The 144,179-nt window shown below is 36.9% G+C and overlaps 9 protein-coding genes and 2 pseudogenes across 11 annotated transcripts; 6 read left to right on the plus strand and 5 right to left on the minus strand.

Moving 5' to 3' along the window:
* Positions 1-32,682: 32,682 nt before the first annotated feature.
* Positions 32,683-40,039, minus strand: LOC113067546 (butyrophilin-like protein 2). Its single transcript, XM_026239922.1, has 8 exons — positions 40,027-40,039; positions 39,615-39,956; positions 39,173-39,523; positions 38,682-38,789; positions 38,491-38,586; positions 38,189-38,281; positions 37,549-37,623; positions 32,683-33,306 (listed from the first exon to the last, which is right to left on the minus strand). The coding sequence occupies exons 1-8, from the start codon at positions 40,037-40,039 to the stop codon at positions 33,170-33,172; spliced, it is 1,215 nt and encodes a 404-aa protein (XP_026095707.1). The 3' UTR covers positions 32,683-33,169.
* A 671-nt stretch (positions 40,040-40,710) lies between these two features.
* Positions 40,711-42,946, plus strand: LOC113067806 (28S ribosomal protein S7, mitochondrial). Its single transcript, XM_026240275.1, has 5 exons — positions 40,711-40,822; positions 41,083-41,271; positions 41,519-41,582; positions 42,108-42,275; positions 42,579-42,946. The coding sequence occupies exons 1-5, from the start codon at positions 40,779-40,781 to the stop codon at positions 42,798-42,800; spliced, it is 687 nt and encodes a 228-aa protein (XP_026096060.1). The 5' UTR covers positions 40,711-40,778; the 3' UTR covers positions 42,801-42,946.
* A 1,180-nt stretch (positions 42,947-44,126) lies between these two features.
* LOC113067802 (MIF4G domain-containing protein B-like) lies at positions 44,127-45,946 on the minus strand (annotated as a pseudogene).
* An 8,682-nt stretch (positions 45,947-54,628) lies between these two features.
* Positions 54,629-57,673, plus strand: LOC113067784 (somatostatin receptor type 5-like). Its single transcript, XM_026240248.1, has 2 exons — positions 54,629-55,780; positions 57,383-57,673. The coding sequence occupies exons 1-2, from the start codon at positions 54,689-54,691 to the stop codon at positions 57,461-57,463; spliced, it is 1,173 nt and encodes a 390-aa protein (XP_026096033.1). The 5' UTR covers positions 54,629-54,688; the 3' UTR covers positions 57,464-57,673.
* Positions 57,674-64,014: 6,341 nt separating this feature from the next.
* On the minus strand, positions 64,015-66,189 carry LOC113067817 (tripartite motif-containing protein 35-like). Its single transcript, XM_026240294.1, has 6 exons — positions 65,745-66,189; positions 65,524-65,619; positions 64,957-65,187; positions 64,860-64,882; positions 64,661-64,782; positions 64,015-64,499 (listed from the first exon to the last, which is right to left on the minus strand). Exons 1-6 carry the CDS (start codon positions 66,138-66,140, stop codon positions 64,015-64,017), a joined length of 1,353 nt encoding a protein of 450 aa, XP_026096079.1. The 5' UTR covers positions 66,141-66,189.
* Positions 66,190-68,190: 2,001 nt separating this feature from the next.
* Positions 68,191-72,826, plus strand: LOC113067811 (lipopolysaccharide-induced tumor necrosis factor-alpha factor homolog). Of its 2 annotated transcripts, XM_026240282.1 has the most exons (7): positions 68,191-68,275; positions 69,316-69,576; positions 70,156-70,188; positions 70,273-70,305; positions 70,390-70,422; positions 71,232-71,379; positions 72,568-72,823. In XM_026240282.1, exons 2-7 carry the CDS (start codon positions 69,327-69,329, stop codon positions 72,671-72,673), a joined length of 603 nt encoding a protein of 200 aa, XP_026096067.1. In that variant the 5' UTR covers positions 68,191-68,275; positions 69,316-69,326; the 3' UTR covers positions 72,674-72,823. The 2 variants fall into 2 exon arrangements, with proteins under 2 accessions (XP_026096067.1, XP_026096069.1); XM_026240284.1 differs by lacking the exon at positions 70,156-70,188 and having other exon boundaries at positions 72,568-72,826.
* An 11,956-nt stretch (positions 72,827-84,782) lies between these two features.
* On the plus strand, positions 84,783-93,283 carry LOC113067812 (probable G-protein coupled receptor 139). Its single transcript, XM_026240285.1, has 2 exons — positions 84,783-85,012; positions 92,316-93,283. Exons 1-2 carry the CDS (start codon positions 84,889-84,891, stop codon positions 93,281-93,283), a joined length of 1,092 nt encoding a protein of 363 aa, XP_026096070.1. The 5' UTR covers positions 84,783-84,888.
* A 6,744-nt stretch (positions 93,284-100,027) lies between these two features.
* Positions 100,028-103,718, minus strand: LOC113067792 (RNA-binding protein with serine-rich domain 1-like). The gene is made up of 7 exons (XM_026240257.1): positions 103,589-103,718; positions 102,519-102,671; positions 102,251-102,436; positions 102,063-102,168; positions 101,308-101,461; positions 100,449-100,593; positions 100,028-100,186 (listed from the first exon to the last, which is right to left on the minus strand). Coding segments are annotated over exons 1-7 (852 nt in total). The 5' UTR covers positions 103,591-103,718; the 3' UTR covers positions 100,028-100,080.
* A 33-nt stretch (positions 103,719-103,751) lies between these two features.
* LOC113067772 (uncharacterized) lies at positions 103,752-107,986 on the plus strand. 2 transcript variants are annotated; one of them, XM_026240231.1, is made up of 4 exons: positions 103,752-103,889; positions 105,022-105,668; positions 106,357-106,503; positions 106,687-107,985. In XM_026240231.1, exons 2-4 carry the CDS (start codon positions 105,072-105,074, stop codon positions 107,548-107,550), a joined length of 1,608 nt encoding a protein of 535 aa, XP_026096016.1. In that variant the 5' UTR covers positions 103,752-103,889; positions 105,022-105,071; the 3' UTR covers positions 107,551-107,985. The 2 variants fall into 2 exon arrangements, with proteins under 2 accessions (XP_026096016.1, XP_026096017.1); XM_026240232.1 differs by lacking the exon at positions 103,752-103,889 and having other exon boundaries at positions 105,033-105,668; positions 106,687-107,986.
* Positions 107,987-124,597: 16,611 nt separating this feature from the next.
* LOC113067548 (ecto-ADP-ribosyltransferase 4-like) lies at positions 124,598-125,488 on the plus strand. Its single transcript, XM_026239923.1, has 2 exons — positions 124,598-124,648; positions 124,724-125,488. Exons 1-2 carry the CDS (start codon positions 124,598-124,600, stop codon positions 125,486-125,488), a joined length of 816 nt encoding a protein of 271 aa, XP_026095708.1.
* A 4,365-nt stretch (positions 125,489-129,853) lies between these two features.
* Positions 129,854-130,721, minus strand: LOC113067801 (T-cell ecto-ADP-ribosyltransferase 2-like; annotated as a pseudogene).
* Positions 130,722-144,179: the final 13,458 nt, after the last annotated feature.

Consider the following 144,179-nt stretch of genomic DNA (forward strand, 5'->3'; position numbering starts at 1 on the left):
TGGTTAAACAAATGGTAATCAATAATCAAAAAATAAAACCTTGTTTAAATTTTATTTTTGTTGGGGTAATTTTGTTTGTTTTGAGTATTTGCAGAGCGTTTTTGTATTTCTTTGTGTTGTGAGCATTTGGAGCTTGTTTTTGTATTTCATTGTGTTGCGAGTATTTGCAGCACGTGTGCTGTCAAACTGATGAAGATGTTTTCTTAATTTGCAAAAATTAGCCAAATCAATCTGTGCCTGGATACCCTGTTTCTGCCTTTTGGATTGCCAGCTGTCTTTTTATTTGGATTGGACTGCCTATATGTGTAAGTACCCATTTTGGATTTGTCTGCTGTGGATTTAATTAAAGCACTGCACATCGATTCTAACGCCGCCTCCACGTATCGAACATCCTATCTATATTTCGTAAAAGTGTGAGGATCATTCCTTTTCTGATTATGTCACATTGGCCATCAGGATCGATAATCTCATCCGTACTCCCCACCCTCAAAGCAAGTCCCTGAGCGTCATGCATATCCCTCAATCTACAAAGATGTCGGAATCAAGCCATGTCAATGATCATGCCAGTTCCGAGCCCATGCTACTAGGAGTTACACGGCTGTCTGAAGTTATGCTTCTACTGCGGTAGTGCAGGCCACTGCAACGCAATGTGTCTAATCAAGGCCCGGACGGACTTCGCTGACAACAGCCGGGTGAGTGTTGATCACATCTCCATTTCCAATGCTAAATATCTCACTACCAATGTCAAGATGACTACTGAAAAAGACTCATTCGAATTCACAGCACTGATTGACTCTGGCTCAGCATTAAACATCATTCATCAAGGCCTCGTTACAACATTCAACATCCCTATACTACCATGTGACCCCCATATCAAGGTGAACGCTGTGAACAACAAACCCATTGGAAGTGGCATAACTCAACAAACCCAACCCATGAAGATGCAAGTAGGCCTATTTCACCAAGAAACCACCATGTTCTATGTCATTGACTCTCCATGCCATGAAATCATCCTTGGATATACCTGGTTATCTGTTCACGACCCAGCCATCTCCTGACAGAGTGGTGAGATCAAACATTGGTCACAATTTTGTTTTTCCAAGTGTCTGAATAACATCCTTTCTAAGCCTCGTCTAACTACCAGCATCGAAAGTCCAGAGTGCAAGCCCGTCACCATACCATCCCATTATCAAGACCTTCAAGAGGTCTTCAGCAAAACCAAAGCCACTCAACTTCCACCTCATCATCCTTGGGATTGCGCCATTGATCTGTTACCAAACGCCATGCCACCCAAAAGTAAAATCTATCCACTGTCACATCCTGAAAGTCAAGCTATGGAAGCATGCATCAAGGAAGCTCTCAGCTCTGGGATCCTCCGTCCATCCACTTCCCCACTTCTTCGTGGAAAAGAAGGATGAAGAATTACGCCCATGCATCGACTATCGAGGTTTGAACAATGTCACTGTCAAGTTTCGTTATCCACTATCACTAAGTCCCTGCAGCACTTGAACAACTCAGAGAAGCCAAGATTTACACTAAATTAGACTTGAGAAGTGCCTATAACCTCATTAAGGAGGGTGATGAATGGAAGACTGCATTTCTGCCCTGCTGACATCACTGTTAAAAGGTAAACCATCAAAGTTGAAATGGACTGATCAAGCTCTACAAGCATTCTCTAACCTCATAAACAGCTGTACCACTGCACCCATTCTTAAACACCCTGACCGCAACTTGCCATTCATACTGGAAGTTGATGCCTCCGACTGCGGAATAGGTGCAGTGCTCTCCCAACGCCACGGACAATCAGTCAAGCTTTCCCCCTGTGCTTACTTTTCAAGAAAACTCACGGACGCTGAGCATAACTATGATGTCGGGAACAAGGAGCTACTGGCTATGAAGGTGGCCATTGAAGAATGTAGGGCACTGGTTGGAGGGATCCAATCACCCCTTCCAGGTAATCACTGATCATAAGAACCTTGAATATATTAAGAGTGCCAAGAGACTTAATCCTTGCTTGCTTGCTGGTCCTTGTTTTTTCCCAGGTTCCAATTCACCGTAATGAACCGCCCTGGCAGTAAAAATAGCAAGATGCTCTTTCCAGGAGACATGACCACCCACTGACAGATCACCTACCTGAATCTATCCTACCATCATCCATAATCATAGGACCAGTCACTTGGGACTTGATGGATGAGATCCAAAGGGAACAATGTAACAAGCCTGCACCTCAGGGTTGTCCCGCTACCAAACAATATGTTCCAACCAGGCTTCGACTACGTGTCTTGCAGTGGGTCCATACGTCACTGTGTTCCGGGCATCCAGATATCTATCGCACAATACACCTCAGTCAGGCGATCTGTGGATGCACAGCGCACCTGTGTTTAATGTACCTCTAGTGTGAAGGCGCACAGATCGCTGTCGCTTTCTCTCACACACACGCCGAGACCGAGAGAGAGAATTGACGCACTACATTTAAACTATTCTTGGTTGTATTTTCCTGTGAAAATAGTGGCATATCTGTGGAAGTCTTCAGCTTTTAAGAATAGCTGGGTCTTCCGATAACGTTAGTGTGTGGAGTTAATGCGCAAATGGCAATCTCATTGGCTGGCGCTCACCTATTATCATTTGTTTTGATTTCAGCAAATCTGTTCGAGCGAATGCACAAAACCTGATTAATATCAATGAATCCAGCAGCTAATTAATCCTTAGTAATCTTTATTGTGTTTTTTATAGTTCTTATTATTTGAATTTGTATCAATATAATCTTATCAGTATTCTTGTTAGTTTTTCTCACCTCTTTTTTTTTAACAGAATCACTGAATGACAAAAAAAGCTCCACCACCATTCCAGTTAAAATGTTCAGTTAAATTGACTAATATTCATTTAAACATGGTTATCAAGTTTACTTCTAATTACTAAAGTTCTAATTATATATCAGTCTGGCGAGAAAACTAAAATATTTAATGGCCAATGGTGATTCAATTGCAGAGGTGTCCGTAGAGGGTTGCATATACTGAAGCGCGTGACATTTGCAGTAATTTCAGCATCTACCATCTCAATGAGGACATAAATACATAAACAACATCACCAGAACTGTTCTGAGTCACTTCACAAGCATTTTACCATTTCATATATGTGTAAGTACCTCTGCCTACCTAACGTTTATGATTCTCTGCCTACGGTTTTGGATTTGTCTGCTGTGGATTTAATTAAAGCACTGCAAATTGATTCTAACGCCGCATCCGTACATTACCTCAAAGTTCTTAAAAAAGTATTATGTTGCAATTTATTTATTTTTTTACCCATATTAGGGTTTTGTGAGCAATATTGAGTACTCAATTAATGTAATCTCTTTATCATTCATACTCTCGTGCAGAAACTCCCTTACATGGACTGTAGTGGCCGTTTGTCAACAAACAAAAATAAATGAAACTTAAATCAAACCTTCAAACGACAACTTCTAGCACCCTGGGCAGGTGATGTACGCAGGCAAGAAATAAATCTAATTCAAGCTGGATTCAGGGTTGTGGTTGGTTTATTTGTTCCAACTGAGCAAACAATAGAGCATCTCTCGCGCTGGTAAAAACCATATGCCCATCACCCGGGTACTACAGGACACCTCCTACTTCATACCTATATTTACCTTTACCTGTGCCCACTACTGCCCTCAGGTGTCTAACTCAAACATTGTAGTTATCAAACTAACCAAAAATAAAAAACTAAACATATAAATAAAACCAATTAACTAAACAAACAAACAAAAGAATATTACCATAATATATATTACTAATATGAGCAAAATCATAATAGTAAACGAATTAATTAACATAATTACCACTACTGAAAGCAAACTAATGTAGTTCCAACATGGACAAAGATTTTGGTTCGTTTGAGCACTTCATCTTGACTGAAATGTAGGTGAGAGCAGTCGGCTATGGAAAGTCGTCTAAACATTTAATATATAAGCCATACTAGTATCTTTTTGCATGGTACTAGTACTTATTTTTTAGATATTAGTATCTTTTCCATAAGTACTAGTAGCTTACTTATTCATTAGGTGCTTATTCTTTAGCTACTAGTGCTTATTCTTAAGGTACTAGTGTTTATTCTTTAGGTACTAGTGTCTGTTGAAAAGATACTAGTACTTATTCATTAGATACTAGTACTTATTCATTAGATACTAGTACTTATTCATTAGATACTAGTACTTATTCCAATAGTGACTAGCATTTAAAGATACTAGTCACCAGAGATATCCCGAACTTAATAGATACTAGTACTTTTTAAATTAGCATTTCTGACCAGTATGGTAATCGTATGTTGAATATTAATGAGCCAGCATATAGGACAGAGATTAGACAGAAAAATGAAGGAGATGGATGTACTTTTTTGAGAAAACAAAATAGAAAAGAAAAAAAAATTGTATACAAGGACATAGAAAACGTATTTTTGTCAGTTTTGTAACACTGTAATTTCGTAAATATAGTAGCCCAATGTGTTTGTTGGTCATTGAGTGACCTCTGGTGGCAGGATGAAGATAAGACACCAATTTTATTAGCTGTTGTTTTCCTATTTTTTCTCCAGTGAAAACAATAAATACCATACCAGGAATTTTCTCTTTTTTCATACATCACTGGTGCTCCAGAATGTTACATTAATGTTCTGTACAGGGCACACTGCGTAACCGAATTTGGCTGTATGTCTCGTTACTTTCACTTTTGAAACTGTTGTCAAATATTTATTGAGTTATTTAATAGTGTATGATGATGGTGTTTAAGCGTTTGTGTGAATGTCACTTTGCACCTGGTTCATCATGAGATGTTCTCATCACTGCCCCCTTTTGGTGGCTGTCAATGTTTTTTAATGGTAAAAAAAATGATTTCCGTACTTCTATATGTTGGTATTATCATTATATCAGTTAATTAAATATGGTTTTAAAATGTAAATTCAAGTTTAATCCATAAAAGATAAAATGTTGCTATCATTTTTTTTTTTTTTTTTAAATCAGCACAGATACAGCAAATAAACATTCAGGAAACAACCAATCTCCCACTGCACCAACACAATTCTTTGAAAAAGAAGAGTGGATGCATGTATTTGTGTTAAATATGATTAGCATTATTTGGACAAATGAATGCAGTCATGACTATTTTAGTAAGGATTAATTCAGCTCGTAATATTTTGATTAAAATTAGCCTGAGAGGGTGATTTCTGCTTCATTGTGACATGCAAAGTATTTCTATATAAAGTCTCTCAGTGTTATTAATACATGTTTAAAGTATATATGTACATTGAACTTTGAATATGGAATAAAATACATTTTCCATATGTTATTATTTAAAAAAGAAAACTGTTTTGTTCACTCACCTGTTTTCGGTATCATTCAGTCATCAGTGTAACAGAGTTCAATAAAACAGCACCAACTGATCCAAACACATACACAGGGACAATACACTAAAAATCTGCATTGCAAGTTTAATCATTGGATATGAAGTTCAAACAAAACTATAAATGATTGCATCAGGTGGCATGACCATTTTTAATACATAGAGACAATGAAGGTCAAAACAGACAAAGAAAAGATCTTAGTGGATCTGTTGAATGACATCATTCAAATCAGTTCGATCTTAATGAGTTTGGTCTTGGCTGAATATATCTGCTACATTGCTGCTTCTGCAGCAGAGAAGAGACTGAGAATTGCTACTGCCAATACATCCATCACCGACATGCAGCTGTCAGCATATGACAAATATTGCTGCTGTACATATATATATATATAAAAATACCCCCCCCCCAAAAAAAAAAACAGGAAACACAAGAAATGAGCATTACATTTATGCACAAAACAAACCACATACGTAGTTGTATGCCAAATACAAAATCCTATAAGTATCCTGTAAGTAACTGGTGACAGAAAACCAAACCCCCTTGCTTGTTGAGACTTTGCTCAGCCTAAATGATCGGTCAGAGTGCAGGATGTGGCTTATTTTGCACAGTCTCATTTCTGTCTCTTTGATTCACCATTATCAGATGAAGACAAATTTTCCATTTCATGAGTCTCATGCTCTCTGTTCAAAACAAGAAATTAGCACCTACTAGGGCTGTAGTACTCGAGTCCGGACTCGAGACATTTTTCTGTCGTCTCGGACTTGTCTCGGACTCGTTGAATTTGCACTCGGACTTGTCTCGGACTTGGCCATTGGACTCGCCAAGTCTTCTAGTTGGTCTCGACCGAGTCCAGCAAAAAAATAAAATAAAAAATGTCTCCTTCAAAACAAAACCACATTTGCATGATGTCGCGACTGAAACTGTGTGGAAAACGCTAGGCGCGCCGCTCTCCTTATTTCAGAAGCACTCTGTAATCTGCGCTTGCGCTCCAGTGGCGTCTGCTGTTGCTGGGCAACCATGACCCGCTCTCCATGATGACGCAGAAGTTTCAGCAAAGAATAAATGGATTTCCAGCACTAAACATCCCTTGCAGTAGCTCTGCTAATAGATTCATTTAAAAAATGGCTATCCTTGAACAACTATGATCATCTGTTTCTCCATCTTAGCTTTCAGTATTGTTCCGGGAAAGGATGTGCATGACCAGCGGTGCACTTACTGCGACCTGAAAAGTTTAGATGTTTCTAATTTAATTTTCTACCTGTTAGATTGTGTTTTACCTACACCTAGATAGCCTTTTTTTTTTATCAATAAACGCGTATTAATGTATAGCCTTATGCAACAATTAGTACATATGTAAATTTTAAAAACTTTATATATGACATTACATATTTACATTTTCATGTAACAGCCAGTATTTGTGTCTGTAACAATCACAATTTTTTTCCTATCTGCATTCGGATACAACATCGTACAGTTACTTGATAAGACTGTTATGACTTTTTATATATTTTTTCGTAGTTATCACTGAACAAGTATGTCGTGTTAAACTGAAATAATTATTAATTTCATGACATGTCATGACAAACGTTTAGTGATCATTTGAACACGACTGAATCCATTCAATGCACACACTTTCAGTACGCAGAACACTTTGAGCGAGTCTTAATGTTAATGAACTTCACTAAACAGATGTGTGTGTTCCGCGCAAACCAGCAAAAGGTAAAGATGCAAACATGTAGGACAAGTAGACAATGTATCCGTATCGAAGCTGATTATTAGCTTACTCTTGAGAGAGAACTGGTTTGGTTTTTGAGAGACTGAGACGCGCAACTCTGCTGTTTGATTGGTGAGCGCGCTATGCTTATTCCATTCATTCGTATCATGGTAGCCTAAGCTTTCAATATTTGCCTTTTAAATATATACAAATAATATAAAGTGTAGCTATGATGTATTATTATAGGTAAAATTACTCTTGCAACGCTCTGATTTCTGAGAGATAAACAGAGAGGCGACAACAATGCGGTGTTTGATTTGCGCGCTTTTCACTCATAAAGTTTACATTCATTCACTTCTGGCGCTGATGCCCTGGCTCACCTGTTATCTAGCAAACACCAGACTCTGTCAGCTTTAGCCGAGTATTCAGGCAGAATTATTCCTTGAGCGTTATTCGTTTTTTAAGCCATTATCCGTGCCATATTCGGCTTCAGGCACAACCCTAATTATTACATTACATATTTTATTTTTACATGCAACATAGATAAGGTCATATAGTAACAGCTCCACGCAATATTGTAATTCTAAAATTCACGTGGTACTTGCAAACACTTTGTATTCATTATGGTTAATGCATGCTGGAGTAGTCGATTGTTTCCGACAGTGCTCGACTAGTTTATGCAAGCACTAGTATAGTATGACAAAAATTTCGCTGCATTTATGTGCGATGTCAACAAAAAATAAAGTACATAAAAATTATTTGACCTTACAGTTCCAAACTTTGTTCTTTTATCCAAGTTTAGCTCCCAGGGTCGGACTGGGGGTAAAACCAGTACTCATTAGCAAGGCCCCAAAGGAAGAGAGGGCCCTTGAAAAGTATGAATCTGAAATATATATTTTTTACCTGGATATTTTCATGGGTGGGGGCCATGGGAGCCCATCAGGACTGCCTATGTATAGGGCCCAGGATCTTGTTTAACGCCCCTGTTAGCTTTAACCATAATTATACACACTTGAACCTAATCAAGCTCTTACTAGACACACTAATCTTCCAGGTGTTTTAAGGCCAGTTGGAGCTAAACTTTTCAGGACATTGGCCATCCAGGATGTAGTTTGGAGACCCCTGTCCTACAGAGTTGTTACTTTGCACATGCTTTTTGATCATTACAAATAATAATGTAAAATGATTTTCTTAGAATAGGAGATATGCTTTCTCTCGCATCACAAACATTATCAGTAGTTAAGTATGTGGTCTTGAAGAGGACCCTTTTTTCTTTCATTTGGACTCGGTCTTGGACTTGGACTCGAACCTCTTTGGACTTGGTCTTGACTCGGTCTCGACTAGTCCTGGACTTGGACTTGACTTGGACTCGACAAAGCCGGACTTGACTACAGCTCTAGCACCTACATATCTGTACTCTATGCTAAGATGACAAACCTTATCCAGCAGATCAGCTGATATATTTTTGCAGGCCAAATATCCAACCTGATCTCATGCCGAAAATGTACTTGTGGGAACTTTTTAGCAAGATGCGAAATACATAGCGCCATGTGTGTTTCGTGACATATTCAATGTAAAATGTCCACTGAGTGAACAGATGAACATATACAGTATATGGTGCATTTTATGTGATGTTGATTTTGTACGTCGCCGCAGTTCTGCCTTGAAATGTCTGTTAAGTGGCACTATAACTTTAATAGCAGATGTTTTAAAATAGCGTATCTGCCCTACACCTGTCCTAAATCTACCCGATAGTATAAACAAAAGCAAATGCGATGTAAAAACGCAATCACTAGCATGGCGTTTTAGCTTTTTTTTTTGATCTCTCATCTTTCAGCTCTTTCATCGTGAGTCATGTTTTTGACAGGGTTTGGAACCAAGGATTCTGCATTCTAAGTCCAATTCTCTGCTGACTTCAGAAAGCCAAACATATGGAGCTGTAATCATAAACGATTACAGATGCTTGCTGTTTTACCACCTCTAGTGCTCATTTCTGTTGGAAACTGCAGTGATTTATACTTACTGAAAAAGTTCTCGCAGGTACATTTTCATCAACTATCGATCTAAACAGTTTTTTTTTTCTAGAGGATAACAGTTATAAAGAATAAAAAATGGAAATTACTCAGGCCTAATCTTCACTATATGACAGGATGCATTAGAAAGAGAGAGAAAAAATAAATAAATGCCATGTTACCATATTGTAAAATATAGAATGTCAAAATATTTAGCAAAAAAAAAAAAAAAAGCTGAGTCTCCATTAAAAAAATATTAGAAAGAACGGAAGTTAATTATCCAATATAAAGCCAAAACACATTCACAGGGGAAGACAATGATTCTTAGATCCTTGATGATACGCTCCCCGTTCCCTAAGCATTCAAATAAAAAAAATTACATGAGGATAAAAGGAAGATTTGGGCATTTGCAAATAAAATGGTAAGGTTTTTTGTGATAATGTAATATTGTAAATTTAGTCCAGACCCTCCAGACAATGTGACAAACTTACATGTTTCCAGGATCAGTTCTGATGACAGTAGTCCAGAGTTCAACAAAACAAGACCAACTGTTCCAGATGCATACATGGTCATATGAGAGGGATGCACTAGAACACAGACGTCAAATGGTTGCACTAATTCATTAAACTATTATGACAAAAAAATATATATTATTACTACTACAACTACTATAGAATATTGTAAAACTATTAGTCCTGTTGCATCAATACAACTATTTATATACTTTTTTAAATTGTTAAATCAAGAACATTTTACATTTCTTAAAGTGATTATTTTTAGCAATGAGTGATTACATGATTTCGATCTTCCCACACTATTAAATGTTCTGCCTTTGTGTGAGAACAAATCTGAAGTGATTCAAAAGTCAAAATAATGAGCAGAACATATGCATTTATCCTTGGATTAGAGCACACAACAAAATATGATAAAAACAACTCTGGCTGTCATGAAGTTACTAAGACTGTCGTCATTATGGTCTATTAGTTGTTTCATATGTTGAGGTTTTTTGCACACCCATGTGATATATGAAATGAATTGCCCCTGTTTGGGCATTTCCTGTGGGGAGCCATTTTAAACAGGAAGTGATGTGGAAAATGTGTAGTGGAAAAACTAAAATTTTCTTTAAAACCTAAAACTAGTTTGGAGTATAGAGCTGAACAGACTTCCCAAAAGAAAGCCATTACAACATGTTCATATAAAATAAATGTCGGAAATAGATCTGTACCTGGTATGTAAAAAAAATAAATAAAAAAAAAATTAAAAAAATTAAAAAAAATAATAATAATATTTTTTCAGAAAAATAAATGTGGGGGACTTATTCAGACAGGTTTTTGTTATTATGGCTCATGACAGTTTTCAGTTTAACACACTACACATTTAATGTCACTTACCTGCTCTGAGAAGGCCACATGAGGAAATTTGTTCAACAAATTGTGCCAAAGATAGAAAAAATTAAGAGATCCAATTAAACTGCATCCGACTAAATCCTAAAAAAAAAAAGCCTTATCACATCTTTTCTAATATTTAAACAACTATTTTGTGAGAACCTTCCATAACCACGTGGATATTTATCTAGAGGCCACACTTCAGGTGTATTTGTAATACTACTAATACTTCTAGTACTACAGTATGTAATTAATAATAATAATTGTTAGGTAAAATATACGTATTGTGTGCACACTGAATGGCATTTTTTCAGCTACTGAGTTGGGATACAGGTTAGGGACAGGTTTGGCGGTATTAGGCGTCACACTAACATGAGTTAATCTCTTTTCTAAGCCACTATAATTAATGGAAACAAACCATTCAGAAACTCTTACCTCTACACAGTTTTAGACAGAAGACCACAACACATCCAAAGCATATTCCAAGAAATAGATGTGTCATGTTCCTAAAACGTGCAATCTTTTCATGGACATAAAAAACTGTCAGAGGAATAAACAAAGAAAAAGAAATATTATTCCACATAAAATAAATATTGTTACTGTGCAAAATAAATAAATAAATATTCAAACTGGAAATACTATGCAATATTTGTCAATAAGTTAATTGTTTCAATCAAATGAGGCCAGTTTACATCATGAGAATTAAAGGGATACTCCACCCCAAAATGAAAAATTTTAATAGTCCATTCGCCATTAGTGTTTTAAACATAACATTATGAAGCGACGAGAATACTGTTTGTAAGTGAAGAAAACAGAAATAATGACTTTATTCAACAATTCCTCTCCTCTGTGTCTCTCCAAATCACTCAGACGGTCTACACTCTTCTGTGTCAGCCGCACCACAAGGATGCACTGTTTTCTTTCAAATCAAAGCACAAATACAGGTAGAAACAGTGCATCCTTTGGCGTGGCTGATACAGAAGAGCGTACGCAGCATACAGTGATGTGGAGAGACACAGTGGAGACTACTGACAAAGGAATTGTTGAATAAAGTTGTTATTTTTGTTTTCTTCACTTACAAACAATATTCTCTTCGCTTCATAATGTTATGTTTAAAACACTGATGGCAGATGGACTATTCTGACAATGCTTTTCATACTTTTCCAACTTTGACAGTGCTACTTACTTGGAAGTCTATGGGACAGTCACAAGCCTCCCGATTTTCATCCAAAATATCTTAAATTGTGTTCCGAAGATGATAAGAGCTTTTGCGGGTTTGGAACGACATGGAGGTAAATGATTAATGACAAAATTTTCATTTTGGGGTGCCGCCAAACTCCCTCACAAAAGAAGAAATCCGCTGTGTTTACAACTGTGAGGACGACCGATTATCAGGATCAACTAAACACTGTATTTTAAAAAGAATGTGAAATATTTAAAGATCACGGCATAGAATCTTTAAAATATGTCCGAGAGTTTAACACTCTGTTATTGTGGCAACATTTCCACGCCTCGAAACGTGACACAGAACGAAACAAACTGTGATTAGTTGTTATACATGTCAGTCAAATGGCCTTATGGCTGGGCCTTGACCAATGAAAGCTGCCATGAATTCCAGACCTTCAATCTGATGGTCTGGCTACGCGAGACTAAGTTGTCATTAATGTCAGACTGTGCAACAGTCAAGGGGAAGTCATGGATAAGTAATGGTTAGAGAGTCAGACTCATAACCCTAAGGTTGCAGGTTCGAATTTCATACCAGCAGAATTAGTCGGTGGGGGGAGTGATTGTACAGTGCTCTTTCTCCCACCTTCAATACCACGACTGAGATGCCCTTGAGCAAAGCACTGAACCCCCAACTGCTCTCCGGGCACCGCAGCATAAATGGCTTCCCACTGCTCTGAGTGTGTGCTCATGGTGTGTGTGTGTGTGTGTGTGTGTGTGTGTGCACTTTGGATGGGATAAATGCAAATCATTAATTCTGAATAAGATTCACCATACTTGGCCACATGTCACATCCCTTTCACTTTCAAGACAAGCAAGCAAGAAAAAGCAATGTATCATATGAATTCAGTGAGCAGAGGATGTTTATGCAGTTAGGAGAAATCTAGCATTAATTCTGATCATGGCTTGTCAGTTTTATGTTAGTCGTAGGAGAACTCACACTGGAGGACTGTGCACCAAATCTTCTTCCACTGCCAGAAAACGGCAGTGGGCTACATATTCATACTAAAAGACAAAAAACTTTCATTTTGGTTTCATGGGGACTTTAATGGCTTGAGTAAATTAATTATTTTTAGGTGAATTATCCATTTATTACCCCCCCCACACACACACACAAAAATAAGAATAAAAACTTTTCATTCTAATACATACCTGTAAGATACATAACAGGTCTCAGAATATAAAGAGCACAGCAAGTGATTATCTCACTATCAAATCCTGGAACATAGCATTCAAATTTGGATATACAGTAAGGTGACATGACAAAGAATTGTGTGGTGATGGTGATGAAGAATCACACCAAGAGAGAATAAACAAACACAACATATCAACACAGTAATCTTAAGTCAGTGATGAAAAGATCTTATTATTGAGCTTTAGCAATTTCATTTTTGTAAATGTATAAACTACGAAACTCACCTTTAGAAAGACCCCAGAAGATGAAGGCAAAAAACATGCAGATGTTTGGACAAAAGACAAGTGAAACCTGAATTGTCCAGAAGTTTGTTCTGCTTGAGAAAGCTGTGCAAGCAATGAGCAAAACACTTACAGTAACACATGCTGAATTTATTACAGGAAATATGAAGTATGGAAATTTGGCTCTTCTTATAAACACACCTGTGCTATTTGATGGGCAGTAGATCAGACAGCAGAACAGAAGTACAGCTCCAAATGCAGAAACAATGCAGAGAACCAACACAATTATGTGCAAGATAGAAAAATCTGTCAAAAACAGTTAATCAGTTACATCTGGTATTAAGTCAGATTGTTATGTTTGTTTTTTCTAAAATAATTAGAAAAAAACAATTTTTAATTGACGCGATTGATTCTTTAATGGATTTTCTACATTCTTCTTTTTTTTTTTTTTTTACTCTGTAATATATTTTATGAAACCAGTTCATCCAGATGTTACCACTTGAAACACATTATATCTTACTTGATGAAACAGTGCACCAGCTGAATGTCCAGCCTGTAGAGGAGCCTTTAACCTCACAGATCAGAGTCACTGGATCTCCTTCAGTCAACCACTTCTGTGGAGAACCACTTAAAACTGCTCTGGGTCTATCTGAAATAGACACATCACTCATTAACATGTTAAACTTGTGTGTGTTTATGAAGAGATGATCAAACTCACCTGATACTGTCAGTGTAACTGCATCACTCTGTTGTGATCTCTGTGATCTTTCTCTCTCTGCTCCATAACAGGAGTATTTACCTGCGTCAGACTCAGTAACAAAACTGAATGTGTGTTCCTGTAGTTCACTGAAAACACTGTCTGAACCGTCTTTATACCAGCTGTACTTCCAGCTAGTGACTCCTTCACCATCAATGTCACACCTGAGAGTGACTGTCTCTCCTCTGAATACATGACGATCAGGTTTAATGGTCACTTTGGCTTTTGGTCTTTCTGTACAATGACAACAATTCACAATGAAAATAATGTGCTGCTGCTTTTACTTTCTAGATGAACACAGTCACTTGATTGTAAAACATAAATCAGATGAGGCTGAAGTGTTGTTCTCTATAACTGTTATAGTCATTTATAAAAGACTTGTCAATATACAATCAATGGGAATTTGAAAACATGAGTTGTTTTCCAACAGAAGATGATGTTTCTTTCTGTAAAATCTAAATTATTAGAGAGTGAATGTATTACTTATATATGTTGTTTTTGATAGACTTATGTTTTTTTGGTGTTTTTGTCACACCTTATATTCATAATTAAGTTGGTTTACAACAGTTACTGTAGAATCACTCGTATGTGATGAAATACATGAATTCACTCACGTTCAGTTTTTTCTGAGTGGATGTTTGAAATCAGCACTAAAACACAAAGAGAAAACTCATTACAGTGTGAACATGGTCAACTGTGTATTTTACAGCATCTTATAACAGCTCTAGAGCTAATGGCATCTGTACGCATGTAATCCAATTAAAATATTTAAGATTCAAAACAAAAAAGTCTGTTCTTTCTGAGTTTTGAGTTAATTTCAGTTTTAAGAAATAAATAAATGTTTATAAAGATATATAAAAATATCAAGATATTGTGCGGGGGGGTTGCATATGAGTCCAGATAAACATTAAAACATCTAACTGGTATTTTATAGACTTGGTCGCAGCAGACAACCGTTTAGGGACTGAGAACAACAACAAAAAAACTCTTACTAACTGTGTACTAGTGAATAATACAACAACAGTGACAATAAGTGTAAAACAAACCAACAGAACTGATTCAACAAAGCACAAAACTGAATGACTGAACAAACTCACTGATCTACAACACAACAGAGTGTATTTCTCTTCACAAACAGCACTAACTGCACACTTCCTGTCTCAAAATCATCTCTCACTCTCACAGTATATCTTAGACTAGATCTGGGTTTGAAACTCATAGAGAAGCGGGGGGGAAAAAATCCAGAAACACTAAATAACTTGATCCTTTTTATAATATAATAGTAATCACCATATTAAAATACATGAAATAGATAGATAGAATAATACTCACAGAGCACAAGAGAAAGTTGCCTGAGCTCCATACTCACTGAATGATGACAGACAGGTAAAGACACAGACTGTGTTCAAGCCTCAAGACTTCCTGAAACCTGCGGTCAGATCTTTAGAAACAACAGCACAGATTAAAGGCATACAAATGTGCATCATGTGTGACAGAAAATCTTTCGATGTTTTTGATCATTTTGTAGCATGTTTTCACAAAATGTCCAACTTTTTCTAATGATTTTCAACAGAAATGTTGTAAAGATTCAGTATCAAATTGAACAATATTAATTGCCATTATGAAAAATTAAATTCTGGTGTGTTAAATTGTAAATTTTGATTTTAAATAATAATGACTAATTTTGATTTATCATATTTTATATATAATATAGTGTATAATTAAGTGTATCACAATGATCTAATTTATGCTTTTTTTTCCAACAGCATTTTAATAAAAAAAATATATATATATATATATATATATTTCATTCAAACAAGACATATGCCATGAAAACATCTTCTAATTTTCCAGGAGTTCTTAAACATAGATGCTGAATTTGTTGGGGGAAAAAATAATATTTTTAAATATGGGACACTTACAGTATCCAGACAGGTTTTGTTATTATGGCTTATGACAGTTTTCAGTTTAGCACACATTTAATGTGACCTAAAGGCCAAATGGACACCCCACTCGATTGGGGTTTAAAGTGAGTTTTGAGTAAAAGTGTACTAATAATTTCATAAATAGTCTGATGTAGCTTGATGCTAACGTTGGCTCTAATGCTACTAATTGCAGGTGTATTTCTTCTTCATAATGCATTTCTGTCACAATAATTCACGTAAGGTCGTAAGAAAATATTCTGTAGAATTTTTATAGTAAGACTTTTAATAAGCCATTGATTAGCCTTCTCTAAAAACGAAGGCTTTGGTAGACTTGTGGCTTTAGCTACACTGTGTTTCTAAAATAATATCCTACATCAACAATTTTTTTACCACATTTAAAAAATATGTTTTTAATATTTGTATTTTTGTTTTTATGTTTGAGCTTATATTTCTCTATTATCATAACAGTCTGAGTAATTCTGATTCCTGAACAGTAAACTTTGAAGTGTCAGCTTTGTGAACAAATGTTGATTATGTATCTAGTCAGAAAGACAAATGAGCAGAAACCTTTTTATTTTGGGTATGTCATTTCTGTCTCCATGCCAAAATGGGGGGTGACTGGTAAGGGGTTAAAACCTCAACAGCAGACTTTTGGTCACATGGGCTAGTTCCAGTGCTGTAGTTGTGCATTTGTGGCCACACACTGTTGTTTTCTGTTTTGTAAGGCAAACTTGGGAATAAAAACACATACATTAAGTTATTAATGACATAATTTGGATTTTTGGGTGAACTATCCCTTTATTGAAAAAAAAAAAAACATTAAAAGCTTAGAAGCTTGTGTGTGTGTGTGTGTGTGTGTGTGTGTGTGTGTTTTTAAGTGTTTTTTTTTTGCTCATAACTATAAAACATAAAACAAAAATAGACGCCATTATTTAGATTTTCCAGATGAAAAAGAGCCCAAAATCACTATAATCCGTCATTATAAAGATATTCCTCATGAATTTATATCACGCATAAAACTACACAGTAAGTTTAGCAAAAATAAATAAATAATAAATAATAATAATAATAATTAAATAATAATAATCTAAGGTATCTGTAATGACGATTTCGTTCGTAACCTCATGAAACATCATATTTCAGAGGTCTTCAGAGGTTGCACACCTGCCGTTTTAGCTCGTAACTTCGCCAAACATGCATAGATCTTGAAAAATAATTTTTTTTTTTTTTTTTTTACATAATCTAATGCTAATCCTAGATAGAGGCAGCAGTGGAATTTGCCAGACCAACTGCATAACTGCTTTACTTTCGCTTTAATTTTTACTTTAACTTTTTAACTGTCGCGAGTGCTGGGAACAATGCGGTTAAGGAGATTAGATGGATGGATGGATGGATGGATGGATCATGGATGGATCATGGATGGATATTATAGTGCGGCATGATTACAATAATTTGGCCATTTTCCCTAAGAACAATACATTCGCAAGGGCTAAACAAAACTACAAAAGTTAGAGTAATCATTTCCCCCAATAGTTTTATACTGATATAGGCTATGATGCAACCTTATTAGTCTTTACTGGACGGATACCCAAAATGTATTTAATAAAATAAAATCAATAGCCTAATAAAAAGCTTAAAGAAATAGGAAAGTGTACTGCATGACAAATCTAAAAATCCATTTATGGCCACTCAAATCTTTTGATAGCTTATAATGCTGCATCCACACTGATAGATGTCAATATAATATACAAAACCTTTAATGTGAAGTTATAGGTCTCCTGATATAGCAGGTTAATTTATTAAATATGATTTTAATAAATATGATACTAACCTGTCCATTAACTTCTTTTGTAGCTCTTTAACAACACATTTTGGGGGATCCATGACATTCATTTTATGCAATAACGCAGAAGCAGCCAGAATATTTTTCCCCTTAACATATTGTGATGCCGCGTCCCGGTGCGACGAGACAAAAACAATAAAACCCATTACAAACAAGGCATTTGTATCATCCAGTGGGTACATAATAACTGATTATATCGACTTATACTCTCTTTTTGTCCGCTAAGGCCCTCTCGTATAAGTAAATATTCCAGGGCCCCCACACAAGATATTTTGACCTCAGAAAAGCATTAAAGTGATTCAAAGCTTATGCAGTTGTACTAAATTACATTCACAGCAAACATATGAGAGTGGAGCAACATCTAAAATCTAAGAAGGAGAATGGGGTTCTTCTTATGGTTCTACATATATTGCTGTATAGCACCATGAAAGATACGTGCTATATAGCACTTAAAGCGGTCCTCCTATGATTACAAACAAGTGAATCACCTTTAGTGCTATTTAGCATGATTTTTAAGCATAAAAGAAACTAATCAGTTAGATATAGTACTTCTAAGTGCCTATATGCAGATATGGACTGATCTGATCCTGAAACTGTCAAATGCTCTGTGCTCTGTGAAATAGCAGTGTGAAAAATTCAAAGTAATGTCAAAGTATTGTTCTGAAATGGTTTAAAGTGGTTCAGCGATCGATCAACATGAGTACTAAGTTCTTTGGCAACTTGTTTACAGTCTCTTGAATGTTTAAATTGTCAGGACTTTAAAACATGCATCATTATATTGCATGCATTGCTTCTTATAGTGACCGTTCGGTGTCCTTATAATGTTAATCCAAGAAAAAAGAAGATAAAAATCACTGACTGCTCTTTAGCTTGTAGTCTTTTTAATTTTTTTATTTCACAAACACTTCTTGTTTTCTATCCTTGTAGAGACTCTCCATAGGCATAATGGTTTTTCTTCTGTACTAGTCGTATTTTCTTTCGCCCTACATGTAAACCTATCCCTCACAGGAAACTTTTTTGGTTTAAGTCCCCACCAGGATAGAAAACCAGACACACACACTTTAAACATTGTTTAATATGTATCTTTGTCTTATTTATATATTTGTGCTGTTTACATGATCGGCCTGCAAACCCCAGCTATGGCCCTGCCGGGGCTCAGAAGATAACGTCATGCATCATATATTACTATGGACATCAAATCAATGTCATTTAACTAAAGAATTAAAGAATTGATAAAGCTTTTGTGGTCTCATGATTTTTATTGTGATATATGATGATTATATCTCATAATCTTGGAGACTTCAATAGAAAGCACTCTCAACATTTATTATTATTGAAATGCACATACAAATAACATAAGCTAAAGCAATTAAGATACCATACAAACTACTGGAGTGTCTTAAATGTTACATTAATACATTTACATAGATTTAAATGTTGTACAGATCTGTTTAACCTTAATATTAGCTGAAACAGAAAATATGTGGGCTTCAAACCACTAATGCAATGGATTTACTAAACATGTTCAGCTCTCTCTTATTTAACTGAATACTCAAAGATGAAGAAACATACATTTTTAATAACACGACACATTTACATAATCGCTGTACCTCAATCTGTTTATGAAGAAATGGTTGCAGTGTTGAGTACTCGAGACTCGGACTCGGTCTTGGACTCGGTCTCGAGACCGTATTTTAATGGTCTCGGTCTTGTCATGGACTCGTGTGCATTTTGACTCGGTATTGACTCGGACTCGAACATATTAGGAATCGGACTTATGCCCGAGTCCACTCGAGTCCCAATCTAAATATTTCATGATTATTACTGTATGTTAATGTTTCTTTAAATTGATGTATTTAAAGAAACATTAACATACAGTAAAACAATGACTGGTATTACTGTATGTTACATCCAATGACTGGTGATTTTCTTGTGACGTAAGACGTTAGCGTAATGTTAGTGCAGAGGCAGCTGGATTTTTTTTATTTTATGTCTGTTACATCAAGCATTATTCAGTTTGCATATAAGAACCACAAAGAGTTCGTATGCATTAAGACTCTAAAAAAGAAACATTCTGGGATATGCAAATTCTGTGGTACATCAATCACCGAAGCAAAGGGAACAACTTCCAATTTTCATCGACATGTGAAGCGAAAGCACAAAGAAAGCTAAGATTAAGAACTCATCATTTCTTGTATATGCATACATTTTACGCATCAGCTAATGCTTAGCTTGGCCGCAGCGCAAAAGTATACTTTTTAGTCTGGCTCCTGCCAGTTTCTCTCCTACACCTTGACCCGCCCGCTCGCTTCTATTTTACGCTAAGTGACCCTCCTGCCATCCGCCTGTAGTGATCCCGCTTTCCAGAAACACACATTGCTACATTATTTCTTTCAACTGTGTTACTTTTTACAAAGTAGGACAAAATGGTCACAGAAAAAAACAAATATCGTTTAATTAAATTATATAATGAATACAGACACAGACTGACTGTCTCAACACTAAACATCTCCCCCCAAAAAAATGTCTGACAGAAGGCATTGAAGTTATATGCATAACATCCACCATTTCATCCAGCTCTCTTCCCCTGGCACATACACACTTTTGCATGAAATTTTCCTGGACAGTCATTCGGCTCTTGTGTGTATGCCCTCCGTAACTAAAAAACTTTTGTCAGTCCCCGCTTCCTCTGCGCCAGTAGAGAGAGTTTTTAGTCGGGGTGGATTGATCATGAGACCACATCGTGCTCGGTTGGGTAGCAGGATGGTCTCCTCACTTATTTTTTTGAAAAGTACATTTTACAAGATGCAGCTGTAATTCGCAATGCATTATGGGTCAAATAAGGTTTTACAGTTGTTAACAGTATATTTCCACGTCAACTGTAATTCATTTACAAGAAGCAGGGGTTTCCTACACTAACTTACTGTAGTGTGGCATTATGGGATTGCGCGCGCATCATTCAAATCAGAAACCCAGCCGACTGGAGCAGCCCGAGAACGATTGAAGATAAGAGGCTTTATTCATAAGTCCTGGTAAGTTCACTTAATTATACTTAAGAAATATAACCTTTTATATTTAATATAAGTTAATTTATAAGTTAATCTATAAGCGATTTCATGTCACAATAGCCTCCTATCCTGACATTTATTGGCCTTGGTAACTTCTGTGCAGTAAACTGGGAATTGCTATCATATCATACGCCAAATGTTCGATTTTTGGAAGTTAAATGTTCTTATTGAGAGCATTTAAAGTAGTGTTTACCTAATGAAAACGATTGTCATAGTAACTAACGTTACTATCTATCTAAATAACTGACGAAGAGCAAAATTTTAAATTTCATTCGTTTATATGTGTTCAACTATCCCATACTGACTCGACGCCTTACTATAATAAGTGAAAGACATCTTTATATGCCCGACTGGACAAGTTCGCCTGATTAAAAAAAAAAAAAAAAAAAAAAAAAAGGAAGCATCGAAACGCGAGAATGATTCTGATTATATTAACGTTTCATTCAAGATCAAAAAAACTTAACAGCACACATAAACTCACATAAAATACACGAGGTAAGTTAAATGTTCAACTGTTGAGTTTATTTATAACATATAAGAAGCATCACAAGTGAGCTGTTTTGCTGAGTATCACGATTGCAAATACATAGTTCAATAAGCAATTAGTTAACAAGTTACTTACTTTTTTAGACACAATATTAACTGTTGTTGTATTTCACCAACGAATATAATTCCAAACAAAGACCAAAGCAAAACTATTTTGCTCATTCTCAAATCAAAACTCTCCAAACTTGAGCTAAATGATTCATCTTTTTGAACGGATCGGTTCAATTAATGACTCAGTTGATTCCCTCATTAAGTTATTTACTGCCACCTAATGGCGGATTAGTTTCAGGTTTAATAAGTAGCATTGCATTTTTCCAACATTTATTAATTGTATTTTCAAATTTCATATAATTTTGCACTGTTAATTATTTAATTTGTTTGGTGGTACAGTTCTACAATGTAATATTACAATTTATAATTATAAATTATATAATTTATAATAGTTTGTTTATTCTAATATATATGCCTTTTGGGGTGTTAATTTTGGTCTCATTTACAGTACATAATGCTTTAAAGAAATCACAAGATTATTTTCTTTATGTCTTGTAGGTGCAAAGAATAGCAGCTGATGTGGAGAAATGTTCGATGCTTCAAGACTCTGAAGCTGATTTTATTAGGTAATATATTAATTATTTAAATAATTTTATAAACTTGTAATTTAGATTACATTTTATATTGAAATACTGCATTGTAGGTTACATTATTGCTTATATTTATTCATTTCAGGTCCACCCAGTGGCTTTTGACTATTTGAGGGTCAGACGGTCGTGAATTCATACCTCAAGGTAACAAGTTTTACTTAAGTAATTTCATTCGCGAAAAAGGTTACTTATTCAAAATGAAATGTAGTCATTCATCACTGTTAACTGTTAATGTCGTTCCAAACCCGTAAAAGCTATGTTCATCTTTGGAACACAATTTTAGATATTTCAGATGAGAACCGGGAGGCTTGCGTCTGTCCCACTGACTGCCAAACAATTAACAATGTCTAAGCCCAGAAAAGTATGAAAAGCATTGTCAGAATAGTCCATCAGCCATCAGTGGTTCAACTGTAATTTTACGAAGCTACAAGAATAATTTTTTTATGCAAAGAAAACAAAAATAACAACTTTATTCAACAAAGTCGTTATCATAGCTGTTTTCGTTCAACTCAAAGCGTAAATAAACATAGAAAGCGTGTCCATGTGACCCAGCTGACACAGAACAGGCTATGAAGTGTGTGTCCAACAGATACTCTCCAAAAATGGCACTACACTGACGCAGAGGAGGCGAATTGTTGAATAAATCGTTATTTTTGTTTTCTTTGCATACAAGAAGTATTGTCATCGCTTCATAACGTTACGGTTGAACCACTGATGGACTATTCTGATGATGTCTTTCATAGTTTTCTGTGACAGTGGTATTTACTGGAGAGTCTATGGGACAGTCACAATCCTCCCGGCTGCATTCAGAATATCTTAAATTGTGTTCCGAAGACTAACAAAGCTTTTACGGGTTTGGAACGACATGGACGTAAGTGATTAAGATTTTCATTTTGGGGTGGAGTAACCTTTTAAGTACTGGTAAATGCTGATTGTATTGTATAAGTGGCATTTTGACATTTATTTTATTGAGCTAGTTTCATTTGATACATAACTTTATCCTGATGCTTTTGCTTGTTTTTATGTGCAGATGTTTTCTTGGAATCACAACACTCACTGGATACAAGACGGACACATAGAGGCAAAACAAGTCTCAGAAGAGGGACAACCCTCATGTGTGTGCTCATCTCAGAAAGTTGATGGACTTTCAGTATGTATTTATTAAATTGTCTTTTGCAGGAATATTCTTAATTTAATAGAACATAAGCTCAAACAACAGAATTTGTGATTTAATGTTGATTCCAGCATTTTATTTTAATCCTTTTCTTTAAAACATTTTTTTTTTTTTTTAAATGTTTAAAAAAAGTATACAAATTCTGTTGATTGACCTTCATTTATATAGAAAGTTAATGTTCTACTCTGAATATGGCTTTTTTTAAACAGTTATTTGTGATGCTATGCTATTTTTATGATTAGATTTAACTGTTAAAAAAGACTGAACATTTTATTTTACCAGTAAAAGCCTGGTCTTAAAATGTCTTTCTGACAGTTTTAATAAATACTTATTTGCATCATCATTGACTTGGTTTTAATTCATTTGTAAATGTATTAAGATAGAGCTCATGATAATGCATTTATATCAGTATTTTATAGTTTACTGTTAAAATTATTCTTTAAAGCAGTGTCATTGTTAAATTATTACAACATCATATTGTATTTAGGGGTATTTAGATGATTTTATTTACATGATTTTATTTATTTAACTTTTGTTGACAGTTAAATACTGTAATTTAATGAAATTACAAAAAAATGCTGTAAAATATGTTTACAGGACTTTATTGGCAACTTTTTTGCCAGGTAAATACTGTACTTTAGTGAATTTATACAAAATATTGCTGTAAAATAAACTTCTTTTTAAAATTCAATGTTACTGTAAAAAATACTACAAACTACTGTATTTCACATACAGCAATTAACTGTTATTTGCTTTGCAGTAATGTCCTGTAATCCATTTTACAGCAATTAACATCATTTTTACAGGATTTTATTGGCAACTTTTTTGCCAGTAAAATCCTGTATATTCTACAGTACATTTTTTACAGTGTAATTATACCCATCTGTAATCTTCACAACATCTAAAATGCACATATTCCAAGACATTGTAAACATATTAGTAGTCATTAGTTAAGCTTCAAGGTTAAAAGTTATGTAAATGTTGTTACAGTTGAACATTTACAGGTATAGTGGTACAGTAATGTTACTTGTACTAGAAGTGTTATGTGGACTTACAATATAGAGTGATACACTAATGTTATGTGTACTAGAAATGTTATGTGGACTTACAATATAGAGTGGTACAGTAATGTTATGTGTACTAGAAAGGTTATATGTATGTGTATAGTGGTACAACGATGTTATGTGAAAACGAGCACTTAATACTGACAAGTAACAATTCATAGTTCTAATAAAATTACCTTTACACCACGAGTCCGAGTCTCGAGTACTAAACACTGCAAGTAACAATTCATAGTTCTAATAAAATGATCTTTACACCACATACTATGTGTCCCTTTTACACTTTATTGTTTCCACCAAACATTTTACATACTCTTGAAGATTTCTTTAGGTCTTGTCTCAGACCCAATCTCTCTGAACTCGGTCTTGACTCGGACTCAACCCTCTCTGGACTCGATCTGGACTCGGACTCGAATGAGCTGGTCTCGACTACAACACTGAATGGTTGCGTTTTGTTAATAAGAAGTATTAGAAGAAACTTATAACAGCATTTACTTTTGAAAACGTGTACCAGAATGTCACCAAACCCTGTGATTTACAATGTGGTGTTCAGTCTCAGTTTGTTACAGGATAAATGTACACAAGTTGGTTTCTCATATCTGTGTCTGTTAACCGTCAGGATCAGGTGCAGACAGATTCTCCGTTTCATGATCTTCTGTTGTGCTCTGTGTTCAAAACAAGACATTGTTGTTTGGCAACTACACATCTGAACTCCATCATCTGAACCAACATCTACGTAATTATTACATTACCCTGAGGAGACCTCTCTGAGGTGAGTTCTGTGTAAATCTGCATTAGAAAAAGAGAATTACAGATTTAACATTGATATATAAACAGCTGCATGTACCGTACACATAGGGACAGAGCTGGGTAGTAAAGGATTACATGTAATCTGGATTACGTAATCAGATTCCAAAACTCAAGTACTTGTAATTAGAGTAAACCACTCGTAATCAGATGTAATGCAGTTACTTTTTTATGGATTACATGATTACATATTATTTGCACCATGGTCATAAGTTATTCACAATTCATTGATTCTCCTAAATTTCTTTATTTTAACGTTCATATATATTTTTCAGATTAAAGGACAGCCTTTAATCACTGGATGTACAGACATAATTTGCAATAAATGCACAGACACTATTTAAACTGAACAGAGATGACATCACTGAATTCAATGATGAACTGCCTTTAACTGTCATTTTGCATTATTGACACACTGTTTTCCAAATGAATGTTGTTTAGTTGCCCTGACGCGATGTATTTTGTTTAAAGCGCTATATAAATGAAGGTGATTTGATAATTTAGTTTTTCAAGAAAGACACAGGAAGAATTTCAATATTCAGTGTAAACTCTGACTAGGATTAATTTTGCTGTGTATGGAAATATTTGACCTAGTTAGTTGTTCTTTAATATATTTTTGTAATGTTAATTTTCTTCATTGTTACTACCTTATGCACTTCAAGTGTTTTGAGATGAAATATTTGTCCTTGAAATGGTCTTTGTATATTAGCCAGGGCTCGACATTAATGCAAGTGGATTTGGTGAAGGGTAAAGTAAAAGAGAATCCGACCGGACTAGTAACCTAATCAGAATTTTTATAACAAACAATAACTAGGTCTGCACAATTGATTCAAGAATGATTCAGGCGAGAATGATTCTGATTTTATTAGTTTCAGTGTAAACGGTGACTAATAACGAATAATGAATTGACAGTATCAAGATCGCATCAGTTGAGGCTTGTGCAGTCTGTCTGACTCGCGGAGAAATCAACACTATAAGCACACACACAAAGAAACAAACATATTGAGGTAGAAAAAAATATAAATATTCTGAATAATATGTGCCACATCACACGACACATCACAGGAGTGATTTCCCGACTGTCAGTTCGATTGCAAATATGATATTGATTTTATACATCTTCAGGTAAATAAGTATTATTAACTGACTTACATTTTAGAGACATTGTGGATCGTTTTTACTCCATTTCAAACAAAAATGGTTCTAAGCAAAGCCACAGAAGAACAGTCCCGCATCTCCGAGCAACACACAACGTCTTTCGTTACTGAATGATTCATTTTTGAACGAGTCAACGATTTAGTGAGCCATCTTTTACTGTCTATGATAAAAACGGTTACTTTCTTCATTTATTGACTGAATCAGCTGTTTGAACGAATCGGTTGAATCAGTGAATCACTTATTAAGACAGTGACTTGTGGTTTAATATCATATTTAAAAGTATCATTGCATTTCTCCAACATTTCATATTTTGTATTTCAAAAAAGTTAAACATTAATCAAATAACATTATTTATGCATTTGGACAGAGGGAGTTTGTTGATACTGATTTCATTTTAACAATAACAACCATAATGTCTTATTATTTTAATTTAATATATTGATCACATGTAAGAATTCAACATAAATATATACATCTACATTTAATCAGTTTAGGAAAATATTTTCCTTTATAAAGTTAAAAAGTGTAACAGCAATCAATTTAAGGCAAATATATATATTAAAAAATATGCTGATTAAAGTAATACCTGATAGAGCACTGATGAGACTGCTTTAGAATAGATTACATTTGTGCAAAAAGAAAAAAAGTGACTTTTTAACACGAACAAATGAATGATTGATTTACTTGTCCGAAGGACAAGCTCATGTAAAAGCATAATGTGGAGCCCTGTATTAGCAATGTTATTGCTGTGAGTTTCATCCTCTTTAATATTCATTTTTGGAATGTTGTTATTGTTTGTCTTTTCCTCATTGTTACTTTGCACTTAAAATAGTTTGAGATGGATAGAAATGTCATCGCTGTGTGAGTTTAGTCTTTTTCAAAATTCATATTTGCAATGTAGCTATATTGTTTGCTGTTTTTCATTGATACAGTCATATTCACTTCTATTGTTTTTTTCTTTTTTGATTAAATATTCTAGCTAGTAGTGATATTGCTGTGAATTTATTGTATATGTACTTTATTATTAGTAAATATAATTTAAAATCATAAGATGTGATAAGATGTGATTCATGTTACTAGCAAACACTAACAGCAAGGTACATTAGTGTTAGTATTTTGTAAGTATTAACTGTCCATACATTGCACTTGAAAAAGAAGATATTGTGGCTCTTCTTGGTGAATTAAATGTATATATTTTTAAATATATTTTCAAAAAAGTGAATATATTTTCAAAACTGAATATACGTGATTTGAAATAAGGGTTAGCACAAATGTAATCTAAATGTAATCCAAAAGTAATCACATTACGCTACCAAAAAAAGTGTAATCTAAGTCATTATATTACTGAATACAATTATTTTCATGTAATCTGTAATCAATAACTGATTACAATTCATAAGTAATCTACCCAGCTCTGCATAGGGAGTACATAAGCATTGTGTTGAATAAAAATCTGAACTTACCCAGTTGTAACAATCTTCCCTGTGTGGCAGGAGACAACAACTAAGTTGTTAAGACTGTTTGTAATTGGTTCAGCAAAATAAGAACGACTGAATAAAAAGACAAACTTAAATGATGCTAGCTCTCCCTACAGGACACGTTTCATTTGTCACTTCGATGTTTATCTCAGTTTTACCAGCACTGAACCTCCTTCACCTCAATAACTGTTTGTATCTGTTACAAATCAGCATTATAGATCCTGGCAAAAAAAACAAATCTGCCATATTAGGCTAGTACTAAAAATATATGATTATCCACAATCTGATAATATATTATAATTGTATGTATTTTGTAAAGGTTCACTGGCTTTTGACCACTTTTTGACTAAAGCAAATACGATCATATTACTCCAATTTTACAGTCTCTGCATTGGCTACCTATTAAGTTCCGTATCAGTTACAAATTATCATTACTTACCTACAAGGCCCTAAATGGTTTAGCTCCTGCGTATTTAACTAGCCTTCTACCACACTACAACCCATCACGCACCCTAAGGTCACAAAACGCTGGACTTTTGGTAGTTCCTAGGATAGCAAAGTCCACTAAAGGAGGTAGAGCTTTTTCACATTTGGCTCCCAAACTCTGGAATAGCCTTCCTGATAATGTTCGGGGTTCAGACACACTCTCTCTGTTTAAATCATTAAAAATGCATCTCTTTCACCAAGCATTCGAATAATGTTTCTCTTAAATTATGAGTGTAGTTGCATCTGATCAAATGAGCATTCTTATTCTTTAGCTTGGGTTAAACTAATTAATTTTACTTTGTTGGAACAGCAGCTATGCTAATGATGTTTCTATTTGTTTCTATGTTTTAGGATTTACACAAGCTCCAGTCTGGATCCAGAACACCTGAGAAGAGATGATGCTGACCCTCAGAGGACCTCAGATGATATGAACCCTGAATCAACAAACAGAACTAACAAAAATTGCTAAGTGTGACTGCATCATATAAAAATTGCTGTTAATAATGTTCATCGTCTGGCTGACAACGTCTTGCATTCATTTTTCTAAAATTCCTGTCATACGTGCACAAAGTGACAGTCACCACTTATAAGCTATTACTAAATATTGTAGAAAAGTAATTTTCTGTAAAGTTGCTTTGTAATATTTTGTATTGTAAAAAGCGCTATACAAATAAACTTGAATTTGAAAAAAAAAAAACTGCACGCACATGATTCATACTAAGTTTGAGTTTGAGTCATTATTGAAGTCCTTATTTTTAATGTTCACTGCTGGGACATTTGACATTCATTTAAGTCTCTCTATTCTTTGACAATGATTTTAATCTCTCACTCTCTCTCCCTGAAAATAGTCACCTCTGTACTGTGTTGTGTAATAAAGTCCAATTATATAAAATTCCAAACAAAAAAGATTTTAAAAGATACTTACAGTAAGCATGCATATGTAAAGCCAGCCAATACAAGGCAAAAACACTTTCAGAAGGGAAGACAATGACTCCCAGATCCTTCAAGACACGCTCACCATTTCCTAAGAATCAAAATGAAAGCATAACATTGAACAGACAGATGCATGGGACACATGAAAGTGAAACTGTAATTTTTTAGTATATGTATAATGTAACCATGCTGGGCTTTGTTAATTTTCAGCGACATCTTTGTGCAAAAGTGGTGTGATGCTACACACACACACACACACACACACACACATATAATTATATAGAGACAAACCTACAGTTATTTGCAGAAATTAGAGAAATCCACTCACGTGCTTTCATGATCATTTCTGCAGTCAGTGTAACAGAGCTCAGCAAAATAAGACCAACTGCTCCAAACATGTACATGACTTCATTACAGCGGGACACTGTAACACATAGACAGACAAAACAAGCAAACAATCAAATAGTTGCAGAAATAATGCAGATATCTGTTCAAAGCAACACTATCAAATTGGCATTATGCCAAAGGCTTACTCTAAATTGTGAGAAAGAAAAATATAATATATATTAGGATTTATCAGTTGGATTGTCTCAGTGTTTTCTCCTCGTCTCTGGACTACTAAACATTCATTCACTGTTAAAACAAAACACAGACTGCATTTATGGGGTAAAGTTAGCTTTCGTTTTGTTAATTGGTTGGTTAGTCCCACTTCAATGAACACAAATATGACAGTTAGATTATTCATGTGACTGACTTTAGTTACAATGCCGCCCGCAGTTGAAATCAGCTTCCAGAAGAGATCAGATGTGCTACAACACTAGTCACATTTAAATCTAGACTCAAAACTCATCTGTTTAGCAGTGCATTTATTGAATGAGCACTTGTGCGATGTCCGAACTGATTGCACTGTATTTTCACTGTTTTAATTTTTTTAATGTCAAATCATATTCTGTTTCTGTTTTTAAATTAATTTTAAACAAGTAAATTTTAAATCATTTTAAAAGTTTAAAAATGGCTGGTTTTATTTTTGTTATTATTTTTCTTCATTATTATTTTACTTTGTTTTATGTAAAGCACTTTGAATTACCATTGTGTACGAAATGTGCTATAAACTTGCCTTGCCTTGACTGTGCAGTTTAGCAAGCACTAAGTCTTAAGTGTATATCTACGTATTAATTACAAAACTACCACTGGCTCATTTACCTAAATTTGTTACTTCAGACTTATGTGCCCTCTAGAAGCTTGCGTTCTGCAAGTGAATGTCGCTTGATTGTGCCATCCCAAAGAAGCACAAAGTCACTTTTACGGACTTTTAAATTAAATGTTTCCTCCTGGTGGAATGACCTCCCCAACTCAATCCGAGCAGCTGAGTCCTTAGCCATCTTCAAGAATCGGCTTAAAACACATCTCTTCCATCTTTATTTGACCCTCTAACTTTAACACTCACTATTCTATTTCTATTTTTTTTTTTAAGAAAATCTAACTACCTTTCTAATCTTTTTGTATTATATTTTCTTTTCATTTATTATATAATTATAAAAAAGATGTCTAACACTAGCTTGCTCTATTCTTTTTCTAGTCTATGTTTTTTGTTTATTTATTGTATTATTGAAAAGTCCATGCTAGGTGTACTGTGTTAACCTAACTGAGACTTGTTATAGCACTTATATATCATTGCTCTTTTTGATTGCTTCCACTGTCTTCATCTGTAAGTCGCTTTGGATAAAAGCTTCTGCTAAATGACTATATGTAATGTAAATGTAATTGTCTAATAATGTAACTATTTATGCATTTTATAAACAGCATGGTATTCTTTTATTACGACATGGTGCTTTATTTATTTATTTTTCATCTGTAAGACAAATCACATATTTTCTACTTCAGCACCATATTTGTATGATCTTTTATAACTACAGTATTGGGTAATAAATGACACACAGTAGCAAACATAAGCCAGGGATGGATAATACCTTGCACATTTGCTTCAAAGAGCACTATCATCTTCAGGACTTCTATAAATAAAATGACACGGATCCATTCCCAGCACTCTGTCAAATAAAATCAAGTCATTTTGATCAGCTCAACATGTCTCACAAAAACAACATTTTGTGTGTATTCTAAAAATGTCAAATTATTAATTTAGTTATTATGTGAGCTATCATTTATCACAAGGATCAAGAAAATACACATTACTCACTGTCCCAGGTCAAGATGACAATAAACAAAATAATAATAATCATAATTATCCATACATAAAAGACAAATCTGAGCTTTCCAACAAAACTACTTAAACTTTGTTCTTTACAATTCTATATATGCTTTTTTAACAATGTGTTTCAATATGAAAAAAGAAAGATGAAGCAGCATACCTTTCTCTTCTTCCAGTATGGCTGAAAGATAATAAATCAATAGGATGAAATCCAGGAGTGTTATTGTTATTATCCAAAAAAATGTTATCCATCCATGGGTGAGAACTATGAATATAAACATGCCCATCAGCATTCGTTATATTTCACATCACATGATCTCAGATATGATACGAATCAATTCATGTCGGCAATGAAATTAAAATTAATCCAATTAATTTTCTTAAAGTGTTTTTGGTGCTCAGTTTATTCTTGCGTTTCTTTGTGTGTGTGTCTTTGTGTGTTGTTGTTTTACCTCGCAATCTTAAAAGGAAACAAAATGTCATAACTACCTCTTCTTATGACTCACTTGATGTCTATGATACAACATGATATTCTGGGCATGCAGCAGTTAATACAAAAGAATATATGCCTTTAATCTGTTAAACTCACTTTTCACAATACAACCAAAAACCAGTGGATAAAATTATGTCACATTCAATTATTATTACTAATATATATATACATAAATACATAAACACACACACACACACATAGTTTATATTTCTATTTCTATTCATAAAATCCTCAGAAATGGATACATGCAGGGACATTTTGAGATTTACTCTTTCACACCTATACAAATATAATAATAATAATTACTTTAAGCATGTACTTACATTTGAATTTTGCTTGCAGAAGAGTAAAAAATTGTATAAAGACCAGCAGTTGTGACAAAACCATTAACGGAATAACAATTCCTGGAATTCCTAAAAGAGAATAATTCATTAATCCATTACTTTCCCATCCAAACAAATCAACAGTCAATAATATGTCATTAAAACACATGAAGTACTTGAATATAAATGTTAAAATCACTGAAATTAGACTCTAGAGTGGTTTTCTTTGTGGAATACGTAATGATTTAATTCAGTCTGTATATTCATGTTAATATTGAATGTAATTTTCAAGTTCTACATAAACGTGAAAACTGACTGAATTACAATTATATATATATATATATATTATTTATATTTTTTCCCCACACAGAAAACAAGCATATAAGCAAATAAAATTTTTACAAACTACTTTTTGCATATCAGTTTCATAAATTATGAAGGGATCCGTATTTATGTGTTACCTTTTGAAAGAGATCCAAATAACGAGTGCAACTGCATCAGTGGAAACACAGAAAATAAAATATTAAATTTTACAAACTGCCTCTTGCTTTTACAACCTAAAAAAGAAAGAAGAAAGACAAATGTGAATGGGAAAATGTTTTACAAGATTCATAATTTATAACTGTGGTCTCCTGATTAATCAAGATAAAGGTCTCGGCCCTGATGATGTTACATGATTACATAATGCTCCTGTTGCTGGTTTAAGTAGCAGAGGGTGATAATGGTAAAGAACAGAAAATATTCCAGATTTATTTTTGTTTTCATTTATTTTTGTGCTTTATTAATACAGTAACACATGCTTTTTTATTAAACTCCATGTTTCGAGAATTAATAGTACTTTGCAACTCCAATAACTCATATTGGGGTAAAAAAAAAAAGAATGTGTTCACCACTCTTGACTTGGAAGCCTTAAGACATCAACTAAAAATCATACCTACCAAACAAAACCAAACACAGTTAGGCCTAAAAGGAAACTGTCTGCATCTTCTGTATTTATTTGATTATCATTTTTGATAATAGTAGAATTAAAAAATGTAAATGAACAAAACCATTGGTAATAAACTTATCAACCTAATAAATCTGTGCTTATTTACTTAGCCGGTCACCCATCTTTAACAATGTAAGGAATCAAATCATACTGAAGCTCTTACCTCTACTCAAGATGAGACAGGCCAGCACAACAATTCCAAAGAACACTCCAGAGTATACACGAGGTATAATGCTAGCATCATGTGCTCTCTTTCTCCAGCCATATGTAAAAATAACTATAGACATAAATAAAAATTCAGTGTCACCCAAGATAGATGATGTCCTGTGCAAAAATAGTACTTATGTAAATATGTGATGAACTGAACAGTGTTTGTCAAACAATGTTGCTTGAATTACCTGAGACTAACTTAATCTGTAACCAGTAACATGTTTAGGCACCATGGAAAGCAAGCAATTGCGTGGGACCCCGCAGACCTGGGGGCCCCCACCGAATGAGATTTTCTACCAACCCACCCCCAGAACACGATGTGCTCCGATGGGCCAGGGTACAAAAATTGGGTATGCAGTATATGCAGTGCCTTCAAGGGGTCCCTCTGCACTAAAGAACATTTTCAGAGAATGATTTTGCCTAAATCATTGGTCGTTAGAAGCGTCCCCGTTGCTATAGAAACAGTTGGCTCTCAGAGACCTGCTCTTAGGCCCCACACTGACTGATCTAGTCAAGTCAAGTCTGCTTTATTGTCAATTCTACTACATGTACAGTACATACGCACAGAGAATTGAAATTGCGTTACTCTCAGACCCATGGTGTTTACAGATAACACTAACAGTAGGACATTAAATACAGATATAAAAATTATAAAATCTAAAGTACAACTATACAAATATACAAATAGGTCATGGTAAAAAAAAAAAAAAAAAAGATAAGTAAAGCAGCACAAGGCACATGGAAGATAGAGTGCAAACCAGTGAAGTAAACAGTGCAGATAATTATTGTAGTGAAAAAGAGCTTATTTAGTCTGGTTAAAGTGTCAATGCTGAATGAGGTAGTGAGCAGACCAATGCTGTACAAAGGGTCTGGTTCAGATCCCAGAATGTATGTGGGAGCTGATGGGGGGGTGGGACTGAGGTTCAGAGTTCTGTGGTGCATGGGGAAAAAGATGGGGGGGGGGGGGCAATTTCGGCGGGGATTTCAGCTTCCTGACAGCCTGGGGGATGAAGCTGTCCTTCAGTCTGCTGGTCCTGGCCTGGAGACTCCGCAGTCTCCTCCCTGATGGCAACAGACTGAAGAAGCTGTGTGATGGGTGAGTGGGATCACCTGCGATGCAGAGGGCTTTGTGGGTGAGACAGGTTCCATAAATGTCCTGGAGGGAGGGGAGAGAGACACCAATGATCTTCTCATCTGCTCTCACTATGCGTTGCAGAGTCTTTCGGCAGGAGGCATTGCAGGCGCCATACCACACAGTGATGCAGCTCGACAGGATGCTTTCGATGGTGCCTCTGTAGAAGGTGTACATGATGGGGGCGGGGCTCTGGCTCTTCTCAGTTTGTGGAGGAAGTAAGGACGCTGCTGTGAATTGTTGACCAGTGCTGCTGTGTTGTCAGTCCAGGAGAGGTCCTCTGTGATGTGCACACCCAGGAACTTGGTGCTGCTCACTCTCTCCACAGTAGCACCACTGATGGTCAGAGGAGCATGTTGAGTGTGCGCTCTCCTGAAGTCTACAACAATCTCCTTCATCTTCTCCATGTTCAGAGACAGATTGTTGTTACTGCACCATCCGGCCAGGCAGCTCACCTCGCTTCTGTAGTTTGTCTCATCTTTGTTGCTAATGAGACCCACCACAGTCGTGTCATCTGCAAACTTAATAAAGAGGTTGGAATTGTTTGATGGTGTGCAGTCATGGGTCAGCAGATTTAAGAGGAGGGGGCTCAACACACATCCTTGGGGGGCCCCAGTGGGTGGTGGTGTTCAGTGTGATGGTGCTGGATGTGTTGCTGCTGACCCGTACTGCCTGAGGTCTTCCTGTCAGAAAGTCTAACAGCCAGTTGCAGGAATGATGGTGGTAGCTTTGAAGCATGTGGAGACAACAGCCTGACTAAGTGAGATGTTGAAAATGTATGTGAAGACATAAGTGAGTCTCTCAGGACACGCCCAGGGATGTTGTCAGGACCCAGACCTTTGCGTGCATTGATCCTGCTGAAGGATCTCCTCACGCTGTGTGGGGACAGCACCATCACCTGATTGCCGGAAGGAGGAGTTTGTGTTCAGTTTGTGAACACGTTTAGGGACTTTAATGAGCGGTCTGTATGCAGGCATAAGCATGAAAGTGATGTGGTCTGAGGCACCGAGGTAGGAGAGGGGAAGGGCTTTGTAACCTCCTTTCTGGGTGGTGTAATCGAAATCCAAAATGTTTTTACCTAGTGTTGGAAATTTAATGTGATGGTGTATTTTTGGGAACACACTCTTTAAGTCTGTGTGTTTAAAATCCCCAGCTATGTTGAGAAAAGCTTCAGGGTGGGCTGACTGCTGCTCACTGATGTGCTGGTACAGTTCATTCAGGGCATCACTCCTGTTGTTGATGTTGGAGCTGGGAGGAATGTATACAGCAACGAGCAGTATGGCTGAATATTCCCTCGGCAGATGGAACGGACGGCACTTAATAATCATAAACTCCACCAGGGGTGAGCAGTGTTTGCAGACCACAACAGCATCGTGACACCACGCATTATTGATGTTAACACAAAGCCCACCGCCACGTGATTGTTGTGATGTTGTTGTTGTTGAAGGCCCCCGAAGCAGAAAGAGATCACGCAGCTCTTCAGCGTGCGTGGAGTTTAACTCTAAAAAAGTGGTTCTGCCGACATCAAGCAAAATATACACACTTAAATACAGGTAGGCGCTATGATGACGTACAAAAAAACTGTGACTCACGAGACAAAAACAGGAAAACACAGTTTTGATGGGAGAGAGAGAGAAGCAACTGCGCGTGGACGCACTGCCATCATCACAGTATACGATTTTGTATCTATCCTGAGAAATAAGCTTTTAATAACGCTATTTAAGCAAAAGTAACATTATTTATGACCAGTGTTGGGAGTAACGGCGTTTAAGTATAACGGCGTTACTAACAGAGTTACATTTTCAGTAACGGAGTAATCTAATTAATTACTTTTCCCGTCATTGCAACGGCGTTATCGTAACTGAGAATGTAAAGTGTCGCGTTAATACAGTTTGTTTGATTAAAGCGCGAGGTGTCATGCTTTGGCTAGTGGCTACACATCAGCTGCCTGACACCGTTGCAAATCCGATGATGATTGGCTGGGTGGGCGGTGCCCTGCTCACGCTGTCTCACTGCACGCTCTGACAACCACTAAACAGAAGACGGCATCAGCGATAATGGCGTTCTCGAACTGGAAGTACCGGGAATTAAAGGAAAGAATGTTTCTGTAACATGCACGGTATGCCCAGGAAAAAAGACTTTATCCACGTCTGCCTCAAGCAACTCAAATCTTATGAACCACCTCACATCAACAAAAGCTAACATGTTACTGAAATGAATATTTATTAATCCTGTGTTCACACCAGACGAATAAACGAATTTGCACGAATAAATCTAGTTTTAAAAGTATTTCATGTGAAAATGTAGTTGTTTTAAACGCAAATATGCGGTTTATTTATAAAGACAGCGTCTATTTAAGAACGTGTTTCGCTGATTTTCGGAGGTTGTCTATTCGCGTCTTTGCATTGACTTAACATTAAAATCACTCGCGCCAGACGCTCTATTTGCATCTGGTGTGAACGCACCATAAGAGTTGGACAGTGTTCTGTTCATTGTGCAGTAACGTTAGGCCTAATATACAGTTACAGAGATTTGCACTAATGGCCAGGTTTCCCTTTGTTTTCTTTTTACCCAAGTTTAAATTTGTTTGTCTTAATTGTGCACTTTAATTTTAATGTCAATATTTATTTTTATATGTTTTATTTCTATGCATATCATATGGCAGGCTGCAATCTATTGAGTTCAAATAAATACAAATTTTTCTAAAATACTTTGTTTTTATTCTTCAACCAGTTAATATAAACATCTTATATATTAAATATGTTATATGACATAATAGCATTATGGAACATAAAAAAATAACGTCACAGTTACTTTGCTGAGTAACTAATTACTTTTACAATGTGGTAACTGAGTTACTAACTCAGTTACATTTTAGGAGAAGTAATTTGTAATTGTAACTAATTACTTTTTTAAAGTATGATGACCAACACTGTTTATGACACAGTTGTTGTCAGATGTATTTTCCAATTTCAAATAAAACATTTAATCCTATGCTTAGAGAATAGTTTTGGAGAATTTGATGTTTCCCATTTCAAAGAGATAGGAGCTGCACTTGGATGCCCAAGAGGCATTTCAAAGATTTTCGCTGAGTGACATGACTTGTCTTAAAGAGACTTTAAGGAAAAATAGCTACTGTTAATGTCAGAATGTTGTGTGAAATGTGCACTTACTTACCTGAATAAAAAACAATTGTAAAAATAGTAACTTCTCTGGATATTGTAAAAAAATTTATCCATGTTTTAAGGATGTCTGTTGACAGAAAGGGTTGAATACATCAAATTAATATTTTGTCATGCATCAATGCTCTGTCATGGTATTGACAGTACATTAGAATATCTGTCTATAGAGAACAGCATTTTCTTACTCCCAACATTAAAAATGAAGCATGGTTGTGCATCACACTGCAGATGCCAAATCCCTCAGATACTACATAACTAGGTTTCTTAGGCATGCAGTAAAAAATAAAACTGTGTGTATTTTCAGTACCCCTCAACATACACATACTTCACAGTTTCCAACAGAATATTTCTGTTAACAAGATTCATGGCACTATTATGCATCACATATCTCTTCTATTGCTTGCAATTAGCATTTAGACATTATTACGTTTTGGGTAGGACAAAGTTTATTATTTCACTAAAAAAAAAAGTGTCATGCTTCAGTATTTGACACTTGAATTTATTTAACTGCAAAGGAAGTGATGATTATGACTAACAATATCGTAATGTATCGTGTTAATATGTTGCTACAAAATGCATTTATTGATCTCCTTTAAACAAAAAGTAATAAAAATAAACTTTAAATCCTAACATACCTTGAAGATACTTTAAATACGACATGGCCCAAATCAACATAACAGGCCTTAGAAAATAAAGAGCAGAGCAAGCGATGGTCTCACTCAGAGATCCTGGAACAGAATAATAACTAATTAATGACAAAAAAAAAAAGTGTAATGTGAAAGTTTTGAAGAGTTGAACCATTACAGAATATATACACACAGCATACCAACAAGCATACCACATAATTGAGATTATATTAATATTATTTTATATATTAATATTCTAATAATTTTATTATATTATTTACAAATATAACAAAGAACACTAAACCACTCACCTTCAGTAAAGCCCCAGAGGATGAAGGCCAAGAACATACAGATGTTTGGACAAAAGACCAGAGAAAGCTGAAGGTTCCAGATTTTGTTGCTGGTTGCTGGAGAGAAAATGCAGAATAATCACAGTTTAATTAACAAAACACTTATTTTGTGCCATACAGAGTTAAATCACAAGAAATAACAATTCACTTACAAACAGTGTTATTTGATCTGCAGTAGATCAGAGAGAAGAGCAGAAGCACAGCTCCAGAGCCAGCAGCGAAACAGAAGAACAACACGGCTATGTGCCGAGAAGAGAAACCTGTGAAACAAAAATCAAATATAACATTTGCATCTACACTGAATCAACTTGGTATATTTAATAATTAATTATTATATAATTAGGAGGTTTGCAATCAAGGCAACTCATTCTTTAAATAACCTCCTACAACCATTTTAACAGTTATTTGCACCTTACACCGCGTGGTTGATACTATTTAAAACAAGCCGTTTTAACAAGTATCTTGTTTACACCAAGTGGAAATGATGACAGAGGCAATGATCAAATTGTGTCAACAGAACAATATTCAAATTATTTGAACGGTGGGTGGAGTTTACAAAAAATATCCATCGCCAACAAAGTTGTCTATTTAAATTTGCCACAAATAGACATTGTTTTACTTTTTACTATGTTTGCGGACTCACCCAGTTGCTCCAGAACTACAGTTGCATTGGCTGAAAGTCCTCCAGCAAACACTTTACACATGTAAACTCCTTTATCCTCAGTTCTGACACTCTTCAGTCTGAGAGAGAAGTTTCCTTTGGGGATTTCTGCAGTGAATAACTCAGCTCTATCTCTGTATTGTTCATGTGATGAATCTGATAAAGTCTCATTGTTTTCGAAGAGCAGAACTGGAATATTTCCATCTGTTCTTATCCATGAAACCTCTTCAATGTGTTCAGGTGTGATGTGAGAGTCCACGGAGCAGTTCAGAGTGACGTCCTCACCCACATATGCATACACAGACCGATCTGATCCTGATACTAGCAAAAGCTCTGAAAGAATAATATATGCCTTAAATTCCATCAGATAAAATTAATTCATGTCTTTAATATTTTCAACAGAATTCAGGTGGCTCTCACTCACCATGCTTTATTTCAACCACAGTTTCTCCATAATCCTGCTGAATGTAAACTCTACATGTGTATTTTCCCTCATCTTCAGCTGTCAGATTGTCCAGACGGAGGGAGAAGTTGCCATGTTGAATCTGATCAGTAAAGAAATGAGCTCTATCATGATAATCCTGATGCTGGGACTCTGGTCGACTCTCACCATCTTGATACAGATGAACCAGAGTCTCTGAGCCTGCCCTTCTCCATTCCACCTCCAGATCCTTCATTGATAAGAGTTCATCAACATAACAGCGCAAAACCACTGAAGATCCCAGAGGAGCAACCAGAGGACCAGAGGGACCGTGCACCGTCAACCCTATCAAGAAACAGATGAATTAAGTAATGTGTTAAAAATCGCGTATAAACTTAAAAGTGATAACACTTACCATCAGCGACCATCATAATAAGTAATGATCTTAAAATACAGGTAAGAATGTCCATCATGAATTAAAATTAGACAAAAGTTATTATTATATCAGAATTTATCATGAAAACGAGAGCCTTTTCGGCGAGGGTCACGGGAGGAAAGAAACACTTTCGCTTTGTTTAATTATGCGCGCGTCAGGAGTCAGGACGCGAGATGAACCGTTAAGAACAGACGCTGAAAATACGGTTAAAATATCACTGCTTTACCGAGAAAATTGGCACCCTTCTATGCTATAGCCTAACTTTATTTCATTATTTCTTCTGTGTGAGTTGAGACCGAGGGCCAACCTCCCGCTCTCTCTCCTGAAGCCAGCAAGAAAGTGACTAAAACTGTAATTCATCGACAGGCCGCTTGAGGCTGGCTGCAAAAAGTGAGTCAGTTCCATAAACTCCCCATGTTAAAATCTCTCTTTTACTGTCTAAGGTTAAAATTCCCAACTTTTCAGCAAGAAAAACATGTTTACAGCCTGGTGCAAAAAAGTATTTTGGTCTCTGAAACTAATGTTTTGCCCTTCGTGTCACAAGGGAGTGGCATTATTTTACTCAGGCAATATTTTAGGACGCATTCCTTCATCTGAGGTCCTTCACGGTCGCGTCAGAGTGAGTTTAACCGCTGATCTGAGATCTGTGTTTGTGTTTGTCCTCTAACCGTGGATATAATAGTTTGGTCATCCAAGCTGATCTGAGACAACCCTATTAAACAGTCCTTAAGATGGCAGCCTCCGTCAGACATTTACTGAAACCTTGGACACCGAGGTACATTTAACTAGTTTTCTGTATTTATGTTTTGAGAGGAATGTCCGAAATATGATCTAGGTCACACTAGCTTTGCTGTGTTATTCATAATTTGTATGATTTATCATTGATTCTATGTTGTTCATCGCAAACTGAACCATGTGCATAAGTGTGTCTCTCAGTCCACGACTCTTCTGATTTATCTGTGTTACAAGCATATTGAGTTACTCTGCATCTGTCTCTCTTGAGTAATGTTCGTCTACTCTGCACCTGTCTCTCAGTCTGTGTTTGGTGAGATGGAGTCGGTATAATCCATACTATCTGGATCCTGATCCCAGTAAAGATGCTGTTGTCCCAGAATCAGAGCTCAGTCCTGAAGATAAAGAGCTGCAGGAACTGAAAACTGTGAGTCCGATCAAAGCAGCTCTGTCCAGCGACACCAGCTCTGCTTTCAGTGACCCTCTGATCAGGTAACATCAGAAAGAGCTCAGAAACATTATTATAGCTCTGTGACCTGAATATAAACCGAGTGGGGGCCAAAAGATACACTGAAAATCTAGAATATAAAATAATTTAACTAAAACCATTGTAGGTTGATTGCTTATATATTATGCTTACTGTATGCTTACTGTCTGAACTTTGCTGTGGTCCCAATATTTTGGACCCCACTGTATATGGATGTTTCATGAGCACTGATTATCTGTTTTACTTCAACAGCAAGTTCATTAACATGATGATGGAAGATGGAAACAAAATCCTTGCTAGAGGAATCATGACACAGGTTTTTATCAAATCTCATTACACACTCACTAGTGATCAACCATTTGGTGTGATTAAAGTTTTTAATGTGTTTTTCTGCTCATCAAGGCTGCTTTTATTTCACCAAAAATTCTGTAAAAACTGTAATATTGCGAAATATTATGACCATTTAACATAACTTTTGTTAAAATATATTTTCAAATGTAATTTATTCCTGTGATCAAAGCTGTATTTTCAGCAGCATTCCTCTTTTTATTTTTATTTTATTTTTTAATTGATTTCTGAAGATCATGTGACACTTGAGTAATAATTCTGAAAATGAATCTTTGCATCACAGGAATAAATTACACTTTACAGTATCTGACAGTTAAAGTTATTTTGAATTGTAATCATATATATAAGATATAAAGTCTTCTAGTTTTTCCATGAATTTTTATTTATAAACAACAGCCTTGTTAGCATAAGAGACATCTTACACAAGTATTAAGAAGTTGTTTGTATGAGTCTCTTGACATAATTTCTTCTTGGATGTTTTGTGTCTGTGTAGACGCTAGAGACCATAAAGAGAAAACAGGTGGAGAAATACCACAAATCTCCAGCAGCTAAGAGAGAAGAGATCGAGTGTAATCCATACACCGTCTTCCAGCAGGCTCTAGAGAACTGCAAACCCATCATTGGACTGGCCAGTGTCCAGAAAGGAGGCAAATCTTATCAGGTCAGTGAACAACCTTTAACATTTATTTCACAACTCTGAGAGGATTTAGTCAGATGTCTGTAGATATGTAACTCAGAATCAGTGTTTAATCAGTGGATTAGCAAATGGCCAACACTTTTTTTTTTTTTATTCTAAAGTGAAAATCATCATTTATCACCATTATCATTATATGACTGATCTTCTATAAAACCAAAGTAGTAAATCAGATCTTTCCCATACAACGAACAGTTCGGTCGAGCAAGAGGAAAGACATCAAAGCTCTATAAGATAGATGTACTATTTAATCGTACTCTGGTCCTGCAGGTGCCCGTTCCTCTCACAGATAATCGACGGCGTTTTCTGGCCATGAAGTGGCTGATCACAGAATGCAGAGACAACAAGCACCGTCGCACACACATGTACGAGAAACTCTCGCAGGAGCTGCTGGCTGCATTCGCTAACGAGGGAAATGTAGTGAAACGCAAACACGACCTTCACAAGATGGCCGAAGCCAACAGGGCATACGCACACTACCGCTGGTGGTAGAGCGAGGACGTCTGCGCTCCTAGTTCACCCACAGACGTGACAGCATCAGGCGTTTGGGATGGATGGGCATCTCAAAAAAGGACATGACAAAGTATCTTATCTCGTCTTCATGTGAAAGTAAATAAAGCTATCAAAAGTCACATTTCCATTTTTGCCAAGGATTTTTTAACAAGTTGAAAAGTGTTACAAAAAAAATCTACAACACTTTTTTTTTTTCCAGTACAGACTCGTAATCTTGTGCTTAAAAATAATTAATATTTTCTTTATTGAAAACAACTATACAATCACTGTTTTGGCCTGAGGAATCATTGAGGCCAAAACAGCTGCACAGAAGCTTAATTTTTCACTTTCAAATACAACATTTAGTCATATCACCTGACTACATGTTAACATTTCAGGCCAGTTGATCTTCATCAGATTGAAATGAATTCAAAATAAGAAAAAATAAATATTAACGTAACTGTGTGAATTTATGCAAGCTTGTGACACTGTCTTCATCCAGCCCCGTAGAAGTTTTTTTTGATATACATTCACTCTTTTTTTAGTAGTATAAAAATATAAGCTTGTAAGGAAACATTATATTTAAATATGACTCTTATAAACCGTTTCTGGTTCATTAAAAACAACAAATATATGAAGTAATCTTTCTATACAATAGAAACAGCTGTTCTTCTACAGAAGCAAATATAACTTGTTAGCTGATTTAAGAAAATCAAACAACTTACAATATTAAATATATCCCTCCATCTCTACTAAATAAATCCATCTAATCATCTCTAGTGTTTACGTAGATTACAGCCCTTGACACTAATAGAAGACCTAAATCAAATGAATCATGATTGTAATGCTCCTATTCTGACACTTCAATTATCAAACAGAGATCTACTTCAACTTCATTCACTTTCAATCTGATTAACTAAATAGATCTGTCTAAAGATCTGTGACCAATGATAACTAAATATACTTTGATTATAGCGCTAAAAAAGCCCTTTAGCTATAATTTCATATACCTTTTTCTATACCTTTCTACTATTTTCCTGTTTAATTTAAAAGTATGTTTAACCATGAGTGAACTGCATTATCGCACATATTAATATTTTGTCCTGGGGAATGCTGGGACATATTTCTAACATTACAACATGGGCTATTATTTGCAGACGGGAAAAAGACTGCAAGACTTTGTAATTGGGGAAATGCTAGCAGCACCCACTGATTAAACCCCAAGTGGCCTTGGGTGTTATTTCAGAGATGATCAAATTATAAAACTTTGATCTAAATAAATTATTAATTGTGCTTTTTTTCTTCTAATAATGTGAATGAATAAAACTATATTAAACCAGGAATGAGTATTAAAAAAGTATTAAAAATATGATCAACTTCATGTCACTTCAAGTCAACTTCAAAAACCACAACAAAACCAAAACCCAGTACTGCAACGAACTTTGACAATTCGGGACAAACCTCATGCCTAGCTAATCTCCAAGCCTTCATCAAAGGTAAATGTAAGAATTTCTTGTTTCTCTGATTGGTGGAGGCCTCAGTCCGTCACTTCGCTGTAGTAGTATTTCTGAGCCGTTTCGTCGAGAGTCCAGCCTCCTGCACGAAACTCAAGGATCTCGAGCAGGAGCAGACGACCCATGGAGCTCAGGTCCTCCTGCAGGAGAAATCCATCCCTCAGGAGATTGAACAGCTCATCCATGAGCTGCAGGTTCATCTTCTCCAGCTGATCTCCAATACGATGCAACTGTAACACCAGACAGTCCACCTGAGAGACAGAGAGAGGGATTTTGTGATCCATTACTAATTTACTCTATTAGTCTACCCAGTTCGATCAACCAGTAATAATGCTGAAGATTCACCTCCTCCTCGTTCTTCAGGGCATCAGATTGGGCCAGTCTGAACAAACAGTCATAGACGGGGTGCACCAGGGCCATCATGGGCATGTTGTTCACCTGCAGCAAACAGAAGAAAGTTAAAAATTAAGCACTTCAAATAAATTTGCATATGCACTTTTTTTTTATAATATAGTTACCTTGAGTACATTCCTAATTGTGATTTTGAAATGAAAAATAATAAAATTACTCACCCTAAAGCCTTCCAAGATGTACAGAAGAGAAATTTACATCACTTGTTCATCAGTGGACTTGTTTTGGCTTGTAAACATGCTTCATCTGTGCATATTTCTCTCCTGATTCAGATTAGACCATTAAGCAATTTTATGGATTACGGAAATAACATTTTCAAGTTAGAAACGTCTTAATTATGGATTTGTTTCTTACAAACATGGAGCTTTTCGCTTCACTAGATTTAAGTTGATGGACTGGATTGGTGTGGATTATTTTGATGTTTTTATCAGTTGTTTTGACTCTCATTCTGACGGCACCCATTCACTGCAGAGCATCCATTGCTGAACATCTGATGTAATGCTACATTTCTCCAAATCTGTTCTGATGAAGAAACAAACTCCTGTACATTTTGGATGGCCTGAGGGTGAGTACATTTTCAGCAAATTTTCATTTTGGGGTAAACTATTCCTTTAGGTTTTAAAACAGAAGGCAGCTATTCACCTTGAGGTAGTCAAAGACGTTGCAGATGAAGGACACGAGGCAAACCCATTCCTGAGTGGATCTCTTCCGCGTCTCCTCTCTGGCTTTGAATTCCTGCTGCAGTCGGTTCAGAAGGTTACGCCGAAACACGTTCCCATTGGTCTGTTTGGCCTCTGCCTGAATCAAGTGAGTCAGTTGATTACAACTCAATCCTAATAAACTACAAGACAAATGTGAGCATTTTTATACATTGAAGAGAATGCAACATGAAAACTTTTAAGTGTTCTGTATTAAAAACATGAGCATGTGGTGCATTTGTTTACCTGGACAATCGTGTAACAGATGCGTCCGGCCTCTCTGCTGAAGATCAGGTCCTTCAGAGACTGGTCCACTATTACACTGGACACTTTCTCCAGGTCAACTGAACCTGGATCTGAGGGGGGAGAAGCAACAACAACATGTGTGAGCCCAACAGTAAAATAAGTCATGCAAAATCACTGCAGATTAAGGATAATGACCTTTCAAAGCAATTTTGAGGAGTTTCTGTGTCTCCACAGCAAACGACTGGATTGTGTACTCTTCTTTAGAGGAGTTCTCCATTCTGTTTACGATGGGAAGACAGGGAAATCAATCAATAACCAGCCTTCAAGCACATAAGATCAGTTTTTCTGTGAAAAGAACTGCAAATATCCCAAACAATGTGCATTGTCTGGTTGAACAATAAGGAAGAACAAATTAAGTTGAGCTACAATTAACAATCCTGTTACAGACAAATACTGTGTAGTCAAATGTCTTGTCTGCAACCTTTTAGAAAGAAGACCATGATTTATTTTATGGCAATGCAACTCACACCAATAACACACTATCTCCACATTGTCACTGTGCTCATGTGAAACAGGTGATGTGTGAAATATGTGCTGTCTTCATCAGTCTTACTTTCAAAGGGAATCAGAGCAGCTCTGTGTTAAACAGGGATAAACGGATTAGGACAAACACCATTGACACTAAACAAACGCAACAACTTCATGATAAACGACTCAAAACTAATGATTATTACGGACCATAAGCACTATTTTCTAAGAGCGATAGCAACTGTAAGTTTACCGTCGATTGTAAGGCGTCTTTACTTTACTTTCCCACGTGCTGTCGAAGAGTTAGCGAATAAATTATTCATTATTATGGTTCAAAGCACATAAAACAGCCCAGTAAGACAAGTAAAACTACATTTAGACAGCCAGCGTCAAACTAAAATATTTATAAACAACAACACAGGAGCACACCTAACCGTTTACATGTCAGCTTGATACCATAGAAGCGGATTTCAAACATTCAACAACACTGCGAAATGCATATACAATGTTTTATACTACTAAAAAAGCGAGAGGGGTAATATTACATGTTCAAAAGGACATAAGGCAAATCTTTTTCACATGTCTAATCCTCGCTCTTTTCCTGCCGTCTCCCCGTAAGCAAATTTACGTTGGACGGCTGGTCTTATGAATATTAATTACGTAATGTGACGTTTTCTGGGTTGAAGTAACTGATTGGTTGAAGATGGCTAGTTCTATTTTAAATATTCATTGCGTTATCCTGGACCCCATATGGAAAGGACGAGAAGCAACTTTTGTATGGCCGCCGTAGTAATATTAATAAACAAAACGTGTCTCTCAATTACGTAAAAAAGAAAAGAAAAGGAAAATGTTCAACACATCCAGGGCTGCCGCTTGGGGGCGCGCAGCCATAAGCGGTTCATTAGAACATAAAAATTATTGATTATTAAAACAATATATTTGAAACATACCCTCGATTTATTTTAATACTAAATGAGATCGTGTGGCTGACCTTGGTACAAAAATATTAATAATAAATGACAAAAATATTATATTATAAAATAATATGTAATACATTTCAAAATACTCCTGAATAATAAAATAAACTTGTGTATATAACCATATCCTGTATATCAAAGGTCTTCTTAAATTTAAGATGATATTTTACACAATTTTACAGGCAAAAAATCATTAATCTTGTCATATATACATTAACATCATCTCAGAAGTCAATATGCATAAACTGAATGAAAAGACAGAACATGTTTCACAAAAAAAAAAAAAAAAACATTTTGATAAAGAAAAAATTATAGCAATGCTGATTACTTTATTAAATATTGTTGTAAAAAGAAAAGTCAGCAATAACATAAGAACAAAGATGAGAAAGTACACATTTGAGCAAATTACATATATTAAGTAATTTACATATATACATACAACTATATATATATATATATATATATATATATATATATATATATATAGTTGTACAGAAATGTGTGTGTGTGTGTGTGTTTATATATTTATGTGTGTGTTTTCATAGTGGTGGCCAAAATTATTACAACATTTTTAGCAGCTAAAAAATTATATAACTTTTGCTGTAGAGTCAGTAGGAAATATTTAACATTTCCAAACATTCATTATGCCATTAATTGTAATACCCCAATGAGATTTTTGTCTGAGAGCCAGTGCAGCACACAGAGATCTGACCTCATCCTCATCATCATCAGTCTGTCTGAAATAAGATGAAGAAACAGAACAAACTGAGACAGACTCAATCCAGAAGAACTGTGGCAAAATATCCAAGACACATCAAGAAACACACCAGCATAAGCTACCTGAAAAATGTCGATTTAATTTAGTTAATAAAAGTTAATTAATAAAGACTTCTATTAATGTCATTGTTTTTGACAGCATCTTCATTTTACAGCATTTTTACACAAGTGCCTTAGCTTTTAACAGTATACTGTATTGCAAAGGTTTCTTGGAGCATTCTGACGAAACTCTCATTATTTCCAGTGTAACTGATAAGAAACGAGCAATTTCTTATGGATCTCAGTTTGAAACAAAGAAGGCAACCGTTTTGCTTAACTCAAAATATAGATTAACTGATTTTTTTCCCTTTTTGTCAACTTTAAAAAGTGGTTTTATAGAGCCATCTGGTGGTTAGCAGAGGAGTTGACAATGGAACTCAACTATATGTTTTTCTTCTTCTTCTTCTTCTTCTTCTTCTTCTTCTTCTTCTTCCTCCTCTTCTGCTTCGTCCTCCTCCACCTCCTTTTCTTCTTCTTCCTCTTCTTCTTCGTCCTCCTCCTCCTCTTCTTCTTCTTCTTCTTCCTCTTCTTCTTCTTCCTCTTCTTCTTCGTCCTCCTCCTCTTCTTCTTCTTCTTCCTCTTCTTCTTCGTCCTCCTCTTCTTCTTCTTCTTCGTCCTCCTCCTCTTCTTCTTCTTCTTCTTCTTCCTCTTCTTCTTCTTCTTCTTCTTCTTCTTCGAGAAAGTCTATTGTGTGTTATGTATGTATGTGTATGCAAAAAAAGAAAAGAAAAAAGATATTCCCTTTGAATTTCATGTATTTATTTAAGAAGTGAAATTCATTTATATCAAGAACTCACCAGTAACTTCAGACAATGACTTAAAAAAAAGAAAGATTCTGTATTTAAATATGTGAAGTTTGAAGTATTTTATTAGGGACATTCAAAGAGCTCTTTCATATGTTTTCTTAATAAAACTTTGATGATATTGTATTTTATTTATTTTTATTTTTTTGCAGAGCTTTTTTTCAGATGTTGTGCATCTTAGTTACAGTACTGCGCATCATCCTCTTATCAGCAGCAGTAAAATAACAGCCAAGGTGTGAGCTTTACTGTCATAACAATGCCACTTAAAAAAATAAAAAGTCACTTTTCTGAGGTGGGATTGAGTTCATTTAGCCAACATTAGCAGCAGCCAGAGTCCAGAGTGTGGGATGGTGTCATGACAGAAGCACTGCAGTATCCAATGGGAACGTGATATAATGCCATAAAAAACCTGATAAGCTCAGAATGGATCTAAATGAGGTTTTTATGCTTGTGTCAACATAGCCAAAAAACTTGCTTTCTGTCACATCGGAGTAGCAGTGATAGTTTACAGAGAAGAACTGTGTGTGTGTGTGTGTGTGTGTGCGCGCATGTCTGAGAGCACCTTGTTTTTATATCCTGCTGGGGACTAAATACACACAAACTCATAGCGACTCATGTCACAGTAGGGACCTAAGGTTTTTACATTTTTAATTAAAGGTATTTATTTATTTATTTTTTATTATTATTATTTTTTGTAATGTAAAAATGCAGTGAGGGGTAGGGTTGCAGAATATGCAGAATCCCTACAAGGAATGCAAACCAGACACAGTTCCATGAAAGATGCAGAAATAATGTTTTATGCTAATGTTTTGAGAACATCATTAAAGACCAAAGAACATTCTACAGACTTTCTATTAATGTTACTAGAAGAATATCAATAGCTTTGTTATTACCTGAAGATATTATTAAGCATTGACATCTTGATATTACATTTATCATTGCCATTTTCTGTAAAGCTGCTTTGAAACAGTCTGTATTGTGACAGGCACAATACAAATAAACTTGACTAGACTGAGAGGCTGTGTTAGTGTTAAAGTGAGTGAAGTAGATCTGTTATCTCCAGCTGACACATGGTCTCACAGTAGGCTATAGTATTATATATGCACCTTATACATTCATCAAAACATCAACATGCCAGAGCCATCAGGATGATGTAGGTATGGATTCTCTGTCTTTTTGACTTTTTTTTAAGTCTCATGCTGGATAGGAAGGAAACGGCCTCCATTCCCTGCTCCTCCTCTTCCTGTGTCTGTGTGTTTCCCTTCTTCTGCCCAGATCATCCTGAAATTTATTTTTACCATTTTTATGATGCCCTTTCTCCATTGATCTGTGGAAAGTCCACATATGTGTCTGCCTGTGTTCTATAATAATCAAGACGTACTGAACTATAGTCATTTATGGACTTATCAGAGAAGATAAAAGGAACATTTTGATAATGCAGCTCTGATGAAAAGGGAGAATTCACAACAACCAAAGAAAATGATAATATCTCATTACATTTGAACAAACTTGCATGGCTTTATTTGTTTTTGAGAAAATAAGTTATGACAGAATTTTCATTTTAGGGTGAACTACTCCTTTAAGACTCCCATGTCAAGTGCCTACTGATTAGAAACCACAGAAATACCAAAACATTTCCATGATATGAAACTTCCTTTTCCTCCTTAACTTTCTGCTTTTAGACCAAAGTGAACTACCATTGTCCTCAATGGAAGCCTATTTCTGCACATAAAAAAACAAAACAAAACAAAGTATAATTATGGAATAAAATGCAATTAAATAAAAAGTATAAATAATAACGCAAGTGGAAATTATGACATACCAAGTCATAATTATGACATAAACAGTCAAACATTAGACTACATTAGAATTATGACTTTTATCTCATAATTTACATCTCGTAAATATGATTTCGTATGTAATAATTATGATTTCTTAATTTCTTAATTTTTACATTTTTGTCATAATTTTGACTTTTACGTCTTAATAATGACATTTATGTCATAATTTAATCTTTTTATCTCATATTATTCTTTAAAAATAATATCTATGGTTTACTAAAGTATTTTTCCTATGTGGTGGGAAAGTACGTCTATTCTTGTCAATATAAATGAGATCAAATAAAAAGGAAAGCTGTGTGAGTGATTCTCATACAAAAACCAGAATATATTTTTTTGTTTAATGTCTTAATACATATATCCTCAAACACATCCAGTTTAAGTCAATCAGCATTTCTGACAGTCAACATTACACTGTAAAATGTTCTGTGCTTCACAAATTTATCTTGCTTCTGGGGTTTGAGCTCAGCGTGTGATGTTTATTACTTGCTAGTGGTTCCCAACCTGGTTCCTGGATGCCCCCCAACACAGCACATGTGGCATCTCTTCTTTGTCCGACACAGCGAGCTCAGGTGGAGTCTCTACTAATAACCTGATGAACTGAATCAGATGTTTCGATTACGGTGACATGGAAAACCCGCAGTGTTGGGGGGGGGGGGGGGCTCCAGGAACATGGACATAACTACTACTTATGCAATTTATGCACTTTCGCGTAAGCCACTGTGATAAGAAAGCTGCACGGATCACTGATGTAACTGTCTCACATCCGTGCATGCAGAGACATCACTGGGTGGAAACTGAACGTTAGTGAGGAACATGCTCTTATAAAATCTGCCAGTCACATAAACACACACATTAGCTTGTTCATTGCCAAGGAAACAGTAAAAAAAAAAAAAAAATTCCCAACAACTACAATGTGTTTATCAGTTATGAGAAGACCATATTTTAACCTACTGTATATTTTATACATATTTAAGGCAATATTATTAGCTGTGTTTGAGTGAAATCAGAAATGTCCAAACTGCAAGTACAACAATTAAATATAAATAAATATTCAATTATATTCAACTAGACTTCCACAATGGAGATCCAGGTTCTACCTTTAAATGCTGAAAACCATCCGGAAATTGGCACAAATGTAAAATGTAAAAAAACTTAGTATAATCTTAACTGGCATCGGAGCCTTCTGATCAAATAAAACACAAATCATTTCTCTTTTACTGCATAGTAAACCTCAATTCGCTATTGGAGCTCTGCAGCTCTATATTGTGAGAGTGGAATGCAGGCATACACACCCTTGCCATTTCTTACATCTGTAAAATATGGCTTTAAAATACTCAAACAAAAGAGTTTTTCGGCGGTTTTGAACACTGGGTTGTTCACCCTGCCAGTAAAGATTAACAATCGAGACATCTGACCCTTTCAAAAAGGACAAATGTCTGGAGAACTCACAATACTAAGCACTAAACACTCCTGTATTGCATAGAAAAAATACTTTAAGACACTTAATGGAGAACAAATAAAATCCAATTAGTTTTTAATTTGATACATATAGGCTATGTCTTTTAATTTCTAGTAGGTACAAGAAGAATTAGCACTTTAGAAAATGCAAGTTTGTCTAAGGCACATGTACAGTAGTGTGTTTTTCAAAGGCGTAGTAAAAAAGACCATAAAATGTTACACTGCTGCGTTTTCGTTGTGCGACAGTTATATGACCTGACACCTGCTTCACCGGGGAATGACACATTTATATACTTCAGTGAAGACTATCAGTAAAATCACCATTAGGAGCTCGGTGCAACGTGCAGATCCATGCATGACTATAGGGATATAGCCTAGGTCAGAAAAACAGAAGCTGGTTTGTGCCTGTGACGTATGAAGTGCTGTGCTCTGGTCCTGTTGCGCGCAGAAGACTATAAAGCCGCGCGCGCGTGGAGAGAGCAGCACCTCTCCACCTGAACCAATCTGAATGAGTCAGACGCTCCACGGAGGAAAACACTACAAGTACATTTAGACATTTATTAGCTGTACAGATAGTTGCCTAAATGGTTGGCCAGATGTGGATGTTATAATCTTGTGGTTTTCTTGAAGAAAAACGATGCGGATTATGCGCGCACCGCAACAAAACGCCTTGTAGTGAACTCATTTAAGCTGGAATCGGGGATGAAGGTGATGTGCTGGCTCTTGATGTTGGATCTTAGACAAAGAGACATTGAGTCATCTAATCTTTATTGATCACAGAAACGGAGAAGAGTCTGATCAATTAGTGGAAGTGCTTCTGAAACCCAGAGGACCGCGCACTGCGTTTGAGGTAGGGTTGCTATAATTAAATAAGAGTGATTCTGTGACCGAATTAAGCCTAATACTTTGCATGGTATTTAGTGGAAATAGTCGTGTTATCAACTTTAATTCCAATTGCATTTTTTTTTTCTGTGAAAACTTTACCTATATTGCTACAAAGGCATGTGAGCTGTTTTGATTGGAGTGATCATCTACTGCAAATAAGAGAGCTAAATTTACACTTTGATTAATGCTAGTTTAAACATATAAAAATGTTGTTAGTTTGCCCATTAAAGGCAGTAAATCACAATGACTTTCTAGAGCTGAATTTCTATATAGATATTTCATAATTAACCATTATATTACATTTATATTTAAATAAATGCGAAAAGAAGTTCTGTAAGGAATTTCCATGAGTAATTTTAGGGGTGAAGTGACTTGAGCTACAGCTATCGATTGATTGATTGATTGATATATATACTATATTAAAATGACAATGCTTGAATGCAATGGTTATTCCCTCAGCGAACTGTTAAGTGAAAATTCGCACCCAGTAAATCGTAACTATTAAAATGTTTGAAATCTTATATTAGCCTATAGCCTATATAGGCCTAATTGGCGAATAGGACCACCCTGCACAAAGAGATCTGCACGTGCACCATAGATGATTCGCAAGCTGAGCAAGGGCTCGTGATTAACTAGACCGTCTACCGTACTATTTTAAAGCTGGCCCAAAGATGCGAAGCGTGTGGCATAGAAGACAAGTTAACTATTCACCTGTGCGGGGAAATGCGGACGGGTCATATTAATTAGTGTCCACTGGACTGTTTGTACTCATAACAGTGACATCGTTACCCTTTGTTTCGATTTAAGGTCCAGCGCATTTCTGAGGCTGTGCTTTATTTGTGCAACACATTTGTGTCGCTCTGTTCACTTTGCACGTCTCATATCCAGCGCGAGGGCCACTTAAAAGTCAAGGTCATGCAACCCATAAACAACAACTACATTGTTCATGCAATGACAATGCGATATGAATATACATGTTTTTGAAACACGAAAAAATGCCAAATAACTGGGGAAAAGCCTTTGACATTTTTGTTGGGGTTGTTGTTGGGGTAACAAACTTTTATTCTAATGTCTATGGGGAAAAAAAGAAAGAAAAAAAGGGGTACAAGTAGAAGTGCTGCATGTCAGAAAATAGGCTAAAATTTTACAACCAAATGCCTTAGAAGAAAAAAAAAGGTGCTTATTTTCTAGATCTTCATAAAACCATTAATGCACAATATGCTGATCTGACGTGAAAAAAAAAACATCTTTTACCCCAAAGAACCATTGAGGAACCTTTATTGTTAGGATTGAAAATCTTGTTGAGCCTCCGACTTATTCTTATGAACTATACTGAATTTGGAAGGTATTTCCAAGTCAACATTCTCTCATAATTGTTTAATTCAAGTTTTAATCATGTTTTATGATTTTTCTGTGCACTAATAAAATCTGTACAAATGCAGCTCAGTGCATTGTGTTTGAAGGAATTTTCCATATAGATTTTCCCATATTTCGATTCAAGCATTGCATTGTGTTAAAGGAATATAATTGATAAACTTATCACATAATGTCTTTTTTTTTTGTATGGATTTTTAGTCAAACGAGCAAGTTTAATTTCTTATTTTAAATATCATGGTGCTGAGATAAACCACTTTTCTCATTTTGTTCTTTATAGCCCTTTGGTGACTCAAAAATCAGCGGTTCCTTGCCAAATCGGTGCCTGTATCTAAATATGGCAACCCAGGGGTCCATGTGCAACACCTCGATCTCAGACTACGCAAACCAGTCCAATGAATTCAATAATACTTTTCACCAACTGAATGGGAGCTCGATGGCCGAGGAGGACAGCACAAAGATTCTGGCCGTTATCTACCTCGTGGTTTTTGTCGTGGGTTTGACGGGCAACTCTCTGGCCATTTTCGTGGTCCTGCGCTACACCAAAATGAAAACGGTCACAAACATGTACATTTTAAACCTGGCAGTGGCCGACGAGCTGTACATCCTGGGACTTCCATTTCTCACCGCCCACAACGTGCTCACCTATTGGCCGTTTGGCAACTTCCTCTGTCGTATTCTGATGTGGACAGACTCCATCAGTCAATTTACTAGCACATTCTGTCTGACAGTAATGAGCATTGATCGCTATATGGCTGTGGTGCATCCTATCCGCAGCGCGCGGTGGCGGCGGCCCAGAGTTGCCAAGGTGATAAATAGCATGGTATGGGCACTGTCCTGTCTGCTAACGCTGCCAGTCATCATTTACTGTGACGTTCAGCCGGAGCTCAACACCTGCAACCTGAGCTGGCCCGAACCGCGTGATGTGTGGTCGACCGCTTTCATCCTCTACACCGCCATACTAGGTTTCTTCTTCCCACTTATGGTTATCTGTCTTTGCTACCTGCTCATTGTAATCAAGGTAAAGTCAGCTAGTGCGCGAGCGGGACTCTCCAAACGCGGCAGGTCTGAGAAGAAAGTGACGAGAATGGTGGTGATCATCGTGGTGGTGTTTGTCCTGTGCTGGCTGCCGTTTTTCATCATCAACATCCTCAACCTGATCAGCACCCTCCCGGAGAACAGCCTCATGACCGGCATCTACTTTCTCACCGTCATCCTGACCTACGTCAACAGCTGCGCCAATCCTCTGCTCTACAGCTTTCTGTCAGACAACTTCAAGCGGAGCTTCCAGCAAGTGTTGTGCATCCACAAGGTCAACGGGGTCAGCAACGGTCACCCTGGTCGTGAGCACCTCAGCAGGAACCAACAGAACGAGGCCTTCTTCCCTCCAAGGAGCTTTGATTTCAACAACCATGTCCAGACCTATCAGGTAAGGGCCTTTGATTATTAAACACATCCTTAGAATCCTCTTTAAAACAATGGAGCCACTTAGAATGAAGACCAGGGTCAATGTCAGTGTTAAAAAAGGTCATTGCGAATGTTTATCTCACAATTCTGACTTTATAACCCATATTTGTGAGAGGATTTTTTTCTTCTCAGATTCTAATAGGAAAACTCTCAATTCTAGCTTTATTTCTCAGAATTGCAAGTTTACACCTCAAAATGTAGATTTATTTTTATTTTTTATATGGGACATACACTGGCAATTGCGAGAAATATAGTCGAAATTGTGAGATGCAATTGTGAGATGCAAAACAACCCAGAATTGTGAGATACAAACACATTGTTGTGTTATAAAGTCAGAATTGTGAGACATAAATTTGCAATTCTCTGAGAAAATAGTCCGTTTTTGGAAATGGATTTCATAACTGACAATTGTGAATTTATATTCACAATTCGGAGAAAACAATTTCGTATTGCAAAATATAAGCTTAGGATTGTGAGTTTGTATCTCTCAGTTTCAACTATTTTTTTCACAATTGCAAGTGCATATCCCGTAATTCGTACTCATGATTGCGAGTTTATCACACAATTAAAAAATAAAAATAAAAAATCTAATTCACATGTAAATTCACAATTGTGTGGGGGAAAAGTCAGAATTGTCGAATAAAAAAAATTGCAATTACTTTGTGGCAGAAATGGGCTTATTTAAACAAACGACTCAAAATGAAATAAAAATAAAGCTAACAGAAATATTTACAAAAACCAATAAAAAAGTAACAAAGCACATAACATTACAACTAATTACTAAAACGTAAATTAAATTCTAATTTAATTTGCATTTAAATTAATTTGGAATTGGCTACTCTAACAATGAAGTTTTTTGAATTTCCAATTAAAATGTTCATGTCTTTACTCATCTGCCTATGAATTTGATGCTGATTATTTTTTGCAATGTATTTGTAAACTTCACTGACAAACCAGCATTCAGTAGTTTCTCTAAGGCCTTCATTTTATCACATATAGCACTATGACAAAAGAGGGAAGGATGCTCATCGATAATGGTCATAAATGTCAGGCTTATCAGAGCAAACAGCAGAGAACATCGAATCACTAAATCTTCTCCAATCAAACAGGTCTGGCCCAACACACCTCAGTCATCAGATTATGAAACCTTGTCCTCAAAGAAATGATATAGATCATAAACACAAAACAACCAGGGACATGTTCCATTCTCAGGCAGCGTCAACATTCCAAACATTCTAATTAGAATACATTTAGAATGTTGAGAAACATGGAAGCTTTGAATGCTGGTATATGCCATAGCATTATAAAACAACATTTCTATTAAATGTTCACTATTGCATAATGGACTCTAGGACACTGCTGAAGGCATGTAGATCTCAACTGGTTGTTCTGTACAGTACATAAATGCCCCTTAAAAGTAGATCTGAAGGAAAACAAATACTCAGATTACATCTGAACTGCATTTGAAGAATAGATTCTTATAATTGTTGCTGCAAGGCTTAAGGCTTTATTCTTTCTATTGTTTTTGCTTTCTGAAATCCTATACCTACCTTTTCCTTTTCAGTCCATTGGTTTGAAGGCTGAAGCCTGCGATAAATTGGAAAACCACCGACCTGGACCACAGCCAAGCAGCCAGTCCATATAAAATCAGAAACTTGGATGGATTTTTTTCCCCCTTTTAACACACATATTCTTTTTGTTCCGAGTTGGTCGTCCAATCAAAGTCATTATGACATGGTCAAAATATATGGCTTTATATAAAGTAATTGTTGTCTATGCCTAGAGTAAACACTCTCTGGTGCACAAACACAATACATTTCCATATAAAAATCACTCTGTGATGAGAAGATATCAGTGATGTTGTATATAACTGTAAATATGTATTATAATGGCAAATGGTTCATCATTTTGTTCCGCATGACTGAATGAAACTGGGAAACTGTTCATCCTCCACATTTGGACCAATTTGGATAATTGAGAGAGAGAGAAAGAGGCTTCTGCTGTTACATTTTGATGGACATTGCTAATTTGGTGGCGGTTCTGAACATTTTCCCTTTCGAACAAGTTCTCCTGGTGGTTTTCTGCATTTCAAAGCTGGGTGAAACACAAAGTTTGGTGGAAATGGCCAAACAGCCTGTTTATTAAAGGCAGAATGTCTAATTTATGATGGATGAAGATTCTTGGAGCTAAAGCAATGGCCAAAACATCCTGAGAGTAGCAACAAGCTGCTAAGGCAGATATCAAGATTTAATTTTTGTTCTTTAGTCTGGGTTGATAAGATGTACCTGTGTTATGTTACCTTCATCTTGATGTTGTTTGTATCATTCCTAATAAACCTGGATTTACAGGATTATGATACGTTTCAAATGGAAACAGGGGAATCTTGTATGTTATGTATGTTATTAGATTATTATGTGCTGTATATAGTAAACAATACTGTAAAGTGAATTACTTTAAATAGAGGTCCAGGCAAAATGGTTTATATTAACCTGCTAATCACCCTTTCAGAGTTCTACAAGTACATAAACAGCTGCTTACAAGTACATTAAACAGTGTATTAAACAGCTGCTTACAAGTACATTAAACAGTGTATTAAACAGCTGCTTACAAGTACATTAAACAGTGTATTAAACAGCTGCTTACAAGTACATTAAACAGTGTATTAAACAGCTGCTTGCAATGATTAAAAAAAAAAAAAAACTCCATCCATTAACATTTCATGACTTGTTTATTTATATATAATATTTTTATTTGACAAGTCACCTTTACATCATCAGATTCCTTATTTGTGTCCAGGGCCAGAAGGTCAACAGATTTTCCATACTATATTGGCTTTAGATTTACAGAGTCTGTACTCATTAATAGACACTTCTGGGTCAGTTTAGCCAATTATCAACTATAGCCCCCAGAAGAAAAACAAAGAGGCACGCAGAAGGGACAATACTCAAAATGAGATAAGTATGCAGACAAAATGTTACATAGACGAGACTGTCAGCTTAGACAAAATTATGCTTCTTCATCCGAACAGATTTGGAGAAATGTAGCATTACATCAGCAGTGGATCCTCTGCAGTGAATGGGTGCCGTCAGAATTAGAGTCCAAACATCTGATAACTCACCACTCCATGTGATTAGAAAAGCTGCATGTCTATAAGAAACTATTATTTTAACTTTAAACCATTGTTTCTGGCGAAAAAAAAATAAAAGTTGATAATCCATTGTCTAGTGAAAAAGTTTATTCCCTCTTGTTCTCCTCACATCAAAATCCACCAACATATTTGTGTAAACTCTTTTGGGGCATTTTTTATTTTTTTTTTTTTGATCTTCTATTTCAGACAAAATTATTTTTCACTGGAGAAAGCAATAAATATAAATAGGGGACTTTTTGCCCGGAAGCAACGGTTTGAAGTAAAAAAAAAAAAAACATCTTGATGGATTTGTCTCTTACAAACATGCAGCTTTTCTCTTCACCAGACTAAATGATGGACTGGAGTGGTGTGGATTATTGTGATGTTTTTATCAGCTGTTTGGACGCTCATTCTGACGGCACCCATTCACTGCAGAGGAACTATTGCTGAGCAAGTGATGGAATGATACATTTCTTCAAATCTGTTCCAATAAACAAACTCATCTACATCTTTGATGGCCTGAGGGTGAGGATATTTGGAGGAAAATTCCTTTCAGAGGGTGTATTTCTCCGACTAAAAATATGAGTCCGCTGCAAGATCAGTTCTGGTTTTACATCATCATCATCCAATCAGCAAAAAGATCTAGATCAGACCAGATCCCTTCTTTCCACTGCTTTTCTGCAATACTATGGTGAAGTAAGAAGGTTTAACAAATGCAAAACATTTCTATTAAATACTTACTGTTGTACTTTGGACTGTATAAATACCATGCCCTTTCTGGCATGCAGGCAAACCTATAGATCATCCCGTCTTTACAAGTGCACCATTTACTCTTTCATTTTTTCCTTCTCTTAAAATGTTTCATTATGCCGAACAATAATCCTTATAATCACTGTTTATTGTTGGTGTATTATCAACAGGTTCTGGCTGTTAGTTTTTCAGGTCATATGCGTTCCAGTGTTTGTTTTGAGTTCAGTCACTCATTTGCCACTAGCTGTAGTGGACTGGTCAATGTTAGAACCAGACACAGCCTTGACAAACCAGTTTCAACACAGCGTCGTTCCACTCTCTATCTCTTTGTCAACATGCCCCCTTTTCTCTCAGTTTTGCCGTCTCTACCCGCATGTTGATGTTGTTTACTGACAACCCATCTCTAAGGGTGCAGGAGGTTACAAACTCTCAATGTCAAAGCAGAGGATCCAGCATGCACTGAAAAAAAAGTGCTTTAAATTGAAATAATTGTAATCAGTTAAGATGTATCAACATCATTATTCCTCCTAGTCTTCAGTAAAATGATTCTGTCAGAACATTTGTTCCCATTTATTTAATGTAATGAAGTAAAATATTTAAAGTGACCAAATTATTGATTCTATGCATGCACATGATTCACATGCTCATTTTTACCTGACCCCCGCAAGCCCGCTAAGTAATAACACACAGCAGCATACTAAGCAGTCATTCCCTAATGATTGAGTTAGAAAATCTCCTACTGTTCAATATTGCCCATTTCTCAAAAACACATACAATAACATTTAAATCTAATATTGAATTTACATTCAACATTCACTCTCGCCATTGATTCCCATGCAAAGCATGCTGGGAATTATGCATCCCCTGGCCAGTTTCAGTTCAAAATCAAAATGATACATCTAGTCCAAACACAAACTGATTACTGTGGGCTGAATGCAAATTAATTATGTTTAATTTGACAAAATGTAAGAGTTGTGCTAGCTTATTTTCTGAAGAAGAATTTTTGTAAGTGCACTCAACTGGTGCTACATGAAACGAAGTCGAATGAAATACAGTAAAACAATATACAAAATACTCCAAAATATAAATGTGTCAAGTACATATAGTAAAACAAATCTAAACAGAAGGAATTTCCCTTTGCTTAATGTCTGTGTGAAGTGTTGTTGTTGGTTAGTCCTGTGGTGACGTGTTGCTGAGTGAAGTAAAGCAGTGAGACTGTGTTGTTCACAACCTAAAGTACTACCAAACAATTTGTCAATCTCAAAAACACTGTAGAAAATCAGATTTTAGAAGTAGTTCACTCAAAAATAAAGGCCTGCTGAAAATGTACTCACTATCACAAGTCATTAATCAGAATAGATTTGAAGAAATTTGGCATTACATCATTCACTCACGAATGGATGCTCTGCAGTGAATGGGTGCCGTCAGAATGAGAGTCCAAACAGCTGATAAAAACACATTTTCTTACAAACATGCAGCTTTTCACTTCAAAAGACATTATCTGATGGACTGTTTGGTCTCTCATTCTGACGGCACCCATTCACTGCAAATATATTTTCAGCAAATTTAGCTTTTTTGGGGGGTGAACTATTCCTTTAAGCATTTTTAAGAATTGTGAATTAATGCAAACAGAAGAGGCTTGTTACATAACTGTGAACATAATTGTTACATAAAGAAAGCGGAAAAAAAAAATCTGAAGCTAACAGACCAATTATCCTGGTCAGTTTGAACTCTTTTAAAGTAATAGTGGAACCGCCCTGCAAGAGAAAACTGCGTTTCGTCACCTGAGCTCTCTGAGCCTCTCTGAGCACACAAAGGCGGATATGGGAGTGAACATAGTTTTCCAGTCTCCTTTAAACCCAGTTGTTTTTAAATTGGCTAATTTAGCGAAGCCCCACTGATAATACAATTTCAAGTACCATTCAGCAAATAAGACTTTTTACCTTCCCTTCATGTGATTTGAAAAGAAATGGGATTGTAGGTTATTTTAGGAAGCTGTTAGCAAATTGCATTTGCCTGAATGGATGGAATCGGAAAACCGCTTGAGCCATCCAACATCTGGCCTTTCCCAAAATCACATTTGGCATTCATTCTCATGCTGAACTTTACCTGAAGGTCAGAAGACCGAATATATGCGTCTCAGGTTTCTGTTTCAGTATTGTAAATAATATCTGATAAATGCTTTTTTGACTCCACTAATCAAAGCAAAAGTTCAAAGACCGTTAATACAAATCGTTCTGAGAAATCATTGCTATTTTCCAAGCAGAGTTTGAACCTATTAATGACAAAGTGCCAAATACCAGGAGGTCATACATCAATAAGCATGTCCATCAAGAGCCGTGGCACTTCCTGGAAACTATTTTCCCCTCATAGGAAATAATCCCATTACATTTTGTCAAGCACTATTTGGTCAGTGCATTAAGGTCTACATACATGTGATTATAATGTTGTGGAAAATGACTGCTGTGAAGAGTTGGAGGATTTTAAAATAGAGCATTATAGAGGGGGAAAAAAAGAACTAAATTACTGAGTGCAACAAGAGGTGGGCGCACTTCAGATGAAGGGACAGGATGCATTTAATCCTGGACTGAACGGTCTGACGTGAAAAACAACAGAAAAAAAAACGAATTTGATCATTTCTGTTTTCATCTCAACAAGAACTGAAACATAACATGCCGCTGTTTTTCCTCAAATAAAACGTATTCAAGCAAGCAAATGTGTTAACATCCAACTGCAAGTCAAAATACACCTCTGTTTACCACACTTACTATTTACACTGTAATGGAGCCTATATAAATGTAAGCAGAAAAAATGTTGTATGTAAACATAACTATCTTTTCATGCACTCAAACAGGCAACATCTGTTTGATTTTATGTTCGTTTTGTATTGTAAGAAAAGTGATGCATTATTTCTGGTGTAAAAAGTTTTAGATGTAGAAAATAAAGACAAAATAAATGTTTTTATTAATTTAAATTATTAAAATAATTCTGTGGTATTGTTGTGTGCCCTTATACTATTTAATTTAATGTTATGCAATGTAATTTAATTTAACATTGTAAGATAAATGCATAATTTATTATGCTGAATTTAACTGAAGGGTTTCAAGTGAGTATTGAAAGCTGTATCTATAATTAATAACTCTGGATTTAATTTAATCTGTGGTATTGTTGTGTGCCCGAATTTAATTTAATTTAATTTAATTTAATTTAATTTAATTTAATTTAATTTAATTTAATTTAATTTAATTTAATTTAATTTAATTTAATTTAAAGTGAGCACTGTAAAGGCCATGCATACTTATAATAAACCTTGGCAGCTCACAGTAATTATCTGACAGTGACATCTAGTGGCCATCAAAAGACTAACTCTCAAAGCAAACATATTTTAGTCAGCTTCTGTCTTTTTTTCCCTCTTAGTGAAGATGAAGAATTCTAACTGTCATTTTCTCAGTTACTTAGTTGCCAGCCACAATTAAAGTAACAAAATCAGAGACAGCAAGGTCGTCAGATGGCCAATGAGTCTACTGACTTCTTATCTCTGACGTCACAACATAGAAACTGAACAATCACTGTCAGACACATTCACTTGATTTCAATGAATTTATGGAAGATGCTTTTCTTCCACAATGTTTACTTTCTATGATAGCTTTTCATCTTTTTGCACAAAGTGGCAGGGCAACTGAATATCAAGCCTGATTATCCTCATGTGCTCATATCATATACACTTCATAATATTCATGCACATTATACAATACTGGATTGAACAGCCGTATCATACAATGTCAGTGTTGTAAACAATGTAAATTCTGTTTCATCTTACAGTATGTAAATGCCATAAAACAATGTTACTGACAGGACTGGAATATATTAATTATGGCTGACAGTGACATCTAGTGGTTAGAAATGCAAACATTTCAATTTATACTAGCATCTATTTTGTATCTAGATTAATATGAATAACAGATACTAACACTGTTGCTGGTAGCTACCATACGTTATTTAATCAGTTTGATCATCAGTGTCACTGAATGGATGATAAGAAGAGGTATAATCCATGTAAGAAGCCTGTTGAGCCACATTATTATAACAAACCGGGAGGAAGTAAACCAAGGGCGCCAGATTAATCACTCACACAATTAATAGCCACCAAGTTTTGGTTAAAAGAGTCCTCTGATGCTTTGATCCTTTAAATTAAAACAACCATAGTTTTGTAGTGCTGATGTTCAGATCAACAGCACTCTTACTTATGTGATATGGATTCAATATTGGAAACATGGTGACTGGAAAAGATGAAAGCTTTGATCCAGCTGTAACTTTTACTACATTTTGAACGGCAAGACTCTGAGAGAGGAAGCGGTTTCGAAGAACGGAAAGACCGTGTCGGTGAAGGTGGTTGTGAATGTGTGTAGACGTGTGTTAGTTACAGGATCGGAGAACAACACCATTCCTCTGTCATAGTCCAGATACACTCTCACACACTCAAGACCCTGTTCAACAGGAAAACCGGACCTTATATAAAGTCCGTACTGCACACTCCACACGTCAGTGTCAAAGAACTCACGTCCCTTCCTTTGGTTCGATGCTGTCGTTACTCCAAGAATCCAGTAGGAATTCCCTTCAACCTCCACGTCCCAGCAGTGTGTTCCCGAGTTAAACCCCTCCGAACCCAGAACACAGGGATAGCTGTCCAATCTCTCTGGATTATCAGGAAGCGGATGTTTGTTCCAGCGGTCTTTCACACTGGTCAGATCATCAGAGAGGACGAGAGATGCATGAGCCGTGTTTGGATCCAGAATCACAGGAGCTGATGAGAAACAGAACAATCAACAGATGCTTTTATTCTGATGTTCATGTAATGATCATGAGTGAACCAAACACAGATTATTATGAATTAAATGTTATGAATATTCCAGGATGTGTCGTGTCCAGTGTATGTTTAAGAGCACAGGTCATCTCCAGACTCACTGTATTGGATGATGTCCCTCATCTTCTTCCAGACTCTGAAGGGAAGGTTTCCTAAGTATCGTGGCACATGAATCAAGGCTCCAGAAGGAGTCTGTGGATCCGGCTCTGATGGGATCTGGACTCTGGAAGAACATTCAGGATCAGGACTGACCTTTGACTTCAGAAGCAGAGAGACCAGAGACACCAGCAGATCACTCACCTTTCCATTGACACTGGAAACTCCTGCAGAACAAACACACCATTGATCAGCAACAACTCAATCAATCAATCAATCAATCAATGATCTGAAGTCAGACCTGTAGAAAGGAGATGTCATTGGCTTCCATCGTCTCCTCTGTGTCTTTGATTGTGTGTGAAAGAGCTGAGATGTGTCTGTTGATCTCCTCCAGCTTCTCCTTCATCATCTGCTTCTTCTGCTCCTCTTCCTCCCTCAGTGCAGTGATTGCATCTTCTTCTTCATCTCTGAGAAACTGATGAAGCTTCTCAAACTGCTGTTTAATCTGACGCTCTGTGTGCTCAGCTTGAGACTGAAATCAATCATATTCTCTTCAATCATCTCATCCAACACACATCACATCATTTACACAAAGGTTTTGTTTTACACCAAGATTTTCAAGATATTTGAGTTGCTATAGACTCCCATTTTCCACTCCTTTGCAACCCAAGTCTTGTGAGCACGTTTCGCCTTCACATTTGCTACAATCTTGACCACTTCCTTCCCTTCAATTGTTCCACTTAGAATGGTTACATGTCGAATACAGAGTTATTGCTTTAATCTTGATTTAAAAAAAAAAGTTTTCTTATTTTTTACACGATACCCCTTGCACTCCCTGTTTAAATAATTGATTAGACCGTTTCCTCACCTTGATGTGTTGAACTGTTTTCTCAAATTCCCCTCTAATGTTCTCTTTGTGTTTAAGTTTCGCTTGTAAGGATTTCAGTGCTATATTTAGCTTCTCCTAGATTTCAAGGAAATGAAAACACAAAACGGATCAGCTGCTGAGAAAACACATGAATATGATAACACATTATATGTGATCGAAAGCTAAGCCTACTCAAATAAAGAAATGTACATTTCTCTTACCTTATATGATGAAACCTCTTCACTGATGGGTCTGAATTTGTGGTTGTCGTGTGTTTGTGAATCTCTACACACTAAACACACCGGTTGTTTGTCCTCCAGACAGAAGAGTTTGAGTTTCTCACCGTGTGAACTGCAGATCCCCTCAGATCCTGACGAACACTTCTCGTTCCTCTCCTTCAGAAACGACTCGCACACGTTTCTTAACACAAGATTAGTTGGAGGATCATCCCTCGAGGATCTTCTCCTGCAGACAGGACACTCCTGAGTGTCCTTGGTTCTCCAGAACCGTTGAAGACACTCTTTACAGAAACTGTGACTACATGATAAAACAACAGGATCCTTGAAGATTTCATAACACACAGGACAGTTAAGTTCTTCCACAAATAGTGAATCCATCTTTACTGTTTCTTCAACAATCTAACCTTTACTTTCACTTTCAGAATGATGCCTTTAAAAAGGAATGACCACGAGACAAGTCAGAGAAAAAGACTTCTCAAAAATCCCTTTTGTAAGGGTTTCACTTCCTTATCAACTAATCACTGATACTTTGTTGCTTTAGTCAAGACAATAGGGTCTGTGTGGCAGAAAAGAGTCAAAATAAGTGTTCCACAGGTCAGAAACCTGAAACGTCAGCATTTCTTCAGGTTAATGTGATTAAAATATATTCAGAGAGAATATATGATGATTAAAAAAAACTCAAGGCACTTTATTTGCTATTATTTGTTATGCAATTTAGCATTAGGTGGTAAAAGCCCTTTCTGAAATGAGATAACTAATAAATCATTGACTCAAATGATTCTTCTAAAACAGTGTTCATGACCTATCCAGTGGATGTGAATGGAAAAAAGTTGTTTATGTAGAAGATTAGCATAGCAAATATACCCAGGCTTACCTAGCTCACTTTACTAGAGAGTCTGTTCATTTCAGAGTGCAGCATGCACATTTATGACTTATTAATAAAGTGTAAGTGGGACTGTAAAATGAACAAACTCTCTCCTACAGTTTAAGTTTAAGCTCAGCAGGACTGTGGCTCTCTGGGAACAGAGTTTGACGTCCCTGGTGAAATCTGTTGTTTGCTCTTTTGCTCCCCTTGCTGCTCAAACTCCTCCATCACAACCCTTTTTCTTCCTGGATTTACTGCTTGTTTCAGGACTATATTCTTTTGGTAGCTCTGATATCTGGTAACCAAATTCAGTGTATTCAAGCTACACAGATACATTGTGATCTTAACTAAGGAAATATTAAAATCAGAAAAGACTTGGTTACGAAACAGGAAATACATAAATAAACACATCACACTTCCTTTATGTTGTTAAAGTCAGTTAAACTTGGCATTGCACTACTGCTTTCATAAATACCGTCACAGAATCAGTATGAAATGTGATGAATGTAAATTATTTCTATTCAGAATTCATATTAACAAAAAAAGCACATCTTGTGTTTATGAGAAAGAGACAGACATGGCTATTCTGTAATACAACGGAAACCTAACAGAACATTAAAAACTAACAGATCTACCCTTATTTATATCAATCCTGTGCAAAAAACACATGAAATAACACTTAATTTCAACATTACTCCAAGCGGCTGAAACAAAGCATGCTGGGAACTAAAAAACAAGCTTGATAAATTGGTCTTCAAACAAATCTAATTATAATTAAACAAATTAAGTCAATTTATCTATCTACACTGAGAAAAAAAAAATATTCTCAAAAAAATATTTTTAAGGTAAGTGCTTGAAATCATTTTATTTTAGCTACATTTAAATAAACAAATTTTGCTGAAAGTTAGTCAACTAAATTTGTTTATTTAAATGTAGCTAAAATAAAATGATTCCAAGCACTTACCTCAAAGAAAAAAACTGAGTATAATTTTTTTCTGTGTATCTAGGCACACAGGCACATAGGTGAAATATGTGAAAATAGTGATACTAATACATATTAAGTCTATAAAAAGATTCATAATACAGTATATTTTTCATAAGATCACTAATTACTGCATTCACTGCTTTTGGCAATTCTATGTCATCAACCAGTTTGTGAATGCAAAGATATTCAAACAACTCTTGCAAAACTAATGGCACGACAAGGCTCAAGAAAACCATACATAGCCTCAAAACATAGGCAGGTCATTTAAAGCCAACATGACTAAAGTAAGACAGAAGAAGCAACTTTAAATCAAAATAAACAACATAAAAGCCAAGAAACAGACGATGCACAAAAATGCGTATGTATGTGTGATAGAGTCCTTCCGGACAAAATTCACTACTATATGCATTTTTTTTTTTTTGGTACCTAACAACATTAACCTAGATCAAGTCTGATGGATTGAATGAATCTATTTAGCCACCAATCTCAGAAGTTGAAGTCGTCATCAGAAGGTTAAAAATCTCCTCCCTTTTTGCTTCCTTTCTTCACCCTCCTCCAGAACTCATACACACCCTTTTCTCCTTTTCCTGAACTCAGTCTCATCTGGTCTCCAAGGACATACAACATCCAATCTCGAGTCTCACTGATCTCTCATTCTTGTAGGTAAGTTGGCAAGGAAGTAGATTGAATCAGTGTGAGAAAGAGACAAAGAGACAGGAGAGAGATATCAAGGCGATCAGATCTAATCTAATGACCAAGAGTTCACAGATATGATAGTGATAATCAATGATTACTATCACTATTGCATTGCCAGTTATTCTTCATATAATTATACATATAGCACAAGTTGCGTTAAAATCGGAAAAGCTCTGTTTCCTGCCTCTGTTTGCGTATTGTTAGTGTGAAGGACAAAAGAGTCACGCTGCTGAATTCTTGGGCAAGTCTAATGGAAGTTGATTCATGACTTTAAAACATGAGAATCTCAGTCTATAAGACTCATTGTTTGGCATCAGAGTCTATTAAAAATGCATATGCAATTAGTTATTTCGTAGCTTGCCTGTCCAACACTAAATGGAAATTGGTTATTGCATTGACGTCAGATCTCTAGAGCACCCAGATCTCTCAAAAACTCATCGTTCTCATTCAGTTCTCCGTCTTTTTTCACTTATAAAATTAATAACACTTAGAAAGTCTCATTTTCTTTATCATTTTCTTTGGGATGCTGATTCTAGAAATAGTGCTCACAACATTTCATAACATGTGGAACAACATTTTAATTGATTATTTGGACTGAGCATCCTCAAATTGGGTAATATTGTATTTTTTAAAGAAAAAAATATATATATTTAAGATGTAATATATCTAACATATTTGTTGTTTGCGATTTAGCAACCTTTCATAATTGTAAATGTAAACTTCTTAAATTACATCTTAAATTCCTGGTATTGAGGTTGCAGTGGAAAATAAAGCTCTGTTTCCATGACTAAAAGGAAAAGCCGTGCAAAATACTTCACAAACAGAGCATTTCCATGTCGGAAAAAAATTTGGATGCACTGTAGAGATTTGAATGAGTCTTGTCAACATTTTTTTGCTGGCATTTGCATTGGGACTCGAGTAGTCCTCACACCTAAAACGCCTGAAAGCCTCACTCTGGACTCTTCCTCTGTGTGCTTCTGTTATGTTCTGCTGTTTTATGGTTTAAGGAGCTTAGACTATGGATAAGGCCGGAGAAGCTGATTTGGATGATCTGGAAACGGTGGAATATCTGGAGGATATGGAGGATATGGAGGATATAGAGGCTATGAAAGCCATCGAAGCTTACGAATCTGCTCCACCCTACCCAGGCCTTCCAGCAGATTACATGGGAAAGGAAAACCCAGGATACAATTCACCTCCATATCCGAACATTAATATGGCATACACCTCATACCCAGAGCCGGGAGTTAATCCAAACTTTCAGGGAGGTACGTTTCTTCTGATAAACCTCAGCTGAATAGGTTGCATGTTCATGTCATTCAGACCTAGAGAGGATTTACTATTCCCTGAAAATGATAGTTAATGTCATCACGTTGTACGTTGACTTTGCTCACACAGGATATAACTTTGTCCCGCAAACACCTTTATTTTAACACATATTTTTACACCTTTTTGAGATTTTCTCCCCACCTTGTTACACTTGTGTTGTTCCTGGTCAAAAATGACTGGCCAATAAGATATTGCTTATAAATGTATTATTATGCAATATTATTTCCAAATAGGTGATAATATAGATTCTGTTATTTAAGACACCAAATGAATGAATGAATGAATGAATGAATGAATGACACAGATAAATGTGAACCTCCATGAATTAAAAATGAGAACAATAAATGTTTTCATGTTGTAAAATTATTATAATAATGCACTCAAATTTTACTCAAAATATCGTCTGAGTCACATGATATGTGGCATGTTGACAGCTGAGGTTAATTATGCTTGTTTGAATTTTGCAAGACATTATGTTCTGTCAGTGACAGCATTTACTTCATAATCTTTTCCTGAAGCTCCCAATCAAGGGATGTATCCTCAAATGAACAGTAAGTAGCGGTTTTTAACTATCAAAGAGAATAATTAATTAATATCAATTATTGCAATGAAACTCTTTTTACATTTTTTCAAAGGTCCAAACCCTGGGATGTATCCTCAAGCTAACCGTAAGTACAGTTTTCAATTATCAATTTAAAATTAAAAGTTAGATAATCCTCAAAATGACTGAATATTCAATACTTTTTCCGAAGGTCCAAACCCAGGGATGTATCCTCAAACTACCAGTAAGTTACAATGTTCAACTATCGACCTCAGACACTCGTTCAATAACAACCAAAAATGACGTTTCTGAAATCATTCACTCACTCTCATGTTGGTATAAACACATTTAACTTTGGTTTAAAAAATTAAGACATTTTTATGAAGCCTGAGAGGGTCTGTCCATCCAAACAAGTCCAGGCAACCAAGACTTGGCTCTAAAAAGGACATAAAGGCATTATAAAACCAATAAAGCAGTTTAATCCAAGTCTTTTGAATACATGTGTTTACTTTATACAATTAATAGATGTAACTTTTATCCACATGCTTTTTAGAGAGATCATATCTCTTCATAAGCCTTGGATTAAACCACTCATAACTCATTTCATAATTCCCTTTGAGATACCTTTCTGACTTTTTAGATCACGTTTTGGTTACTTGGATTTTCAACGATGGGACAGAAAGCTCTCAGGTTTTTTTAAAAATATTTTAATTTGTGTTTTGAAGATCAAATTCTTATTTGTTTGGAAAGATATGAGAGTGGAACAATTATAATTTGTGAAATAACTCCTTAATACTAATACTACACTCCGTTGGAAATCATATGCAAGTTATTCAACTTGAGATCTCAGACTTCAGAAAGCAATTCTGCTGCCTGATTTTCAAATAATGACAGAGAAAAAAATTAAATGGCAAAGCTACTGTTCAGTTTGTTCAGCTGTCAATACAATTTCTCCTAGCAATCAAAAGGAGAAGGATAAATGATGCTACACGACAGCAGAATGGTAGCTTTTCTTTGTATCTGGATCGTGTGTTGTGTTTCTGTGCATTACAGCCGTATCAACCACAGTGATGCTCCCCAGTCTGCGTGATTTACCCGCTCAGACCATGTGCCCTCACTGTAAGCACCAGGTGATCACCATAACAGATCACTACTCTGGACTCATGGCCTGGGTGGCCTGTGGCTGTCTTGCCCTCATCGGGTAAACATTTCCTTAAACTTGACTATTACACACACTTAAAAATAAAGGTTGGTTCCATGAAGTACCTTTAACATCCATAGAACCCTTTCATTACTCAAAAGGTTCTTTATAGTGGAAAAAAAGTTCTTTGAACTAAAGAACACTTAGAACTTTTCTTCACACTAAAAAAAATACAGTATTTTTCGCAATATAAGTCGCCCCTGAGTAGTCGCATCAGTCCAAAAATACGTCATGATGAGGAAAAAAACATGTATAAGTCGCACCGGACTATAAGTCACATTTATTTAGAACCAAGCACCAAGAGAAAACATTACCGTCTACAGCCACGAGAGGGCGCTCTATGTCTTCAGTGTAGACTACAGGAGCACTGAGCAGCATAGAGCGCCCTCTGGCGGCTGGAGACGGTAATGTTTTCTCTCGGTTCATGTCTCTTAGTTAATTTCCCTTGGTTCATGTCAAATTAATTTTGATGAATAAGTTGCACCTGACTATAAGTCGCAGGACCAGCCAAACTATGAAAAAAAGTGCCACTTACAGTCCGGAAAATACGGTAAACAAAAAAAAACTGTTCATTAAAAAAGATTCCAAACCTACTTTGGAGACTTTATTTTTTTAAGTGCCTTCTAAAGGCTAAGTTAAGACTGTTCTGTGCCTGCTTAAAATCTAGTGTAAATATGCAATAGACTAAATAGTGCCAGGTATGACCCACTTCAATCCTTAGTAGTAAAGTATACATTTGTGATTGCTTTGTATATCTGTTTATGCCTCTTCTGAGAGTGTGTAAAGACACCTGAATGCAACTTCAGAAACACTTCTGTGGCACCTTTGCCATTTGAAATAAAATAATTTTTCAAGGTTGTAAAAAAAAGTACATTTTACAATAAAATACTAGTCTTTCTATAAAATAATTTACTTTCTGATTAACTATTAATTGCTTTTTTTGGTAATTAATTGTGAAATGTACTAACAATTTCAGAGTGGAAATTGTTTACACACCACTTTGTTTTCAGTGTAAGCTTGTTGAGTTTCAATGGCACATGTAAATGTAAATATAAAGTTATGTAAATCATATTTTGTCTTGTAATGCTGCAAGCTGACAGCACGAGCCTGAGAGTATAAGAGAAGGGGTGAGTGGAAGTCAGTGGGGCAGACAGTGACTGATTGAGTCGGATGTCTCTTTTTTTTCAGGTGCTGGCCGTGCTGTCTAGCACCTTTCTGGATGGATTCATGTAAAGATGTTGAGCACCGCTGCCCAAACTGCAACAAGATCTTGTCTTTCTACAAGCGCCTGTGATCTGGATTCAAACATGTCCCTCTTGAGCTCAGATTTGAATGGGATCTAATGGGTGTAAGACAAAAGGAAAGTGTCTATGCAACATTACATTCTAACACAGCAGGTGATTTCAAGTAATTTCCCACAAATAATTATCACTTAACCACATGCAACTATTACGACTTGTGTAGTAAGACTATGGTAAGTGTTTACATTGTATGTAATATTTATTACTGTATGAAATAGAATATTTAATAACTGTTTTAAAGCTTTACGTTCAGCTTCTTTCAGAGCTCTGCCTGTAAATGTAGATCACAATCATGTACTGACTTAATATGTTAATGTAACTTTTAAAGCAAACTGAAGTTAACTAACGCAGCTTTGATGTCAGTCTGATGTTAATGTTAATAAATGTGGAACATTTACAAGCTCATAATGTAACACTGTTTTGCAATGGCACCCAGTTCTTTTCACCTCTTAGCATCAACATTTCATTATTAGCCTCTCTTAAATGAAGGGTTACAGGGTTAACAACTGTTATTTTCATTACGTGATGCTTGATAGATGGTTCAAAGAAATTAAACTAGATATAGTGAATTAAACTGTTCCTAGAATGAATTAGTGAACCTTACTGACATGTTTCTATGGCTCAGTGGTGAAGTGCATTTTGTTAGCAGCAAAAAAGGTTGTGGGTTCAATTCCCAGGGAAAAAAAAAAACACTTACTGGTAAAAAATTCTGACTGCTCTGTAAGTCGCTTTGGATAAAAGCGTCTGCTAAATGCATAAATGTATTGAAGTTATCAGCCCAGCAGTCATTTTGATTCTGACCAATTATCTGTTGTTCAGTTTCCTGTCATTTAGACTCTTTTCCCCAGAGAGAATTACAGGGCAGCTTTAATGATTCATTTGATCACATTCACATTATACATTATTAATGTACTTTCACAGAGAAATTAATGAATGTTTCTTGATTTCAGGAGGCTGAAATGCTTTTGTAAATTGTTTTAATTATTGATTTATTTTTTTGTGAAATTGTGGAACTACTGTTAACTTGAATCTAATTTGTACATTTTATTCTGTTAATCCTACAACCAGCGAGAATCATTTATCAGCAGTGTAGTATCTAAAATAATTTTACATTCTATATTAAAAATATATATATATTTTACAACTGTGTGCCTGCAATCTGTACAAGAACCAATAGAGGGCATAATAAACTACTTTAAACAGAATGGAAACAGATTGTTACCATATTCATTTAATTTAATAATATTAATAAAAAATTTAATGTCTCATGTTGTTGTTGCTACAGTGTTGTTACTGTTAACTTAAACTATAATGATTTAAAATATTTTGTTAAAGCGGAAATAAAATACAAATCGGATAAAAAACTAACAGACAAACAAATAGAGATAAAAATATATTTTGCTGTGGCAGATAACAAAATAAATGTTTTAAATTAAATAAGTTGACAGAAGTTGAAGTAACAAAATCACTAGATAAATAAAAGATTCATTATAGAAATATTTAAATAATAAAAGAAACTAAATAAGCACATTACAACATTATTTAAAAAGAGAATTAATTCAAAATATTAATAAATACTAGTAAAATAACAAAAACAAGGCGGCAGATTTTAAACAGGGTTTGTATCACACACACACACACACACACAATAAAACAATACCTTTTGTCTCCAAATAAAGCCAGGTTTTGCTCAGTCTCAGGTTTTGCTCAAAGTTAGACCTAAAGATATTCAGACTTGATTTCTAAAAAAAAAAAAAAAAAAAGAATTTCACTTACATTTCTTTTACATAGTATGATGAGCCCAAAGTGTGTACACAAATGAGAGTGTTTTTCTATTGAACCATGCAGTGCATATACAGACAGCATATTTATTTAATGCAATTCAATAATTAACCACAGTCTGTTATGGTTTATTAAGCCCAATAAGCCATACTGTGATTTCAATATTATTTCAATTAATTGCCTGCCAAGAATGTACGTTGCACAATAAGTGACTACAATTTCAATACTGGCTCTGTAGTGCAACTAACTGTATTAGAATGAATTATAAATTATGATGAGCCTCTCATCAACAGCTTTGAATCTGACTGTTTTCAAATCCCAAACTACAAGGATGGCTAAAAAATGAAGTTATCGTCTTCATTACTGTTCTTTTTCATTATTACCGTGCATAGTCCGCAAGGATGTTTTATCACCCGTTTTGGTGCCCCATAAAACCATTATGATGGAAGGAGTGAAAGAGAAATGGCGAGGAGAGGCTGTGTGTGTGTTTGAGCCGTAAGGGGAATGGTGGCCACCACTCTGCCGCTTGCAATACTAATTAATCAAACTGTGTCAGGCAGAGAGGTGTAGAAAGATGTGAGGTGAGAGAGATTACTGTGCCAGCAGACTCACTCTGCTGAACCCAGTGAACCAGACTCACGCCCACCGAAGCCGTACGAGCTGAAGATGGAGCACAGGTGGCGCTGACACACATAAACAGGTACTGTAGCCCAAGGGAGGACAACAACGTGCCATAGTCCTCCTGTGGCAGATATATTTTTTAAACTTATTTAGCATAGCCTATCTATATTTTAATAAAAGAAAGCTTATTTGGTGTTGATTGTTCCAATAAAATTTTTTAAATCCTTTGAATCTTTTCATGTCATGAAAGGTTCTTTAGAATGAAAACATTATTTAATTATTTAAAAAATGGTTCTTCCATGGCATCAGTATGAAAAACCCCTTTTGGAGATTTTAGAAAGTACAAACAACAGCAACAACTCACATCCGATGTTTTTTTTTTGTTATAGGAGTTTTTCGTTTCATTTATTTTCTCCACACAGACTTCGAAAAGTCTCCATCTTCTCCGATTTTGTTCTTCTGAGAAATAAAATCCAGTACCCCACTCTGTCTCCTCTAGACTTTCAGAAGAAATCTCAAAATGTGCTCAGATTTACCAAGATGATAAAGTCTGCCATCAAAATCAGAGATTACGTCATCATATACTTCGGAAACAAATGTCTATTTGTTTTAAAGCACTAATCACTGTAAGAAATCAATCCATTAAAAAATTAATTACCAGGACATTATACATTAATTTTACAGACATTTCTGTTAACACTAAACCACAGCAAAATGCAGTATACATATTTACTTTAAAACAGCTTTAACTTAGAAATTGCACTAAATTGCACAAATAATTGCAAAAATTGCAGAAAAATCTTATTTTATTATGATTTTCTTTTTTTTTTGTATAGTGCACTTTTGCTTAAATTTTAGGAAAAAACATCTGAGGCAAAGTTACCTATACATGAAACAGAACTATTGAGTCTGCCGAGCTATCGGTGAACAAAAGAGCAATAAACGTTCCTCTAGGTGAGCTCACAGGTGTCCATGCATCTGCTGCACGTGTTCACCGGCAGACAGGTGCTGCAGACTCACCGCGGGGAACAGAAGGGAAAGCACTTCTGACTGATATCCCATCAATGAACATCCATTTGTGTCTCCCGATTCAGAAAATGAATCAAAGGAAAAGCTGGAGGGGGAGACAATCAGGGCTCTGCTTAGAGCTTCAAATCTGTCTGACAAGCCCCACACCACTTCACTCTGTAGGAAAGACAAAGGTAAAAACAGCCCATTTATCTTTCATTAGTGGTGTTATGCATTGCTATTGATATTGCTCCGAGCAAGGATTTGAACACATCTATTTAAAATGATGCATTTTGTGCCAATTTACAAAGCTAGATTGGATGTTCAAGCTATAACGTCAACAACAAAAGATAATGTTTTTTCCCTCCCTTTTAAAGCAAGACACTACAAGTGAAACATTTTTGATCTACTTTGCTTGCATAAGTGCTCATTTTATTACAGTTTATCAGCTCGTGTCTGTATTTAAATTACGATACATACCTTTAAATAGTATTTTCTATAAGTAAAAAAAAGAATAGATATATATATATATTTATATAATTTATTTATTTATTTTTTTTTTTCATGCAAAACCCAAGGAATCCAAAAATCTTTATCTCTGATATTTCAACAAAAATGAAATAAGAAATTTGTACCTGGCTAATTAGATAATTCCTCATTTGTGTCAATTGATTTCAATTAAATGCACATCCTTTAACTCTTATAAGTAAGCAATAATTTTGGCTTCATCCAGGGCTCACATTTCTGTTCTAAAATTAATGCAAATTAGAGCGTATTTAAATAGAAAATACATTTGCATAATTAAACATAACAGTTCAGAAAACTTTTAATACAAAACTATTTTTTTATGTACTGTATGGTACTGGAAAAGTGTGCTGATATCTATTTTTTTTTTTTTTTACCTCACATCTCTAGGGTCTTGCCTTAAGCATTGATCAGCTTATTTATTTTGCTTATACTATTATATTTGCATTTAGTCCTGGGTGTATTGGCTGTATTTTTTTCCAAGGAAGATAAGAAACTACAATGAGGTGAGCCAAAAAATGACTTGCAGTAAGGAAATGAAAGTGACCTGGCACTCCTCTCTTCCATTTTAATAAATATTACATGTCCTTTTCTTCCTCCATCCCTCGCTCTGTCTTTGATGTTAAACCGGACCTTGAAAACAAGGGTCCTTTAAAACAAACGCCTTTCATGCCTGGCTAGTGTCAGATATAATCACTTTATAATCAAGCCTTATTTCATCCCTCAAAGTGTTGCATTGCCTGGGCCTTGCGTGTGGCCAGAGGAGCCCGCTGCTCAAAGAAAGCCCCCCGGGGGACATGAAACACTGCATACAGAGCTGCACTGTTTTAACTGTAACATCCTCACATGTGGGAGGCAGTGACCTTTAGCTTGCTCCTTTCATAGAGAGCGATGAGGGGCAACACAGAGGTCTACTGCAACTGTAAACAACAACCACATATTGATGAAACACACGCATGATACTACCTTTACATGTACTGTACTGTACAGGTGCTGAGATAATATTATGCAAGCACGCATTGTATAGTAATATAGAAAATATATAAATACTACATACTGTATAAAAAAAAAAAGATGCCCTAGGCGAAATCCCTATTGAACCACAGATTGGTTGCAACATTAATTTGTGGAGATTCAGTGCATTGTGAGTGCCACAAATTTGAATGCATTATTTGTAAATTAACTGTTAAGATAAACGTTTTGCACAATTTATTATCTGTAATATCATTGTGTTGCCTCTAGCCCTATGCCCTATGTAACAATCACTAGTAGCTAAGACATTGCAAATAGTTGCACATAAATCACACATAAATTAATTTTATTACTTTTGGATTTGGATACACGTTTACATATTATCAATAGCTACTTTTTCTATTTATTTGTTTTTGTTCAATTGGTTTGTTGTTGTTGCTTGAAACATTGCTTTAAAGTGTCAGTTATTGCTTTATTATTTCCACAACCCTATTAAACCCTTTGTTATCTCAGAAAACATATAAAAGCCTGATCAGTGGCAGAAAAGTAATCAATGCAGCTCCTTAATCCTTTGCTACTCATTGACGTGTGATCTTCCCCTTTAAATAATGTGACGCTGTTCCCATTAAGTGCTGTTAGAAGTGTTTTAACTGATTCAGCATTTCAACACCTCTATAAGGATGCATTATACTCCTTAAATCAGTTTAACAAAGGATGTATTGATCTAATGAATTAGCAAATTTTACTATACTAATATTTTTTAATTGGCTGTTAAAATTGGCTCGCTTATGCCTAAAAACCATTAGCCAATTAAAAAAGAAACTGCAAAAGATTATTAGACAGGACTTCAAAATAGTCCAAACCACAACATATATTAACAATCTCAAATCTCTATTTTGAGGCTCTCTGGATATGGTTTTGTAACCTCATTCAGCCTGCTACTTACTAACATTAGCAAGTAGTAAATCATCGAGCCATTTCATTCTGAGGCAATCTGACCATCCAAACCTAGAGAGATCAAGCCTAAGGGTTTCAAAATCAGATATAATCAGACAAGAGCTCTGAAGAGTAAACAAAGCTGCTTCTATAACCTTGTGGCTCCGACCTTTTTAATGCCTCACTCTGAACCCCATTAAACCAGAAGATTTGATGTGGAAGACTACAGCAAATAGAAGAAGTGAGACAAGAGATAAGTCTGAGATAAATGCAAATACAGCTTGTAATTAAGGGATAATGTAGATTTAGAGATAATATTTGCCTCAGAGATCTGATTTACAGATTTTCATTACATCGTCTATGAACGTTTTACTAAGTCGTGTTGCCAAGTCTGTGGTTGTACAGTTCAGTTGTGCTACCTTTACTCAATAGCCATGTATTGTTTTTCAGTTTGGACGATGAAGCAATCTCCCCTCCCCCCAAAACACAATTTTGGCCGCAGGGGAAACTGTGAGAAAAGTGCTACTGGACTAGATTTGATTTGCAATTGGGCTTGTTTTGTTTCAAAGACCTGGCAACACTTTTACTAACATTTCTAACACAAATAAAAAGAGTAAAAAAATAAAATTCTTTCCTTTTACAATGCACACAACCGAGGGTTCATGTTTTTTAACATAAAAAAAAATGTTTTTCACCATTTTGAAATTCGGGTTGTCATAATTTTTAACCCTTGTTTATGGGATGTTGACCCCAAATTGCATTGTCATTGGTAAAAGTGTGAGATATTGCAGTATTAGGGGCTGTTCACACAGAACAATTCTTTGCATCTAAAAACGTTAGACACAACATTCAGGAATGTTTTTTTTTTTTTTTTTTTAAGTACAGTGCAGAATGTCTCCTCCGCCATGTTGCCATCACATTAAACAGTTGCTTTGCCAACTTACTACTGTAAACCAAAAACCTGGAACACTTGCCCTGGGGGTCTTCTTACTAATCCACTGTTTTGGACCAGTAAGTACTGTACTGAACTTAAAATTCAAAAGTCGTTAGACAAAAGACATCTCTAAACTACTTTTTAACATTGTCCTTATGGTTTTAGGCCTGTGGTAGTTCCCTTGCTGTCTATAGAGGGTCAGAAAGCTCTCGGATTTCATCAAAAACATTTTCATTTGTTTTCCAAAGATGAACGAATGTCTTACAGGTTTGGAAAGACATGAAAGTGAGAAATGAATGATCATTTTAATTTTTGGGTAAAGAATTCCTTTAACACCACTTGCCTTATTATTCATTCATTTTCTGTCTACAATCACAGAAACTTTTAGAAGTGTTAACTGAAGTGAACAACATATTTATTCTTATAGTTATGGTCTAAAAAGTGTTTTCAGTGGTACAGTTTGAAATCTTAATACGCAGGATTAATAAACAGTGTTTAGAATGACCTGGGATTAAGAAATGTAAATAATAATTTAAAAAAAGCTGTTTTGTCAAATGCACAAATACATGTACTCAGTTCAGTCTCTCTTTGAAGGTTTATTGGTGGCCTTCACTCAGGTTCAATAAATGTCAGCTTCACTTTGTTGTTTTGTAGATGCATTCTCAGATTAAGCAGTTTTTGTCCAGGGTGTTAAAACACTGTGTTTATTCAGGCACAACTCACACAGATCAAGGCCGCAGGGAGAGAGACGTGCAGGACAGAGCCAGAGAGAGACAGAATACATTAAACAATCATTAATACCACACTAACTAGCAATAAAGGGAGATGTGATGAGATGAATGGTTTAATAAACACTTCTGAAGGCTTAGGGATTAAGGTTTGATGTTTCTCCTTTTTAATAAAGGGAAATAAAAGCTGTCCAACCCTTCCTAGGGTTTTTGATGCTTTTGAAAGAATGGTATTAATGAGAGAAGCAGATGGGAAAGTGTTTGAAGTGCAAAGCTGGTCGTGATCACGTCACACGGACTCAACAAAATGGAGCTCTTAATTTCTCTCTGCATATTCATGCAGTGTACTGCTTTTGAAATTGATATGTGAATCAGGAAGAGCCCTGGAAATCCCTAAATATGCATCGACACAACCATGAGGAATTAATGTGCAGTTGCAGTGTCTGACAAATGCCTAACAAGTCTTTTGAAACAACATGGTCCCCATCTCGACACTGCAGACTGAACCCAAAGAACACAAAGTCCCAACAAATGCAGTTGAGCTGTGTACTCAACTTATTATAAATATTCATAATAATCCTGGTCATCTAAGAATGTGAAGCAAAAATCAATTACATGAGCTCACATTATCTGTTCATTTCTTTCTTTAATCAAGTAGTCCAGAAGGGGCTCGAATAGAGCTTGCACCCCTTTCATTATTTACATCTACATCTAAGCATTTGTCAAATGCTTATATCCATACCAACTTATGCTGCATTGAAGGCATAGCCTACATTTTGTCAATGCATGCATCTCATGGGGATTAAACCAATAACCTTGCCATTACTAGTGTTTACACTTGAAATAAACAAACTGAATATATGATTTCCCCATACTGTAGAAACGTCTGGATAAACAAATGGCCAAACAAATATAACAGTCTTGGCATTTTAGATTCATGATAATATAACCTAAATGAATGCATTTCCTTGAATGTGTGCAACAAAAATAAATCATGATGCACCAACTAGCATACAAACAGCGGTATTAGCAGTACAGCGGCATACTTGACCCCAAAAGAACTAGTTAATTATAGACCAATCTCAAATCTCCCCTTTCTGTCCAAGATACTAGAAAAGGTAATATCCTCGCAATTATATTCCTTCTTAGAGGAAAATGGTATCTGTGAGGATTTCCATTCAGGATTTAGACCGTATCATAGTACCGAGACTGCTCTCCTCAGAGTTACAAATGACCTGCTCTTATCATCTGATCGTGGTTGTATCTCTCTATTAATGCTATTGGATCTTAGTGTTGCATTCGACACTATTGGCCACAACATTCTTTTGCATAGACTAGAACACTTTGTTGGCATTAATGGAAGTGCATTAGCATGGTTTAAATCATACTTATAAGACCGCCATCAATTCGTAGCAGTGAATGAAGAGGTATGATATCGACAGTATGGAGTACCTCAAGGCTCAGTACTAGGGCCGCTCATGTCTCTATTTGTTTCTCTGTTTTTGACATCCCGTGGTAACTAGGATTTACACAAACTGGATCCAGAACACCAGAGAAGAGATGATGCCAACCCCTCATAGGACCTCAGATGATGCCAACCCTGAGACAACACACAAAACTAACAAATTTTGCTATAAGTTTGATTGCAAAATATAATAATTGCTGTTGATAGTGTTCAATGTCTGTTTGATTACGTCTTTAATTTATTTGTCCATACATCTCTGCCATATGTACATTAACTGACAGTCACCACTGATAAGCTACTACTAAATTGTAGAAACTTCATTTTCTGTAAAGTTGCTTTGCAATGATTTGTATTGTGAAAAGTACTATACAAATAAACTTGAATTGAATATAACAAAACAATTTTGTTTTTCTTTTTATCTCTCTATTTAAATCGGTTCAGATCATCTTGGATTTTTCTTCATCGAACAGGTTTTTTTTTTTTTTTTTTTTTTTTTGGATGGAAATCCTGCCTTAGTGTTAAACAAGATGTGTAGTATAATTACATTGACCTACTTTTGGCACAACATTTGAGGGCCTGTAAAGCCTTAAAATGTTGCCTACATAGGCACCTCACTAGATTTTGCAGCAGAGCATGAGTATCAATCTGGGATTCTGACAGGTTCAGACACACGTCTGTTTTTTAAGAGATTACACAGAGATATTGAGTGAGAAAGTCTTCGCTCTGCTGATTCTTCACACTACTTTAACACAGTAACAGGTGTGATGTTCTCCTCACTGTCTAGTTTGCATTCACCCACTTTTGTCATTTTCTACACACAGAATTTCTAGTTTATTTCTTTACTGACTCCTTTCAGCCTACACCTATCACTTATGAGGAAGAATGTAAGCGAGAGAGAGAGAGACGGCAGGGAAATGAAAAAGCACATATGAACTCTTTCACCCCTTTACCAAAATCAAACATCTAATTTAACAGTTACGCTATGCATACCGGGCTGCTATTAAAGCTTTCGATTCATTATTAATATAGTCTGTCGCTTAGAGGCGAGCTGATGGATAATGCTGTTAGAGATGGAATCTCTTTCTATGTCTTTCTCAAATGAACTCGTGCCATTAAAATGGAGCTTTGTTAGAGTGATCCAACACAGTCTATTCTAGTGAGTAATAGTCAAATCAGTATTAAATTAATAAATTCATACCAGTTACTATTGTTTTTAAAGATCTGTTCTGCAGTCAAAGAAGCAATGAGTATCAGTAAAGTAGATCACTGAGTGCAGAGCGGTGTGTGTGTGTGTGTGTGTGTGTGCTTTATAGCCTCAGGCCTGTGTGTGAACATGAGGAAAGACCTGCCATTCTGTCGCTCTCGGTAATCAATGCGAGCCACTGAGCTATATTTTATTAAACGGCCGTATTCTCTCTATCACTTCACACTCATTTACTGAGCTGTAGGAAAATGACTTTACGAGAAGGACAGCATGGAGAAAATCAGCCTTTTCCCTTCCACATCACACATATGACTGATCAAGTATGCAAAGTAAACAGGTGCCGCAGAAATGCACTCTGTGACCCACAGCAATGGAGAGAGTGTGCTTTCCATCAATGTCATGTAATTACTGCTGTGTTTGATTTGTAACTAAATTATTATTTATGCAAAAAAAAATGATAGGGATTTAACGTTTTGTCTTATTGTCCTCAAATAATGTATCTTGTAAATTAATGAGAAACCATCAGACTTATTTTTCAAAGTGGACAATAAAAAAGCATATCTAGATACTAAAGTACAGTAATAAACCACCAAAAAATCATCTTGAAGACTCTAAAAACCACATAGTGATTCACTCACAACGCATACTGTAGTACCATGTAGCATCACAAACACATAGAATATATACATGTGGGCACAGATTTGGATTATTATTTAAAAAACTAATTATTATTATTATTATTTATTTATTTATTTTCATTTTTGTGATTAGCAAAAGAAAAAACGCATTTGAATTTTAAATGAATGCAAATAATTGCCTATATCTCTAATATTTCTATAAACTAGTGGGATCGTAAGTGGTATCGTAAAAATTGTAAATTGTTTATTATTTTACTTGTTCTGGGAAGAAGTGGTATCGGATTATTTTACAATTTAAAAAAATTAAGAAAATATAAATAAATTATTAAAGTAATAGTAAAAGTAACAGAAGCTCGTCTAATTCATTTGAACTGGCATAATTAAGCATGGAATTGACTAAATAATGACATTATATATATATATATATATATATATATATATATATATATATATATAGATATAGATATAGATATAGATATAGATATATATAGATATAGATATAGATATATATAAAGAACTATGCAATTAAATAACAGAGTAATCGTATCAGCAAGTACATAAAGAGTACTGAAAAAATAAACTGGTATCGAGACATCTCTAATTATCATACTAATTATTATAGTTATTATTATTCTATTATTTTAAGATAAAACGTGCAATAAAATTAACAGTAGAAGTAGCAGAAGCTTCTATAATACATTTTAACAAGCTTAATTGAGCATGAAAATGACTAAAGGAAACATCTATTGCCAAAAAAATAAATGTAAATTATATTAATAATAATAATAATAATAATAATAATAATAATAATAATAAACATGCATAGGATGCTTTTAATTTAGGATGCTTTTAAGATAATGACAAAATTCACAAATTCAAAAATGCTAAATAGCTAGCACCCGTGTCCACTATGTGCGCCCTGGACGTACTGTACTGTAACTGGTGTGAACTAGTCGAGTCATGCTAGAGCTCTTATTTACTTCTGGGTCGCCCTTCAGACACACAAGTGTGTGAGCAGCACAGAAATCACCTCTCAACACCAATCGTCTCTTTCTCACTTAACGCCTCTCGCTCTCCCAATGTTCCTCTCCTTCACACCCCCCTCCCCCCTCGTCACTTATTTTCACCCTTTTTGCGTTCATGCCTCCCCAGATTTCATTCTCACCAGCTTGCCCCTACCCACCCCCTCTCTCTCTCTCACACACACACACTCTTCCTCACATCCCTGCCTCTCTTCCCATCACATCGCCGGCTTCATCGCCTTTCATCGTATGTGTCTCTGCCGCGCAGTCATCCTCCAGTTCCCACACGTGTCAGCCGGCTCTTCCTCTGCATGTCTGTCGGTCCAGCTGTGGTTCATCTTCTCTCTGGAGCTTGAAGGAGGGCAGAGAGGCCATGGAGCACAGCCACATCTTCACCGTGCTCTCCACCAACTCCAGTTCCTGGAGTCCTCGCGGTTGCCCTCTCGGACAGTTTCCTGTCATCTACTACAGTTCCTTGCTGTGCCTCGGCCTGCCTGGTAAGAAGGATACAAGAAAAAATGTCTGCACTAATAGTGCAACAGTGCATGTGTTCATACATGACTTTGTGTATTGATGAAGTGCATATGAGTGAGAGGAGTGCATTGCCACAAATCTTCACATTTGCGGTCAGTTTGTACAGATTTTTTTTTTTTGTGCAGATTGTTAATATCTTGACTATTTAGTGCTTTTATGCATGAATTTGTGCATTTGTGAAGTTCATAGGGGTGAGAGCAGTGCATCATTTCAAATATTCACATTTGTACATATTAACACAGGTTTTTCACAAGATTCTTAACCACTTGATTATTTAATGCACAATACATGTTTTTATGCATGACTACGCGTAATCATGAACTGACAGGAGTGCATCACCCTTAATATTTACATTTGTGCTCAATGCCCATCATGGACTTTTGTGCTGATTCGTAAAATATTGATTATTTAGAGCACAATGCATTTTTTTTAATGCATGATTTTGTGCTTATGTGAAGTGAATAAGGGTCAGAGGAGTGCAATTGTGGCCAATCAGTAAAGTTTCTTAAATGTTTGATTATGTAGTACTGAATGAGCTGAGGCGAGTGCATTATCTTCAGACTTTACATTTGTGGTCAAATCAATGCAAGTACAGTATTTCATTGTAGATTCTTAAAATGCTGCCTTGGGTCCGACTTAATCTGGATTATTTTGTGCACAATCGATGTTTTTATTTATGACTTTGTATATTAATGTCTGAAGTGCATCAGGGCGAGAGAAGTGCATTACCCCAAATATTCATTTTTTCATGCATATTCTTAAAATATTGATCATTTAGTTACAATGCATGTTTTATTGCATGACTTTGTCTGTATATTTATGAATACACAGGGCTGAAGCGAATGCATCATCCCAGTATTATTGTCTGTGGCCCATAAGTAGAGATTTTTCATGTAGATTATTAAAATTTTATCGTGACCCACTTAATCTTGATTATTTAGTAGCACACTTGACCAAATGGTCTGTAACCTTGTGAGACACAGCCATATTGGCATCAGAACTGAGGAAAAACACTGTTTCCAAAGGTCATCTGTGACATTCAGAATTCAGTCTCTCACATCATATATCAGCAATATTATTCTACAGATGCTGAAATTAGATCCGGTTCTAACTGGAATGACCTGGGGAGCAAGACAGATGATACATTAGATGTCTTGAGTAGCCCTCCTATTAATTGGCCTCAAGCGTTTAATATCAATGCTCCTGGACACTAAAATTATATTTTGTCCCTGAACAATTGGAGGTTGATTGCTCATTTATGACCAATGGTATTATCTGCAGGTGTGCTGAACATTTTAATCGAAGCTTTTCTCTCAGGTCGGCCGCCATGTGGCACAGTTTCAGCGGAATGATTCGTTGTCAGATTGAGATAAATCGCCGTGCCCTTGAGCAAAGCACTCAGCCTAAGCAGTTTACACAAATATTTTCATCTGCTTTCGAAGGCAGGCAGTCTTCTTGCTGCTCGATTGCTAAATAGCAGCTTGAATTTCAACTCGACACGGTTTGGTGGGACAAATAGGGGCGTGATGAGATGAGATTTGAGTCTTTATTCAACACTGTGTGAAAGTCATCACACCTGGCAGTGATTCGGCTAGATGGAGGTGATAAAACACACAGAAACGGAGAGGAGGTGAAGAAGCGAAACCTCTCAAAGGCATTGTACACAGAAAGTGAGAAAAGCATAGAGAATGGATGGAAAGAGAATGAAGAGAGAGGTTGACTAAAAGCAGGTGTGATTGAAGAGGAAAAAGGTGAAGAGTGATACTATTTGTATGTATTTTTTATATTAGCTGACAAAATATCTTTATGACAGTGAATGAATATTATATACATATGTACATACAGTCATGGTGTTTTTAAAATGCAAATATTCCAATTGTAAAATGTCATGCAAATGATTATTTAAAAAAAAAAATTTTTAATTTAATGCAAATAATTATTTAATTTTTTTTGAGGGAGAGGGGGGTGGAAAAAATAGTTTAAAAATGCTTTAGTTTAACAGTAAAAGTATAGCAGTAGGTTTGTTGTTAAACAAAACAAATGAAATGTTAAATGCACATAAAAAAATGCATTTGTGTACAGTAAGTACATAAATAGGCCATTCAGCAACATTCACTGTCAGTTGTTGTAAGCTAGGTAATTAGACACATGCCAACAGGAACAAGTTGCTTGACATCCTTAAAAAACAAGGGGGAAAAACACAAAATAAAAGAAAATACAACCCAGATATTAAATGTAAAAAACAATTATGCATTTTTATAAATTACTGTGACATTTCAAATTCAATTGCACAGCTGTGAACTGCGTGGCAACTTGTAAAATCCTGCTATTCACAATTGAATGAAATTGGAAGAAGAAAATTGTTGTATCATTGTATATTCCCAATTTGGCAAAATCAGAAAATAAGAGTGGAAACCACAGAAACGAGTGTGTTAAGATGAGCTCATGCCCGTTCGATCGATCGCTGGAGGTTAAGCTCATTAAGATCATTAATTGGAAGAGGTTGGTCTCATTTCATTGGCTTCTCGCACTGAAGGCTGTACTTTTGAAGGACTGTTGGATTTATGTGTTTCGGTTTAATTGAAGATGAAGGGTTTTCATCCAGAAACAGACTGTAACGTCACGTGTTTTGGAAGGTCACAGATCCGCTGTAACGATCCTCTCACCACCTCTACATTACCCTGGTGGTGTTATTCACCAGTTAAGAGCTGGAACCAATGATTTTCAATTTAGGTAAATGATCCAGGGCACTCACAGAGCTCACCGCTTCTGTGAGGAAAGTGTTTGTGAGCATTTTCGTGTTTGCTTCAGGATGATCAGCAAGTCAGGCAAAACTTTTAGGGTGAGAGTTGCAGAACTCGGAGAAAAACTTTTTGCAGGCTTCGTTGCAGTATCTTGTCAGATTTTGAGACACTGCTAAGATCTCAAACTCTATAGAGACACAGAGTTTATTGAAGCTTAAACCCAGTTAAAAAACTGAGGAGCTGGAGACTTCAGCAAAAGTCTCTTTATACTGTCAATGGGAGGTGACTTTAGAAAATTGCCATCCATTTTTTTACTAGCTATGAAACTCACTCAATGTGCAAAAAAAAAAATGATTTCCAAGAAAAAAACAAAGAGATAGCATAGAGATCTCATTGGTAATATGTACAATTAAGCTGTATGCAATATGAATACTGTGCACAGTTAAAATCGTTTTATTGTCCCATTATTTATTTTAATTGAGAAAATTTTGGAAAATGTCACAAAATCATGTGGCAACAATGTAGTATACAATGGTTTTAAATGGTTGCCAAATACTGTGTATAGACGTTTATGAAAAATAGCATGCAGAATGCATACATGCTGTAAACAAAACACACAAACATGTGGATTCAAGGCAAACTGAGCCATTACAATTGGTTGCTCCTGTTCTGGGCCTCAGAGACCTGTACAAAGACAAGAGTCAAGTGAAATCAATATGTTTATGTTGACCACAGCTAAATGGAAATGTCAGGAAATGTAAAACCTCCATGCGGCAATGGATTCCTTTTGTTTGTCTAAATAAAGTACGTTCTCAGCGGGGCATCTGGAGAGATGAATCCAGTGAAAGAGAAACAAAAGCGGAATGGACAGTGGAGTATGAAAAAGAAGAATAAAGAGGATAAGGAAAGTAAAACCAAGTGAGTTGGGAGTGGGATTTGGTGAATCTGGATTTTATGTTGGACTGCAGTCTTAGTGAGACTCTGATGCACATGAACACACTTACATACGAAGTCTGCAAGACCTAAAACTGATCCACACAGCCAAGGACACACACAAACCGCTAGCAGAACTCATTCTCAAACAGATAACCAATAACATTAAGGCTAACCCGAAATAATCTAAGCAATTGACCAAAAACTACGACATTAACAAAACATCTAAAACTGACAATGCTAGGTAACTGATTATGTGTAAGTTTGATTAAGTTATTGTAATTCGATTATATTTAATTTTGAAATACTAGTCAGTTTTATATTGATTACATGATTACAAGTCTTTCCTATTGATAAAAGATTTTGGGTGCAAGTAATCTAAAAATAGTCTGATTACATTACCTAAAATGTGTAATGTAATGGATCTACTACAGTTTGTCTCATGTAATTTGGAATCAGTAATGGACTACCCTTACTATGACAAGAAACAATCAATAGTAATCTGAAGAAGAAAACAGAGAATTCAGTTCAGCTGTAATAGAGTTCAGGCTGTTGTCACTAAACTAAGACACAAAAATAACCTTCATTATCCTGTTAGTGATCCTGAACAAAAAAAAAAAAACACAGAGTTTGACACTGGAAAGCTTGTTTTGTGCAGCCCGTAGGAAAGACAAATCTAAAATGAGATCTCAATTGTTTCTTTTAGAAAGCAATGGCATCAAAAGGAGACATTTGGAATCTCTGGACTGTCTCTTGCTAAAAAGACCCCAGTAATCTCATATGGGTTTCAGAACAGCTCTCAATTGTGCTCGGATTTGCTAAGATACCAAAGTCTGCAATCAAAAGTCATCTCAATAGAAACATTTCTCTCCAAATCAAATGATCTGACTGATCCACATTCATTTTACAGCTCAATCTAGGTCACTAGAAGGTTCTATACTCTCAAATGTATGGACCATTCATTCGGAACGGTGTCAAATAATTTAACAGTAATAATCTATTATAAAGACCTAAATGATAATTCTGAACCTTATATGCAATTATCTTGTTTTCCTGCGGCGGAGTCCGCGCACAGAGCCACACACTTCATGTGCAACATTATTCAGAGTAAGCGCCATTCATTTCTGCTACTTCTGCCTTTCCACCAACGGTTGTAACAAATGTTTTATTGAAGCCAGACTGAGTAGTTTACATGGACAACAGTAATCCGATAGAAACAAGAGATTGTTGATTACCTTAGCAGCTAAAGTCATATTCACAGTAAACAGAAATCGACTGAAGACGTGAAGTATTCCAATTTTAGTGCAGTACAGACATGTAAACACTTTAATCAAATTATTAACATCGTGTAGGATTTTTTGCCACATTTTGCATCAGGAAACACACACGGCAGTCAGCCATTTGATGGCAGAGCTTCAACACCTCCATCATCTGTGTGTGTGTGTGTGTGTGTGTGTGTATATATATATATATATATATATATATATATAAGTAATCAGTAATAATTTACATATCAGCCACCTGGGGGAAAAAGAGATCACAGATATTAAGATTCCCAGCTGTAATCACAATCGTAACATGGGAAATAGATAGTCAGCTCGGCACATTGCATGTTGTAGCCTAGGTCAAGTGGCTATTCATGCACACAGAAAGTGCACAATATACATACTGTATACACTAGAAGAAATAAGGGTAGCATGGTGATATGCTATTTTTCTAACCTAAAAAGTCTCCTTAGCTATAAAAGACTAACCTCAGAGCATGTTTGTGAGTTTCGCCGAGAGATAGACAGACAGCTTTGTTTGCATTTATAATGTTTGTGTGTGTTCTGAAAAGCATGCATTTTTTCTTCAAACGCGTTGCAGATGAATCAATCAAACCTATCTATTTCTGTCTCTCTGTTTGTCTATACATCTTAAAAAGGATGCCTGTGTGCCTGAGATTGCCAGTGTTTATGTAAACGTGCATGTGTGAGTTTGAAGCTGGAGTCTTTGTAATTTGTAATCAGCTGGTGTTCTGAAACTGTGAAGTGTGATTCTCCAGACTCCTGACTGGCATATGTAATCCAATCCCATCATTATTAGCAGTCCGAATGACTGACAGACAGGCAGATACACATCATGGGTCTGAAACACTTTTGAGTTTTCATCAAGTATCAACAGCCCATTGGCTACAGTAAGGCCACAGTAGGAAAAATTTACAGCAACTTCTGCCAAATTACTGTTTCAGGTTAACATATCCCAGAATGTTTCCTGAGGTCTTTTGTAATGAGGCTTTATCCTCCATTCGTCCCCTACTGCTGTGTTAAATTGTTTGGCTTAAATAAAGGAAGGGCTTTTGTGTGCATGCTCTTTTTATCACAGTGAGGGGTCATGGCAATCGCTGGTCATTTCTTCTGGTCGTACATCTCACGTTGCCTGTGCGTGACCCACAAACAAACAGGTTTGGATGAAAGCAAGGTAACAAAAGGGTCTAGAAGAGGAAAGAGTAGATGCTAGAGGGTATGTGTATCCTTGGGCCTTTTTCCTGGGTCACTGTGACATGGACGTAGAGCATAAGCACCAGCGATTGGATGTAATTGCACATGTTGCTGCTGCTTGTTCAGTTTTTATTGAAGGTCACAATGAGACAGAGGTGAAAACTGTGGAGGAAAACAGGCAGGCAGGAAGAAGAGGGACGAATTGAATGACCAAGTCTCAGAAGGTCACGTTCTCTCATGCTTTTGGATATGCATCTTTATACATGGCTGCATGTGTGAATTTCGATGTGCATGTGTGTCAACACGTGAACACGCGCATGTGTGTGAATATGAGTGCATGTGTGAATGCATGCACCTGAATGATAATGTATGCATCTGAACTTGTGTGTGAATGTATGTGGGTAAATGCTTCTGAAGCTTATGCATTTGGCTGTAATGTGCATGCATGTGATTTTGAGTGTGTATGAATGCATGCATGTGAATGCATATGTATGCATCTGAACATGTATGTGAATGTATATGTATGCATCTGAACATGTATGTGAATGTTTATGTAAATATATGCATTTGACTGTGCATGTATGTGAATTAAAGCTTGTGCATGTGAATTTGTCTAAATGTACGTACTTGCAAATATGCTAGTAAGCATGTGAAATGGTCACTATATGGATATTAATTTTAGTGTTTGCGTGTGAATGCATGCATATGAGCATTCATATATGCATGAAAATATAAATGCATGACTGTGTATGACTGTGCATGCTTTAACAAGCACATCCATGTTAATGCTCTAAATGCATGTAAACGTGTGCATGTGTGTGTGCATGTTAAAGGTAGGTCTATGCATTACATTGTGATTGTGTGCAGTGCAAGAAAGATGGAGCATTTTTATTTCAGCCTTGCTAAATTTTGTTACTATTTGTGGTACTGCAATTCCAATGCAATATTGTATGACTCACTCTTTACACCTTTAAGTTTAACAAAGTTGCAATTTTCTCACCTGTATGTGCCATTTATCCAGCAAGATAGATTTCAACACTTTCTCACCCAACAGTTCGTCTCTGTTCTCACATGTTCTGCTTTCTCTCCATTTCTTCTCACGTTCCACAGCAAACATCCTCACCGTGATCATCCTTTCTCAGCTGGTGCTGCGGCGACAAAAATCGTCCTATAACTACCTACTGGCCTTGGCCATAGCTGACATCCTGGTCCTGCTGTTGATCGTATTTGTGGACTTCCTGTTGGAGGACTTCATTCTCGAAGCCCCTCTTCCCCACTCACTAAACAAAGCTGTGCAGGTGCTGGAGTTCGCTTCCATCCATACCTCCATCTGGATCACGGTTCCCCTGACCGTGGACCGCTACATTGCTGTATGCCATCCCCTGCGCTACCACACCGTCTCCTACCCGGCCCGAACTCGCAAAGTGATCTTGGGGGTGTACGCTGGCTGCCTGATCACCAGCGTCCCATATTACTGGTGGCCAGAGCTGTGGCACGGGCTGCCAGGAGCCAGCTCTGGGGGCCGCAGTAGCAGTGCAGGCCAGCATGTGTTGGTTTGGGTCCACTGTGTAATGGTTTACCTGCTCCCCTGCTCCGTTTTCTTCTCGCTCAATGCCATCATTGTACGCAAGCTCCGTTGCCGCCGTAACTGCTTCCGTCTGCGCGGCTACTCCACTGGAAAAACCACAGCCATCCTGCTGGCCATTACCTCAGTGTTCGCAGTGCTTTGGGCACCACGCACCCTCATGATCCTTTACCACCTTTACACTGCCCAACCGGCTACGCCTGGACCGGCCAGGCTGCTGCATTTGGTCACAGACGTGGCGAACATGCTGGCACTTCTCAACACTGGGGTCAACTTCTTCCTGTACTGCTTCATCAGCAAGCGTTTCCGCAGGATGGCCAGCATGGTGCTAAAGGCCCTTTTTCGATGCAGGAAGCAGCCGCCAACATTTTACGCCAGTCACAACTTCTCCATCACCAGCAGCCCTTGGATCTCACCAGCCAACTCACACTGCATCAAGATGTTGGTGTACCAGTACGACAAGAACGGCAAACCAGTCTGCATTTCCTCCTGAACGGCAAATCTAGTCATGCTGTACCAATATAACGCTGGCTACTAAGTCAGGTGAGGCGAGCTTGGGAAAAGTCCTTCCCTACTGGTGACAAGCAGAAGGCGGCGATTGGTTTGTTGGAAAGTGCCTCAGTGAAAGATCCAGTGTCAGGTTCAGAGACATCTTGTGGCCAAAATGTGGTTCTTTATCTGGCAAAAACAAACAAAAAAACAAGTAGAAGTGGTCATTAAGCTATAACATGCTAATGCCTTTCAGGATATTAATGCAAAAAAAGACTCAATCTCCAAGTCAAGAGACTTCATGAAAGGCTTGCTCGCATTGAAGGCAGTGACTGTCCAATTAGACCAATATACATATTGATGTGATTTAAAGAGTTTTTCTCTATTAGGGCTGGGCAATATAAAAATAAATGTATGTCTCAGTATTATACAAATTAACAATATTCATTAATTTGTCAATACTTTTGCATTTGTTCTTGATAAATTTAAAAAGGTGGGCTTTTTTTTGCCCTCATAGAAAATAGTCCAAATCAACACCAGTTTAATAAAAGTATTTATCTTATTTATATGAATCTCTTATTTACATTGCATTTCCACATTGTAAAGGCCTGTTCATACAAAGCATGATAACTATAAAGATACTGATAAAGATATAGTTAAAAATCTGTTCTCCACACCACAACTATAACAATAAAGACAAAGAGAAACAATATCGTTGGAATCTGATGAACGCTAAAAGAAATTGACAGCCAATCAGAATCCATCCTGCTGTAATAAGATCGACAATTTAAAGCGGCCGGAGAGTGTGCACTTAGAATAAACAGTTCTGCCGTTTTTTCTTTCATAATTGTGAGATATGAACTATTGTGTTAACAATTGTGTTAAAAAATATAATTTCCTCAGAATCTGACTTTACAGGAAAAGACGTCAGAATTGTGAGAAACAAATTTGCAATTGTGAGAAAAAGTTAGAATATGAAGAAAAAGTCCGAAACTGGCTACCATAAATGATTTGTGAGCTTGTAGAATAAAGAAAGTCAGCGTTGAACAAAAACTTCCATGTCTCTGATTGGTCAGTGCTTATTGGCCAACAGGCTCAACATTGTTAAGTGCTGAAAATAGAAAACTTTAATGCTCTTCTCCAAGCACTCACAAATATGGGCACAGATTAATTTCAAAGCATGCACAACAACAGACATATTCGCCATATATAAACTGAACTCTTAAACATGATAATCCCTACATTTTAATCGTCAGCAATGTCAATGCGATAATGTCTCCAGTATTCGATGTATCGCCCAGCCCTAGTCTCTAGCATGGTTTCAGTTGAATATGCACCAAAGCAACGTTTTACATGAAGATAAAGAATACAAAGCCAGAGCCAATGAGATGCTACTGTATGTCAACAACCTTTCCCCTCTCACCTTCTCATCAGAGAGACGGAGCACTCCCTCCCTTTGTGACATTAAAAAACCATGCTGGCATTTTCATTTAATATGCTGTTGGTCTCCAAGGGCCGGTCGCAAACAGCACAAGCTCTTATGAAAGAATCAAGCCTTTAGACATGCTCAGTGCTGGAAACCCGCTTTGTTATTGCTGCCTGATGAAGAATAATTACAAAAACGCAAAGACTTCTGCTTCAGCAAAAAGCTTGTGGTGCAACTGACTGTTAAGTGTACAATTAAGGCAAAAAATACCTTTAGAGGAGAACTATTCTTTATTAGTTAAATCAGTATTCTAAGCAACATCGACACTCATTGCTCGGTACATAAACAGATTTTCTATCACAGTGACAAACACTACATAATTAAGACTTTTCAACTTCTGCCACACACGTACACACACTCATTTATCTTCGCTGAGCAGGCTCAAGAAAAAAGAAAGCGAGAAAGAGAATGCTTTTCAAATAAAATCAATTGCTGTCTCCAGAGTGAGCTATTGGAGGAAACTGCATTCATTCATCTTCACTGCAGCGTGGAGTAACAGTCTGCCATCTGGAGTGCTTAAACTGTGGTGCATATATATATATTTCACCTATACAGCGGGGAGCGTGTTCATAGATAAGCTAGACAACTTAAAAAAATATATGATTTCTGTCGTAGACATGGCTGTGTTCGCCTGTCTCATTACAGCAGGGCGAGCTATGAATGCTAAATGCTGTATTGCTGGTAAAATGTAAAAGAGAAAAATAGTTTCTTTCAGAATTGAAATGCTGACTTTCCATTACAGCGTCCTTTTAAAAAAACTGGCTTTTTTTGTGGCTTTAAGACCATGTTTGTAAGCCCTAAGGACCAGTTTGAGATATGTAATGTATGCTTGCATACTCTTTAAAGTTGATCATTTATATATTTAAAATATTCAGTGTTTTAATTCCAGGGTAATGGACAAAAAAATATTAACTTATTCTGTTTGCAAGGTCACATGTTTTGTCCAAAAATGCTCTTCCATATGAATAAGTGAATTCATTCTTTTGAATGAATATTTTAAGTGAACAATTCTGTTTGTTCTGGCTCACTTCTGTACATGGACTGAAACAGTCAAGTCTGTCTTTAAAGAGTCTATAACACACCTACATAGTGCTGGGTAGATTACTTACAAACTGTAGCCTGTGACTGATTGCACATTGCATGATGAAAATTGTAGTCAGTATTGTAATTTAGATTACTCAGATGATGTATTCTGACTAGTTTTGAATTATTTATTCTGTAATTAATTTTTTTTAAATTGGGATTATTATTTTTATAAAGAAAATGAGAAATAAAATATGACCATTAATCAAGAAGATCCAAGCATAATGTTAAATGAATTCAGATGTGAATTTTCTTTTTTTTCTTTTTTTACATATTAATTATGTTTAGATTTCAATCTCAGGGGGACTTCAAGTAAATATTTTAAATCAAAACAGATTGACTGACGAAAAATATTGGAATCCCTACATCACATGAACAAACGTTAATAAACACGAAAACAGCAAAACTCATGTCATCAAAATTGACCAAGAGGTGACCTACATTTAAAAGGAAGAACTAGGGAGAATAAATACATTTGTAATCAAAAAGTAACTGTAACATGATTATGAGCATTTTAAAACATAATATAATCTAATTATATGTATTATACTTTTTGGAATCTGATTATGTAAACCAGATTGCATGCAATCAGTTACTACCCAGCACTGTACTTACACTGTACTTAGTGCATATTTGTATTATTTGAAACTATTGAACAAGTCAGTGTTTTGAACCCGAGCGAGACTCAAAGTGGCACTGAACAAGAGTTGTTTATTGTACAAACTGAACAAACGAATCGGAGTGAACTAGGATGATCTTGTCCGTTCAGCTCGTTCACTCAGAGGAATCAAAATTTCCACCATGCTAGCAATAGCAAAGTAGAAAATAATGGTTTTGCCTGCTTATGATGTAAATTAAACGCTAAACAAATTACACAGACAATCCGGCCTAATAGGAAACGTCAACACGCTTGCATTTGATTTCATGGGGTTTTAAAAAAAGTAATTATATGAAGTGTGTGTAACAGTAATCAAATGCTCTTAATATGCAATTATTTTGTGGAGCAGCCTGTAATTATGCATATTGATTGTTCTTGCTGTTGTAATCAATTATATTAATATGGACCCTGTAATGTAAAGTCTTACCAAATCTGAGTTATTTTACTCAGTCAGTAGAACGTTCAGGAAAGGGTTAACCTGTATAACCTGTGAAATCTCTGTCATGTCGGTGAACTATAAGCAAAAAGTGTGTAATATTGTATGTTAGATATGTACAGAATACAAATCAAGCAAAACTATAGACTAGAATGTCAAGGTGCTGCTAAAGTGTCTGTACTGTATATCATCCAGACTGATATTTATTATTTATTTGTTTCTAGCATATTTGCCTCTGTCTATTCACACTACTATTAAAAGGAACATTTACGAATAAATTGCAAAAAATGACCTAGAATCCAGAATCCAGAGTGGCCACTAAAAAAATATTTTGTGAGTCATGTCTGAATGTCATTGCATTGGATGGTTTCATATTTTGTATAATGCAAAAAAGGTTTGTACATTTTTAAGTGTGACTTCTGTGTTCATGTACTTTTTGAGGCCACTACCCGAAGGGCCAGTCGAAAACCAATAATAAATGTTTCCATGTCCACGGTTCCTTCTCTATGAACAATCATAAAGCTTATATATTTGGACATTACTGCCAATGTATTGATACAAAAGATCATTTAAAGCCACGATCAGCCTTCATGCAAAAAATAACAAATAAGGGGGTAAGATATATATGTTTCCTGATCCTTCAATATTTTTGATAGGGTCATGTCTGCTTATGCGGCCTAAGAGACACTAAAATTTTTATTTTTGAGCACATGTTTGAACAATAATGTACATATTTTATTTTATTTAGTCATTGAGGCCGTTCACCTTTGATATGTGTACAAGAATGAATGTATGTGATCAGATATAAAGCATTTTTGCTTTGATTCCAGTATATAGCCACGTTTTACAGGTTCTTTAAGATGTTTGGCTGATCAGCAGTGAATCTTTCTATGTTATGTAGAGGCCAAGTGAATGTACTTGTGTATTTCCAGTGAATGTACTGTATGTTATGGAAAATAGCATGCAAGTTATTCTGATGTATATTTTCTTGAACACATTAATCATTAAAAAAAATGTATCACCTTTTACCTACATTCAGTGTCTGAGGTTTCTGATTATTAACATATGAAGAAACTTATTTAAGCCTATTGAATAATTGTGGTGAATCTATGCTGAGGACGTGCAAACCCCGTATTTAAAATAAATGTATTAAATAATATAATATAGGCCTATATAATATGTGCATAAAATGTGATGTTGCAATGAAAAGTTGCATTTTTTTTTTCTTATATGCATTTAAAAAATAATAATAAAAAAATATAAAAAAAAAGATGAAAATCTGAGCTTGGCAGTTTTGGTAAATAAACCCAGTAATAACACACCGGTTGTTAGCTCACCTTCCTGCACAATAAATGTTAGTGCTCTTGGGTACAACGCTCAAGCTGCTCAAAGTAATTAGTACATTTAACTGGTCCACAAGCAAATTCAGCAACTAAATCAATGCGGTGTGGCTCACAATCCATCATTCACATTAAGCCTCATCTGCAGCAGAAAAGGCCCTTCTTTGTCCACTTGTGCTTACTGTTTATCGTGCCTGACAGACACAAGCTTGTGACCCAACATGCCTCATTACCCTTGACACATATGAGTCAATCTCCAGCAGGCCACAGATCCAGGAGCTCATTTCCAAATGCGAGCGTCTGGGCTTGTCAGCCCCGGGGATCAGCTGCTGATAAAGTGCTGTTTTAATGTCCATGTTAATGACTGAATAAACAGCTGAACAGGTTTGGCGGTTTAGTTTCTGCACGAATGTCACTGTATTCTATGATTTCACCAGTGGCCAATTATTTTGGAGGGCCCTTCACAGCATGAAACTGACATATATTTCCCCTAAGTAGATCTTAAAAAGAGTTCAACATTCCCATTCATCGTAATGACCGATGCATCAGGTTTTTGCAAACATTTGCAATGTTTTTTAAGTCAGTCACCTGAGCTGCAAATGCTATCAGAATTATAATTTCAGAGCTTTATAGTCGGAAATTAGACATTCTCTCAAGTCATATTTACAAATGGTGAAGCCTATTTGATAATGTATGTGGACCTGGAACACAAAACCCGTCTGAAGTCACTGGGGTATATTTGTAGCAATAGCAAACAATACATTGTATGGGTCAAAATAATACATTTTTCTTTATACCCAAAATCATTAGGATATTAAGTAAAGATCATGTTCCATGAAGATATACCATAAACGTATCCAAACTTAATTTTTGATTTCTAATATGCATTCATCTTCATTTGGGAAACTTTAAAAGGCGATTTTCTCAGTATTTAGATTTTTTTGCACCCTCAGATTCCAGATTTTTAAATAGTTTCATCTCAGCCAGATATTGTCCTAACAAACCAAACATCAATGGAAAGCTTATTCAGAGAATTAGAAATCTTAATTCATGATATATTCCCCTATTTTATATTATATGAAAAGGCTGATGTATCAAATGAGATGTACAACAAAAAACACCTTTCTTCTACATTTTCTATAAAAGGTTCAATAAATTATTCAATTTTTAAACATATGCTTTTCTGACTATGATTTCATATTTCAGGCTTTGCAAGGTTAAAAAGAACTGAACATTTATGAGAATGTCACTATTTGTGTTTTAAAGGAATAAAGTCACAAAGGTTTGGAACAGCATAAGGTTGAGGAGATGACAGCAGTGAGGATTTTTGTTGATAAACTGGTTTATTGATTTTTCCGTTTTCAATCTTAAAGATCATTCGATTTTACGGGATTAGAAGGCGATCTTGAGTTGAATTTTGTGGAACTGCTTATGTAACTAACAAAAGCAAGTCAGTGAGCAAATGCTTACTTTTGAATAAAAAAAGTTCTGCTTTATAATCCCATAAAGAAAATGGTAAAAACTGGATTTCTCAAAACAAAAGCACAATACAAAAAAGAAGGGGGAAAAAAAAAGTCACGGTAAAATGGAGTATCTAGTACAAACCCAGTGAGTGTACAAACACTGAAGCAATAAATCCAAACACATCCACCCTAACATCGATGTTACCAGACAGGGCTTTTACGCTCAATCCTGAGGTACTAGAGAAAAGGGAAAACACTTGGACTATTTATGTCACTTCCAACTAAAATACGAGCTTTCCAAAAAGACAAGCCACTGGTGAGAATGGAGCATCTCGCTAACGGGACGAGTTAGAACTGGAGCGGGAACGATGTCTCCTGCGACCCGGAGACCTGGAGCGGGAACGTCTCCTCACCGGCGAGCGTCGTCTCGGAGAACGAGACCTGTGGAAAGGACGAAGTGTCAGTTCACGATAAATCAGACGTGATTAATAACCTGCTCAAACACATAAGGTAGTCTGTCTACTCTGTGAAACACAAGGATGAATAAACAGAAACGCAAGGTGAAAGGACAGATCTGACCGTCGCAGACAGTGTGACGGAGACCACATTTATGTCTGTGAGAGAACTGGTTGGATTGGTTCCCATCGACCTGCACAGAAAACACAGCATGCCAGCAGGACTGAAAGACATTAGGAAAGCCAACCTTCTCCTCATGCGAGGCGGCGTGCGGCGCCACATGGGAGGCGGAGGAGGCATGCGGCGCGGAGGAGGAGACGGTCTTCTCGGGGCAGGGCGTATCCTCTGGGCCAGGACAGCTGTGGCTGTGATTTCCTGACCGTCGATCTGACCTGAGAACAGTAATGGAGTATAAAAATCCCTTCATATGAACTGAACCACAGTCACCTGATCTGTTTTTAAGTTAAACAAGCTGAAACTGAGAAATGTGACTTGCCAGCTAGCTAAAATATGTGTTTTTTGGTAACACTAATTAATGCATTCATTAACTTAATAATGAGCAAGACATTGGTTACAGAATTTATTCATCTTTGTTAATTATGGTAGTTAATTAAAATGCCACTGTTCATTGTTAGCTCATAGTAGCTTTCGATTTTATACAATTGTGCACTCATGATTTTTCTAGAATAACTTTTGCTGCCAAATTATCCACTAACCTAGCTCATAATAGTATTTTTGTCAAATTATGATTATGTATTTTTTTTCAGTTATTTTTCATTAAAATTAAGTTTAACACACAAAAGCGTGAAGATCAGTTCAACAGAAGTAAAGAAATACTACATTGATTTAAAAATAAATAAACTGTGCTGGTTTTGGAAAGGAATCAGCCGATACACACTGAATTTGTTTTTTTATAGATATGAAAAAAAATGCTATCGCTGCATCCCTAAAATGAGCCTTACTGTAAAGTGGTATAATTTTTAAAAATGTTTTATTTTAGTTAACCTTTGTTTCAAGTAACAAATATGTTTTTTTATGGTTTAAGTTAACAGCAGAAACAGATTCATTTGTTATCTTGTTTTTTTTTTTTATCCCCCCACACAAACCTCCATCCATGTGTTTGAGGGCTTTCTGGGCGTCCTCTGGAGACTCAAACTCCACATAAGCATAACCCTTTGACAGATTCGGGTGCAAACGGTCCGGTGGCATGTCAATCATCTTGATCTTGCCATAAGTCGAGAAGATCTCTTGAATATGTTCCTACAGGAAATCAAAAACAGAAGCAGATCATCAATTAGCAATACAACAGAGATGAGCAACGAAGTCAGGATACATGCTGATGCACCAATACCTCGACATATTCAAATAAATCTGTTTAAAATGCAAGGGCAAATGTGCTTTTAAGTCTGCTGTTTGAGTAATAATTAAAAGTAGGTTTGTGTGTGTGTGTGTTTTGGGTTAAAGATTTTATGAAATTGTATATTGTATATCAAATGATGCATTATCAATTATGCATCAATTTGCATACATTTCTGAACATTATATAAAGCTGTTTTGTTTGATTTTGTTGACATTAGAGCTAAAGGTTTTACAAGGGAATTTTAGATATCACTATCACCACATAAATCAGAAAATACTGTCAAACACCATGTTTTTAGGGAAAATTATATGGTATGAATGATAAAGAAACCCTTCTCTAAGAACCAACAGAATAAAGGGTAGGAATAAAACTGGAAAGTTTAGTTCATGTAAGAGCTACAAAAAAAAAAAAAAAAAAAGACTTCAAGCTCAAATCTACAGACACAAATAAATCGTAAAATATAATAATTAAATAAAAACACTTAAATCCATTTGTGTGTACCTTGGTAACGTTCCTGGTGAGTCTTCCCAGATGAAGTTTGGTGGGTTTGGGGCTCGGGCTCCTCCTCTTCCTCTCTTTCTCATCAGTCCGTTTTTGTGATTTGGACCTGGTTAAAAGCACAGGTTAAGTGCCATGCCTGGTTTTCTCATGTATGAAATGTGTTGGGGGTCAAAAAGCCCAGAACCTACTTTGACCGCGAGCGGCGTCGGTTGTCGTGGCGGCGGCGGCTCGGGCTGGGAGACCCGGAGGACCCGGATGAACTAGATGACCGAGAGGAACTGGAGGACCCGGAGCGGCTGGAACCAGAGGAAGAGCTGGAGCCGCTGGACGAGCCGGAACTGGAGCCGGAGCTGCTGCTGGAGCTGGAGCTGGACCTGAGGTCGAATGAGATACACGTGTTCAGAGAAGAGTCAAAGTATCACACAAACATGAACCCTGATCTCCATCCCCTCTGACCTGCTGCTGCTGCCGGTGGATTTGCTGCGACGCTTGCGGATCTTGTCTCGGCCGCGCTCCTTCTCCGCTCCATCTTTCCCAGCAGCCTTCTCCTTCCCTCGTTCCCTGGGTTTGTCCTCCGAACGCTCCCTGCGCTTGGTTGGTGATGGAGCCCTGTGTGAAAAAGAGTCACATTTATTTAAAACAGTCTGCAGCAACAGATATATGATGAGAATTATAATTATTAATGACCACAATAAGCTCTCCAATAAAGACCTTTATTATGTTATTAATATTATACTTCACGTTTTAGTCATCAAAACTTTAGTAAAATTTAGTAGCGAATGAAAAATGTGAAGTGAAATGATTTAGAAAGAGGAAGGAAAAGGGTGAAGTTATGAACAACAACCAAAATAAAAAGAAATATTTCTAATGATAGTTGCGTTATTATTATGATGTTCCTCATTATTATAATTTTTCACATTTAAGTCACCCAATTTTGTATAAAACTTTAAATTTGTTCAATTTAAGCATTCAGTTTTATGCATTTTATGTATTGATAAATGCAGAGAACCAAAATAATTATATGCACAATTTTATACTGAAGCATCGAGATGACTTTTTTTTTTTTACTTTTTGTTTCAATGCAGTGCAAAACATAAAAAATGCAAATCAGATAGTTTAATTTAAGAATATTCCAACAATATAAAACAATATTTTTAAATGAATGTAGTAACGTTAAATCAATCATTTATGTAATTCAACAAAGGCATTCAATGTGCATGCCAACAAATACAACTCGTGGAAACTCCTAACGTTTTTTAAATAGTGTAAGTATAAATAGTGCATGAGAATAAATAAAACCGTCAAATTATTTATAGGAAGTACGTTACGTTTATCATTATTGATTCGGTGAATTCAACGCGCTGAGCTAATGCTAATCCCGCCGATATTGAACCCGATTACGCAAAATGTAAAAATAAACAAATAATAATAGTCGCTAGCATCTCTCTGAGTGTACTCAACCTTATACACGACGGAAAAACAATGCCATATTATGAATATCGTTCTAAATAAAGGGTCAAACTTACATGATGAACGGGCAAGAGCTACACACTCAACGTCGTGCGTAACTACCGTCGCGTCTTTATGACGTTTGCGTGAGGACGCAGGCGTGACGCCGCTGATCCTGCGACAGGCGCACGGAGGCTGAGGGTCCGTTAACGCAACGGTCGTAAAGTAAACCACTAATGTGTGCATTTCAAATAAACATACTGCTGTTGTGTCGATAATATCAGAAGCACGTCATGGATATGCACACAAGCATGTGTGTTTACAATGGAGCAGATCGTCTCTTTGAACATAAATAACAGAAGAGCACAGGCGCAGTAGGTGAGAGATGCTTGGTTTCCATTGTTTTTGTTTACGTTACTGGGTCACTTCGTAGTGTCGCTACATCCGTCTACACTTGCTCCCTGCAACAAATGTGTTGCAGCTGGTCTAAGCTTTTTGAAAAACTGCTTAAACCAGTCTAAGGTGGTTGGGTGTTCCTGGTGGCCTGTGTTCCTGGGGTTTGGGGCACAAAAAAAAAAAAAAAAAAAAAAAAACACAGTCTGAAACGTGATAGCATTACTGTTTGAGAATATAAACAAATAATTAACAGTACGCATATACATATAACATATTAGTATTTGCATACTGCCTGTTATTAGTTTATATTTTCAACAGTAATGCTATAACGTTTCAAACTGGCGTGTGTGTGAGTGTCTGTATATATATATATATATATATATATATATATATATATATATATATATATATATATATATATATATATATATATAAATTCAAAATGAAATGCAAATAATGAATGTAAAAATGTGAGAGTTGTGTGTATATAATATTTAACGTTTATTTGATTTTTATATTTATTTTAACTGTATGTATTTTTTTTTGTTTCCCTTTTATTTAAATGTAACCCTGGATCCACTTTATTATTTAATTGGAGAATGAAATTAAAATAACGAATATAACAATTCTGTTCAAGTATTATCAAAACATTATATTCATCAGCTAAATCTAATCAGTGTTTTTGTTGTTATTTTTTCATTATTGTGTGTTTGTGTTGTTTAATTTTTGTTTCAGTTGTAGTAATTTTTTATACATCAAGTGAAATTAAATTAAAATGAAAAATTGTATCCATCCATCCATCCATCGTTTTTTTTTTTTTTTTAAATAAATTCTGGTTAACATTATTATATTTCAAGTAGCAAAAATGTCTTTAATGGTTTTGTTTCTTAGTTTTAGCTTTAGTTAAACCCTGAATCCAGCAAAATCCCTCTTACTTTTTAATTCATTATTTTGTGTGTGTGTGTGTGTGTGTTTAAAGATCTGTTAAACCTATATTCTGACACAACACAAAATGAAAATTGTGTGTGTGTGTGTGTGTGTATGTAATATAAAAACTACTAACAAGGAGCAGCAGTTTTTCAGGGAACATCATTTGTTTTTGCATTGATTTCAGGATCTACTTGAACAACCAGTTTTTTTAGTGTCAGTGCTGTGGTCTCCAGCATGGGCAGACTGGACGACGCTGCCAAGCGTAAGGTGGTGGAGCTGCGGGAAGCAGGTTTGAGCTTCCGTAAGATCAAAGCCGTGCTGGAGCTGGAGAACATCAAGGTGTCAGCGCAGGCCATCTACCTTTTCCTGAAGGAGTTTCAGGGCAGAGCTCGAAAGAAGGACGGAGCAGCTGCGAACAGCAGTCATTCGGTGCCGACGTCAGCGAGGGAGGTGGGCAGCTCTGAGACTCGGCCGGCCGGCTGGAGCGATCAGCAGCTCAGAAACCTCCTCAGAGAAGCTTCTCGAGTCGCTGCCTCCCAGCAGGCCGGGGCGTCCTCCGATGGGAGAGGAGGACAGTCGTCCAGGACGGGTTCGGCAGGCATAAGAGAGGCACAAGGAGGGGAAAAAGATGAGGATATCCGGATTGTCAGCGTCACCTCATTGGCACAGGGTACACAGCACACTGGCGTCCAAGGGCCACGTTCAGGAGTGGGAACCGGAGCGATGAGTGGTGCTAATTATGTAAGACGACGACACACACCTTCACCTGCCAATCCTGTGCTGGTGGCTCGCAAACGACTGCTGGACAAGGCTTTGCTCCATAGAGCACGGGTGGGTGCAGTGTACTGATATACATTACATTTACATACACCACTATACAAAAGTAAAAAAAAATTATATATATATATATATATATATATATATATATATATATATATATATATATATATATATATATATATATATATATATATACATATATCTTTTTTTTTTTTTTTTAATTCGGCAAGAATACATTAAATTAATCAGAAATGACTGTGAAGACATTTATAATGTTACAAATTCCATACACTTAAAATACAGTTATTTTCAAATACATTTTAAATGTATTTAAATTTATATTTAAATGCTGTCCTTTTGAGTTTTGAGGATCCTGAAAAAAAAAAAGAAATCATGATTTTCAGAAAAATATTAAGCAGCGTTTATAACATTGATAATGATCCAAAAAAACAATTTGAGCAGCAAATCAGTAGATTAGAATGATTTCTAAAGAATCTTGTGACTCTGAAGAAATGTCTAGTACAGTAATATAAAGCAAATTTGAATTGTAATGCATTTATACATTATTGGATGATTACATTGCATCAAAGTACATTATATTTACAATAAAAATGACTGTATTACAGTAATTAAATTCACATTACATAATAATGCACTTAAATATATATATATATATATAAATTCTGTTTTATTTTTGTGGTTCTGTTTTACCTTGATATCTTGCATGTGTTTTGTGAAGGTCAGAGACAGCGTTCCTCAGAGCGGCCAGCAGGTGTCGCTGTCAATGAGACGAGACCCATCTTGTTTCTCTGGATCTGAAGGCAGGAAGCTTGCTTTAGCTCAGACATCATCTTATGACCTGACTACAGCCAGGCCTCCAAACATAGTGAGTTATGAAACATCATTAATCCAATGCTTTTATGATTAGAGATAGATAGAATAAACTTTAATAACCAATAACAATTATTTGGTGTGTAACATTGACAATATTGGTGTTTCTTTTGTTATTATGATTATTATTTTTCATCAGTGTACAGATTGAGGGCTTAAATAAATCTTTATTTCCCAGAGATCATTGCACCAAGGATCCAGTCCTCACAGGAGGTGGATGCACCAGCGGGTTAGCGCTCCCGTTCGTGCTCCTCAACACCCTCCGCGTGTCGGCATCCGCCTACCTGACCCATCCACCACTGGGACAACGTCCCAAAATCCAGCCCCCCCTGCACGGGTACAAAACGTGACCAACCAGCCCTCACCTCCTCCCCAGCGGACCGGCCTGGACCCTGGAGCCGTGAGCGGCCTGCAGGAGCAGATCCAGCTGTTGGGCTCTGAGCTGAGAAGTTTGGGACTGGCGTTGAGGATGATGGTGGACCATCAGGGCCGACTGGAGAGAGAACAAGCCCAGCAGACTCAAGTCCAGAAACAGATCCTCAGCACCCTGCAAGACCTCGCATCCAAATACGACCCTCTGCAGTCTGCGTCTGCACCGGCGTCTTGTTCCCTGGCCTCCTCTGCGCCCTTCGGCCAGACTGCGGCCGGTCAGGGCGCTTACGCTCAGTGCAGCCAAGCTCAGACACGATACAACGAAATCCATGATTCTGGCCTAGAGAGCATTGAGGTGTTTTCTCTAGACCAGCTCAGCCCACCCAGCATGAATGGGTTTCAGCAGTGCCCGACCTCCGGGGGGCCCCCGTTCACCCACACACAAGCACGCACGCCAACATACACACACACACACTCTCAAACATTTGCACCCCAGTACACACAGCCACACACAGACTCCTTTACGGGGATGGATGATAAATCAGTAGACATGCCCTCCACCAGTACAGACGGGTCATTCCTGGCCTGTAGCCCCCCTAACCAGTCCTCTAGTCTTCCGGTTTCACCACACGAGCCCGAGCTGAACATCATTAAGGTGGAGAATGCCTAAAAATAGCTCAAATCTGTACTTCACGGTCCAAATACTTTGGATTACAGTGTATTTTATTGTGCACAACTGTTTTAGCTTCCAAGACATTGAAACTCGTACAAAGTAAAAAAAAAGTTTCCTATGTTTTCAGTTTTATTTAATTATACACAGTAATTTTGTCTTTTTATATGAAATATTTCAGTTTTTAAAAGAAAATAAATATCCGTAGACATAGTTTGTGCTGTTATTTTTGTATTACGGTTTATTTAAGCACAGTATCATAGTAAAACACTCACTGGTTTAGAAAATGAAAACCTGAACAGTAATAGTTTGTTGAATTATCATTTTTAGATGTTTAATACAGGTATGGTCTATTCTAATGTTTTAAGATTGAAATAGGAATGAAACTTCTGTTTTACAAATAAATATTTGATCATAAATGATATGAATACATGTTTTTTTTATGCTTCGAAATCAGCATCAGAACAAGTATAAAAATTAAATAAGACCGAAACTTTTGTATTACTTAAATGGACACATTATTATTTATTTATTTTTTATTTACCAGCATATGCAACTTTTTTTGGTAGAGTTTGACAAAATGTTAAATAATGATAGAGTACAACATAAATATTCCACATCGTATTTTCGCCTTAGCCTTTATCACTACGGTAAGCCTATGAGATGTAGGCTAGTTGTATTTTAGTGTTTTCTGCCCTGGTGGTCTATACACAGTAGCCAGAACAAGAGAAACATTAGATTTCTTTTGCATGTCTGACGAATTAGTTAAACCTTTATCCTATTTTCTGTGTAACATTGAGAATATCACTATAAATTGTTGCAACACCTCCGCCACGACCAGTCTGAAGGGGCTCATGCTTATAACAGTAGTTTGGCTAAGTAGATTCATTTAGACCAATATACTCACAAGAGTCTGATAAAAAAAAAAAAGAAAGAAAAATTAGGCACTCAGAGTTTTTTGTATCTGAACTCTTCATGTATGAAGAGCTTGAGAGCTAACATACCAATAGCTGCTAGAATTGTGCAATGAGATGCATCTCTTCATGTGAGGAGTGTCTGTCCATTACATTAGTCACAAATGTTATTGCTAGCGATCAGTTACATGTAATGGAAAGATGTCAGTATAATTCATTAAGATCTTTAATTAACAAAATGTTAAGTTTTAATGGACTTATTCTAGTTGTTTATTCTAAAACTATTTCCACAATTTAATTAAGTTGATAAAACAATTTGTTGAGTGTATGCTTTTGAAATATATGTAGGAAGTCAGGTCTGCTATTACTCATCTCAGACAGACAGAAACCAAAAAGACCTTCACAAGAGTTGCATTAGATGAGCTTGATGCATCAGGAATAATTCAGCTTTATATTGTTCCCCCTGTGCCTGAAATATGTTTCAAAATATTGACATTTACTTTGTGTTACCATGAATCTGAACAATGAGGTTCATTTCGGCTTATTTGCATCATCATCTCTTGATCGTAACAGAGTAAAACATTTTGAATCGAAGTATTGTTTTGAGCTGATGTGGTAAAATATTCTACTGGAGAAAGAGGCAATAATTCCTCCCTATGAGAAATTTAAAGTCATTGCTGTCAGGAAAAGAGATGAGAAAGATCTCTGGTGTGAAAAGCTCTGGTAACCTGAACTGTGCTCTATTCTAGGAACCGACCAAGACAAGAACAGAAGACTGGCAATGAAAGCACTGAACAAAGTGTGTTGAATCTAAGATATAAGTACACATGCCAACATTTGTCCCTCTCGGTTTAATAATTATTTGTCAGAAAACAGTATTTGTTTGCAGAATTTTAACATTATTAATTCAAAGGGATTGTATATATGCCTCTAATAAATGTTTAGTAAAATATTTTTGTCATTTTATGACATATTATTTTGTCATGATACTTATATCACATCACTGAACATTTTATTTATGTTTATCTACTGACAGCGATAGTATATTAACTGCTTAATATTACTATTAATATTACTGCAATGCTGATTTTTAATCAACTTTTATTAATCAGCTTGTGGTTTTGATGTGGGAGGCCACATAAACACCATGTCACTTTAAATGAGCAATAGCTCAACCTCCAAAATTCGTTTCTTTCTTAGGTGTCCGTCTCATTAAATTCATTCAAAAATAAATGTTGCCAACTAGCAGAAGAATGGAAAAGAATCTTCTCAAGAGTAAACAGATGAGAAATAATTATATAAATGTAATTCGGGGCCTACATGAAGCTCATATTACTCATCTTGAGGAACAGAGGGTTTGTCCACAAGTTGTCCACAAGTTCTTCACAAGCCTGCTGCATTGTCAGATGGACTTAGTGCAACAAAACTAATGCAGCTCTATACTGATCTCACTGTCAGATTTGTTTTTGAATGTGAATATTAGCTTTGTGATACCGTGAATCTGAAAACTGCATAAAGCAGAGGCTTTCAGTGGATACTAGTTGGTGCGCATATGATTGGCAATTAAAAATGGATTCTATTTTTAAAGGATAATATTTAGTCAACACATCACTGCCATCTGAATCACCTCCTTGACAAGATATATTTTATATACATATATATATATATATATATGACTTTATATATTTATTTATTCATTTATTTATTATCCTTAATTTAGATGAGTCAATATATAATATACAGCCTTTCAAGAGTAGTGTCTCTAAAAACATGTTGATATGAGTCTAATTGTTTTGTCTGTGAACTTGTATGAAAACATGAGTGTGACGGGGGGGCGTGGTTTAGCGAACCCTGCAGCGGGGGAGAGCGTCAGTGAGTGAGTGGGTTAAGCACAAATAACGAACACCTGTCTCTGCTTGCAGTAATTGGCGTGGAGAGTATAAAACACCAGGAGAAACAGGAGCGGGGAGAGAGAGAAGGACTGTTGGCTGCTACACTCTTGGACCACGGAATTTATGTTTCAATTGTTATTTTCCGTGCCCTTTTGTTTTTGTTATTATTTTTTTTAAATAAAGCAGTCAGTAGTAACAGCTGACCCTGCCGTTTTCCTTCCTACACAACGAACATTGTTACACTGGTGCCGAAACCCTGGAAGGAAGATGGATGCCGCCGCCGTGCCTGTGCCCTCCGCTGCACCATTTGCGGAGCTGATTAAATCCCTCGTGGTCATGCAACATGATCAACACCAGGCCCTGCTGGACATACGTCACGATCAGGAGAGGCGGTTTCAAGCCATCCTCCAAACCCAGCAGAAAGACCGCGAGAGGTTCCGGAGCTGGATTGACCGGGAGGTTCGGCTGGGAACCACGGTCCAACAAGTTGTGCCTGCCCACCTCCCTCTGCACAAAATGGGGCCTGAGGACGACCCGGAGACATTTCTGGACTTATTTGAAAAGTCGGCAGAGGTACAGGATTGGCCGCGGGACCAGTGGCTGATGCGCCTGATCCCGCTGCTCTCCGGGGAGTCCCAGGTAGCGGCAGAGCAGCTTCCAGTGCAGAACCTCCTGGTTTTTGATGACCTGAAGAGGGCCATCATCCAGCGAGTCGGCCAGGGACTGGAACAGCATCGCCAACGCTTCCGCTCCCTGGAGCTAGGCGAGTCCAGCCTACCCTTCATGATGGCCCAACAGCTCAGGGACTCTTGCTGCAAATGGTTGCTGGCCGACGGAAGCGATGTAGAGAAGATCGTCGATCGTGTGGTGCTGGAGCAGTTCGTCACTCGGCTGCCAAGAAAAACTGCCGACTGGGTCCAGTTCCACCGCCCCATGTCGCTGGAGTCGGCTATTGATCTCGCGGAGGACCATATGGTGGCGTGCCCCGGGGCTGGCGAATCCCTTCCATCAGTTTCTCTCTCTCCTTTTTTTTCTTCTCCTTCTCTCTCTCGACCTGTCCCGTCCGCCCGGCCGTCCTCGAGTCCCTGTTTCCCCACTCTCTCCACGCCAACTGCTTAACCCACTCCCTGCCACTGGAGCGGCGGGGAGGTCTTGGTCGGCCTGCTGGCGTTGCGGGGATCCGGACCATTTTGTGGACAGGTGGGGACGATGATCCGGGTCCCGGACGTCCCGCAGGCTGCCCCCGGTCAGGCTGGGTGGTACCAAATACCTGTGAGTATCAAGGGGGGTACCTATCAGGCATTGGTGGATTCAGGATGTAACCAAACCTCAATCCATCAAAATTTGATACAATCCGGGGCATTGGATACGAGCCGCATGGTTAAAGTACGGTGTGTACATGGGGATGTGGTTGAGTATCCTATTTTGCCAGTCGTTATCAAATTTAGGGGACAAAACCATAGTGTTGAGGTGGCAGTTAATCCGCACCTCCGGCATCCGTTAATTTTGGGGATGAATTGGCCAGCATTTAAAGAATTATTGGTTTTATGCACGGATGCCTCTTGGGGAAAGAATGCACCGGAGGGGATGCGAGTGTGCAGGCGGGAGAGACTGATCCGGGACCACTGAGTACTGCCACAGGGGAACAGAGTGAAATCGAGATAATTATTTTCTCGGAGCGCGCGATCCCCTGGAGCATTCTCAGGATGAGACGCTGAAACGCATGTTTGAACAGGTCAGGACCATCGACGGTCAGCCTCTCCATCCTGGACAACCGCTTACCTATCCATATTTTGCAATAATTAAAGATAGGTTGTGTCGAGTAACCCAAGCGCCTTTGCGCCCCCTCCCATTAATGCAGGTCCCCTTCGAGAGAATTGGTATGGACCTCATCCATTAGAGCGATCAGCACGAGGACATCATTTTGCATTAGTCATTGTGGATTATGCAACACGATATCCAGAAGCAGTGCCTCTCCTCAACATGTCCACTAAGAGTGTTGCTGACGCACTGTTTTCTTTAATCTCCCGAATGGGGATTCCTAAGGAAATCCTCACGGATCAGGGCACGGCATTTATGTCACGGACATTACGCGAATTTTACGAATTATTGGGCATTAAATAAATTCGAACCAGCGTCTTTCACCCACAAACGGACGGACTGGTCGAACGTTTTAATCGCACGCTTAAGACAATGATTCGTAAATTCGTTCAGGAAGATGCCAAAAATTGGAACAGATGGTTGGAACCTCTGTTGTTCGCTGTGCGAGAGGTCCCACAAGCCTCCACGGGGTTTTCCCCTTTCGAGTTGCTCTATGGTCGCCAGCCCAGGGGGGTGCTGGACATCATAAGAGAGACTTGGGAGGACGGACCTTCTCAATCTAAAAACGAAATTCAGTTTGTAATGGACCTGAGAACAAAACTCCACACTTTGGGGTGGCTCTCTATGGAGAATTTGTTACAGGCCCAAGACAAACAGAGCCAGCTGTATAACAGGGGAACCAATTTGCGTAAATTTGCACCGGGAGATAAAGTGCTTGTATTACTCCCAACGTCAAGTTCAAAATTACTTGCAAAGTGGCAAGGACCGTTTGAGGTAACACGGCAAGTTGGAGAGCTCGATTATGAGGTAATACGCTCAGATAGGAGAGGAGCACGTCAAATTTATCACCTCAATCTCCTAAAAAAATGGAATGAGGGAGTGGAATCAGTGATACTGGCGACGGTGATTAGTGGAGAGGATGATCTTGGACCAGAAGCGAATATAAAAAAAAAAAATCTCTCGCTCTGGCCTCAGGGGAAGATCATCTGTCACCCTCCCAGCTCATTGATATGAGTACATTACAGGTAGAGTTTGCTGACGTGTTTTCTCCCCTACCTGGCCGTACAAATCTCATTCAGCACCATATCGAGACAGAGCCAGGCGTGGTGGTTCACAGCCGGCCATATCGCTTGCCTGAAAACAAGAAAAAAATAGTTCAGGAAGAATTAGGTGAATATATATATAATATATAATAGAATAATCCAACAGTAACTGGGCAAGCCTGATAGTTTTGGTTCCTAAGACAGACGGCTCAGTGCGGTTCTGTGTGGATTTTCGCAAGATGAATGCTGTGTCGAAATTCAACGCATATCCAATGCCACGGGTTGATGAATTGCTTGACCGGCTCGGTACGGCTCATTTTTTTTCAACATTGGACTTAACAAAGGGTTATTGGCAGATCCCCTTGTCTCCATTATCCAGAGAAAAAAACGCTTTCACGACGCCGTTTGGATTACACCAATTTGTTAAACTCCCATTCGGGCTGTTCGGCGCGCCAGCTACGTTTCAGCAACTGAAGGACAGGGTGTTGCGGTCCCATGGTGCATATGCTGCTGCCTATCTAGATGATATCATTATATTTAGTAATGACTGGCAGTGGCATATGCAGCATGTGAGGGCGATACTGAGGTCGCTGAGAGGGGCTGGGCTCATGGCCAACCCGGAGAAGTGTGCAATTGGGCGTGTAGGGGTAAAGTATCTGGGTTTTCACTTGGGACATGGGCAGGTGTGTCCCCAAATTGATAAAACTGCAGCAGTTGCGACCTGTCCCCATCCCAAGACCAAGAAGAAGGTGAGACAGTTCTTGGGACTGGCGGGAAATTATAGAAGGTTTGTGCCTAATTATTCAGACCTCACCAGCCCCTCACTAAAAAGGAAGCACCAGACACGGTTCAGTGGATGGAGCCATGCCAGCAGGCGTTTACCCAGGTGAAGGCTGCTCTATGTGGAGGGCCGTTGCTTCACTCTCCTGATTTCTCTCTCGCTTTTTTGTTGCAGATGGACGCGTCGGACAGGGGGCCGGGTGCTGTCCTGTCCCAGGAGATAGAGGGGGAGGAACGGCCGGTGCTGTACACTAGTCGCAAGCTATATAAGAGAGAGACTACGTACAACACCGTGGAGAAGGAGTGTTTGGCCATCAGGTGGGCCGTCCTCACCCTCCGCTATTATCTCCTGGGACGGGAATTCACCATCTGTTCGGAAAACGCTCCCCTGCAGTGGCTCCACCGCATGAAGGATACCAATGCGCGGATCACTCGTTGGTATCTAGCTTTACAGCCTTTTAAGTTCAAGGTGGTCCATAGGCCGGGTGTTCAGATGGCTGCAGGCCAGATGGCTCCCCGGCCTGAGTCGGGCAGTGGGGGTATGTGGCAAGGGGGGCATGGTTTAGTGAACCCTGCAGCGGGGGAGAGCGTCAGGAGATGCGCGGTGAGTGAGTGGGTTAAGTGCAAATAACGAACACCTGTCTCTGCTTGCAGTAATTGGCGTGGAGAGTATAAAACACCAGGAGAAACAGGAGCGGGGAGAGAGAGAATGACTGCTGGCTGATACACTCTTGGACCACAGAATTTATGATTCAATTGTTATTTTCCGTGTCCTTTTGTTTTTGGTATTATTTTTTTTAAATAAAGCAGTCAGTAGTAACAGCCGACCCTGCCGTCTTCCTTCCTACACAACGAACATTGTTACAATGAGTTGATTAATTCATAAATGTACATTTGAGCCAGCTGTGGCCTAATGGTTAGAGAGTTGGACTTGTAACCTGAAGGTCACAGGTTTGAGTCTCAGTGCTGGCAGGAGTTGTAGGTGGGGGGTTAATGAATAGCTCTCTTCCACTCTCAATACTCATGACTGAAGTGTCCTTGAGCAAGGCACTGAACCCCAGTTGCTGGATCTATAGATGCCCACTGCTCCAGGGGTGTGTGTGTTCATGGTGTGTGTGCAATTGGAGGGGTTAAATGCAGAGCACCAATTCTGAGAATGGGTTACCATACTTGGCTAATGTCATGTTTTTTTTTTTTTGAAAGTTATGTTTTGGCTGTGGATTAGCAATGTCCTGGACGCCCTGCTTACATATCTCTATTTCTGTACGTCTTCAACAGTTTCCATCTTGTGGTGGAAAAATTCATTTAACATTGCTTCTGTATGCCTATACAGTATTGTTCAAAATAATAGCAGTACAATGTGACTAACCAGAATAATCAAGGTTTTTAGTATATTTTTTATTGCTACGTGGCAAACAAGTTACCAGTAGGTTCAGTAGATTGTCAGAAAACAAACAAGACCCAGCATTCATGATATGCACGCTCTTAAGGCTGTGCAATTGGGCAATTAGTTGAAAGGGGTGTGTTCAAAAAAATAGCAGTGTCTACCTTTGACTGTACAAACTCAAAACTATTTTGTACAAAAAAAAAAATTTCTGGGATTTAGCAATCCTGTGAATCACTAAACTAATATTTAGTTGTATGACCACAGTTTTTTAAAACTGCTTGACATCTGTGTGGCATGGAGTCAACCAACTTGTGGCACCTCTCAGCTGTTATTCCACTCCATGATTCTTTAACAACATTCCACAATTCATTCACATTTCTTGGTTTTGCTTCAGAAACAGCATTTTTGATATCACCCCACAAGTTCTCAATTGGATTAAGGTCTGGAGATTGGGCTGGCCACTCCATAACATTAATTTTGTTGGTTTGGAACCAAGACTTTGCCCGTTTACTAGTGTGTTTTGGGTCATTGTCTTGTTGAAACAACCATTTCAAGGGCATGTCCTCTTCAGCATAGGGCAACATGACCTCTTCAAGTATTTTAACATATGCAAACTGATCCATGATCCCTGGTATGCGATAAATAGGCCCAACACCATAGTAGGAGAAACATGCCCATATCATGATGCTTGCACCTCCATGCTTCACTGTCTTCACTGTGTACTGTGGCTTGAATTCAGAGTTTGGGGGTCGTCTCACAAACTGCCTGTGGCCCTTGGACCCAAAAAGAACTATTTTACTCTCATCAGTCCACAAAATGTTCCTCCATTTCTCTTTAGGCCAGTTGATGTGTTCTTTGGCAAATTGTAACCTCTTCTGCACATGCCTTTTTTTTAACAGAGGGACTTTGCGGGGGATTCTTGAAAATAGATTAGCTTCACACAGACGTCTTCTAACTGTCACAGTACTTACAGGTAACTCCAGACTGTCTTTGATCATCCTGGAGGTGATCATTGGCTGAGCCTTTGCCATTCTGGTTATTCTTCTATCCATTTTGATGGTTGTCTTCCGTTTTCTTCCACGTCTCTCTGGTTTTGCTCTCCATTTTAAGGCATTGGAGATCATTTTAGCTGAACAGCCTATCATTTTTTGCACCTCTTTATAGGTTTTCCCCTCTCTAATCAACTTTTTAATCAAAGTACGCTGTTCTTCTGAACAATGTCTTGAACAACCCATTTTCCTCAGCTTTCAAATGCATGTTCAACAAGTGTTGGCTTCATCCTTAAATAGGGGCCACCTGATTCACACCTGTTTCTTCACAAAATTGATGACCTCAGTGATTGAATGCCACACTGCTATTTTTTTGAACACACCCCTTTCAACTAATTCAACTAATTGCCCAATTGCACAGCCTTAAGAGCGTGCATATCATGAATGCTGGGTCTCATTTGTTTTCTGAGAATCTACTGAACCTACTGGTAACTTGTTTGCCACGTAGCAATAAAAAAATACGAAAAACCTTGATTATTCTGGTTAGTCACATTGTACTGCTATTATTTTGAACAATACTGTATATGCATGTGTTTTCTTAGAATAGCTGTGTGGTTCAGAAGGGTGACACCTGGGGGGGAAACAGATGTCTGAGAATGACCTGAGAGGGTCATTGGGCCATATAGTGGGGGGACAGTGCCTGGGGATGACCTGAGGGTGTCACCTAAGTCCTAAATGTGTGAGAAACTGCCCATAGAGAGTGTTCCTTGTTATGTGTGGAAAGTTACAGCTGCTAAGACTTTGTAACCTTGAAGCAGCAAAGGGATATAAGGTGGAGGACTGCCCTCTTCCTGGGTCGGTTTCACTCTGCAGGAACTCAGTGTTGCTGTATGACTGTCTAACCTTCTTTGCAAAGAATAAAAGCTTTCTTTTTAATTATAGCTGAGAATGAGTCTGTCTCTTATGCTGATGAGAGTTTATTTACATTTTGCCACATCAATTTGGTGTCAGAAGTGGGATTCCTTGGATGTGTCTTCTGGACCTGTGAGCGGAGTGTGACTGACCATCCTGAACAATAGAAGTTCAGCTCTAACCCCGATTAGATTTGAGGGAGAAAGGGACCGACTGACGAGGCCCGGAGGGGACACCACTGGAATCAGAAAAGAACCTGAGTGACAACAGAACTCTCGGGTAAGAGACAGTTCATGTTAGTATAAATTTTTGGTTTTAAGAAATAAGGATTGGAATTTAAATTAGAAGAGGGATGAACCATAGCGGTGGGACATTCTCTGTGGGAAGCACAATCAAGAGGATTCTGAGGGGATCCGATTATGAGAATACTGAGGCACAGTTACTAAATTTCTAGTGCAGGAATATAAAATGGCTGCAACTGGCGTGATCATAAATTGAGTTAGAAATTGGGATCAACTGTGAACAGATCCAGAAAGGAGACAAGAGACAGAGGAAGAACCAGAAATCATTCCTGAAACCCCCAACAAAGAAATTGAAGAGGAAATAGTGTGCAGAGCACCCCCGACAAATAAAAGAAAAACCAGACAAAAAGCGAAAGAAGAAAATGTTAGTATAACAGCTCCATTGGTTGGATTATGGTCTTTAGATATAATAATTCACATAATATATAATATATAATTCACATAATTTGTGAAAGATTTAGAGTGCCTCTGAATTGTGAAACAGAGGGGGGTGAGGTGCTGAGACATGCCTTTCTCTACACGTCTGCATTTCCAGTGCTTTTGATGGGGAGAGAATTATTGTGCAAACTAAATTTGACACTGATTGCAGACTCTGGGGGTGTCCGAGTGGCAGAGAAAGAGCAGATTTGCTGTCTGCAAGCAGAACCAAAATGGGCATATGTATGGCACATCAGAAATTCTGATTGGGCTGGAATGATGTGTGAACTGGCTAAAAATCGAACAAACCCATTTGACAGAGACATGTTGCCTGACAAATTGCATTGCACGTCACATGTTGTAACACAACGAGATGACCAGTATGAAAAAGACTGGTTTGACGGGGAAACAGGAGAAACTTTACATTTTGATAAAATGTTTTGGACAGAAAATGTGTGTGCAGTTTCAGTTTGTCTGACAGAAAAACAGCTTCAGTTTTACTCAATGGCAGAAGATTCTGTGCCTCACTTATCGCTCTCAAAGGCCAGCAGACAGGGCCCAGATTATGTTTGTGTTACAGACAGAGGAAGATAGGGGAGGGGGTGAAACACTGTGAGAGTCTGGGAAGTGTTTATGTCAGAGTGCAAGCATGAAATTGAGGTAGAGAGAGTTGTGGTACCCATTGACAAAAGAGAAAGGGAAAATCATTGCATGACAATTATTTGTGCCTCAGATATTCATCCAGCATTAGCAGAAGTGCCACCATCAGAGTTATGGGCAAAACACAAATATGATGTGGGTTTAATTAAAGGATGTGAAGGTTGTGGTCACCCCAAAATCTGATTACAGACCTCTGATTACCAGACACCCTCTAAAACCAGAGGCAATTCTTTGTATAAAACCAGTGTTTGAGTCACTATTAAGAGAGGAAATAATGATGTCATGCAATGATTCTCCAGTTCGCACTCCAAATTTTCCTGTAAAAAAAAAGATAAGGGATGAGGGTCAGCCCACAGAGTAGTGATTTGTACAGGATTTACAGGATGTGAATGCTGCTGTCAGACAAAGAGCTCCATCAGTGCCAAATCCATACACAATTTTGTCACAAATACCACATTCTTCTCAGTGATAGATTTGGCAAATGCATTTTTTTAGTGTGCCAGTTGATAAAGACAGCCAATTCTGATTTGCATTTGAGGGCAAAGGTTACAACAGTGGAGAGAGAGCTGTTCATGCACTACCGCCACCCACAATTCCATCCGGCCCAAGACTCGAACTCACAACCCTTCAAGTGGGAGTCCGACGCTCTAACCATTAGGCCACGACTTCAGATTGAGTTAACAAAGAAGGCAGAAGAGGCATTTCTGAACATTAAAGTTCAGCTGTCTGTTGCGCCAACTCTGCGTTTGCCGGCCCCAAATAAATCCTTTGTTCAGATGGTTGATGAGAAAAATAGATTTATGACTTCTGTATTGTTGCAACATCATGGAGACCTGTGACATAATTTTCCAGCAAATTAGACCCAGTTGCAGCAGGTCTGCCACACTGTCTGAGGGCGGTGGCAGCTGCTGAGAAGGCCGTGAGGGCTTCTAGAGAATTCGTAGGTTACTCTGATCTGACGTTGATGGTGCCTCACGCAGTGTCCATGATTTTGCAGAAACAGAAAACATCACACTTATCAACAGCGTGATGGTTAAGATATCATACTATTTTGCTTGATGTGCCTAATATCACTGTTAAGCGATGCACAACCTTGAATGTTACTACTCTCCTTCCAACAGAAGAAGATGGGGAAGAGCATCATTGTTGTTTAACAGCACTTGAACAAGTGTGTACGCCACGTCCAGACCTGTCTGACGTGCCACTCGAAAATATCCTATTTGTGGGTGGCTCAGCTTTTAAAGATCCACAAACAGGCCTGAATAAGGTTGGTTATGCGATAACAACTGAATTTGACATTGTGGCCTCTGGATCATTGCCATCAAATTATTCAGCACAAGCAGCTGAGCTTGTGGCATTAACAGAAGCATGCAAAATAATGACAGACAGATTCACGCTATGCATTTGAGGTTACTCATGATTTTGGTGCGCTGTGGAAACACAGAAAGTTTTTAAAGTCAGATGGGCGACCAATACTAAATGCACCCCTCGTGGCAGATTTGCTAGAAGCTATTTTGCTGCCAGAAAAGAAAGCCATTTGTGAATGTGCAGCGCATACTAATTACAAAGATTTTGTAGCTACAGTAAACGGCAGAGCAGATGCAGCGGCGAAGGCTGTGGTATCTCACCAGACAAAATCATCAGAGTGTACTTTGTTATCTGAAAATAACCCTGACATTTCTTCATCTTTACAGGGCATGCAGACATTTGCGACAGGGCAGGAGAGAGATAAATGGAAACAGAGTGGTTGTACGATGGTGAAATATATGTAGGAAGTCAGGTCTGCTATTACACATCTCAGACAGACAGAAACCACAAAGACCTTCACAAGAGTTGCATCAGATGAGCTTGATTCATCAGGAATCAGGAATAATTCAGCTCTATATTGAAATGTTTCTAAATATTAACATTTACTTTGTGGTACCATGAATCTGAACAATGAGGTTCATATTCATTGGCTTATGTACATCATCATCTCTTGATCGTAACAGAGTAAAACATTTTGAATCGAAGTATTGTTTTGAGCTGATGTGGTAAAATATTCTACTGGAGAAAGAGGCAATAATTCCTCCCTATGAGAAATTTAAAGTCATTGCTGTCAGGAAAAGAGACGAGAAAGATCTCTGGTGTGAAAAGCTCTGGTAACCTGAACTGTGCTCTATTCTAGGAACCGACCAAGACAAGAACAGAAGACTGGCAATGAAAGCACTGAACAAAGTGTGTTGAATCTAAGATATAAGTACACATGCCAACATTTGTCCCTCTCGGTTTAATAATTATTTGTCAGAAAACAGTATTTGTTTGCAGAATTTTAACATTATTAATTCAAAGGGATTGTATATATGCCTCTAATAAATGTTTTGTAAAATATTTTTGTCATTTTATGACATATTATTTTGTCATGATACTTATATCACATCACTGAACATTTTATTTATGTTTATCTAACTGACAGTGATAGTATATTAACTGCTTAATATTACTATTAATAATACTGCAATGCTGATTTTTAATCAACTTTTATTAATCAGCTTGTGGTTTTGATGTGGGAGGCCACATAAACACCATGTCACTTTAAATGAGCAATAGCTGCTAAAACCTGCACAATTAGTTTCTTTCTAAGGTGGATAGCCTACTAGTTAGTGCACAGATGATTGGCAATTAAAAATGGATACTATTTTTAAAGGATAATATTTAGTCAACACATTACTGCTATCTGAATCACCTCCTTGACAAGATTTATATATTTATTTATTCATTTATTTATTATCCGTAATTAAGATGAGTCAATATATAATATACAGCCTTTCAGATATAGAGTAGTGTCTCTAAAAACATGTTGATATGAGTCTAATTGTTTTGTCTGTGAACTTGTATGAAAACATGAGTTGATTAATTCATAAATGCACAATTGGGGCAGCTGTGGCCTAATGGTTAGAGAGTTGGACTTGTAACCTGAAGGTCACAGGTTTGAGTCTCAGTGCTGGCAGGAGTTGTAGGTGGGGGGTTAATGAATAGCTCTCTTCCACTCTCAATACTCATGACTGAAGTGTCCTTGAGCAAGGCACTGAACCCCAGTTGCTGGATCTATAGGTGCCCACTGCTCCAGGGGTGTGTGTGTTCATGGTGTGTGTGTGTGTGTGTGCACTTGGAGGGGTTTAATGCAGAGCACCAATTCTGAGTATGGGTTACCATACTTGGCAATTGTGATGACTTTCTTTCAATTTTTTTATTTTTTATTTTTTTTATTTTTTAAGTTATGTTTTGGCAGTGGATTAGCAACTTCCTGGATGCCCTGCTTACATACCTCTATTTCTGTACATCTTCAACAGTTTCCATCTTGTACCATTATTACACATTTTGAGGAGATCAGGCAGAGAATATCTGGCCTTCATGTTAGACAGACAGGAACTCAAGAGTTCGTCCGATGTGAAACAGCACAAACACCAGATCTCCACAAGTGATTATGATCTAAACTACACGCACCACAGTCACGCTATTATTTCTTAAACCACATACACAAGAGGACAATGAATCATTTATTCACCATTTATGTGTGTACTAACAGTGATTGAAGATGTTTAGTGTTAAACATTTTACAAATTACACCAACAAGATATTCAAATGGTACTTACTTCATTTTTGTTAATGGATGCTTTAACAAATCTAAATAAAAACCAAACGGCATGCTATAATACAGCATATCGAGGATGAAACGTTACATTTAATAAAAAATGTATTAATTTTTGTTGTTGTTGTTGTTATTTTTTTAAAGAGCACCCACTGATGCATTCACCTCCTGTGAGAAACGCATTACAGTTTTATAGTATGATAGTCATCATTTATAACTTAAGCAAAAACCTTTCTGCTACTTTGGATGATACTTTTACTCTGAAGAAGCATCAGACCCGTACTCACAAAAGTGATTGTCACATTTCAGTGAGAATACTGAGAGGTTTGACAAACAAACTTTAATGCAATAGAAAAGCTTTCATCGTTTTAATTAGGTTTTAATAAGTTATTTATTTATTTATTTTTTGGTATGCATTTGAAATATTTGATAGGTCATCAGATGAGCTTTTTGCATCAGGATTAATTCAGTTCTATTTGATCTCACTGTGTTTTGAAATACATTTCTAAATGTGAATATTTAGTTTGTGTTACCACAAATCTGAAAATATGAATCTGAACTAAGAGGTTCATTAGGGCTCAGTTGCATCTCCTCTGTTGATCATAAAGCAGAAATGGATTATTAGTTTAGTGCACATTAAAACATTTTTTAGATGAGTTGTTATATACTTTCAGATATGGAGTAAAAGCCTTTGTAAGTCTTGAACCTCAGACACATTGGTCTTCTGAGATAGGGACAATACACACACAGTATATTAAGATACAGACATCTGTTTCGACATCTCACTGAAAGAAGATTCGAGAAAAGCCTCTTCTCATCTATCTTTTTCATCCACTTCCTTCCACTCGCCCATCTCGCTTCACTTAACTCACACAGAATGGTCAATAGCAGAATATAATGTTCTGTGATATCCATTAGTCACGTTTGGTAGCATTTGAATTGCTTTAGTGCGACTGGTACAATGGTTTCGATCTTACGAGAAGTACAGTAACAGGTTATACAGATGCTAAGAGTTTAGAGATGGGGAGCATTGGGTGCAAAATCTTTTCAAGCAAAAAACAAAGACAAAGCATTATTTGGGAACTGGATGCATTTTATTGTTTTTCACGTTTCAGGTAGAATATTCTTAAATGGAAAAATGGAGAAAAAACCCTGCTCTGCTTAGTAGAAAATAAAATAAAATATAAATTTTATCCAGTTTATTATTATTCCTGGTCTCCTTGAAAAATAGTTTATTTCTTTATTTATTTTTTGATGGTTTGGGGGATTCCAATAGTTAGTCCCTGTCTCTGTTTCGGGGATGTTTGTTTTAGTTTGAGTACTTCGGGTGCTTCTGTATTCAGATGAGCCCAAAGAGTGTAGTGTGTCCACACACATTTTTCTGAAAGTCATGCATCTTTTACTCTTAGATTTATCTTGGAGAATTTGATATCTTGTATTGATTTTATAATATCTCTGATTTGGCCATGTAATTGGCATAATACATATTTACCAGAATGAAATACATTCAATTGTATTCTGACTTACTCTGAGATTATTGACTCTAATTGATTACATTGCTACCACATTTCTGTGTCAGGTTAGTAATGCAATTTATAATTATGCAATAATGCAATTAATTTCAAGTTTACTGTAAGGGCTAAAGTCGTGACCTCTGACTAGAAATAATGATGCTTTATTCAAGTGTGTACGGATCTATGGGGACTAAACAAAATCAACTTTTAAACATATTTACATGTATGTCTGTATGTCTTCTTAAATGGTTTTCATCATGTGTCATTACACATTTATACATTTTAAGGAGATCAGGCTGAGAATATCTGACCTTCGTGTAAGACAGACAGGATCTCAAGAGTTTGTCCAGTGTGAAACCTCACAAACACCAGACCTACACAAGTGATTATGATCTAAACACACACACACACACACACACACACACAGAGAGAGAGAGAGAGAGAGAGAGAGAGAGAGAGACTGTCAGGGATATAAAACAGCCAATTTTCTCATCTTTTGGTTTGAGTCTCTGTCAACTCTCTATGTGGCGGACTTCTCTGATCTTCTGATCTCCTCTCATTGTTGCTCCTGAACTTCTACAAAAACTAGAAAGAAAAAACAATCTGAAAACGAAGAAAGAACAATATTCTCAGGTAAATTTGGTTTTCACATGAAAGATTAATGTACATATTGTTTTCTATTATACTCAGTGTCATTGGTTTAATATTTGTGAGGCACTGTTGTGATCTCCTCTCTTTCAGTATCTGCTCTTCACTGATCATCTGAGGGATCTGTCTGAATCAAGATGCTGCTGATCATTGAAGCTCTTCTTCTCATTTCAGCTGCTCTAGGAAAGGTAAGATTGTGTTCTAGTATGAATATTACAGACGTGAATACTGATGATTGATCATTATGATCCCTGTTACTCCAGGATCACAGAGCTGCTGCTGTTGAAGGAGAGAAATATCCACTGGATATGGCACTGAATTCAGTTGATGATCGATATGAGAAATGTACAAAACAAATGGCGAACCTGGTGGAGAACAAATATCTGAAGCAAGAAAAGTCTAACCCCGAAACTGGCTTTGGAAATGCTTGGAAACTTGCTGAAAATAATCACAAGCCACCAGGAGAGAACTTGAAAAAGAATCATTTAATCGCCATTTATGTGTATACTAACTCAAAAACATCTGATGTATATAAGAAGTTTAATGCAGCTGATCGTAAAGACAAGAAAGAATATGAAAACAAAACTTACAAATGGTATTCACTTCACTTTCTGTTAACAGAAGCAGTACAGATTCTGAAGAAAACACAAAATACATGCTATGATACTTATCGTCGTACTAAAGTTGAATTTGATAATGTTTTTCTGAACAAAGAGGTTCGTTTTGGCTCATTTACTTCATCCTCTAAGAATCGTGAGAGTACATCCGATTATGGGTCTAAATCTTGTTTTGAAATCCACACTTGTCAAGGTGCTAATATTACAAAATATTCAATGATTTCTGAGGAGGAAGAAGTGCTGATTCCTCCGTATGAGATGTTTAAAGTCACTGCTATTAAAAGAAGAACAGATGAGCCTAAACTCTGGTGTGAAACTGTCTATGTGTTGAAAAGCATTGGAACAAAAAGTTACCTGAACTGTGCTCTAGTTAAGAAACCAACCAACACCATAAGGCTTAAATTCAAATGATAAAATCATGTACAACATTTCTATATAGAATGTGTTTTTCTCAGTTTTGTTAAATACTTTTTTTGTTAGAAAACACATTTTGTTTACACAACTTCAGCATAATGAAATAAAGTTACTTATGCGACTCAATTCAGTGGCCTTTAAGTGATTTTGATTTATTTGCTCATATTTACACATTTTTGATGAACAATTTAGTGCTTGCTAGCAATATCATAGCCACCAATACAGCTTACAGCAAAAAAAAAAAAAAAAAAAACATTTAATTAAATAAATGAAAACATTTATCAATACAACAATACCTTTTTGCTTCTTGATGAATTTAATTTGTTTCAGTAAACTTTAAACATAAGTTCAATCCACCTAAACATTTAAAAATAAAAACTGGCTTAATATTTATAGCATTATCTATCTTAATCAGGAGACTGAAACGTATTAGTAGCTAGCAGTTAAACGAAAGGGATTGGTTTATATTACATTTACATTTATTCATTTAGCAGACGCTTTTATCCAGATGAAGACATTGGAAGCAATAAAAAACAACAAAAAGAGACATGATATAGAAGTGCTATAATAAGTCTCAGTTAGCTTAACACAGTACACACATGGTATTTAAAATAATATAATAAATAAAAAGAAAACAGAAAGAATAAAAAAGAATAGAGCATGCTAGTGTTAGAGATCTTTACACACACACACACACACACACATACACACATACAATTGAATAATAAATGAAAAGAAAATAGAATACAAAAAGATTAGAAAGGTAGCTAGATTTGTTTTAAGAATAGAATTAGAATAGTGAGTGTTAAAGTTAGAGGGTCAAATAAAGATGGAAGAGATGTGTTTTAAGCCGATTCTTGAAGATGGCTAAGGACTCAGGATTTAAGTAGTAAATAAATGATAAATTCTAATTCATTAGCTATATAGAAGACATATCTATATAAGACATATATAATAATGATTGTCAAATCATTATTAAATAATAATAACATGATATAGCCTATATAATGTGACATAGAAGATTGAAAAGCAGATACCACCACTAAACATTTACAAAAGAAATAATAATAAAAATTATACACTGAATGAAACTATATATATATATACATATATATATATATATATATATATATATATATATATATATATATATATACACAGTGGGTACGGAAGGTATTTAGACCCCCCTTTACATTCTCAGACAGGCTGCTCACGTGACATTTACATCATCAGTTTCAGTTTGAGTCTGCGCAGTAGACTCGACCCCAGGAAGTGCGTGCTTCTAATTGACTTCACTTGTCTCCGTTGATTCCAATGGGGTTGCTGTGTCCATTTCTTTTACTGTCTATGGATGAAATCATAGACAGTAGAAGAAATGGACACAGCGACCCCATTGGAACTCAATTGAGACAAGTGAAGCCCATTATTAGCGTTTTTTAGCACTTCCGTTTCTGACGCGCAGACTCAAACGAAGCTTGACGACGTCAGCAACCTGTCTGACAGATGTAAATCTTCTAGTAGCTGTGCGTGCAAACTGCCATCGTTAATCTTACAGAGACGGCGAGCTTGAGCGGGGAGTTCTTTGACGTGAGTGAGCAGGAGTAAGTATTCTGATTAATTATTTTGTATAGTATTTTAAAATGTAACGCCAGTACGCCATATTAAGTTAATTCCCTGCGAGCTTCTCCTCCTGTCTGTACGGTAATGCAACAGAGAGACGAGTTATGACGCAATCGTTAGCCTATTTTTTACAAAAACTGTTTCTACGGGGCCATAATGTAACATAGAAGGTAATGGAGCCCTTTATACATTGTCGTGTTTCTTTAGAAATAAATAATGGACAAACTGAGTCTTTAAACGCCTCAGATGTAAAGTTATTCGCTGTCAAAGTGACGCCAAAATGAATGGGAGTCAATGGGAATGCTAACGCAAGTGAAGTTCTGCTACAAGATGGCAGCATGCAGCCGACTTCAACTTCCAGTCGACATCCTTGCCGCCTGGATAAAACTGACATCGATGGGGTCGAGTGTACTGCGCAGACTCAAACTGAGCTTGATGGCGTAGATGTCATGTGAGCAACCTGTCTGACAATTGTAAGTCTTCTAATCGCTGTGTCAAGAGAAATCTGAATCACCCACCCAATCTTGTAGACGTTATTGAATAATTTTGTCCCATAGAGATCACTAACACATGTGACCAACTTGGCGGCAATGTCATCAGAACGCAAAGAATTATGGGTATGTTTGGTCAGTTAACATGGTCTGGCATAGCAGGCTAGTGCTCTGGCATGAAAATAATGAAAAATAAGATTGAAAACCAGATTATAATCCTACAAAATGCAGCGGGCTAAAGAAAACATTGTCGGACCATACCGCCTAAAACTAAATCCTAATGCAAAGATGAGATATGATGAGAAAATAAAGAGAATCCAAGGACTCGATCCTTACGAGCACAGCGACTGGTCAAGGTAACACCCTCCAGCCCAAAAGAAGGGCATGTGAAAAGGCTGTGTTGTGGTGCTTTTACAGACAGCATGAAGAGCTTGATGACATGTTTGCTTGCGATAATCAAAACTGTCCTATACAGAGGATCCATTTAGACTGCGTGGGACTCAGCAGAATATTTTTTTGCTTGTGCACAATGCTTGTGCCGCGGATCCCCAAAATGCTTTGCGTTCACCACTGGGAATACTTCATGATGACGACACATTAGCGATCTCCATTGCTTTTATGGACTCTTTAGGCTTTTCCCTTGACTTTATGCTCCCACGTCCCCCTTGATAGCCTCATAGATAGTAAAAGATCGCCTGCAAGCTTCTCCTCCTGTCCATACGGTAATTTCTACTGTGCGACAGAGAGTCGCAGGTTTTGACGCAATCGTTAGCCTATTTTTACAAAAACTGCTTCTACGGGTAATGACGGGTAATAAGATAGAAGGTAATGAGGCCTTTTATACATTTGAAAGTGAAGTGACATTCGGCCAAGTATGGTGACCCATACTCAGAATTTGTGCTCTGCATTTAACCCATCCGAAATGCACACACACAGAGCAGTGAACACACACACACACACTGTGAGCACACACCTGGAGCAGTGGGCAGCCATTTATGCTGCGGCGCCCGGGGAGCAGTTGGGGGTTCGATGCCTTGCTCAAGGGCACCTAAGTCATGGTATTGAAGGTGGAGAGAGAGCTGTTCATACACTCCCCCCACCCACAATTCCATCCGGCCCAAGACTAGAACTCACAACCCTTCGATTGGGAGTCCAACCCTCTAACCATTAGGCCACGACTTCCCCCTTTTAGTGTATCTTTAGAAATAATTAATGGACAAATGGAGTCTTTAAATGCCTCAGATGTAAAGTTATTTGCTGTCAAAGTGACAGCATGATGAATGGGATATGTGGATAATTCAACACCTGTCCTTCTGTCTGTGTGTGTGTTTATGTATCGTGTATATATATATATATATATATTAAAATCTCATGTACAATTAGTAAATTAAAGTTAATTTACTGTAATTACAAAATATAGAGTATAATTAATGAAGTGAGGTGTGGGCTTTGAATTTGTGTTCTGCATTAATCCCATCCAAGAGCAAACATAGTTAAAAAAAGCTTAATGTCTGGCTTAATGGCTTGTTTATGTACATCAGTGGTGCTATATAGTACCTTAACCACCCCAAAGAACCATCGAAGAACCATTTTTATAGCTGAAGTGTGATGTTGATGGATCCAGCTCATGTAGACCAGTTAAGCTCACCAGATAATGCAACACCTCTGAGGGTCTGGTCTGTTTGTGGTTTCACAAACACAAGCACCAATTCTGTCTGTCTAAGTACATGGCAGCCATATATAAATGAGCAAAAAAAGTGTTTCATAAGTGTACAATCTCCCAAAATGTGCTTTAACATTAAGAAAAACTTTACAAGACAATTAAAGTTTGTATAATAAGACTAGAACAAGACTATTCAACCAAATTATGTTTTTGTGGTTAGCCAGCAATGTTAGCATGCAAAAATAAAAATCAAGTAAACTTTACACATTATAAATGTAGTAAACAAAACAAGCAGCATTTTATTAAGAAGCAGAATATTAAATATTTGCAATATATGCTGGCTTTCCTAAAAGACTATTTACTACATGGCCAACATTTTGTTCAGTATTGTTCAGTTATGTGATGCAAAAAAACGGTAAACAAAGAAAAATTGGTTCACTCTGAATAATTTACTCAAAAATAACTATTTAATTGTTGAAATTATCTTGAAGCATTGAACTACAGGGGAAATTTTTTTTTTAATATTGATTTGTGTAGAACTGACTTGTATGAACATATAGGCCCTGTATTCAAAACACTTTATTCAGCTCAGTGCACAACCTAGTATTTTTTTATGGACTTTGTTGGTTCCTTAAATAGAGCACAGTTTAATTCACTTTTTCTACCAGAGCTTTCCAAAATGAACACAGTGTTACACCAAGCACCCTTCTGACCTTTTTTCTTGACAGCAGTGACTTTAAGCATCTCATATGGAGGAATCAGCACTTCACTCTCATGAGGAAGCTTGGAATATTTTGTCACCTCAGCACCTTCACAAGTGAGGATTTCAAAACAAGATACAGTTCCAAAAGACATTGCTGTTTTTGGATAACGAGACAATGATGCAAATGAACCAAAACGAACCTCCCGGTTGAGGATTCTCCTCAAATTTTACTTTTGTACCACGATAAGTCTTGATGCATTTGTTTTGTTCCTTCAGAATCTGTATCGCATCTGTTAACAAAAAGTGAAGTGAATACCATTTGTTTGACTTGTTTTCATAATTTAGTTTACCAGAACAAGCATCATTATTGAAGTCTTTAAATACTTGATCCGTGTACACATAAATGGCTTTTAAATGATTATCTGTCAACGTATCTTCTGGCTTTATAAATTCCGAACTTTTTTTCCAAGCCCTATTAAATTCATCTGAGTTTTTGAGTTCCTTTTTTAGATATTCTGTCTTCACCAGGTTTGCCATGTTCTCTCTACAGCCCTTATATTGATCATCAACTGAATCCAGGGCCATATCCAATGGAAATATCTTCCCTTTAACAGCAGCTCTGTGATCCTGCAGCAACAGGGATCATAATGATAAATCATCAGTATTCATGTCTGTAATATTCATACTAGAACACAATCTTACCTTTCCTAGAGCAGCTGAAATGAGAAGAAGAGCTTCAATGATCAGCAGCATCTTGATTCAATCAGATCCCTCAGATTATTTTGTAGATCTAGTAAAGAGCAGATGCTGAAAGACAACAGCTTTTCACAAATACACGAAATCTTTCACTCCAGTGTTAATATGTGCATAGATTTTCGCAATGACCTTTGTAGGCTACTTCAGCCCCAAACTTACCTAAGAATACTGCCCCTATTTAATGTCAGATTCTTCCTTGGTTTGTCACTTTCAGGAACAGCAATGAGAGTAGAAGATCAGAAAAAGCAGATGCTAACAGCCAGATGACGATGACTCTTTAGACCCTTTACGCTTAAGGAAGGTTAAGGAAAACAGTTGGACACCATGGTATAATGAGCATACTCGCACCCTAAAGAGAGCAGCCCGAAAAATGGAGCGCAGCTGGAGGAAAACAAAACTAGAGGTATTTCGTATTGCTTGGCGGGAAAGTAGCATATCCTACAGAAAAGCATTAAAAACTGCTAGATCTGATTACTTTTATTCTCTTTTAGAAGAAAACAAACATAACCCCAGGTATTTATTCAATACAGTGGCTAAATTAACGAAAAATAAAGCCTCAACAAGTGTTGACATTTCCCAACACCACAACAGTAATGACTTTATGAACTACTTTACTTCTTCAATCGATACTATTAGAGATAAAATTGCAACCATTCAGCCGTCAGCTACAGTATCACATCAGACATTGCACTATAGACCCCCTGAGGAACAGTTCCACTAATTCTCTACTATAGGAGAGGAAGAATTGTATAAACTTGTTAAATTATCTAAACCAACAACATGTATGTTAGACCCTATACCATCTAAGCTCTTAAAAGAGGTGCTTCCAGAAGTCATAGGTCCTCTTCTGACTATTATTATTCCTCATTGTCATTAGGATATGTCCCCAAAACCTTCAAACTGGCTGTTATTAAGCCTCTCATAAAAAAGCCACAACTTGACCCCAGAGAACTTGTTAATTATAGACCAATCTCGAATCTCCCTTTTCTGTCCAAGATACTAGAAAAGGTGGTATCCTCACAATTATATTCCTTCTTAAAAAAATGGTATATGTGTGGATTTCCAGTCAGGATTGAGATGTATCATAGTACTGAGACTGCTCTCCTTAGAGTTACAAATGATCTGCTCTTATCATCTGATCGTGGTTGTATCTCTCTATTAGTTTTATTGGATCTTAGTGCTGCGTTTGACACAATTGACCACAACATTCTTTTGCATAGACTTGAACACTTTGTTGGCATCAGTGGAAGTGCATTAGCATGGTTTAAATCGTACTTATATGACTGCCATCAGTTCATAGCAGTGAATGAAGATGTATCATATCGATCACAAGTGCAGTATGGAGTACCTCAAGGCTCAGTACTAGGGCCGCTACTCTTCATGCTTTATATGTTACCCTTGGGAGATATCATCAGGAAACATGGTGTTAGCTTTCACTGTTATGCTGATGATACGCAGCTCTATATTTCCTCGCAGCCCGGTGAAACACACCAATTTGAAAAACTAATGGAATGCATAATTGATATATAAATTTGGATGACGAGTCATTTCTTACTGCTAAATTCAGAAAAAACAGAGGTGTTAATCATAGGGCCTAAACACTCTGCTTGTAATAACCTAGAACACAGTCTAAGACTTGATGGTTGCTCTGTTAATTCTTCGTCATCAGTTAGGAACCTAGGTGTGCTACTTGATCGCAATCTTTCCTTAGAAAGCCACGTTTCTAGCATTTGTAAAACTGCATTTTTCCATCTCAAAAATATATCTAAATTACGGCCTATGCTCTCAATGTCAAATGCAGAAATGTTAATCCATGCATTTATGACTTCAAGGTTAGACTATTGTAATGCTTTATTGGGTAGTTGTTCTGCACACTTAGTAAACAAACTACAGCTAGTCCAAAATGCAGCAGCAAGAGTTCTTACTAGAACCAGGAAGTATTACCATATTAGCCCGGTCCTGTCCACACTGCACAAGCTCCCTATCAAACATTGTATATATTTTAAAATATTGCTTATTACTTATAAAGCCCTGAATGGTTTAGCACCTCAGTACTTGAATGAGCTCCTTTTACATTATACTCCTCTACGTCCGCTACGTTCTCAAAACTCAGGCAATTTGATAATACCTAGAATATCAAAATCAACTGCGGGCGGCAGATCCTTTTCCTATTTGGCGCCTAAACTCTGGAATAACCTACCTAACATTGTTCGGGAGGCAGACACACTCTTGCAGTTTAAATCTAGATTAAAGACCCATCTCTTTAACCTGGCATACACATAACATACTAATATGCTTTTAATATCCAAATCCGTTAAAGGATTTTTAGGCTGCATTAATTAGGTAAACTGGAACCGGAAACACTTCACATAACACCGTACTTTCTACATCATTAGAAGAATGGCATCTACGCTAATATTTGTCTGTTTCTCTCTTGTTCCGAGGTCACCGTGGCCACCAGATCCAGTCTGTGTCCAGATCAGAGGGTCACTGCAGTCACCCGGATCCAGTACGTATCCAGACCAGATGGTGGATCAGCACCTAGAAAGGACCTCTACTGCCCAGAAAGACAGCGGAGACCAGAACAACTAGAGCCCCAGATACAGATCCCCTGTAAATACCTTGTCTCAGAGGACCACCAGGACAAGACCACAGGAAACAGATGATTCTTCTGCACAATCTGACTTTGCTGCAGCCTGGAATTGAACTACAGGTTTCGTCTGGTCAGAGGAGAACTGACCCCCAACTGAGCCTGGTTTATCCCAAGGTTTTTTTCTGTCACCGATGGAGTTTCGGTTCCTTGCCGCTGTCGCCTCTGGCTTGCTTAGTTGGGGTCACTTCATCTACAGCGATATCATTGACTTGATTGCAAATAAAAACAGACACTATTTCAACTGAACAGAGATGACATAACTGAATTCAATGATGAACTGACTTTAACTATCATTTTGCATTATTGAGACACTGTTTTCCAAATGAATGTTGTTCAGTGCTTTGACGCAATTTATTTTGTTTAAAGCACTATATAAATAAAGGTGATAGACAGAGATAAGAAGGTTAAAGTCGTCTTTTTATATATCTCAGAGACAGCGGCTAAAGTGTGATCTTGATGCTTTTACAAACTGTTTAGCTCATCATAATGCATCACTTGTCAAGGTCTGTGTGGTTTCACACTGGACAAACTGTGAGTTGCTGGTTTAAAAAAAGTATAAAAAGCTTGACATGACTAAGTGTTTTACTCTACATCAGTTTGTTAATGGTATTTTTTAGCCTCTGTTTATCATTTAGGTGTATTTTTTGACACTATCACTTTTTAAAATCTTTATATGTAAATATATAGGAATGTGTTCATAAATCTGTACATTAACTGTGTTTATCTGTGTTCATTTCTTTTCTCTATGAATATACGGAGGATGACCAGTAGGTGTCACATTGCACAAGTGCACTCAGGGCTTCATATCAGTAAGTGTGTTTCAAAAACCATTTGAGGTCTTGCCCATTTGAGAGCATGAGCATGCAACAAGTAGTAGTCATTTGTCATAGAGACTACTGAACAGACATTTAGAAGTGTATTTTAAATGCAAATTATTGAAAAAAAAAAAAAAAAAGCTTGGTTAGATATTAATCATATTTGTGGAAACATTGGTATGGGTGCCTGTTAAGACTCTCATGAATCAAAGTATGTTTTTATGTGTTTATGTATCTATTCCTTCTGTTATGTTGTTGGTCTTGTTGTTGGGTTTTGTCCTACCACTGCCACAGTAGAGTAACCATTTTATTGATTTAACACAATCAACCAGACTGCCAGAGGGTTAAATGCATGTGCCCACTGTGCACTGGTTTTCTGATGACAGGCTTGGGCCCATTGTCACTGCTTGCAGCTACTATAAATGGTGCAGGCTGATTTTAAAGCAATCTGCAAACAGTGACATCAACTAGAATAGCATGAGCTGATTGGACTCTGATTCTGCAGGTCCTCCACCTTGTCCAGCTCCACCTATCTAGATCTCCTACGGGTCTTTTTATGCATGTTATTTGTGCAGCTGCACCAGCAGCATGTCTGTGGATAATGGCAGGAGCAAGTGAGGTGTCTATGGGGAAGTGAGACCTCTAGTGGACAACCTTGGAAACAGAGACCAGACAGCGTGACAGTATCTGTTCAAGTTCGAGAGGTCAGAAATATCTGTCATGACTGCACTTATTTCACTTCTCTCCTCGCTGCAGCCGTCTACTCTTACCTGAATTTCAGGCAAGGCGATGCGCGTCTCAAACAAGCCTCACAATTTGGTGCTGCTGACTGGTTTGTTGTATCATTATTATCATTATCAGTCAGGTTTAGCAAAGCCATAGCTCATTTTGTTAAGCGTCAGGAATTAATAAAACTCCCTACAACAAAACTGTGTGTGTTACTCTTCTGCACATTGAAAACCACAAATACTCAAGGTTTGAGTGTTTTATAGTAAAAAAAAAAAACAGGCCAATGCTCCTGAGGGAGGTGTGCCAAAGAAATTATCTGGTAATATTAGGACTCGGTTGGAAAACGAGGAGATATTCAATCTGTAATTCATTGTGCCTATCACTCACGAAATATAGTGAATGCATAACTAATGATAAAAACCAAATTATGTATGACAGAAAAGAGGGTTCAAGTCCTGCTGATTTTATTGATGACGCTGAATGCGTAAGAGCCCTAAAAGAGACCATGACAGTGTCACACGATAAACACAGCTATAATCCAAACCTTATATTACTAAAACAAACATTTAATATATAAACAACATTTAATGCACACAAGGATCTTTTATATTACAAGAGGAAAGACCTCATTTTAACAATTTAGAAGTGTCTAGCACTTCACTGACAATTATTATCAGTAAAGTCAATTGTGCATACAGTAACTTAAAATATCTCTTTGTAATTTAATTCTAAATAAGGAATTTTTTAAATCAAAGTAGTTATTAGAATGTCCAAAGTGTACTACTGAAAAAAACGTCTAAGGCCCCATTTACACTGCATGGTTCAAGTGACCCAATTCCAATTTATTTCCTCTCATGTGGCACAGATCGGATATGACCGGTGAACATGTAAGCAGGAAAAAAACGAATGGATTCCAATTTTCTCAGATCGGATTCAAGCCTCATTCATATGTGGTTATAAATCGGATATGAATCGGATACGTGCATTTGCGTATGCCATGTAAGCAGACAAATCGGATATTCCCCAGTAAATGCGAGTCGTACGTCATTAAAAAAGTGACGTCAACTCAGGTGGACACCACCAACTGAGATCATATGACTTATTATAGGCGTGAAATTCGCCTAGGCTGCAACAAGGGCTCTCCTCTTTTTTTCTCCGCTTTTCAAAATATTGTGGAAAGCAAAACTCTGTATAATTTTATTTGCATCTGCATCCATTGTATTTTGTGCTGTTTTACTTTCTTTTCCGGGTCAGAACATCTACGTTTGGTAGTTTGAGCACTGTATAGTCGATATAAAAAACTGGATGATGTGTAATTTCTTACTGCTAAATTCTGAAAAAACAGAGGTGTTAATTATAGGACCTAAAAACTGCGCTTGTAATAACCTAGAACACAGTCTAAGACTTGATGGTTGCTCTGTCAATTCTTCGTCATCAGTTAGGAACCTAGGTGTGCCATTTGATAGCAATCTTTCCTTAGAAAGCCACGTTTCTAGCATTTGTAAAACATCAAGCATTTTTCCATCTCAAAAATATTATCTAAATTACGGCCTATGCTCTCAATGTCAAATGCAGAAATGTTAATCCATGCATTTATGACTTCAAGGTTAGACTGTTGTAATGCTTTATTGGGTGGTTGTTCTGCACACTTAGTAAACAAACTACAGCTAGTCCAAAATGCAGCAGCAAGAGTTCTTACTAGAACCAGGAAGTATTACCATATTAGCCCGCTCCTGTCAACACTGCACTGGCTCCCTATCAAACATCATATAGACTTTAAAATATTGCTTATTACTTATAAAGCCCTGAATGGTTTAGCACCTCAGTATTTGAATGAGCTCCTTTTACATTATACTCCTCTACATCCGCTACGTTCTCAAAACTCAGGCAATTTGATAATACCTAGAATATCAAAATCAACTGCGGGCGGCAGATCCTTTTCCTATTTGGCGCCTAAACTCTTGAATAACCTACCTAACATTGTTCGGGAGGCAGACACACTCTTGCAGTTTAAATCTAGATTAAAGACCCATCTCTTTAACCTGGCTTACACATAACATACTAATATGCGTTTAATATCCAAATCCGTTAAAGGATTTTTAGGCTGCATTAATTAGGTAATCCGGAACTGAGGCTTTTAGCTCAACTAAACTGATGAGCTCATCATAATGCAACACTTGTAAATGTTTAATGTTTATGTGTGGTTTCACACTGAACAACTGGCAGCATATTATGTGACCCATGATAAACAAGATAAATACAATATTGCATGATGATGGTTAAATGATCACATACATTTTAATGTACAGTGTATTGTTAAAATGTAGTCTTTGAAATGGCAAAGTCAAAACAGAATGAAACATATAATTTAAAAATTAAGCAAATCAAGTCAAGTGCATTAAACTGCACTTAATTATAATTTTATTACATTTTATATTATCATTTTTGGTACAGATAATCTTAGAATCCTTACATGAAAAGAAAGAGAGAGTATTTAACCGTTATCATGTAATATTTATTTGGTTTACTATGGGACACACACTGATCTATAATAGAGAGTGGGGGCACATCATTTTTATTAGTATGCTGTAATGCACAAGCATTAAATAAAATGATCATGAAAGCATTTAATTTTTATTTAAATCCTGTATCCATTTGATGCTGGGTGTGAGGAACAGATCCAAATTCAAACCTGTGGTACTGCTCTTTGTCACATCTGTAATAAATTATTATGATTAAGTTACATGTGTCTATCTCTTTATTGGTTGATTTGTTCTTTATACAAATAAATAGAAAAACCAATGCAATACATTTTTTTATTGCACAGTTACATGATGTGTGGGTTTCAAGTCTGATTTTCTATTCAGTTTAATGTACTTTATTGGCATAGTTTGTGTCTACATTAAAGCATGTCACAAAATTAATAATTGCAATCATAATAATATATAATATATAATATGTAAGAATGTGTTTTGCCAATGAACCAATGAAACTAAGCTACTTAAACGTAGGGCTGTTGTTATGCATGTTTACATTAATGGGATTCGTAATTTTTGACGATCAGTAATTTTCAGATCGTATCAAATCATTTAGCAGCATTAGAAGCGCTTTGGCTGGAATTGTTAACTTATAGCAACAGTAAAAATTGGATTTTGGCTTGCAAACAGAGGTCACAAGTTAACAAGGTGTCAGTTCCTTGATTCAGCCCGTTTCACGATGTGACGCCGAGAGTCCTGTGTTGAATACAGAGATCCGGAGCTGTTTATGTGAAGATCGGTGGCTCGGTGGTTCGTGAGTGTCATCTCGCGGCGCGTCGTCTTTTAGCGCGTGTTCGAAACCCGTGCCAGCACAGATTTACTTTATTTTATTTTTTGTTTATCCTACTTACTTCAGCCGCTACGGGCGATCATACATATAACTTGTTATCTCTGCAAGAATATCAAAATCATACAAGGAGCAAGTGTGCGTTTATTAGACACTTAATATCACGTCAGTTTGTGCTTTCAGAATCGGCGAATCTGCTGCCGTCGTTCCAGCACATCTGCATCGGAGACCTAAACAGGAAGTTGGTCACCAGATAACACGGTAACCAGTTAAACCGTAACACCAGTATTCACACTAATACATTAAGCTGCAGGTAAATCTTACAAACCTTACATCAACCATGCTCTTGTCATCTGATAAGTTTAATTAATGTGCAGGCTAGATTCACTTATAATACTTCGTCATTAAAACACAATTAGGATTTATGAAATCATAGCCACGAATTAACGTCGTAGTAATTAATAAAACTAGCTCACAAATTCTTAATTTGGTGGGAATTAATTATTAATTCATAGGTAGCAGTTCTCACTATGTAAACTTTGCACCGTTTAAACGTTATAAAATAAAACTTAATTAAATATCGGTGCTCACCGTCTGGTTGCTGTCCACGTCGTCCATCTTTAATTAGTGTTGATTCAGTACAGTAGGTGGCGCTGTCACAAAAATACTAGGGTCCTAAAGCTGCGGTCACAGAATTGCGGTCCTGTAACTGCAGCCTCTGGTTGTGCAGGAATACCCTTCTCAGCCACTCTCCCAGGGACTGTTTACTTTAGCCGCATTCCTAGTCAAACTTGCTAATAAGCACATTATTAGGAAAGGCAATTTGAAAAGATTCATTAAAAAAAAAATACACTCACTTCTTCTGTTGGTGAAGCTGGATCACGGATTCGCACAAACATAGATGTAGGGGAAAGTGGAGTGAGTTGTGCCAGTTTTTACTCAAAGTGACTTTAAAGTGAGACCATGACCATAATCTCTTTCATTTAGAATGTACATATATTCCAGGATGTGGAGCATCCCTGAGAACAGTAACTTTGGATATGAAATAAATTGTTTCAGAAAAATAGCTTTAGGGAAAAAAATGGTCTCATGGCACAACTTGCCCCTGGTGCGGGGTAAGTTGTGCCTTTTGGGAGAATACATTGGGGTAAATTGTGCCAGTGATTTCTGAAGTAAAACAGAACTTTAATGTTATGAACTGTAATGCTATATAATGCTATTTGTCTTGTAATGCAAGACAAATTCAATACAAAATTTCAAATTTAAGGTTTATTCAGAGATTGTCACCCTATTACTTTGGAATAAGACATATTTCACCAGTACACAAGACTCTATGTTTAAGGGGGGGGGGGGATGCTATTTCATGCATACTGAGTTTTTACACTGTTAAAGAGTTGGATTCCCATGCTAAACATGGACAAAGTTTCAAGAATTAAGTTGTACGTTTGAAAGAGTATTTCTGTTCCAAAAATACTCCTTCCGGTTTGTCACAAAAAAACAAACAAACAAACAAAATACACATACATACAAACAAACATAATAAAGTCAAGCTATGTTGAGGAAGTAGAAATAAAAGTGACGTGACATACAGCCAAGTATGGTGACCCATATTTGGGATTCATGCTCTGCATTTAACCCATCCAAAGTGCACACACACACAGCAGTGAACACACACACCCGGAGCAGTGGGCAGCCATTTATACTGCTGCACCCTGGGAGCAGTTGAGGGTTCAGTGCCTTGCTCAAGGACACCCCAGTTGTGGTATTGAGGGTGGAGAGAGTGCTGTACATTCACTCCCCCCACCTACAATTTCTGCTGGCCTGAGACTCGAACACGCAACCTTTGGATTGGGAGTTCGACTCTCTAACCATTAGACCACAACTTCCCATTGATTATTGATTATGTTGATTATGTGAATAGAAATATAGACTATGTACATCTGTTCGTGCGAGAATGCAATATTGTGCAAAACAATAGTATTGTAACCTGAAACTTTGACTTGTGCAAAACAATAATATAGTAACATTTAGTAACAGGTAGGTGTCCTTATCTTTCAGGTGAGAGAGGAAATATGGAGGGCAGCAGCAATGGCATCTGAGGTGGACCTGTATGTCTGGTATGCATACTTCAGGGGGTCCAAAGTGTCCAGTATACTGCTCTGAGTGTGGGTCAGCAGTCTCTCAAAACACTCCATGATGGACTGTATGTGTTCAGACAGGTTGGGGGGCTCCTCTTGCGAAGGGCGATGATGGTTGATTGGAAATGTCCACCTGTTGGTAATATTTGGGAAGTACAGTCCCTGAATTGTACTGGTTAAAGTCACCAGTGGTGATAAAACAGCACCAGGGTGAGCCGTCTATAGTGCACTGAAAACGTTATGGAGACTGCAGAGCACGGCTGTGGAGTTGGCTCGAAGACGGAAGTATACAGCGGCTTTAAACACCGCAGTAAATTCCCTTGGTAGATAATAGGGATGGTATTTCTGCAATAAAACTCCACATCTGGCAAGCAGTGCTTATAAGAAAGCCTGGATTCTTTGAAATATCTTCTTCTTTTTTTTCTTTTTTTTTTCTTGTGTTCAATGGAAGATAGAAATTCTTTCAAGTTTCATACAACTTGAGGGTGAGTAAATGATGACAGAATATTCATCTTTGGGCAAGCTATCCCTTTACATTTCAGAAGTCATGTACACTTTGACCAGTGGGTGGTGCTGTAACCAAACAAAAAAAAATTGTGCAAATGTTTTTTTTTTTCCTACTTTCTTTCTTTCTCTTCAGGTACACAGCAGTAAGAAGAGGAACGTTGATAACAAAGACCTTGAAAAGTTTACACTGCATTTATTTATGTTTTTAAGTTTTTTAAGTTGCAGAATTTGCAAACCTTAAATGAACAAGAAAATGAACAGTGTATATATCATTAAAGGGGACATAGGATGCCAGTTTTCCTCAAGCTGATAAGATTCTGTAGGGTCTTAATGGAAAGTCTGTAACATAGTTTGATTAAAATTTCTCAATAGTAGAGTAAAAAACAACTTTTCTACGCTTTCAAAAACTACTCTTTTTAGAGCACTGCAGTTTTATAGCCTTTTACTTTAAATGTTAATGAGCTCTGCTGACCCCGCCCCTCTCTTCGGAGCCACTCTCCCAGGGACTGTTTACTTTAGCCGCATTCCTAGTCAAACTTGCTAATAAGCACATTATTAGGAAAGGCAATTTGAAAAGATTCATTAAAAAAAAATACACTCACTTCTTCTGTTGGTGAAGCTGGATTAGGATTCGCACAAACATAGATGTAGGGGAAAGTGGAGTGAGTTGTGCCAGTTTTTACTCAAAGTGACTTTAAAGTGAGACCATGACCATAATCTCTTTCATTTAGAATGTACATATATTCCAGGATGTGGAGCATCCCTGAGAACAGTAACTTTGGATATGAAATCAATTGTTTCAGAAAAATAGCTTTAGGGAAAAAAATGGTCTCGTGGCACAACTTGCCCCTGGTGCGGGGTAAGTTGTGCGTTTTGGGAGAATACATTGGGGTAAATTGTGCCAGTGATTTCTGAAGTAAAACAGAACTTTAATGTTATGATCTGTAATGCTATATAATGCTATTTGTCTTGTAATGCAAGACAAATTCAATACAAAATTTCAAATTTAAGGTTTATTCAGAGATTGTCACCCTATTACTTTGGAATAAGACATATTTCACCAGTACACAAGACTCTATGTTTAAAGGGGGGGGGGGGGGGGGTGAAATGCTATTTCATGCATACTGAGTTTTTACACTGTTAAAGAGTTGGATTCCCATGCTAAACATGGACAAAGTTTCAAAAATTAAGTTGTACGTTTGAAAGAGTATTTCTGTTCCAAAAATACTCCTTCCGGTTTGTCACAAGTTTCAGAAAGTTTTTTTCGAGTATGGCTCTGTGTGACGTTAGATGGAGCGGAATTTCCTTATATGGGTCCTAAAGGCACGTCTGCCGGAAGAGCGCTCGCTCCCGTATAGCAGAGCACTGAGAGAGCACAAATGTCACAAAAGGAGTGTGTTTTTGGTTGCCAGGACAAGACAACCCTGCACAGATTACCAAAAGAGAAACAGCATTAAGGGACGAGTGGATGGAGTTTATTTTTACAGAGCATCAACGGAGTTGTGCAAGTGTTTGTGTTTGTTCCCCTGCATTTCGAAGATGCTTGTTTTATAAACAAAGCCCAGTTTGATGACGGATTTGCGTATCGTTTATTTCTTAAGGATGATGCAATCCCAACGAAAAAGGGTCACGATCGTGTGTTGGAACCACAGGCGGTGAGTAAAGCTACTTCAAATATCTCTGCCTCCTTGTTAGTGCGTCTGCCTCCCATGCCGGAGACCCGGGTTCGAGCCCCGCTCGGAGCGAGTCATTGCTGCTGCTGCTGCTCTCATTCAGTTTCAGCCTCTGGATCTGATTCTGGATCATAAATAAACGGCTGAATCTGACTGTAAGCCATGGTTTGTTTTGGATGATGTTTTTTTCCTCACGATAATGTCACAGCTTCCACATGCTCTCAACGCAAAAGCCTACTGGCGCTCGTGATTCTTTAGCTCCGTCCACACGTCACGCCTCCAGCCGGTCGTGTTTTTCCGGGAAAAATCGGTACAGACTATCTTTCTCTTATGAATATAATAAAAATAAAGACTTTCTGGAGTTATGAAGGATGCAGTACTTCTCTATAGGTACTCAAGATTAACAGGATATTGAGTGAAAACGAGCATTTCATCCCCCCCCCCCCCCCCTTAATAGGAAAAAGGGATGATTTCTGAAATATCTGTTCAGTATTTATAGTTAACGATGACATATTCACAAATTGAGTTTGTAGTAAACAGAACATGAACACGAGTAGAGCAGCTGATGATACTGATCTGCAGCACGTGCCGGTTAGATCGGTTCTCATTCTCGAGTCAAGAACCGGTTGCATCTGTTTTTGAATCATCAGTAAACTTAACCGAAAACCGTTTCTGTTGGACGCGTCCGATTCGAGAACCGAGGAGCTGATGATACTGCGCATGTGTGATTCAGTGAAGCCGACTGACTCACAGCGTGTCTGAACCGAACTGGTTCTTTTAGTGATTGATTCTGAACTGATTCTGAGCTAATGTTATGAGCGTGGGTAAACGAGGCCTTGAATGAAGGGCAATCGGGTGAAACGTAAGTTCATTTAATAACAAATACATCACAATTGGATTATGTAAAGTAAGTGGATCATGGTTTCTGCGCTGATGACACCTAATTTATTTACTTTATATCTTCAAGACTTAAATCCTCTTATGCATATTATTGCTGTTACTGTATTTGGGTGCATTGTTACTAAACTTAATTGTAAACGTTTCATGATTATGAGATTTTTTAACTGACTAAAGTTATGATTACTGACTATATATATTTGGATGTTTGATAGACTTGACGCCATTACATCATCGCCAATGATGTCATCACGTTGAGTGTAAAATAACTGGTGTACCGGTTTTTTCAACCGGTTTATTGAATCGGACCGTCTGAAAGAACCGGTTCGCGGAAAAAAAATCAAACTTCCCATCACTACTGATGACAGCTCAATCAGGGCGGTGCTAAACTAAGACCAGTCCAGTCTGTGCTGAAACGCTGTCATTCAAACTATCATGGGGGGGGGGGCTGTTTTTGTGACACCACTAGACTCCACTAGAGGAGGAAAGTAACTACAGTAATTACAAATACTTTTGTCACAGTACTCAGAGGCATCGTGCCCATTCAAACCGAGTGAGGCACGGGCCCCCTCAGATTTTCGAGCGAAGTAGATTTGGAATGCAGCTTACAAAAGATACAAATATTTTTTATAATTTTATATTTCACAGGTTAAATTTAAATTTACGTTTGCTGGTTGGCGGTGAGCCAGAGAAAAATGCATTAGATAAATCATTGCTTT

Source organism: Carassius auratus, linkage group LG28B (assembly GCF_003368295.1).
Source record: "Carassius auratus strain Wakin linkage group LG28B, ASM336829v1, whole genome shotgun sequence".
Lineage (NCBI taxonomy): Eukaryota > Metazoa > Chordata > Actinopteri > Cypriniformes > Cyprinidae > Carassius > Carassius auratus.

Bases quoted from the DNA above. Each gene is read 5' to 3' on its own strand.
- LOC113067546 (XM_026239922.1), bottom strand. The intron at 38,790-39,172 runs GTGAGTCCGCAA...TTTGTTTCACAG, and splicing joins TGTAGTTCTGGAGCAACTGG to GTTTCTCTTCTCGGCACATA. The intron at 37,624-38,188 runs GTATGTTAGGAT...TTCTGTCAACAG, and splicing joins GTATTTAAAGTATCTTCAAG to ACATCCTTAAAACATGGATA.
- LOC113067806 (XM_026240275.1), top strand. From the start codon at position 40,779: ATGGCAGCCTCCGTCAGACATTTACTGAAACCTTGGACACCGAG. The intron at 41,272-41,518 runs GTAACATCAGAA...TTACTTCAACAG, and splicing joins TTCAGTGACCCTCTGATCAG to CAAGTTCATTAACATGATGA. The intron at 41,583-42,107 runs GTTTTTATCAAA...GTGTCTGTGTAG, and splicing joins CTAGAGGAATCATGACACAG to ACGCTAGAGACCATAAAGAG.
- LOC113067784 (XM_026240248.1), top strand. From the start codon at position 54,689: ATGGCAACCCAGGGGTCCATGTGCAACACCTCGATCTCAGACTACGCA. The intron at 55,781-57,382 runs GTAAGGGCCTTT...TTTCCTTTTCAG, and splicing joins ACCATGTCCAGACCTATCAG to TCCATTGGTTTGAAGGCTGA.
- LOC113067817 (XM_026240294.1), bottom strand. From the start codon at position 66,140: ATGGATTCACTATTTGTGGAAGAACTTAACTGTCCTGTGTGTTATGAA. The intron at 65,188-65,523 runs GTGAGGAAACGG...GATTGATTTCAG, and splicing joins AAACAGTTCAACACATCAAG to TCTCAAGCTGAGCACACAGA. The intron at 64,783-64,859 runs GTGAGTGATCTG...ATGTTCTTCCAG, and splicing joins TTTCCAGTGTCAATGGAAAG to AGTCCAGATCCCATCAGAGC.
- LOC113067811 (XM_026240282.1), top strand. From the start codon at position 69,327: ATGGATAAGGCCGGAGAAGCTGATTTGGATGATCTGGAAACGGTGGAA. The intron at 70,423-71,231 runs GTAAGTTACAAT...TGTGCATTACAG, and splicing joins GATGTATCCTCAAACTACCA to CCGTATCAACCACAGTGATG. The intron at 71,380-72,567 runs GTAAACATTTCC...CTTTTTTTTCAG, and splicing joins GGCTGTCTTGCCCTCATCGG to GTGCTGGCCGTGCTGTCTAG.
- LOC113067812 (XM_026240285.1), top strand. From the start codon at position 84,889: ATGGAGCACAGCCACATCTTCACCGTGCTCTCCACCAACTCCAGTTCC. The intron at 85,013-92,315 runs GTAAGAAGGATA...CACGTTCCACAG, and splicing joins GCTGTGCCTCGGCCTGCCTG to CAAACATCCTCACCGTGATC.
- LOC113067792 (XM_026240257.1), bottom strand. The intron at 101,462-102,062 runs GTACACACAAAT...GATTTCCTGTAG, and splicing joins TCACCAGGAACGTTACCAAG to GAACATATTCAAGAGATCTT. The intron at 100,187-100,448 runs GTTGGCTTTCCT...TCCTTTCCACAG, and splicing joins CCGCCTCGCATGAGGAGAAG to GTCTCGTTCTCCGAGACGAC.
- LOC113067772 (XM_026240231.1), top strand. From the start codon at position 105,072: ATGGGCAGACTGGACGACGCTGCCAAGCGTAAGGTGGTGGAGCTGCGG. The intron at 105,669-106,356 runs GTGGGTGCAGTG...TGTTTTGTGAAG, and splicing joins CTTTGCTCCATAGAGCACGG to GTCAGAGACAGCGTTCCTCA. The intron at 106,504-106,686 runs GTGAGTTATGAA...TTTATTTCCCAG, and splicing joins CAGCCAGGCCTCCAAACATA to AGATCATTGCACCAAGGATC.
- LOC113067548 (XM_026239923.1), top strand. From the start codon at position 124,598: ATGCTGCTGATCATTGAAGCTCTTCTTCTCATTTCAGCTGCTCTAGGA. The intron at 124,649-124,723 runs GTAAGATTGTGT...CTGTTACTCCAG, and splicing joins TTTCAGCTGCTCTAGGAAAG to GATCACAGAGCTGCTGCTGT.